Source organism: Salmo salar, chromosome ssa25 (assembly GCF_905237065.1).
Source record: "Salmo salar chromosome ssa25, Ssal_v3.1, whole genome shotgun sequence".
NCBI classification, from domain to species: domain Eukaryota; kingdom Metazoa; phylum Chordata; class Actinopteri; order Salmoniformes; family Salmonidae; genus Salmo; species Salmo salar.
Genome location: NC_059466.1, coordinates 14,956,310 through 15,078,205, shown reverse-complemented (window position 1 = coordinate 15,078,205; position 121,896 = coordinate 14,956,310). Strand labels below are relative to the sequence as shown.

The following is a 121,896-nucleotide window of genomic DNA, read 5'->3' as shown; positions in this document are numbered from 1 at the left end:
TCTAAGTATTTTGTCGTGTCATGCACCTTTGGTTAAAATGAGGACCATGTCATTGTTTATTTTTTTTATTTTTTATTTTGCTATGTATATTCTGGTATTATCTGGCTCTTCGTGTTTTATTTATATTTATTGGTTCGAAAATAAAGATAAATGATTTATCGATGAACAAGGCGAAGATAAGGCCCTCGATGGAGTGCTCGTTTTTAATTAGAGTGTTTATCCCCACATTATTCAACATCTAACTGATTATTAGAAATAGAATAAGCAAGGAAATATATAACGAACATAAACTTTAGAGGTGCAGGCAGATAGTAACAAAAGAGCACTAAAACAATTAGGATTAGATTATCTTTCAAAATGACAGGTGTTGGTGCACATGTGATTGCCAATACTCATTTTAAATTGTGTTGACTTTTTGGTCTTTGTGAATGCCATTGTAAATTGGAATTTCATCATGTAGGCCTACCATAATAACAATGTGATAGCCTGCGTAATAGTTGGTAGTAGGCCTACCCAATGCCAGCATCCTTGACGAAATCTTGTGACATAAAAAATATTTGAACAGTGTCATTCAAGTGGGAATTTGGAGTTGAATCTCGCATGCAGGACTCCACCCGAGAGCACTTTTCTTTGGCAATTAGGAGCCTATTACAAGTCATTAGATTGATCAATGTACCTTAAACAATGAGAATGATTTATTTGGTAGAACAAAACGCTGTGCATCTATTGTGGGGAGGCTAAGTGACGGTGCATCCATCAAGGCGTTCAACGACAAAAGATAAATGATTAATCCAAACCTATTCATTTAAACTCTTGATACAAAAGGCCTTTGACTTGCTTCAAATCTAGATTATTAGAGGCTCGTTTTCTGCATGTTAAACGACTCAGGGTGCTGGATTAGACCAAGTCTTCTGGTCGGTCCCTGCAGGGATTCATTTGCTTTGGCTTTGAGGAAAGTTTATTTGTGGACAATGAACTAATCGGTGTAATCTCATGGTCGAGAGTGGTGGAGGTCCACAGGCCCTACACCTGTTTCTGTCTAAGAGGGGAAACAATTTAGGGGCAATGATGTCATGCTTCAATTCTAAGTAGTTTTATATGTTAATTGATATCATTATCTGAAAACAGGTGTATGAGAGTCTACTAAATCCGACAGAAATGTTAAATCAAGTAGGCCTAGCCTACAAGCTTGTTTGGGTCATTGTGATTGGTTGCCTTTTAGATAGAAAACAATATTTTCTCATAAACTCGTGTTTTTTTGTATGTTGTCAAATCTATAACATATCTCTTTTTACACGATTTGTAGACTAACGCACGAGATCATCGACGTGAGTCTATTTTGCTTATGCAAAGACTTGCATGCCATGCTGTTCTCCATTAATTTTCAATGTACAGTATTCAACCTGTTTCTCGGCCGTGTCTGCCCCGCTCTTGCACAGTAAGTATTGTTGGGCAGCTTTTACATTTTGCATCCGATGTTTGTAATTTTTCTGGTTGTCAAGGGAGTAAAACAAAAAAAACATATGCGGGAAGACTTATATTCACTATATAATGGTGCATAACAGGAAGATATAGAATCATATTCCTGTTCGATATGAAATATAATTTTAATGGGGAGGGAGATAAACCATAGCGACAAACCAGTCTGTTGCAAGGAGTAGCCTAGAAGATTCACCTTCAGGGGCGGAATGGAACCAGAAATCGGCCCTGACATGTCAAACACACCGGCCCATTTTTTTCCCCTTGAGGTCCCCACAAAATGGACTAGCACATCTGGCATTTGCCCGAAATGCCAGATGAAATGGCCGCTCTGCCCCTGTTCGCCTTGTTAAAGGCACTATAATCCCACAGCTGCTTACTTGCACTGATTTAACCCTCCCTGATAAGAGGTGCAGCCTAAAACAGCACTCCCTGCCACTGTCATATTGTACGTGAGGGACTGTCATTTTGGTTACATGCCTGACACTTGGATAGGCTCCTGTAATAAATCCTATAGTTACCGATTTTGGCTTGTACATATGTTGTCTATGTTCTGTGGTGATGTTGGCTCACCTCACAAGTACAGTAGGCCTAACATTAACAAGTGTCTGCTAAATTTAGAAACATGGGTCAGCTAGCCAGCTACCAGTGTCATCTTTCATTTCGACCAGACGCATGTCCTAGTTTGAGAGTGAGGCGTTAGCCAGTGTGAGTGAGGTCGACTGAACTTGCTGTTAGCTAGACCGCTATTAGCTTCTTCTCTAGAGCGTACATTAACAGCAATATATGTTTTTTTTCACTAAATTGTGAGTAGATTTAGTAGGCAGCAAAAACTGAAGAAAAGGACATGGCTCCCAAGAAGGTGTGTTTTGTGTATACTATAGTAACTCAGGCCAAAGCTGAATGTGTAGCCCCGATTACATAATGCCATGAGGTCTGACGCCCTATGGACATTGACACATTGTTTTTGTTAGCAGAAGGGAGGTGATGGACAGCAGCCACCACCACTGATTGGACGGTTTGGGACTTCTTTGAAAATAGGAATCGTCGGATTGCCCAATGTAGGGTATGTCTATAGTCGTTACATGTAAACTGGAAATATACATTAGACTGCTTAACAACATGGCCTATGTATTTTTAAGTACAGTACTAAATGTATTCATATGGCTCCCATGAGCCAGTGTAAAGGTATTCTGGTCATTCATTGACTAGTTCATTACAGGTCATATGCCATTAGTGCATGCATTTCACTGTACATGTGAACCTAAAGGTCGCAAACCCTGCACCAGTAATTTAATTTGCCTAATTTCATTCAATAATTCAGAATATTGACCCACTCTTAAACGTAAAAGATTAGAACAAACAGACACAAAATGCTTGGGATTGATACATGGGAATGATAAGATCCTACTCCGATAAAGACATACAACAAACGATACCACGGTGTATAATCTGAAAGCCTACCAAGCAGCAACTGCTCTCACACTATGGTGTTCTGCTATTTCCTGTCATTTCCACTGTACAGGGATCAGGATGGTAGCACGAGTGTTCTTTGGAGATCATTTCTCCCGTATGAAATAATAGCAGGCGTGTGGCTTCAACATGATCACTGTCCTCACCCTGCTCCCCACCCTGCCTAGCCCCCACTGCTGTTGACCTGGCCTCATGCACTGTGACGGGCTGATGAATAGCGACATGAGAGCTGATTGAAGTGACATGTTTTTGTCCACCACTGTAGGCGGAATAACAAATGTAAATCAAAAGCAGATTGTATTTTTCTGAGGGTGATCTAAAATATCCTTGAAATATATGACAACGGAATAATCCTGCGATTATAAGATGAATCCATGCTTTATCACAACAATATCCGGTCAATTCCAGTCCTGTAGGTTTTGGAGTCTAAACCAAACCAATCCTTGAAATGTGGAGCGCACCAGGTGAGGGGATAAAGATAGAAACGTCCAGGATTATATTTAACTGCCTTGCCGTTATTACACTTGCATTCATTGGGTAGTCAGTGCAACCTGAAGCACTCTTGAGGTGCTTGTGCTGTGGAACAGAAATCGCTCAGTGAGCACGACATGGGGCTATGTTTGGCTGTACCCGTTCAACAGCTCAGATCTGTCAGGAACATAATTTTCCCCTGGATTCCAAGCACAATTGATCTATTATGGGATTATCTGACCTTGTAATTGGGCTTAGTGTTTCACAATCAGGCCATTTATGATTCTGAAGATCAAATGTTCAATATATTAGATTTACTTCTTTCTCATAGTGGAGATGAAATGGTCTTGCAGGCTTTGCTGAGGTCTTTGAATAAACCAACATCATACTCTCAAGCCATCAGGATCCACCAACAGTTTCTGGGATGCGTTGACCTCTGTGCTGTTTTTATTTCTAGGAAGTCAACCTTTTTCAACGTACTGACAAAGAGTCAAGCTGCAGCTGAGAATTTCCCCTTCTGCACCATTGACCCAAATGAAAGCAGAGTGCCCATTCCAGATGAACGCTACGATTTCCTGTGCCAATTCCACAAGCCTGTCAGGTATGGGGTCTCACTGTTCACGTATTATTCACACTTCAGACTTGGGATCTCTGCCAAATATGTATAGGCCACCGCAAGTATACACTACAGCGACGTGAGAAGATACCGACATGTTTTTGACATTGAGTTGCCAGTCCTTTACGATACACATAAAGATAACTGCAGGTTTTCGTGTTATTAGTTGTTTTTAAGTAAGAGGCCATAGCATTTATGTGTCAGTGGCTGGCTATCATATGTCATTATGAGCGAGGTTAGGCCGGCCTATTGGTTTAATGTGAGAGAGTCATAAATCACAGCAGTGAACCAATGTCTCCCTGTCTCTGGGGTTGACGGTAGCGCAATATAACATGTTCAGCGCGGAGCAATGTGAAACATTCCATTATGACTCTGCTACGACTGTTCCATGAGCAGTATGACATAAACACCATCACCCTTTAGTCATAGCTCTTATGTCTCAAACCGTACATTCCAGGGTATAGGTGCCTGATGATGAAATCAAGGTATGGCACCACTACCGACCTCTGTTGTTGTAGTAGAAGTATAATTGCGATGGTGTAGAAACAGTCTTAGTGTACAGGCTTCTGTTGGGTTTTATTCTCATTTATCCACATTGAGTGGGAAGGCTGATAGAGCCATGAGGCTTAAGGGCTACCACTTATTCTGATAGATAGCTAATACCCAGTAGCCAGAGAAAAAAAAAAAAACATATATTTTTTTTATTGTTATGAATGTTGTGTATTTTTCATAGAAATCTTAGAAACTGTTTGACCACCAAGAATCTACCCTGGTAGTGTTGATCCATATCCAAAAACGTAAGAAAGACTGATTCACAAACTGTGGGCTTGTCTCTGTATTTTGTTATATTAGACGTTAGACATTAGCTGACTTATATAACCCCTGTTTCCTTTCCACTGCCTTAACCCCACTACCTGTTCTGCAGCAAGGTGCCAGCCTTCCTGAACGTGGTGGACATAGCAGGACTGGTGAAGGGAGCTCATGCTGGCCAGGGCCTGGGCAACGCCTTCCTCTCCCACATCAGTGCCTGCGATGGCATCTTCCACATGACACGTGAGTCCCACCTGTCAAACTATAGCACACTGTATATCACTCTGTAAAATGACTCGCTTTTCATCTGGTTAAAGAGAAGAATTACTGAAAATGTACTTCATGCCTCCCTGTAGAATGTTGTTGAAAGCAGTTGACAGAGCTTTTCTACTGAGGCCTAAATGGTTCTGTCTGCTGGGTTCCAAGATAAACACAACATTCAGGGATAGTGCAGGTGAAGCCAGACCCAAAACTCACATTCCTGTCCAGAGTTTTTCCCTGAATTGGAATCTGAGAAAAGGGAATGAATGGAACCGTGTCTGGTTTGGTAGACTCTCTGCCCACAATCGGTAGCATACTCTGAGGTTGGGAAATAAAACTTGACTCAGAGGGATGTCTTTAGTGGCTTCCTGTGACCACAGATTATTGTAACTTGATCCCAAAATGTCACAGTTGATTATGGTTGAGCACAAGAATGGTAAGTAGCCTATATGGCAAAAATACAGTAAGATTAAAGGTCCAATGCAGCCGTATGGCAAAAATACAGTAAGATTAAAGGTCCAATGCAGCCGTATGGCAAAAATACAGTAAGATTAAAGGTCCAATGCAGCCGTTTCTTTCTCAATATCAAATCATTTCTGAGTAACAATTAAATAACTTACTGTGATTGTTTTCAATTAAAATGGTCAGAAAGAAACAAAAATAGCTTCTTAGCAAAGAGCAATTTCTTAAGCAATAATTTTGCTAGGATTGTAAAATTAAAAACTAGCTGTTATTGGCAGAGAGGTTTGGAACTCTATTTCTTATTGGTCGATTAACTAATTTACCGCCTGGAGATGTCACCAGAGGGGTATCCTGAGAAGCAAACATTTTCTAAAGCGAACCAGCTTCAGTTAGCATCACATTCCAGCTCAGGATTCATCCGATCTACAGTGCGTACTACGATGGTGGATATTGCTTGTCCGCCTGCCGCTAACTCTGGGAGGCTTGTAGCTGTGTGTGCATGTCGCTGTTCGAACACCGAACTCTTCATTGAGACAATGTTGAAACCGTCAATCCATGGGCAAGTCAGGGCCACATTTTCACTTGTGCCAAAATCAAAATGAAGGAAAATGTATATTGCAAATTCAGCAGGCTGTGGTGTGAAATAGGCTTTGTCGAAGTGCCATCTTTATTTTATTACTTATAGTTAATGCCGTCTTTGATGTGCTTATCAATGCATGAGCAACTTTCATCCCACTCCTATCGATAAAATAATGTTATTAAGTCATACAAAAGTTTTACGCTTTGAATGCATTCTGTCATTACTAAATAATGTGATAGGTATTTTACAATTTTACTATTTTCTAACACACAAAAAACATTTAATTAATAAAATATTTAATCAGTCGTCTTCCTCAAATGAAGGGGATGATGACGCAATCTTTGCAAGAGGGAGGGAATCTGATTTCATTGGTCCTCAACTCGCGGCTCAGTCATTTCATTTAGGGTAAGGGGAGTTAGCTGTGAGTTAGCCTGCAGTTAGCCTGCAGGTTAGTTCTGAAGGATTCATTTCCATTGAAATTTGCCTGGCTAAAAGGTGAGCCACTTTCGTATGACTGGTTATCCCAAGTTGAACTCAGAGTTGACCGAAGTTACCTCTCTAACTCCTCAAACCAGGTATGTAGGATATCCCTTAGGCAGGCCAAAACAGACTGAAATTTCAGGCTGTCTTTTCAAACAGCTCTTACACCAAAAGGCCATTATCATAATTTTCACAGTATTATTCCAACCTCATAGTGTGGAAATATACACTGTCTATACCAAACATTAGAAACAACTGTTGAGGTGTTAACCCAGCAGCGGTGCAGTTCTAGACACAAACCGGTGCGCCTGGCATACCCCTTTCAAAGGCACTTAAATCTTTTGTCTTGCCCATTCACCCTCTGAATGGCACACATACCCAATCCATGTCTCAATTGTCTCAAGGCTTAAAAATCCTTCTTTAACCTGTCTCCTCCCCTTCATCTACACTGATTGAAGTGGATTTAACAAGGGACATCAATAAGGGATCATAGCTCACCTGAATTCACCTGGTCAATCGACAGTATGTAATGGAAAGAGGTGTTCTTAATGTTTTGTTTACTCCAGTGTATATGTATATATATATATATATATATATATATATAACACAGTAAAATCACATTTTTGTGTTTTATATGAAATATCCTTTAAATGATACGAAATCAATGCAATACCAGCCTGCATCACACTAAATATATTGAAACATTGCTCCGTTTTCCCTCATTTTTGTGCAGATAAATGGCTTTTTAGGGTTAGTTGGCGCTGTTCAGTGAAAGCTGAAAGGCCATTTCTGTAATACAAGTACAATTCAGCATTGTTGCTTTCGGTTTATCATGCCCACTAACAGTCTTTTGTATTCTCAGTAAATAGACAGATGTGAGTGCATTCGCAAAACAACCCCCACAAAATTCTTCTCACATGTCTAGGTCAGCGCCTGAAGTTCTTTTGTGCCTTCGACATCGTCTTTGTCTTACATAATTAAGGTGTTACACGCTAGAATAATTTAAATTGCTGCTACAAAAATGTGGATGGAGGCTATTTTAAAAATTGCTGAATTTGTTTACTGATTGTATGCAGCTATTGACTTTGCCATTATATGAAAAGAGCTCTGATTAGTGACTAGGCTGTGGCAGGCAGAGAGCAGTCAAATGGACAGGGTTCAAATACAGACCATTTTCTCATATTGTTCCCGGGTCATCTCTGCAAGGGATTACTTGGTGGACAGTATAAGTGTGTCATTTCAGATCCGAGGCCATTTTCCAATAGCCTTTCAACTGACTTTGTGTGACAGACTGTACGTCGTGAACTACCTCAGGACTCTGATGAATATCTCAAATGTGTAGCTTGTGACATTTTCATATTTCTTCACAGCCGTGGAACGGATATCCCGCTGCCGTTTTGCTTTCGACATGGTTACTATTTCTCCTGTGATTAAGAAGGCATTAGGTTATATTCTCTTCAAATATACAGGAAGCACATCACAATGCAGCCTCCTTTCCTAACTATTATAACAAACCATTGAAATATACTGTACAGTATCAAGTGGAGGCTGCGCCAGTGTACACTAAATGACTTTCATGAAAGGGTGTGTTGTGTATGGAACGATATAGTTCCCTTAGACAACTGGTCTGAGAGGAGGTTGTCTGCTTTTGTTGATGCAATTGAGGACCACCCACTGTAACTAAGCTATAGCAAGGATTTACTCACTAGGACAAAGTCGTGTTAGGTGAGATTTGCCTACGGAGGATACATTGTAACCATTACTTTTGTCGACTGTCTCTGGGAAATCCCTGTTCTAGTGAGGTCGTACTGTTTTTAACAGTTATAACATGTACTGTATAGACGTTACATCACTAGATAAATGTGTTCCCCGGGCGCCGAAGACGTGGATGTCGATTAAGGCAGCCGCTCCTCTCTGATTCAGAGGGGTTGGGTTAAATGCGGAAGACACATTTCAGTTGAAGGCATTCAGTTGTACAACTGACTAGGTATCCTCCTCTCCCTTTCATATTCTGACTAAAGATACAGGTACAGTATGTTTCCTGTGATACTGTGTTGTCTTCTGTCTGCAGTGGCCTCAGGGAAAAGCAACCATGTTAATATTGTTTCTAAACACCGTTTAGAGGCTTCCCAGAAGCTTATGTTTAGAGGCTTATATTTAGAGGCTTATATTTCTATCTACCTGAATGACTTTGTTTTGACATTGTACTTATGGACACATTGAAATGTATTTCCACGATGTTAATATTCGGTTTTGCGTCAAATGATATGTGCTTACCTACAGCCGCTAGTGAAAGTCTACACACACCTTGCACAATCTTCACATTTTGCTGCCTCAGAGATGGAATCCGCAGTAGGGGGTAACAGTGCCACTGACCGCCCCAAAACCATTGTTATTGTTTTTGTTGCCGAGCTGAGGAGCATTGTGTAGCAACATATAGGCCCATCCTCTGTTTTTGTCAAAGTTTTTCAAGCTCAGTCAATTTGGTCGATAATCATTGATGGACAGCAATATTCAAACATTTTCTCAGATTTCAAACAAATGTAAGCCAGGACTGAGACTGGACCACTCAACACCTCTTGGAAAGCCATTCTGGTGTGTCTTTGCCATTACAATGTGTGTAAATGTCCTGCAGAAAAAATAAAACTATTCCAGGGTTGAGTTTTCAGAAGACTGAGGCAGGTTTTCCTCTAACGTTTTACCTGGGCTTTGTTCCTTTTATATTTTCTTTGATCCTGACAAACTCCCCAGTCCCTGCCAGTGTCAAACATATCCATAACATGATGCTGCCACCACAATACTTGGAAATACAGAGAGTTTCACTCTGTTGTGTTGTATTGGATTTTAACCAAACCTTTCGTTTTTAATTTAGGCTAAAAAGTGCATTTCTTTGCTGTGTTGTTTTGCAGTATTACTTAATGGGCTTGTTGCAAACATAATGGATGGTTTGGAATAGATTTTTTAACACGGGCTTCTTTTCACTTTGCCATACAGGCCAGTAATGTGGAGTGAATGCAATGTTGATCCTCTGTATTTTCAAGTATTGTGGTGGCAGCATCATGTAATGAGTATGCTTGTCATCGACAAGGGACTGGGGAATTTGTCAGGATCAAAATAAAAATGAAAGCCCCAGTAAAACATTAGAGGAAACCCTGCCTCTGTCTTCTGAATACCTAACCCTGGGATGGAGTTATATTTTTCAGCAGGACAATTACACACATGTGAATGAGGAAGACATACCAGAATGGCTCTCCAAGAGGTGTTGAGAAGTTGGAAGAATCGTATTCAAAATTATTCAGGACCGTAATGGCTGCCAAAAGCGCTTCCACCAAGTATTACCTCTGGGGTGTGAGGACATGCACGATCAAGATTTCTTCGTTTTTTTATTTGTATTAATTTGGACCATTTTTATCATTTTTCTTTCACTTTGAAAGTGCGGAGTAGGTTATGCAGATCGCTCGGAAACTCCCCAATTTAAAAAATAAATGTTTATTTAATTTTAAGGCAGCAAAATGTGAAAGCTTTGCCAGGGTTGTGTAGGCTTTCACTTGACACTGTATGTGCTTGCTTTTTTATTGACACAAAGAATGAAGCAGATCCTCAAACCAAAACCAGCTCTGTTGTTTCTGTGTGTACAAAACAGTCTTTCTAAATAGGGATGAAATTATGTGGATGCTTTTACTGGGACTTTACGACTATCTGTTTTGACATACCATTGTTTTCCCTCTGTGGACTCCTTCGAGACTAAGCGGTATGTTCCACAAGTTAACCATTAAACATTGCTGGTTTTGTTTTGCAATTACAGTACAGGCTGCAATATTCCAGGCACTTCTTTTATATTGCTTGATTATACGGTTGGGGTGAGCACACTTTTTCTTGTCTGGAACAGTATGTTTGTCTGAAAACTCGAAACATGTTTCTCCAAACATCTTACAAAAGTGGCTACTGCTCCATTGCAGAGCAGAGCACTAGCTGAGTGTCAGTGAAGTGCTTGTTAGTGCATGTGCCTGTGCCAAACCAGAGGACTGGTTGACCTGATTCTGATCCAATGAGGTGGAGGTTTGTGAAACCTCAGCCATACTGTTCACTACATTAGCCGTAAAACTGAACCTTTTTACTTTCGGTTCATTCCCAATGACCATTATGGAAACCCTTTGTAAATGTAGGCCTATATGCTATTGTTTCATTTTCCTTGAATGACACTAGACACTACTTTCCCCCCCCTGCATTTCAATTCAATTATTGTCAAGAGTGATAGGTTCATATTATTATGATTTGTTTTATAGTCAAACAACACTCTTGTTGATGTATATTTGTATCATTAACTTGTTGACATATTGATGAAGAGCATGATTATATTCTAAACAGTGCATTCTCCGACTTTACACACTTCAGCTGGAGCCTTATTGAAGCCAGACAGTTGTCAAACAGGCTTTTCAGCCTGGCGTTGGAACTTTGAAGTCGAGTCAGACCAAGTTGCTCAATTCTCCCAGTAGTGTGCATGTTATGAACATTTTTCAACCCCTATGGTTTAAAAACAAAATGGTATAAACAGTGGGTTTGCTTTTAACGTAACCTTCCGAAAACTATTAAGGGGCATTTTGGCATCCTGAAAGCTGATTCTATTGAATGCCTTAGTTTGCCATATTTCATAAGGGAATGGTTTGAAGAGTATGGCCTCCCAGTGCTTCTACAGTGACTGGAACACTGTTGGATCCTCTTCCTCAGACACGGACACGTTCTAGCTCGACTGTTCTGTGTCCCTCACCAGCAACCATATGCTTCCCCGCATGGCCTAATTCACACTGGTTTGATCTCCAACTATGTATTGAAGAAGCAGGATGCTCACAGACTCGTCCCTAGTAGTTGCATGAGCAGGCCAAAGGCAGTATCAGAAATCTTATGCTTATGAATCTGTCGCCATAGCCTGATACTGTACGTAGTTGTGAGTCATTCTCATCCATGTGTATTAATTGCTCAGTGTGTGTAGCCAAAGAAGTAGCATACAATGTAGTACATTCATTCACAAACACTGGATGTGGTCAATCAATTGGAAAACAGCAGTCTCCCACTCTTCTCACTCTAATGCCTTGAGCACCTGCATACTACTACGTTTAACCAGCGGGAAAAGGAAGAGCAAAGCATTACTATACTATATCTTACACGTGGACATATTGAGAGAGTATTGGATCTTTAACCGTAATATCAAGTATTTCAGGGAGTGCTTGCTGTCTGTAATTTGATAAATAAAAACGTTGAACTTGAACATCTGAACTTGCCAATCAACAATCCAGATACTGGTAGTATTTACCCATCGCATTGATTTATCTGCCAAATGATGTCAAAGGGAGTCTGGGAATGAGACTGAATGCTGGTCTTCCTGTGTGGAGGCCCCTCTGGTGTTGGTGCGGAGGGTGATCATGTGACTCACCGAGAAGTTGTAGACAGGAACCTCTGGTGATGACAACTCACCCTGTTCCCCACTTCTGACCTTTAGGCACTTCTAGTGTCTGTGTACCCTGGGTAAAAATAGGACTGACAGAATCATCCACTGGTAACATTGTAAAATACTGTTTGTGATGGAAAGGAAACGACTGTGATGAAAGCATAATGAATTGACAGCACTCTGTAGCGTCCTAGTAAATCAAATCAAATTGTATTGGTCACAAAGACATATTTAGCAGATGTTATTGCGGGTGTAGCGAAATGCTTGTAGCTAGTCGCACTGCATTCACAGAAATGATTGTTCAGTTGGATAGCCACCAAATGCACAAATGGTTGTGTTTTACCTTTTGTTTCCGTTACTAGAGAGGCACTTCGTGTTGAACTAGTCTAAACTCATGTTTTGTATGTGGGAGCATTTGTCACTGCTTTGTTGAGCAGTTTGAACACGGTGTGATTTGTACTCGGTAGTCATTACAACATACTCCAAACTCTTTCCAGTATTCAGAGAAATAGTATCTGAAGTGACCCCAGGCCAGTTTCCAAGTATTCTATGTATGTATTTTCAATTATTACAGCATTTCCATAGTTGCATTTAATCGGCAGAGCAAAGAGACGATGGGATAAGTTACTTCCTATTTATGTTCTGTAAGAGCGCAATCATTTATTTTTTAGAAATGCAGCCTATGTGTCTGTGTGTGTGTGTGTGTGTGTGTGTGTGCTCCTGCAATTATATCATCTGCTGTCTTACAGAGTGATGTGATTTCCTAGAGACACAGAGCAGATCCACGGCATTTTGCTCTATTTACCGGTGGAGACCATGAATCCTCCTCCAGCGTGTTTGTGGCCTGTGTTGATATATACTGTCTCACCGTTTAAATGAGCATTTGGATTCTGGCAGAATGAAGAGTTTTTGTCAGCCTCCACTCATCGTGGGTGATTAGACTAAAACGTCTACCCATCTTGACTGGAGATCACAGCAGCTCCAGATAACATGCTTGGTGATTGAAGGTCGAAATATTTTGAATTCTAATGGGGCTGGCGGATGAATTGCCTGAAATAGACTGTAGAATTTTTCTCCTTCCTCCTTCTGCCCCCCTTCCCTGTCTGCTGTGAAAAGAACCATTGGGAATGGCTGGGCCCGATGATCATAGAATTATTGGACGGTGATTCTAAACCCCTCAAAGAGGAGTTGCTATGGTGATCCCTTTCCAAACTGTAAAATGATTCACCTTTGAAAGGCCGGAGGGTCTGAAAGCCGAACACATCATTGTTCAGGTTGCGGTTGGTTAGGAAATTGCTGGTGCCTGTGCAATCAGCACCGCTATGGTAGTTAAGAATCTAAAAAGGTTTGTTCTCTGAATGATGTGGGACAACAGTGATGTGCATATGATGGTTCCTTTCAATCAAGGTGCTCTCGGACCCACTGGCTTAAAAAAAATGACAGAGGGGACTTAAATGAAAAGCGAATGAACACCATTATTGTCTATCAGAGTTAATGAAAACTGGAGCCTCCCCAGTACATTCATTCTTCAACTGCATAAATATCCAACTAGACTGAGAGGTTATCTTCCCAGTCAGATGTCAGCTCTTCACTTTGGCACCTATTTTCAGTGACAAAAATATTGCTGAAAAGATACACATTTGTTACATCGGTTTGTTTGGAAGTACTGCAATTGGCTTGAGATTATATTGGAATGGGAGATACCTTGAGGTAGCCGACTGATATTCATAGGATGAAACACTGTCATTTCTTTACAATCAATTTGGAAATATGGTATCTTGCCAGAAACATGAGGATGTCCTTTTAGATATACAAACATACAATTTCTGATGTCTTTAAACATTTCTTTTTAGATACAGATGTATTTTCCATTTTTGCAATCCGTTGAGAAACTAAATAACCCAAAACAAGTGAGATGAGTCCCACATGTAAGTCTGCTATCAACATTTATTTTCTTCATGATATATATATATATATATATATATATAGAGATCAACATAAATAATCCTGTCTATATTGCCAGGGTTTTGATGCAGGGAAGACGGCCATAATGGGCTTTTCCTGACAAACTCATAAAGTCGTTTTACTGCTTTGAATACCAGGAGAATTGCGGTATTAGATTTGTATAGAACATCTTAAAAGTGGGGCCAGGAATGCAAGCGCTTTAGATCTGCTCTTCCCCCTCTCACATGTGAAAACATGCACAGGAAGTTAGCAGCCAGTGAATCAAATCAAATCACTAAACTTGTTGTTTGTCACATGCTTCTTAAACAACCGTGGTAGACTAATAGTGAAATGCTTACTTACGGGTCCCTTTCCAACAATGCAGAGTTAACGATAAAGATTTAAAAAAATATATAAATAATGTCACGAGGAATAAATACATAGTGAATAACTATAACGAGTTATAGTAACGTGGCTATATACAGGAAGTACCAGTACCGAAGTCGATGTGCAGGGGTACGAGGTAATTGAAGTAGCTATATACATGTAGGTAGGGGTAAAGTGATTAGGCAACAGGGTTGATAATAGACAGTAGCAGCAGCATATGTGGTACATGTGAATGAGTGTGTGTGGAGTCAGTATGCATGTGTGCACGTGCTATGTATGTGTGGGCATATGTAGTGTGTGTACAGATGTAGGATCTTAATTTGATCGCTCTTTTGTTGCTGAGAAATGCAAACTTTTAATGTATTTGAGTTTTAAAATTTCAGACTCGATTTGACCTAATGTAAAATGTCCATAAATTATAATCCACATAATAATTCACATTTCCTGTTGCCGCAGGATTATTCTCCTGCTGTACCAAACTGGCTGAAATTAGGATCCTACATCTGTATGTGTGTGTTGGGATGTCAGTGAAGTATGTGTGAGTGTGTGGGTAGAGTCCAGTGTGTGTGCATAGAGTCAATGCAAGAGAGTTAGCGCAATAAAGGGTCAATGCCGGTAGCTATTTGATTAGCTATTTAGCAGTCTTGTTTAGCAGCCTTATCGCTATGGGGCAGAAGCTGTTCAGGGTCCTGTTGGTTGCAGACTGGTACTGATTGCCATGCGTTAGCAGAGAGAACAGTCAAATGAAATCAAATCCTATTTGTCACATGTGCCGAATACAACAGGTGTAGATCTTACTTACAAGCCCTAACCAACAATGCAGTTTAAAAAATAACTAAAATAAAAATGATCTTAAAAAAAATAAGAGCAAGAAATAAAAGTAACAAATAATTAAAGGGCAGCAGTAAAATAACAATAGTGAGGCTATATACAGGGGATACCGGTACAGAGTCAATGTGCGGGGGCACTGGTTAGTCGAGGTAATTGAGGTAATATGCACATGTAGGTAGAGTTAAAGTGACTATGCATAGATAATAACAGAGAGTAGCAGCAGTGTAAAGGGGGGGGGGGGCAATGCAAATAGTCTGGGTAGCCATTTGATTAGATGTTCAGGAGTCTTATGGCTTGGGGGTAGAAGCTGTTTAGAAGCCTCTTGGACCTAGACTTGGCGCTCCGGTACCGCTTGCCATGCAGTAGCAGAGAGAACAGTCTATGACTAGGGTGGCTGGAGTCTTTGACAATTTTTAGGGCCTTCCTCTGACACGCCTGGTATAGAGGTCCTGGATGGGAGGAAGCTTGGCCCCAGTGATGTACTGGGCCATATACACTACCCTCTGTAGTGGCTTGTGGTCAGAGGCCGAGCAGTTGCCATACCAGGCAGTGATGCAACCAGTCAGGATGCTCTCAATGGTACAGCTGTAGAACCTTTTGAGGATCTGAGGAACCATGCCAAATCTTTTCAGTCGCCTGAGGGGGAATAGGTTTTGTTGCGCCCTCTTCATGACTGTCCTGGTGTGCTTGGACCATGTTAGTTTGTTGGTGATGTGGACACCAAGGAACTTGAAGCTCTCAACCTGCTCCACTACAGCCCCGTAGATGAGAATGGGGTCATGCTCAGTCCTCCTTTTCCTGTAGTCCACAATCATCTCCTTTCTCTTGATCACGTTGAGGGAGAGGTTGTTGTCCTGGCACCACACGGCCAGGTCTCTGACCTCATCCATATAGGCTGTCTCGTCATTGTCTGTGATCAGGCCTACCACTGTTGTGTCATCGGCCAACTTAATGATGGTATTGGAGTCGTGCCTGGCCGTGCAGTCATGAGTGAACAGGGAGTACAGGAGGGGACTAAGCATGCACCCCTGAGGGGCCCCCGTGTTGAGGGTCAGCGTGGCGGATGTGTTGTTACCTACCCTTACCATCTGGGGGGCGGCCCGTCAGAAAGTCCAGGATGCAGTTCCAGAGGGAGGTGTTTAGTCCCAGGGTCCTTAGCTTAGTGATGAGCTTTGAGGGCACTATGGTGTTGAACGCTGAGCTCTAGTCAATGAACTCTTCACGCAAATGACATGGATTTGGGCCTGTTCCTAGGAATGCAGTATATCCTTCACATCGGACTCGTTAAAGGAAAAGCTTCTACCAGTTCGTGGTGAGTAATCGCTGTTCTGATGTCCAGAAGTTATTTTCGGTCATAAGAGATGGTAGCAGCAACATTATGTACAAAATAAGTAAAAAAAATAAGTTACAAACAACACAAATTAAAAAAAAAATAACACAGTTGTTTAGGAGCACGTAAAACGTCAGCCATCTTCTGCCAATTTTATGGACCTTCCTCTGACACTGCCTGGTGTACAGTACAGGTCCTGGATGGCAGGGAGCTTGGCCCCAGCGATGACTGTAATTTGACTGAATTATGTTGACCACATAGCCTCTCCAGGTAGCAACATTATTTATTTATTTTTTATTTAACCTTTATTTAGCTAGGCAAGTCAGATTTGTATTTACATTGACAGCCTACTTGTAAAGCCCCCCCCGGCCAAACGATGCTGGGCCAATCCCTATGGGACTCCCGATCATGGCCCGGTTGTGAAACAGCCAAGGATCGAACCCTGGTCTGTAGTGATGCCTCTAGCACTGCGATGCAGTGCCTTAGACTGCTGCGCCACTCGGGAGGCCTAGAGGAGTCAGTTTGATCAGTATTTACTTGTGACATGTTTCTCCTGTCTCTCCTTGTCTTTGTACTTGACAGAAAAGTAATGACATCAGCCCCTCAAACTAGCTGCATGTTTTCAAGTGCTTCACCTCTACAAACTGAAAATATATGGCCTCTTGAAACAGTTGTCCCCCTGGTTCATTGAAAGCTCACATGCCAGCACCTCAGAGGAGTAACAAGCTGTAAAACCAAAAACAATCAATGAGCCCATTATTGTGCCAAATGATTTGAACTAGAAACGTAACAGACCTTGTTCAATACCTATTTGTAATTTCTTATGTCTGTGAATTGTATTATTTACACTGTGGGAACGGAATTCTACATTGCAGATGATGTAAAAGGTAAAGTCAATCTATTGAGACATGCTAACAAAAGAGAAGGCAGTGCATGTTAGAGATAGGCACTGTTGCTCTGTTTCCCTAGTCCCTAGCTCCCACTGGTGCTCCCACTGGTGCTCCCACCGGTGCTCCCATTGGTGCTGCTACTGGTGCTCTCACTGGTGGTCTAACGTAAGAGTCCTATCCCATGACTTTGCTGAGGCAAGGCTTCCCCAGACTCCTCTCCTTACGGCATCCTCTGGTCAGAGCATTGTTGTGCCACTCGGGCCCTTAAAAGATAAAGCCCTTTGTTCTGTCAATAAAGGAACACCTGCTAATGGTCTCTTCAAAACATACAGTATTTGAAACAAAGCAGTAAAATGTTAATTGGAAGATAGACTTGACTCCTGAAACCAGGCTCTCTTCCCCCCCTCTTCTTTTTTTTTTACTGTCTTCCTTGTGGCTTTGTGTGGCGCCGCAGTCTCATAAGTGCCGTCTTCACAGAGGCCTACCCAGACCCAGTCGTTAAAGGCCTAATTGTGGAGATTTACCTCCTCCGTTTTTTTTCTTCTTCTTCTTCCCTCTTTCTCCTCATGCATAGATAGTAGCCCAGTTACTAAGGCCTGAATGGGCCTGGTGTGATGTAAATGTGAAATTAGAGGAAATGAAAGTAAATTACTTTGGAATGTGGTGTTCAGTAAAGACTGTTGGTAGATCACTGAAGGGGTGGTGGATCAGCTGCTCCTCAACCTAGTGGTGCGGCTTCTTTCTCGCAATCCACTTCTGAATTCTGGGTGTGTAATAGCGAGCTCTCCGTTTGTTGGGAGGGCTGTTATTTAGAAGATTAACAATGTCAAAATACGACTATTATAGTTATATTATTGTTATGTCCAGCCTTTCCAACGAATATATATTACAGATATAGCCGATAGAACAATTAACCCTCACACACATTCTTGTTTTATCTATCCCCCCAAAAAAGAATGACAATCCTTTGTCAGTATATACATTTATGCATCTCGCAGATGATTCACATTGCGTTATTTTCACTTTAAGTTCATGGAGGGACCGTGAACACAGTAGCACATTTTCATTCCAATCAGTGTAGAACTGGGAGCTGGCAAATTGGGGCAGCAAAACAATAATTCCACTGATTGGCCTCTTTCTGTGTGGCGTAAGTGAACTGTTTATACTGTGGAGTACCTCTGGAAGAGGAGAGGAACCAAAACAGCCTGATTAGGCAAAGTGTAATTGGATAAGTTCATTTTACCATGAGTATGACAACGACACGCATGATCATGACTGCTTGCACCAAGGTGTGGAGCTTCTGTTGACTCGGATGAGACTGGCAAATTTGACTTCATGTTAATCTGTCATTTTGTTGTTGATCTCATCACGCTATCAGAGTTCAAAATGATTGAATGGTGATGTAAGCAGTTGCATTTCCATAGATTGCTTGTTTTTTGTGTAATGTCAGAGTGTCAGAAGAAGTCAGTGTAACATGCACATAAAGAATATATAATATACACTACTGTTCAAAAGTTTGGGGTCACTTAGAAATGTCCTTGTTTTTTTTTAAAGAAAGCACATTTTTTTTGTCCATTAAAATAACATCAAATTGATCAGAAATACAGTGTAGACATTGTTAATGTTGTAAATGACTATTGTAGCTGGAAACGGCAGATTCCAGAGTTTTTATGGAATATCTACATTGGCGTACAGAGACCCATTATCAGCAACCATCACTCCTGTGTTCCAATGGCATGTTGTGTTAGCTAATCCAAGTTTATAATTTTAAAAGGCTAATTGATCATTAGAAAACCCTTTTGCAATTATGTTAGCACAGCTGAAAACGTTTGTAGTACACAGCGTTGTACGAAAACTTCAGTTTGTTGGCAATTTCTCTCATGGAATAGCCTTCATTTCTCAGAACAAGAATAGACTGAAGAGTTTCAGAAGAAAGTTTTTTGTTTCTGGTCATTTTGAGCCTGTAATCAAACCCACAAATGCTGATGCTCCAGATACTCAACTAGTTTAAAGAAGGCCAGTTGTATTGCTTCTTTAATCAGAACAACCGTTTTCAGCTGTGCTAACATAATTGCAAAAGGGTTTTCTAATTATAAATTAGCCTTTTAAAATGATCAACTTTGATTAGCTAACACAACATGCCATTGGAACACAGGAGTGATGGTTGCTGATAATGGGTCTCTGTACGCCAATGTAGATATTCCATAAAAAATATGCCGTTTTCAGCTACAATAGTCATTTACAATATTAACAATGTCTACACTGTATTTCTTATCAATTTGATGTTATTTTAATGGACAAAAAATGTACTTTTCTTTCAAAAACAAGGACATTTCTAAGTGACCCCAAATTTTTGGAACGGTAGTGTATATCAGACCATATACCACGGGTATGACCAAAAAATACTTTTTACTTTTCCACCCTTGGGCTTTATTGCTTAAATATAACACAGCACATAACTCAATTAGTTAAAAAACAGGGGAGAGGAAATCTCAGGAAACTGCAGTGTTGTTGTAAAACCTGTGTAAACACCCGTCCACGCCATGAATCATCAATATTTCCAACATGAATCATGGTTGAAACTTGTTCTAAATCAGAAGTATGACAGCCATGATAAGTGGCATGAATCAATCAAATGATGTATTTCCTCACTAGGCCTCAACTGTCAACAGTCCTCCACTGAGGTGTCAACACTTCAAGCGGGAGTGCTGTTCGAATAAAGTAACTCTTCGCCAAAACACGCAGATGCCAGATGTATCATGCATCATCCATTAACACAGAAATGCTTTAACCTGAGCTTCAATGTCCTGACAAACACTACATAGCAGGGTTGTGCTCAATTCAGAATTTTGGAATTGACTCCCATTCAACTCACGATTTAAAATTCAAATTGAATTGGCCAAACCCCACAGGATGTAGAATTTTTAATTTGAGTGACAGGAAGTAGAACTTCATTCAGTGCAATTCAAATAAATTCCACTCAGTCATAGAACACGAGTTTCATTGAATCTGACAGGTTACTAGATAACAAATAGTATATCACTTTCCTCTGGAAACAATGTTCATATACTGTACTCTTTTAACGTTAGTGCTTAAAATAAGCAATTTTATTTGGCTTTTTTTTTAAAGCTTTAGGGCCAACTTGAGGATTAAAGTTAATGGGTCCTGGGAAATGTAGTATTTCCCCCATATTTTTTGTTGTGATTAATGAAAAATAATAAGGTTTTGTTTTCATTAATCATTCATTTTAAGAGTTTGTCCTGAAAATCTATTGTTTCAACAAATCAAATCAAATGTTATTGGTCACATACACATGGTTAGCAGATGTTAATGCGAGTGTAGCGAAATGCTTGTGCTTCTAGTTCTGACCATGCAGTAATATCTAACAAGTAATCTAACAATTTCACAACAACTACCTTATACATACAAGTGTAAAGGAATTAATAAGAATATGTACATATAAATATATGGATGAGCGATGCATGTATATAATGACACGTTTTATGTTTTATGTACAATAGGTATATTGTTATAGAATAGGAGAGGCATTTGAATTTGATATTAATTTCACGAAATTAAATTCTATTTCCTTTAATTCAAATTCAAATTGCAATTCTGTATCCTGTTTACGACAAATTTAATTAAACTTCTAGAATTTAATTGGAATTTCCGAGGCTTTCTCAATTCAATTTTGAATTTAGCGCAACCCTGCTACACAGGTGGATGATAAAGCTTCATATTATCGTGAAAATGTAAGGTTCAAGTGCAACTGAAGATGTCAGTGTTTTACTAAAACAGTTTTGATGATTTTCAAAAAACTCATTGTTAATGCTTGTCGGGTAGAAGAAGATGTGTAGGGTATGCTGCTAATGAGCTTAACCATACACAGAAACTAACATCTTTGTGTTTAGTTACATGGTGTTTTACTCGTGGCTTAATAGAAGTAAAAGTTTCAGAAAACAAGTTAAAATATCAGTCGGATGTCGGAGAAGCCATAAATGATTCTTGTCACCTGCCAGTTGGGTGAATGGTAACGATCACTGTGCTGACACTAGTTAATGACATAGTAGATAGTGGGCCAGAGAGATGGCCATGACTGGTGTTAAAGGATGTCAGTCCCTGTCTGACAGATTCCTCCCCACACCCCACTAACCCTCCATTCCTGCCCCGTGGCCGGAACCCTGAGCCCTTCTCCAGAATCAGGAGGAGGACATCATCAGTGGCTGGCTAAATTGTGTGGTTAAGTGCTTCATTATCTAATCACCATCAAGACCATTGCAACTAGGCCATTGATTAGCAGAGGGAAGGACCTGTTTTTATGTATTCATATTTACAGTAACATTTTACGTATGAATACATTTTTATTTCCAGGTGGGCATTATTTAACTGTTTGTGTTTGGTTTATACCTCACCATTTTAAGAGGCTGTGCCAGACAGCCTCTTAGAAATTAACTAGCTACACACCATACAGATGTACATTCTGGCACAGGCACATGTACAGAAAGTTGTCTTGTTTCTCAGCACAATAAAAACCGAAACGCCTTTGGCTAAACTCATATATTGTGGTACTAAAGTTGGCAAAGAGTTCAAGTTTTCCATGTAAGTAAAAGGGGAAGCCCACAACTGTTAGAGGAATTTACCATGACACTGCAAGTTGAAGATTCATAGTGGTGCTTACAAAACGTGTGCTTGCTTACGGTATGTATTTTGTAGAATAGTCAAATGTATTGTGATTTGGCTATTACATTTACCATGGTTTTCTCCCACTGTGCTTTTTGAAGTGGATGCATTTATTTTTCCAATTTTCCCCTGAGAATGTAATCATTGTTGGTGATCTCAGTACTCATAGTACAACTTGTGACCTGAGGAACAGTCGATGCCATTGTGTGTGTGTGTGTGTGTGTGTGTGTGTGTGTGTGTGTGTGTGTGTGTGTGTGTGTGTGTGTCAGTGGAGGCTGCTGAGGGGAGGACGGCTCATAATAATGGCCAGAACAGAGCAAATGGAATGGCATCAAACACATGGAAACCATATGTTTGATGTATTTGATAACATTCCACCTATTCCGCTCCAGTCATTACCACGAGCCCGTCCTCCCCAATTAAGGTGCCACCAACCTCCTGTGGTATGTGCTTGTGTGTATTTCTGTAGCGACAAAAAAGGTTCAAGTACTTGTGTATGTGGTAGTGTGTTATAGTGATGTCATACTGATGCTGAATTCTAGGTGCGTTTGAGGATGAGGACATTGTCCATGTGGAGGGGAATGTGGACCCAGTGAGGGACATTGAGATCATCCATGAGGAGCTGAGGCTGAAGGATGAGGAGATGATCGGGCCCATTATGGAGAAGCTGGAGAAGGTGGCCGTGAGGGGAAGCGACAAGAAACTCAAACCTGAATACGTGAGTCAATGTCCCAGCATGTCCAATGCAGCTCCCACACAGCACGTGAGCACAAATAATAACCCAGCGTTCCACACACACACAGTGTCAATGAGGAAAAAATGATTTTTCTGTTCTCCCCCCGTAGGGTCTCCTTCCTGTCTTCGCGCCATTCTCTCTCTTTTTCTGAGATTGAAAGTGATCGGGGGTCAGGGGTTTTCTGCTGTTGAAATCATGAATAGAGAGTTAGGTATTCAGCTGCTAACCCCGGGTCACAGTGCTGGGCTAATGAAAGTGTTTTCACAAGCCTCTTTTCATCTGAAGTAATACTCAAATCACAGCACAGCTCTCGCTAGCTCGCTCTCGCACCCACAGCAGTTTCTGGAAATTGGGTGAGGCCATACAATGGGTGACCCACAATCCCACATCCAGATATGAATACAATAAATGTGCTTTGACAGAACATTCTTCGGTTCTCCGCAGTGAGACACAGAATAGACTGTGTAAGATTAGAGGGCATCGAAATATACTGTATATCATGTCGAAATGCATGTGGGGCCCAAACCTAAGTAATCATATTGATATATAATGAAGCTTTGCAGTATTTACTGCGGTAGTTCTGCTTCTGTTGTGATTGTATGATGTGCTCTGTGCAGGGCAGAGGGAGTGTGACCCAATGCAGAATGGGCGAGTAAGCGAGGTAATCTGGCCTTTCAGAGGGAGCGACGTGCTCAATTTCAGAACCCCTGCACATGGAGCCTCTGACCGCTCATTACACTAACGAGCGGGGCCATTTCACCTGCTGCAGGGGCCCCGGCCGGTCGGTCCCCCTCAGAGTAATCCCCCTTAGCAGCCCGGCAGACGGGCAGTCATTCAGGCCAGGCAGGTGGCCGCTGACGCACATAATTGCTGACAATTTTAGGCAATGAATAAAAATAATTTACATTACTTGTCAAAGGTTGTGTACGCCTTGCCAAGTGAAATCTATAGAAAGCTCCTTTAGAAGTGAGAGAATGGTCCTTATCAAAGGCTGCATTTCTTACAGGCTGAATTTGGTATTTGACACGTTCAGCTGAGTTTTATTTTGTTTTACTGAGAGCATCCTTCGTCCTTCTGTTTATGTCCAGGTTTAGGGTAGGCAGTGCCTCTGCCACCATATACCATGATTCTCCTTAATGTAAATAAATAAATGGTTTAGCAGCACGTCCTTTTATAGTGCCTTGAGTACCATAAAATAACCAGGTAAATACCATGTATTTGAATTTAAACGGTAATAATTAGCACTTACTGAGTAATTAACGAGAACGTAGAACGAAGCACGGATTTCTGTAGCTGCAGCTTGTTTTCCCAGAGCTCCTCACTTAGTCCTCTCTCTTTCGAAAATACACCTGAATACTGAATTAACACGCATTTAAATACAGATATTTACATTTCTGTAGTGTGACATATTATACACATTTCTATACAAAATAATGATGTTACTCAATATTCTATAGCTACCTACATGTGTTCGGTATTGATAGGACTGAGACAAACATGGGGTGTATTATAACTGAAGCTGATTATTCCTGTTATAAAATAGAAATGATATCTGCACTTGTTCAACAGGGATTGAAACCATGCCATCTGCCTTTTTCTGAGAATACTCGGCCAATTGAATCATGCATGTATTTGTTCAGCATGAATTCAACTGGCTGATTGTGGGTTCACAAGCAAATATGTCTTTGTATATTGTGGAACACTGTATAGGCCTTATGTTGCAACACAATGGGCTATTCGAACTCATATTAAAAGATTGTTGTTATGATCACTTCAATCCATTTGAGATCATAATGTACATTGAACAAGGACAATGTTTCATCCCAGAATTCCCTGTCCGTAACAAACAATAATAGTCAGCAGCTAAGACCCCCAGCAGTGTTTCCTGGTGGCAGGCGTATGTGTTTGACCCCTGTGGGACCCATATGCCTTTTATTAACACCTGCCTGTTAGAGGAGCGCTGCACGGAGGGCCAGAGCTGATGAGGGAAACCTGGAGCGGGTTCAGCCTATGTCACTGGCCGTTTGCTGTTTCCATTTCACACATGATTAATCTCTCTGTGAAGACTTGTGCGGCGCTCTTCCTGCTCTCTCTCCTGCTGGCCGCACTCTGGCTGCCTGACTAAAAGGCCTTTAGAATTCCTGCGGAGAGAGATGTGCAGAGAGTGAATGCAGCTGCCTGGGGGTCAGTGTGTGGAGCTTTTTCTGCCATTGTGTAATTGAGGCTCTGGCAGGCTCTTTTCCTCTGTTCTTTAAAGGGTTGTGTGATTGTGGAGTGCTGCGAGGGTTTTGGGAGGGAAGAGGAGGTAGGGGGAGGGCTGCAGGGGGTGGAGGAGGTTTTATATGAAGGGGGAGGCTAAGTTGAAAGGAACAAAAAAGAATGTGTTCCGCTAATTTCTGTGGGGGCCGGATCAACAATAATAGGCTCAATTTCTTTATTACAAATTTTTATAACTGCCTCCCTCCCATGTTCCCACCCATTCCCGCTCCCAGATCCTGTCATGGCCCAGTCTTGCCTGTGGGTTCTCAACCCACAACTGCTTCAGTAATGAATGTGGCAAACATTGCTGGAAAAGCCTAATATTTTCTCCACGAGGAACGGTGTGTAATTAGTACCTGACTAGTGCACATTCAATGACTGCTCACTGCAGAGAGCCTGAGGGGTTTCAAATAACACACACATTACCAACCAACTAGCCTTACCTTTTCTCTCTTTCTTCCCCTTTCTTTCTTTCTCTCTTCATACTTTTATTATTGGATGGTCCTTGTTGAATATGGCGTGTGCCAAACAGGTGAACTTAGTGCGACTCACTAGAGGGCATTTTATTCGGTTTTAAGAGAGCGAGGGGGGCCTTGTGCGTGCCATCCCTGTCAAAGCCCGGCCTCTCCTGCTTCAATACGAGCAGGCATTGTTCATTTGGTCATCAGGATGCCATGCATTTAGGAAATAATGACCCTGTATCCTGCTGGGTTTATATTCTTTTTCATCTCCTTTAATGGCTTCTTGTTCATTCTTTTTTTTTATCCCGAACAGGACGTAATGCTCAAAATCAAGAACTGGGTAGCGGATGAAAAGAAACATGTCCGCTACTGTCGCGATTGGACTGAGAAGGAGGTAAGACTTTGATGTTACACTCAAATGTATTAATGTCATTTATCAGCTTTATCTTTTCATCTGGCCTGAAAGTCAGACTCCTGCTTTTGAGCCAAATGGGTCTGATATGCAAATCACTATTGAATGTGCATGCTGTCTTTTTGGGGGGTATTTCTATATTACTTTTTTAACAAACTAATGACATCAGTCCGGCCTGATATTGATCTAAACGCTTTATAGAGGCTCCCTGCAGAGTCCAGACAAGATCCTAATTTGATTTGGCTTCACTTTTTATTCCGCATCCTCCTCAAAGGCAACTTTGGAAAGTTTGGATCCTCAGTTCTTGTCCTCTCTCTCTCTCGCTCTCTTTCACAGATCGAAGTGTTGAACAAATACTTGTTTTTGACATCCAAGCCAATGATTTACCTCATTAACCTCTCAGAGAAAGACTACATCAGAAGGAAGAACAAATGGTAAGTCTGTGCTCAGAAATAGGGAGGAACCCTACTGACTTTACATACAGCATGGACAACCATGGACCTTTTACAAAATGTGTATTTTCTGATTAATTGTTGCCTCCCTGACATCTTACCCATCCATAACCATGAATTGATGGTTCCTATTTTCAGTTTATGTTATACCAGCTCAAACTGTGAGACATTTAACAAATGCTTTCCAAAGAACTTCCATTGTCAATTTCCAATATTCAAAAACAGTTTTAAAGCGTGTCCCCCTTCTAACCAGTAACTGCAGATAGTTATGAGTGATGTTAGATACAATAGGCCTACAGTGCTCAGAATAAAGTCCTATTGTGAAGCTTCTTTATTCTCCCCATGCTAAAGTGATCCCTCAGTCACTGTGGAGTTGGTTTGTCTACTACTACAGTACCCACGCTGCTCCACTGACTCCAAACCAATAAGATAGTCTCTCTGTGACAGGACTTGCCTGGGGGATGGCACTCAGTCCGCTCTGACACTCCAGTCACAGTCAACCCTGCAAAACCAAAGCAGCCCCCAAACTCTGCACTTCATTAAGTATTAAGACCATATGGTTTCCATTTTCCATGAAAAATGGCACATTTCCATACGATATCAAAGGGGGAAAGGCTTTAAATGACAACATAAATGAACATTTATAGACTCAAAGCCAAAATAGGAATGAATGTCATATGGAGAGGGCCAATAAATCATAAGGATGGTTCTCTTTAAATATTATGATGTCTACAATTGTTTTCCCACAAATGTTTGGTTTTGTCTGAAGAGTTCACTGTTTACATGTGTTGTTTGCTCTTCTTCGAAAACATGAATACTTTATGTCTTACTGGCTTGACTCGCCATCTCCAAATACATATTTTACATGGAATTCAAGTGAGATCAGATTGACATCTGCAGCTTAGCTTTTCACAGTGACTCACAAACATGTGCTTTCAACTACTGTATTTATTTCCTAGTAAACAGGTCAGAGGGGTTCTTGGTGTAATCAGGCGGTTCTATTTGACTTGTCATCTCAAGCCCTGCCTGACTTATCTCTGTCTCATAAACTCTAGAGGTGAACTCATACTAAATGAGATTGTGTCAGAATGTTTCCAAATCTATTTGTGTAGCTCTGGTCTGGTAAACAGTGTTCTCGATGTCCCATTCATGCAGTACCTGATATATGGGCCATAGAGTATAGCCGTGGCCTGTTGCAGAGTGCTAGTGTGGCCATAAGGGTGATGAGACCGGGCTTTTTCACTTGAGCACCTTGAGGAGAGTGGAGCTTCCCTGGCCACAGGGAGAGCAGAGTGGGAGATGGCCATTACAGGTGAAAGGGATACTTGTCTTATCTACGCAACAGTCACATACTGTCAATAACCACTCACTTGTGGATTGGTATCGCACTTTTTCAATTGCCCTCTAGGATTTGGTGTCAAACAGTTTGTTCCTGCGTTTGTTTATCTCTGCTTCGCTTGGCAGACGCGTTCGATTCGGAGGGCAGTTATTCAACTGATGACTGGCTGTTCAAAATGTTCCTGACCTGTCTGTCTGTCTGTCTGTCTGTCTGTCTGTCTGTCTGTCTGTCTGTCTGTCTGTCTGTCTGTCTGTCTGTCTGTCTGTCTGTCTGTCTGTCTGTCTGTCTGTCTGTGTCTGACAGACAGCGGGAGGAGGGAATGCTGCAACAGAAAGACATAAATCTGATGAATCATGACGTTGCGGAACATCAATCATGGGCAGGATTCTTTTTATTTTTATGTTACCTCTGGTTTTTTTTTACTGTGAGAAATGCAATAAATCTCGGGCGTTTTCAAATTGGCAAAAAGTAGTGCCGTTGTATCCTGAGGGCTCAGCGTGGAACAATGCAGACATCAAAGTGTTTCTGATTGACAAGTGATGGGCCACTTCCCTTGTCCAGAGTGGAGCCCACACCTGTACGGAGATGATTACAGGTAGATTTAGCTGCCCCTAAATGTATACTAAATGCTGCTCTCAGCCCTAATAGCAGGCAGTCTGCTGTGGCGACGCCAGACTGCCATTTGGCTGTCGCCATGCTCCCGTGTTTTCCCCCAGAACAGTTGAGATGATGATACGGTTAAAGACTATTCAAAGCAAACAGCAAGACAAATTGTAATCTCAGCTTTTAATGTGAGCAGAGAAGAAAAAGGAGCGCGGTAGAAGGTAAACAGGCCAGTCTTGTCTTTTTTTGGTTCGGGACACTCGGGGGCCATTTTCCAGGCCCACAGCACTGTGTTCACTTACATAGTACAGTGTTTGCAATGTCTGTTAATCACATATTCACTTTCAGGCAGACTTTTCAGTTGTTATTGTTGATGGTATGTTCTCATATTTTTGTCACAAGCATACGTTTTGGCTACACACTTTCCTTTTCAATCATTTCCTGTTTGATCACCATGCTCAGATAGCGTTGCAAATGGAAAGGCCTTTTGTTGAGTGACAGACAGGCACGTGCACAGATAGGGCTCAACCAGTGCTCGAGCACCCGCCCTTTTGCCCTCCTATGAGAAAGTGCTTTTGCAGCTAGGTGGAATTATTTTATTTTTAATTTTATATAAAAAATAAAAAAATGTAACGAATTGCAACTCAAACTAGCTCATAAATCCTCCCCCGCCCTCCCGCATCAAGCGTGCACTCGCCTGACTTTTGCATGAAGTGCACTGTGCTTGCTACGGGCGCCGGGCGGATAGTTTGAATAGGTCTACTGGTAGGCTACTTTTGAGTTGGACCTGTTATGTGTGTGTCTCACTGTTATGGACAGAGAAGGGGCCAATTCAAGTGTTTGGTAGTAATAAGCAAATGTCATCAGCAGAACAAACTGGCATCAGGTAAAATAATTTGTTTTGACAGCATCGCTAACTAGCTAGCTAACTAGCAGATTTACATCATCATCCGCTATGGTCATCTGGTAGACACTTTTCTGATGTCACTCATCTCATCTCTAGTTAGTGGGTTACTTCCCTAGGAGTCATTGGCTCTAGCTTGCTTACAATGAGTGACGAATGTGATATTGCAGAAAATAAATAGGCCATAATATAAATGTTCTGATACAGAGACAATTTGTATTTTATGAATTTCGAGTAATGAATTAGGAAAGTAAGCATTTTGGACCTGCCCCCGAAAGGTCTGTGCACGGCCCTGACAGATCTAGGCCTACTATTGTAATGGTATGTCTTTACATCAGCGAAATACTTCCATGTTATATAACGTAGGGAAATAATTCTACCAGAGGAAAACACATCCATTTGCTAGACCATCATATCCCTGTTTGGAGTGCAGTGTTGTAACCACTACATACCAAGCTGACCTCATTTCAACAAGAATAAACTGTATTAGCGTTAGCAAGCAGCCATCATTAATGGTGGGATCAGAGAGGGAACAGGACCCCCTTTCATCCCCAGGTTCTCTGCTGGAGATGGTACATCATTTACTGTAGAGAGGAGCACGTGGGTATAATTCCATACAGTACAGTACAGTGCGTGTGTATGAGAATGTACATGTGCATGTTTGAAGTCTGTTGCCGAGGCGACTCCATGCTCATTTGGATGTTGGCGTAATTGCGGTGTGGAGATCAAAGGCCGGCTGGCCGAGTGATGTTCCAGAGGAGCCTTTTCCACGCGGCCCTCTCCTCTGTGGAGCGGGGGCTGCCTGCTGCTCGCACCGCTCCTCTCTCCCCTCCAGCCATGCGCTGCCCCCTGCACATCCCCGCTCGTAAAAAATGATTAAGGCCGCATTTGTCATGTGTTTATGACTGAGAGGCATTGCGTGATAGGAAATGGCATCTACAAGAGTCTACCAAGAGGCTTTCTCTTCCCTCGGCGTCAGTAGGCTGCCTGGAACACTTTTGTCTGTGTTACATAGTTTGTGTATTAGAGAGGGTCATTACTCCAGTTTATAATGTGGGTGTTTGTCTGCTGTTTGTATGTTTTCACTTGTCAAGGCACAAGCTGGTAATTTAAAAGCTCCTGGTCGGTGGAGTTTTCAACCTTTTAATATTTTTATTAGCCTCGATATTATCGGATATTTAATCCAATGTCCTTAGCAGACAACCAACTGCCATCGCATTTAGTAAACGCCAAGCTCCACTTGAGAGCCAGCCTGTTTTGCTGAAGAGTTTTTTTTTTTTCTCTTCATAATGTGCTTTAAAGTAAATTGGAGCCTCTTAAGTAGGTGTGTTGACCTTTAAGAAAACCGGAAAGCGTGACCTCTCTGAGTGTGCAGCGTTTGTACCGTGAGCGGGGAGAGGAATGTCAGGGTAGTACGGCTCTTCACAGGGGGCTTTTACATGCAAGGGGTGTATCTGTCTGTCTGTCTCTGTCTGCGCGTGTGTGTCTGGCACGTGTCTGTCTGCGGAATGGTCGTATGTTTATTGCTTCCTTTCTGCTTATGTTGTGCGTCTCCAGACATGTTACTTTGTTCTTACTGACTGTCTCTTCATTTCTCTCTTGATATGGAAAGTGAACCAGCAGGTATGTTTGCTTAGTGAACTACCCCAGCTAGCCTGTAGATGGTGCTTTGACAATTAAAGTAAAGGCACCTCTGCAGTGAATGGCAGCAGGGTGATGGTCGAGCCACGTTTAGTTTTAAGATCCCACTGTCTGAGAGGATGTGCTACGTTTGTCCCTCGGTTTCTCTCTACAACCTACTCATCCATGTTTTGTTCAGGTCTTCTATTCATTTGATTTCAGGATTTACTTTATGTTTAACTTTTTTATTTTGGTGCAGAGTAATGATAACTGTACATTTTCTTTAATGTTAGAGGATTTGTTAATGAACTGGCAAGTGAGCACATCTTGGTCCCCATGAGATTTTGAGGCAGACTGTCACCGAGGGAAGGCATTGTTGTGATCTGCTGAGAACCGTTACAGGAAAGCGGTGGCAGCAGCCCACTTCTGCTACTCCAAACCATAATTCCCGTAAACAGAACTGAACATTTATTGAGTGCAAAACCGCTGGCTCCATCCAAGTTTTAAGGAACTGCTGTCTAGGGAGTCACGGTTTGTCTTTCAAAGCGATGTGGGAGATATATGATCAGTGGGTCCCCTTTCACTCTGTCCACAGCCATCCCCTCTCCCCTTGTGTACTGTGGGATCCTGGAAAACAAAAAACACGTTCCCGTGGTAGGAAGACATGTACCCTGCTGAAAACACACACTCCTGGTGGAAGCCTTCAGTTAGGCTTTGTAATGAGTGTGGATGACTTTGAGAGGCTCGGAGAAGAGTAAACCATAACCAGATGGTCTCTAATAAAGTCCCGGAGGATCAGTTCACTTGGCTTTGTTATTGACCCTCCCTGGTCTGTCTGCCTGGTCTATCACACTGTTGTTGTTCACCATGTTGGATTAGTAGAAGACATTGGGTAGCCTGGCTGCCTTTGTTGTGGTCTGGTCTGGTGGGGTCTGATGGGGCTTGTTGGGGAAGACATGCAGGCAGGGACGGCTCTGTTCGGTTGTTGTTATCACTAATGAGATCCTAACGGTGAGTGTCACAGCCTTCCTTCCAGGCCATAGGAACAAAGCAGACACTCGTTTGTTCCCTGTTGACCTCACGAGACAGCGACTTGTTCCCCAAAACGGTCCCCTTGTGTAATAAAGATTGGGACAATGCCAAGTGGGTGAACCAGGCTACGTACTTGACCAGAGGGAATAGCTTCAGGTTAGATACTGATCAGAAGTCCCATTTAACTGAGTAAAGCTCGCTTACCTCTTGCTCTTGACCCGCTCATAGGACACATAATGATTATTGTGTCACTACTTTTTGCCATACTTTCTGTGTTACTAACTAGATCAACTGCCGTGACAACACTGGATTTGGATTGAATCCGCTGCTTAAAGCATGTGTCAGCATATAATACATAATCACAGCCTCATTCAGTTCTGTCCCTGTTCTTTTGAGAAGAATAGCCATTTCTGTTGTAACACAATATGCTAACCTCTTCCAAAGCATTCAGAAGCAGCTCTTGTGGTGGGGAAAAAAAAAAAGCTCTCGGAAGCCTTCTTTGTGCTATTGAGAGCATAAGAATTTCTGTGTGTTTTAAGTCAGGCTAATGATATATTTTGATAGCTTTGGCTGTGGCAAGTTGTGCTGTTTATTATCTTTGTGATAAGGGTTAAAACAAAACACACATGTCACAGCAAGTGTCCTGCAGCCTGGCAGCTTTAATGAGATAAATTAATGAATTTATTGTTGCCACATACAGCTCCTGAAAGCTTGTTATCAGAGTGATTGTTGAACTGTTATGAATGGAAAAAGGAAACGGAGGGAAAAAAAGGATGGGGGGGGCATGATTGGCTGATGTTCCATATGTCCTTGATTACCTTCCCTCTGCTTTTATTCTAATAAGTGCCATTCTTTGTACTCCCTTGGACGGGTAGACAGTCTGACACAAGATGAGAATAAATATTGCATGTGGTACACATTAAGCTGTCATCCAGGAAGAGAGAGGGAGAGATGGAGAAATCCACCGCTTTACATTCTGCTGCTTGCGCTACACTTTGCCTGCTCTTGTCACAATTGTCACATCTTGATGACTTTCTCCCCCCTCGTGTTCTTGCTCGCAGTCAATTGCAATGAATGACAGCCCTGCTGCCCCGTATAGAGAATTATTTAGGGTGATGTAGTATGTACTCCTGGGAGTTACTGTTTGAATTTCTGATCGTGATATTCGTTTATTTTTTTTAATTGAGTGTTTGTTCATTCAATAAACCCAAATTCACTAAGGATTTCATCTGTTTGTTTTCAAGTATTTGTACTTCACGAAAGTAAGTTGTTAGCGAAGAAACAATCGAAAAAGCCCGGTGTTAGCGTGGCCTTGTTGTGCAGCTTGAGAAAAGAGAGCAAGAGGATGCTCTTAATTAAGCCTCTTCCCATTGTGCCGGTACCGCTCTGCTTCCCTCAGCCGTGAAGAGGGAAACAAGTTCACAGTATTGGCTGTGATGTGAGGAAAGTAGCGAGAGAGGCTGAGGTTCTGTGCTGGCTGCTTGCCTCTCAGGGCTGTATGTATTGCCTCTCTTCGCCTCTCCATCCAGCCGTGGCCACAAGGAGCAGAGAGCTTCTGCACTCATGTCCTCACAGGAGTGCACCACTGGGAGGATGAAAAGCGTCCCACAGAGCCCCTGACTTCCCAGCCTCAAACGGCACCGTGAGCTCATACCTCTCATTTCCCCCCTCCACTGAGGGAGGAGGGGTGGAGAGCTGGTCGAGATGCTGTGTGCTCCGGAGCGTTCAGCGGGAACTGAGAAACAGAGAGGGGGGGGATAAAAGCCTCTGGGTTGTTATTGTATTAGTTGGTGCATGGCATGCAAGCCAGCAGCAGCAGCAACAGCAGACAGATGGGGAATCCTTCAGCTGTGTGTGTGTGTGTGTGTGTGTGTGTGTGTGTGTGTGTGCGCACATGCGTGATATCCAGGTTCAAGTGCTGAGGAGCTTTGTTTGGCTGTGTGTCTGTCCACCTGTGGGTGGGTCAGTAATGAAGTAGTGGAGAGGGAGAGATTGTTAGAGGATTACTTCTCAGTCCTGTCAGCATTCAATTGCATCTGAAAGGAGGCACTCTGGGCCTAGGTGCTGGGTCCCTTTGTCCCCACCTTTTACAGGCTTACCTGACTAAGCAGTGATAATGAAGCCGGTCCGTATGAATGCAGGGCAGACACAGGCCCAGGTCACGGGCTCAGGTAGCTGCACCTGTACTTTAGGAGCTCCCATTGTGTCCTCCCTCCTGAGTCGTTTAAGCAGATCAAAGCTGTGACAAAGCCCAGGTCAGCCCCAGGCAGGCGGAAACACAGGAGTTATTCCCCCTTCGGATTCACAGAACAAGACAAATAGACAAGGCACCCCTGTGGGAAGTGTTCATTCCAGCCTACTGTGTGTTGGAAGCTCTTTTGTTTTTAGTAGGTTGTCATTACTTTACCGTAGGTTGTTCTGTTGAATAGACAGACGTATTGTAATTGCTGCAGGCGTGTATTGTAGAGCTAACAACCTGTGTTAATGTAGGTGTAGGTATTGTCGGCTTATTGTGGAATAAAATATGTAGGCTACACACAAAAAGGCTATTAGGGTATCGAATAACAGCATGTTTAGGATGTGGTTGTTTTGAATAATCTAAACAACCGGAAGAAAATAACTTTAGAAGACATACCAGAAATATGCATCATTTGATGAATATATATTAGGTTGAATAGAGATGAAAATAAATACATTTAGAAATAGAAATCGTCAGAGGAGGCCGGTTTTAAAGAAAATATTGATATTATATTTGCTTTTAAATGATTATATACTGGATATATATATACATACTTGTTTTTTATGAGACTAGCAGGGAAAGCAGCAGAAACCTGGCTCGTTCCCCAGTCTTGTTTGAGGCTTTTAGGCCGGTGAGTGATTAGCAGAAATAATGTCCCTGTCACCCTTAATCACATTAAAACGTGGTTAACATTTCATTTTTCCTACTTGATATGCAAAAATTTCCACTAGATTTGCAGCGAAGGCCATTGAAATTCCATTATAAAAAGAATAAAAATTTCAGGCGTCATTTGTTCAGAGAAGGAGATCTAGATTTGAAAGTGCTGAATCTTTCTATTAGCAGAGCTGTGAGAGATGGCACTCTATACTGAGGCATAATGGGACAGTGACAAGACACACACACACACACACACACACACACAGTGTCTTTTCTTTCATAGTCTTTTGTTCTCTCCCCCAGTAATGTATAGTAACTACTTTGATATTTTGGCATCTTTGACAGTGGTCACCCTGCTTTTACAAACAACACATTTGAACTCTCAATTGCACAGCATGTTAAGGAACATGTTTGTTTCTTAAATAGTACGGGTACTTTGAAGCATTCTTGGATTGAGTCAACATTGTGTAAACTGTATACTGAACGTGAAACATTTCCACAATGGAATATACATTTTATTTGCCGGTTTCTGATGAATTAAGCTCGCCATTGCTTAGATTGTAGAGTGCATAGTTGAGACAGACGGCCTAGACTCAGTATCAAGTTGTCAGCACATTAAGATACAGGACATAGACCCATCTGAGTGCAGACAACATTTCACTTATTCACCGCATGGTCCGACTTTGATATGACTGACATCACATGACACTTTGTACGTCATTATTTACCAATGTATGCGTGATGGAACAGAAGCAATATGGAGAGAAGCAATATTTTTGATGTTTTGGCATGAACATTTACATGATTCATTTGTCAAGATGCGTTCTCTCACAAATAATTGGAGAGGATGTAAATACTACTGTAAAGTGGCGTGACTAGACAGTGGTGAAGTTCCTGAAATTGGTCGGAGAAGTCATGTTGACAGAACATCAAATCTCTTAATTGACAGTGCTGCGTTGCCTCTGTTGGGAGAAGGGGTGTACCTTGTTCCTGTGGCAAGGTGTTTGTCTGCTCCTGTGTCACTCGATGCGAGGACCCAGGGACCCTCGTGCTCATTTGGCGCTCACATTCTCCATCTCGGCGTCCGCATTATTAAAATCATCCCTCAGCGCTCCACCAAGAGCCTCTTTGTTACTTGGCTGGCGAAGCTCGCTTCTGTCAAGTCTTCACCAATTACAGTCACAGGTACAATGGTCTATTCACAGGATCACAGCCCTTGACTGGTGTGGGGAGAGTGATTTGTGAATCATTATTCGGCTGCCTGTAGAGAATGCGATACCTGAGGAATGCAAATAATCTGCCAGCGAATAGACGGCGGGGCTCCTAAAAGTGACAGGCTACAGCTGTTATTATCCCAGATTGGATTCTTTTCCCCTCTTGGAGAGGCAGTCATCTCTTTGGCTTTCAAGCTGGAGGTTTCCACTAAATGTTATTTCTTTCCCTTCATGAGAAGTGGTGGCCAGCTCATAGTGGCGCCTGTCAAATCCTCAACTCTAGTCTAAGCGCATCACAGCCTCACTCTTAGCAGGAAGGGAAATATTAGGCGATGGTTCTAGATAGATAGTTATGTTTACTGCAGAGAGAATCCATTGATGGTGTAAGACGCGCTTTTGGCATCACTCAGTAAGATAAATCGAATGATCAAAAAAAGCATCCAAGCAACCGTCGCTATGACGCTACTATGACATTTCCCTGACGTAATTCTTCTCCCATATTTAGCATTGATTGTATTGTTCAGTTGTAAGCGGTAGAAATACACTAGAGTTGATTGGCTGAACCAGTGATCCAATAGCCAGATGATAAACGGTTGACATTGTTATTGGAATAGCTGTGGCGATGAGGTTGTGCGGTCACTCCCTGCCTTTGATTTCTTATAGGTTTTTAAACAGGAAAGTAGGATTACAGATAATGACAGAGGCCTTGAGAATCAATCTAGAAGTCTGGGAGCTCTCTCTGTCGGGCCCCAAAGTGTTCAAATGGGTTTGTGTGATGCTGCTCGTTGGGTTTCGTCCAATCCCAGGCCAGGCTGAAAGCGTGTGGGGCTAATCTCATAATTATCCGACCCCCCCTCCCCACACATTGTTCTGGCAGAGAGTTACCATTAACTGTGAGGATATCTTTGTCCTGCAATGTCAGGTGTCCCGCTGAGTCACAGGGCAGAAAAACCTCTTTAAAGGGCTTTAAGGGAAGTGAATGACTAAGACGTTCATAAGTGGGAACACTATACTTCCGTCCTTTACAGTAAAGATTCAACCTACAGTAAGGATGGATTTGGGGTAAAACATTGTTGACAATGATATAGTTAAAATGGCAATCTGCTTTTTCTCAATGGGATGTCATTGCGGGTATTCTTTCATACCTACACATGACATGTCACATAAACGTATTCCTGAACTGGGAACGTGTTAATAACCGAAACTTAGCAACAAAGTGAAACTGTGCAATCGCAGGGCGACCTTGGCAAGGCAATGTTCCGAAACGGCATGGTAAACAGGCCGGGCTGTTCTCTCATGAATATGCATAGGCCAGCCGACGGATAACAAACGCTACTCTGTTCTGTTCTGTCAGTCAACACCAACAGCACGAAGCTCCATCCTGCCTGTGTTGTTGTGTCTACTGTCTAGGTTGGTGAAAATCAAGGAGTGGGTGGACAGTCACGACCCCGGGGCGCTGGTCATCCCCTTCAGCGGAGGAGTGGAGAGTGTCCTGCAGGACATGAGTGAAGAGGAGATTCAGAAGTACTGCACCGAGCACAAGACTCAGAGGTTAATTAGCATTCAGTCTCCCCACACTTTATTATCAACTGTGCCCTCCACGCACTCCTTTAATTGCGTGCGCTGATAGAATAATAAATGGTAGAGTAATTACCATTATAAAGCAAGGATCCCTCTCTTAACGGGAACAACTCAGTCAAAGGGTTTTCTTCTAAATTAAGTTTTTAACTGTCATCTGTCATCTACAGGTATAATTATAACTTGGGCATTTTGGGTGTATTGTTCGTATGTGAAAACCTCTATGGAGGAAGAGAAATTGTGACAGCAGATTTTTTTCCCCCCGAGCTCTGAGAGACGTTGGGATGAATTCTTAAAGGTGCTAAATGAGACGGCAAGCGTGCCAATTAATCCCCCCAAAACTCACTGGAGAATTAAATGCTCTATGTTAAACGAAGTGATCCTATTTTATTTATTTAATGAGTTTATATGCTGGGATTGATGTGGTCTTGCCAGAGAGGTGGCTACGAATCAAAGCAATACTAAAATACCCTAAATGACCTAGCATTTACAGCACCGTGAACAACATGAAAATTGATATTGCTTTCACCCTGCTTATTCTGACAGCGTTCTGACAAGGATCATCAAGGCTGGCTATGGAGCCCTACAGTTGGAGTACTTCTTCACAGCTGGACCAGACGAGGTCCGTGCGTGGACCATCCGGGTAAGACCCTGTCCCAGCGGCTGGCAGCGCCGCGCGCCGTTCCACTCTGCTGGCATCCAGCCTGATATCAGCCACTTTCAACTTTGTCATGGTCCTGCTTTAGCTAGTCATTACAGGCCAAGGATAACTTCAATTACTGGTGAGCTGCTGAACAGTGAAAGTGGGGGGCTACATTGATTGAGGAGGGCAACAATTGATTTTGCCCATTACGTCCTGAGAATGTTTCCATCCAGCGCAGATCTGCCTGCCCTCCTCCTGCGGCGGGAGATAAGGGGCCCTAGCATTGTGCCTGCCTAATCTGTGTGACGGGGGTTGTCTGTGTTGAAATTGATGTGGCTTTTCATTTGACCATTTGTGGGCCCTGCTGGGGGCTCCTCCTCCCTGTGTCTCAGTTTACTGAGCCCGCCGAGAGCCTGGGTGACACTGAATCACAGGAGAATTGACATCGATACAGATGTTGGCTCGGCACACTGGTATTGTGCAAATGTTTTAGAGGGAATAAAAGGATTAAAGGCCGTCCTAATAATGCATTCTACCTGTCAGGAGTAGCATACTGATGCATTGGTCCATCCTAACACGTGTAAGCAACGTGAGCAGTATTTAAGACAACTAACTCAACTGAAAGTATGCACAGTATGTTCTTAATTAAGAAAAAGACGACTTTGAGCTTAAAGTTTTAGATTGACAATAAACAGCAACATTTTATTTGGGAGACAAAGTGGTTAAATATATGAGCCACCTCCTCCCAGACATGAGGGATGTCCTCAGTGTGTTTAGGAAAGTAACAGAAGTCCTCCAAGCCTTTCTCTCCTATGGGCTTGTCTCCTTTGACATAACTGACTACAGCTAGCCTTGATTGTGTGTGAGAGGCATTTAGTCTGGTAAGCATCAGTGAGTAACTATATTAACCCAATACATCTTACATTGTAAAAACTACACTCTGTAAGGTGGTGCTGCTAAGCCCTTTAGCATGCTTTATTAGGCAGCCTCGAGGTGACCATTATCTATCAGGCTGATCTGCATAGCTGTTAACTACTATGATGTGTGCCTCTTGTAGTGTGGCATAGGACAAAATCATCCCCTAATCTATTTTTCTCCACCTAGACAAACCTTGATGCTGATTAATGGTAGTTAAACTTACAAGCACTCCGTCAATGAGATTGCATAGGGATGGTAATGTATTGGAGTCATTAAATACACATCATTCTTTTGGCATGAAATATGTTGACCCCAACCTGATTATATACATAATTAAAGGTGCTCAACAGTTTCGAGGCACAGTGCTACAGAGCAGAGAGAGAGAGGGAGAGCAGGTCGACAGGCACAAGTCATAATGATGCAGAGCAGGGATGTCACTTATTTGGGTCATTTGTCAATTTCCCCCAGCATTATTTCAATGCATATAAATTGCGTATTTTATCAGAGACAGTTGTGACTTCTAGTGCTAAATGGGATTTAATGTAGAAAGAATTTATGAAACAGTAAGGGAAAACAGTTGTTTTTGGTTCTCGGAATAGACATCTAAAACATCCAATTTGATATTTTCCATAGTTATTCCATTATAATGTAAGTTCCATTTAAATTCAAATGTATATTCCATAAAGGGACCTTTTACCTTTCATTTCAATCATCTGCTGTGCTATGAAAACATTTTGAGGAAGTTCAAACACGACAAAGGGGAGGACGGTATAATATTCTACAAATACATAGGCAGACAGTATACACTGTATATCAAATATAGTGAACGTTTCTATTTCAAAATGGTCAGGTATGATACAGCCAGGTCAATATAGTGTCTCTCCCGCTGCAACACTGCCTCTCTCTCTCTCTGATGACCTGAGGCCAGAGCAGCAACCCACAATGAGGCAAGATTGCTTGGACAGAAATCAATAGCACCCTGGAATGGGAATCAGAAACTGCTGGTGGGCATTGATAGCAGCTCTGACTCCTTATCGGCCTCAAGGCTGCTCTACCAATGCACAACTGTGTGTAGTGCTATCCAAAAATCAGGAGCGAGGTAAGAATAACCCCCAACACACCCCCTAGCCATGCTCACTTCACCATCCCCCCTATCAAACAGCATGTCAGTCCTGTGCTGTAATCCATCTTCTCCAAAACAATTAATTTACCTTGTGTGTCCTTTCTCTTTCTTCCTCCTGACAGAAAGGAACCAAGGCTCCACAGGCAGCCGGCAAGATCCACACGGACTTTGAGAAGGGCTTCATTATGGCTGAAGTAATGAAATTTGAGGATTTTAAAGAGGGAGGCAGTGAGAACGCTGTCAAGGTGAGCCGTCGGGGTGCGCCAGGAGATGAGGGAAGTCTCCTGTGATCAGTGGAGCTGACAGTCACCACACTGTTCGCACTGCAAATGCTCTTCACCTTTACTCAGGGGAAGAAATTACTGCACACACTCCGCCAGCACACCTGACAAGCCAACTGATTCCGTCTCTAAACACTGCAATTCTACTCCTGCTGCGCATATCTTTATCCCAATCTGCTCTAACAGGCTCATGGTAGGCCTTTCTTATACCTCAGACCAGCCGCTCAGAGGAAGCTCTCTGTACCCCACCAGGCGTTAACCAGCCACATCTATAGAGCGGACCGTTAGCTTTACACTCTTTGCCGCCAAATCCCCAAGCCACTGTAGCAGCACTGTTACAGTGATATAAAGAGCCAAGTTAAATAAAGTGTGACATTTTTTACATAAGGACTGTTTCACAGATGAACAGCGCATAAGTGTGGCCTGCATATCTTCTTTTATAACTGCCAATGTTTGTTTTGACCTTTTTACTGGGATGTGGCTTTTAAATGGGCTCTGCTCTGTCAAATGTAATCACTGTACTTCATGGTGAATTTGTGAAGACAATAGCTCTGCGATAAATACAGCAGGTTACGTCGCTGAGTGCTTAAAGGCCCAGTGCAGTCAAAAACATGATTTGGCTGTGGTTGTATATACTTCCACACTATGAGGTTGGAATAATACTGTGAAATTGTGAAAATGATTATAATGCCCTTTTAGTGTAAGAGCAGTTTGAAAAGACTGCCTGAAATCTCAGCCTGTTTTATTAGGATGGAGTTTTGGTCTGCCTGGTAACATCACCAGGCGGTAAATTGGTTAATAGACCAATAAGAAAGAGAGATCCAAATCTCTCTGCCAATAACAGCTAGTTTTGAGTTTGCCCCTCCCCACTCAGACCACTCCCCAACAGTCCTAGCTATTTTTGTTTCTTTTTCTCCATTTTAATTGAAAACAATCACAGTAAGGTACTTAATTGTTACCCAGAAAGGATTTGATATTGAGATAAAAACGGCTGCATTGGATCTTTTAAACGTTTTTATTCTCAGTCTGAGTGTGTGGAAATGCTCAGGGTAACTGTAAGACATTGGCCTCATCTACAACACCTCTCATCCGCCTGGTTGAGTTAATGCTATTGGGTCTTGCGTTTCCTTTTTTCAGAAGAAAGCTCGGGGGCAAGGAACAACATTCCAAAGTGTTCCATGTCACACAATGGATTGTAGCAATTTCCCGACACCCACTGTGACTAGTGTGTCTGAAGCTGTAGGTTTGTCTTGTATGGTCCTGCCCTTGACACAGCAGGACATGAATCTGTCCGTGTCAGTGGTTAGCACGTGTCTGGAGGAAGTGCCTCTATTGGTTTACCTCCAGAACCTTGACTGGCGTCTGTTATTAGTGGGTACAAAGCCCTTCACAGTCCTATTATGTAGATAGTCGTGGTACTTAAGCTTCAAACACGATTAAACTTGACCACCAGCCAATAGCTGTTGATGACATCAAACCATGTGGTAATTGGATACTTTTTAACCTGAAATTGGCCTGGGTTCTGTTTTAAAATGCAGCAGGTCTAAAAGTAACAGTAAGAATTTGTTTCACCAATGGAGTATAAGGATTAAACAATTAGGGATGTGGACAAAGTGGAGATCACAGAGTTTCTAGATGAGTATCAGACAGTAATCCCTCCTAAATCCCGTGCAGGAGATGTGTGACTAGCACTGGCAAGTAGTGAGAGCTTGGCATACTGACTCCTAATATCACCCAGTAGATCTCCAAATCCTCTGTCTGGCAGATATTCACACACTACATTACTAGACCTATAGGGATCTGGAAAGTACCAAAACATTTGAATAATTCAATAATATTTCACCTCAATTCTTTGTAAAATGTGTATAAATCCTCTGTCATGTATTGCTGGTGACTAGTTCCTAATGTGTCAGTGGAGGGTGAAATGTGCAGGGCTCTAGGGGTTTGAACATTATTGTTATAGAAGCCTGACATCAGAGCCTCAGGTCCTGTTGCATGCTCTCTTTCTAATCCCCGTTCCCTCGTGTATATATGGACACTGAGCATTTTTGACTGCAGCATTAAGGCCAATGCTAGTTAATGTCAGTCGTGGGAATGGGCTGTTTGAATAGGCCAGTGTACAGGGATATCACATTATTAGTAATCATATCTGCTTAAGCCAAGCTTGCTCCTCCAGATGGCTGCTTTCAAGTGCAAATGAACCAGTTAGACGTGTCTGGTTTAATACATACTCTGGAATCACAAATAGCCATTGATTTCCCCCCCCCCCCCCTCTCCAAGCAGTGTTTCTGGTGCTATAGAGTCTGGATTAAATGGTCTCCTGAGCCTTTAAAGGGACATTGATTCTTCTAATTAATTGTGCTCTGTGCAGAACCAGAATGCATAAACCCGTCCGTATTAGCACTTCAAGTCAATTATTTTGAGTTTGCCGGGAAGGGGAACAAACAGATCTAATGTATACAAAAGAAATGTTGGAACTAATTTTGTTTCCTTGAGAAGTGTGAGGCTGCTATAATGAAGAGCGTTATTAACATTTTACTTGTACATATGAATGGAAATTGACAGAGAAGAGGGTTATTCACTCAGTGGGAATCTAGTCACCCCATGAATAAAACATGACTGTGTGTGTGTGTGTGTGTATATATATGCTGTTTTCAGGAAAGAGTGAGATGATCACGTGTGTTCATTGTTTATTTGCGATTTATAGCTATTTCTTGTTTTTCATTACTGTCATTAATTAGGTGTTGTGTTTCTCTGTTTTACAGGCAGCGGGGAAATACAGACAACAGGGAAAAACCTACGTCGTGGAGGACGGAGACGTCATCTTTTTCAAATTCAACACGCCAAACCAGCCCAAGACTAAGAAGTGACTCAGTCGCAGTCTGTTGGCTACCAGAATGGACTGTGCCGTTAGATAATTCCTCTTCTTTGTTTTAGACAGAATGAAGCTGGAGATTGTGATTGATACCTGCCAGGTCGGCTCAGTCCTACCTACTGCCCACTCTGCCACATTATCCCTGTTTGTTTTTGGTTCAGGAGAATTCCATACAGTCCCCCTTGCCAAAGAACAGGTCCACTAAACGTTGACAGCTTTTGGTAGGAGCATTTGAAGAAGCGTATTACTCTCTTGATACTTCATTAATCTCCATCACTGGTGCCAGGCCTGACACAGCTGACAGCAGGGACAATGCGACCTGCTCCTCTCCTCCTTCCAGAGATAATGCATGTTTTACAGTAGCCCAGATGTCTATACTCAATAAAACATTTGACAAAACCAGCCTGTGTGTGTTTGGGGATGTCTGTATTGACTGGCACGCGGGTTGCAGACGGCGATAGTGGGTCCTGCTGGCAACTGATTACAGAATTAAAAGACACAGTTGACGGTGGCTCTGGCAGAGAGAGGACAACCATAATTGTATCTGTGAAGTGATTCTTATTGTAGAGGGCTATGTGTGGGATATTGATTATTCATACAAGAGAATTGGTGAGGTGAAATTATGTTTGAATGAACCTTTCCTCTCCATGGTTAGTCCTGATATTCTGAGATGTTCTTTATTTAAAGAGACTGTTTATAAATGTGCACCCCATTATTAATGAGAGTGCCATTAGCCATTATCATTAGACTTAGGTATGCCGGAAGGCTGTTTTTGTAATAATTCCTCTGTGTCGCCATGCTACTGAATGACCGGGAAAACGCAACAACTCAACCAATTGTTTTCCATTCGAATAGTCTTCACAGAATTTGATATAAAGACTTCTGAAAAGAAAATAGAAGTCACAATTCAGGAGCACAAAAAAAAAAAACAAATAAACCCATTCCTAGTCCCACTGAAGTAGTGTTTTTCTCACCTGTATACTTTGTGTGTAAGTGTTTTTGAGGCATTTATGCTGATGGAATGGTATGGCTGGAGCTGCGGACGGTGCTGCAAAGTGAAATTGCCTGCTCCACAGGAGTGAGAGCACAGAGCGGATCAAGCTCCTTCGCTGAATATCTTGCCTCTATAAATACCCCTCTCGGCAGAGAACAAAATGGCCTTCTCACGGAGGCACAAAGATTGAATAAAAATTGTCATTTCTTTGGAAGTGCATTGCATGCACTAGCTTAAAGAAATTGTGTGTTGACCAAACAAAGACTGCACAAACCCTACAAAGCATAGTGTTTGGCATTGAAATAAAGTTGTATTACTGTCTTCAAGATATAATCAAAAATAGAATCATGAGCAAAAACTAGGATCATGTTTGATGGGGGATGTTGAGGGCGGGGGAAAATGGATGGCCTGACATTCTCCTGTAGAATTCTCTCATATAGTGCAGAATTCATGGTTCCTTCTATTAAGGCAAGTGTTTGGTTTTCGCCAGGCATAATGGGACCCATCTCGTCCAAAAAGTTGACTAAATTTTGCTAAAAAAGCACCTGGAAGATCACCAATACTCTTGGAAGAATGTTCTGTAGACAGATGAGTCAAAAGTATAACTTTTTGGATGACATGGGTCCCATTTTTCCTGTGGAAAACCAAACACTGCATTCCACAGTAAGAACCTCATAGCAACGGTCAAGCATGGTGGTGGTAGTGTGATGGTTTGGGGATGCTCGCTGCCTCAGGACCTGGACGACTTCCCTTAATAGAAGGAACGGTGAATTCTGTTCTGTATCAGAGAATTCTACAGGAGAATATCAGGCTATTCATCTGTGAGCTGAAGCTGAAGGGCAGCTGGGTCATACAGCAAGACAATGATCCAAAATACACAATCAAGTTTACATGAAAATGGCTAAAAAGCAACAATTTAGAATTTTTGGAATGTCCTAGTCAAAGTCCAGACCTAATCCCAAGATGTTTTGGCAGGACATGAAACGAGAAGTTCATGCTTGAAAACCCACAAATGTCACTGAGTTAAAGCAGTTCTGCATGCAAGAGTGGGCTGAACCCCCCCCCCCAGGATGTGAGAGACTGATCAACAACTACAGGAATAACAACCAGCTATTGAGTGTAAGGGGGCAATTACTTTTTCACACAGGGGAATTGGGTGTTGCATAACTTTGTTCATTAAATAAATAAAATAAGTACACTTTGTTTTTGTTATTTGTTCACTCGGGTTCCCTTTATCTAATATTAGGTTTTGGTTGAAGATCTGATAACATTCAGTATCAACAATAGACAAAATCAGGAAGGGGGCAAATACTTTTTCACGGCATTGTAGGTCTTGCAGCATTACAAATGTTCCTCCTACAGTAGCCCCATTAAGAACACTCAACAACTTTCACTAGCCATCATAGTTGCCATGTATGTTCTATATGCTTGTGTAAGTTAAGCTACTGGGGGTATTTTAGGTTAATCATTGTGTGAGTGAAACCATGACGTTTCTCCAGGGACTACAGCGGGGGCTAAAGGCATTCCTTCACATTCTTTTCAGGCAAGAGTGGTGTTGTTGTTGTTAGCCAACCCCCAAACCCTACTTTGAGGCCCGTTCATCTAGTGTAGTTTTAAGGTCCTTGGATTGACAAATTGCTCTCTGTGGTCTGCCTTCAGTGTTTTGTTTTTCATGTAATGCAGTGACAGTACATTTCTTAGGAAAGGTAATAAAGTTATTTAGAATCATACAGATGTACCCCTTAAGATAAAACACAATAAAAATATTATGGTCTTTAATCATGTCATAAGTAGGCTATTTTAGTGTTTAATACCAACAAGCTTGCTATCAAAGGGCCAGAACAGGGCTAATTTCTCCTTTCTGTAAGGGAACTCCACATCTGCCTGTGTATCATGTCTTGTTAAATAGTTTCCATTAGCAGAAGGCAAATAATTCAAGCTGTCTAATTTAGCTGTCTAATCCAGGCTGAATCACAACCGGCCATGATTGGGAGTCCCATAGGGTGGCGCACAATTGGCCCAGCGTCGTCCGGGTTTGGCCAGTGTAGGCCGTCATTGTAAATAATAATTTATTCTTAACTGACTTGCCTAGTTAAATAAAATAAAGGTTAAATAATATATTTTTTTAATTAAAAAAGTGAATGTTTTTAGACTTTATTGGAGAACAGCTTTGACATTACAGTGATCTCTCTGCTTGCTTTACTGTAAAATGATTCCCATATTTCACACTTGGTTTAACAATTTGTGGTATCATAGCTGACATTGAAATTATTTAATGTGTTGAAAGTAGTTATATTTTTAAGTCTAGATCAATTCCAATGAATTTACAGAATGAAGGACAGTAGTTGGATGTAGGGACATCAACAACGATTAGTAGCTGTTTGGGCACTCTCTGTCTATTGGTACAAACGTTCTGTCAGCATCATCAATCAAGTGGTGCCACTCCGCCCAGAGGCTAACCACAATGGCACCAAATCAAGAATGGCAGAGAGTAAAAAGACAGTTCTAAAAAGTGCACTCATGAAAGACCAAAGCCTGCTATTGTAAATCACCAGCCTGGTCTCATAGACTAGACATAACAAAGTAAATGAAAATCTGGGACACTGAAATTAGTATGATATGTTACGTTTGGTACGGTTACATAAGACAGAAGGTTACTTATGACAAATAACGTGAATGACTAGCAAACCAAAGGTTGCGTGTTTGAATCTCATCAAGGACAACTTTAGCATTTGAGCTAATTAGCAACTTTGAAACTACTTTTTAGCTACTTTGCAACTAATTAGCATGTTAGCTAACCCTTCCCCTAGCCCTAACCATTTAACCTAACTCCTAACCCTAACCTTAAAGGACTCCCCACAGAGGAAGTTGCCACCTCTATTTTGATGTAATTTCCTATCATAGTGAGGAAACGCACGTTTAGGTTCCCCCTCCGAAGAATGACGAAGGCTACTTATACATATTCACAAATCGGGAGAATTTCCACGTGGAATTGATTAACATCAACAAATAGGCCACTGACAGCTGTCAGTGTAGATAGCTAGCATGCTAACCTCATCTAGCTAGCTATCTTGCTAACCTATCTTTTTTACTACACCGTATTCAAAAGATTAGACAGCTGGCTCTATGGCTGGTTCTGGAGCTGGATTTAAACAGATGGGAACCACTGGCCTATTTTAGACGTCACCATCTATTGTTATATCCAAAGTTTTGGTATCTTCCATTAATTGCGGCCACGAATCTGCCATAGAAATAGATGATGATGATCTATTTCTATGAGATGAGATGATGCTACGGTAATATGGATAACTGTTGAAAGATAGCTGATATGTGTTTTTCTACATTGTAATGGACACAGTGTAACCTTTGGTAGCTAGGCTGCTGGCAGGCTTCGGTACATCAAAGCCAAGCCAGCCTGTGCTCATGGTTCTCACATGGGAAGTGAAATGATAGCCTACAATGACTTTGCTCATGATCATGCATGCAGCAAATGACTTGCAACTATAAGTTCCTTGAATTTTCTTTTGTGGGTGCCTTTTCATTATCTGGATAGACACTTGTGGTTTCTAGCTAACGTTACACCAAACAAAGCGGTGAAGCGCGTAACGAAGAAATACTTTAGTGGCCAAAACCATTCATCTTGGGGTGACGGGGGGAGTGGGTTTGAAATGCTATCATATCATGCAATTATACAATTTTACCCGCAAAACACCAGTCTCAACGTCAACAGTGGAGAGGCGACTCCGGGATGCTGGCCCTCTAGGCAGAGTTCCTCTGTCCAGTGTCTGTGTTCTTTTGCCCATCTTAATCTTTTGTTTTTATTGGCCAGTCTGAGATATGGCTTTTCCTTTGCAACTCTGCCTAGAAGGCCAGCATCCTGGAGTCGCTTCTTCACTGTTGACATTAAGACTGGTGTTTTGTGGGTACTATTTAATGAAGCTACCATTTGAGGACTTGTGAGGCATCTGTTTTTCAAACTAGACACTCTAATGTACTTGTCCTCTTGCTCATTTGTGCACCGGGACCTTCCACTCCTCTTTCTATTCTGGTTAGAGCCAGTTTGCACTGTTCTGTGAAGGGAGTAGTACACAGCGTTGTACGAGATCTTCAGTTTCTTGGCAATTTCTCGCATGGAATAGCCTTCATTTCTCAGAACAAGAATAGACTGACGAGTTTCAGAAGAAAGTTCTTTGTTTCTAGCCATTTTGAGCCTGTAATCGAACCCACAAACGCTGATGCTCCAGATACTCAACTAGTCTAAAGAAGTTTTATTGCTTCTTTAATCAAAACAACAGTTTTCAGCTGTGCTAACATAATTGCAAAAGGGTTTTCTAATGATCAATTATCCTTTTAAAATGATAAACTTGGATTAGCTAACACAATATGCCATTGGAACACAGGAGTGATGGTTGCTGATAATGAGCCTCTGAACTCCTATGTAGATATTCCATAAAAAATCTGCCGTTTCCAGCTACAATAGTCATTTACAACATTAACAACGTCTACACTGTATTTCTGATCAATTTGATGTTATTTTAATGGACAAAAAATGTGCTTTTCTTTCAAAAACAAGGACATTTCTAAGTGACCTCAAACTTTTGAACGGTAGTGTGTGTATACATATATATATACTGCTCAAAAAAATAAAGGGAACACTTAAACAACACAATGTTACTCCCAGTCAATCACACTTCTGTGAAATCAAACTGTCCACTTAGGAAGAAACACTGATTGACAATAAATTTCACATGCTGTTGTGCAAATGGAATAGACAACAGGTGGAAATTATAGGCAATAAGCAAGACACCCCCAATAAAGGAGTGGTTCTGCAGGTGGAGATCATAGACCACTTCTCAGTTCCTATGCTTCCTGGCTGATGTTTTGGTCACTTTTGAATGCTGGCGGTGCTTTCACTCTAGTGGTAGCATGAGACGGAGTCTACAACCCACACAAGTGGCTCAGGTAGTGCAGCTCATCCAGGATGGCACATCAATGCGAGCTGTGGCAAGAAGGTTTGCTGTGTCTGTCAGTGTAGTGTCCAGAGCATGGAGGCGCTACCAGGAGACAGGCCAGTACATCAGGAGATGTGGAGGAGGCCGTAGGAGGGCAACAACCCAGCAGCAGGACCGCTACCTCCGCCTTTGTGCAAGGAGGAGCAGGAGGAGCACTGCCAGAGCCCTGCAAAATGACCTCCAGCAGGCCACAAATGTGGATGTGTCTGCTCAAACGGTCAGAAACAGACTCCATGAGGGTGGTATGAGGGCCCGACGTCCACAGGTGGGGCTTGCGCTTACAGCCCAACACCGTGCAGGACGTTTGGCATTTGCCAGAGAACACCAAGATTGGCAAATTCGCCACTGGCGCCCTGTGCTCTTCACAGATGAAAGCAGGTTCACACTGAGCATGTGACAGACGTGACAGAGTCTGGAGATGCCGTGGAGAACGTTCTGCTGCCTGCAACATCCTCCAGCATGACCGGTTTGGCGGTGGGTCAGTCATGGTGTGGGGTGGCATTTCTTTGGGAGGCCGCACAGCCCTCCATGTGCTCACCAGAGGTAGCCTGACTGCCATTAGGTACCGAGATGAGATCCTCAGACCCCTTGTGAGACCATATGCTGGTGCGGTTGGCCCTGGGTTCCTCTTAATGCAAGACAATGCTAGACCTCATGTGGCTGGAGTGTGTCAGCAGTTCCTGCAAGAGGAAGGCATTGATGCTATGGACTGGCCCGCCCGTTCCCCAGACCTGAATCCAATTGAGCACATCTGGGACATCATGTCTCGCTCCGTCCACCAACGCCACATTGCACCACAGACTGTCCAGGAGTTGGCGGATGCTTTAGTCCAGGTCTGGGAGGAGATCCCTCAGGAGACCATCCGCCACCTCATCAGGAGCATGCCCAGGCGTTGTAAGGAGGTCATACAGGCATGTGGAGGCCACACACACCACTAAGCCTCATTTGGACTTGTTTTAAGGACATTACATCAAAGTTGGATCAGCCTGTAGTGTGGTTTTCCACTTTAATTTTGAGTGTGACTCCAAATCCAGACCTCCATGGGTTGATAAATTGGATTTCCATTGATTATTTTTGTGTGATTTTGTTGTCAGCACATTCAACTATGTAAAGAAAAAAGTATTTAATAAGATTGTTTCTTTCATTCAGATCTAGGATGTGTTGTTTAAGTGTTCCCTTTATTTTTTTGAGCAGTATATATATATACATACATACATACATACATACATACATACATACATACATACATACATACATACACACACACAGTACCAGTCAAAAGTGTGGACACACCTACTCATTCAAGGGTTTTTCTTTATCTTTGCTATTTTCTACATTGTAGAACAATAGTGAAGACATCAAAACTATGAAATAACACATATGGAATCATGTAGTAACCAAGAAAGTGAAACAAATCAAAATATATTTTATATTCTTCAAAGTAGCCACCCTTTGCTTTGATGACAGTTTTGCACACTCTTGGCCTTCTCTCAACCAGCTTCATGAGGTAGTCACGTGGAATGCATTTCAATTAACAGGTGTGCATTGTTAAAAGTACATTTGTGGAATTTCTTTCCTTCTTAATGCATTTGTGACAAGGTAGGGTTGGTATAGAGAAGATAGCCCTATTTGGTAAAAGACCAAGTCTATATTATGGCAAGAATAGCTCAAATAAGCAAAGATAAATGACAGTCCATCATTACTTTAAGACATGAAGGTCAATCAATCTGGAAAATGTTCAAGAATCAAGTGCAGTTGCAAAAATCACCAAGCGCTATGATGAAACTGGCTCTCATTTGGAATGCCACAGGAAAGGAAGACCCAGAGTTACCTTTGCTACAGAGCATACGTTCAGTAGAGTTACCAGCCTCAGAAATTGCAGCCTAAATAAATGCTTAACAGAGTTCAAGTTAAAGACACATCTCAACATCAACTATTCAGAGGAGACCGCGTAAATCAGGCCTTCATGGTCAAATTGCTACAAAGAAACCACTACGAAATGACACCAATAATAAGAAGAGACTTGCTTGGGCCAAGAAACATGAGCAATGGACATTAGACTGGTGGGAAGTCTGTCCTTTGGTCTGATGAGTCCAAATTTGAGTTTTTTGGTTACAACCGCCGTGTCTTTGTGAGACGCAGAGTAGGTGAACGGATGATCTCCTCATGTGTGGTTCCCACCGTGAAGCAGGAGGTGTGATGGTGTGGGGTGCTTTGCTGGTGACACTGTGTGATTTATTTCGAATTCAAGGCATACTTGAGCATTCTGCAGCGATACACGATCCCATCTGGTTTGTGCTTAGTGGGACTATCATTTGTTTTTCAACAGGACAATGACCCAACACACCTCCAGTCTGTGTAAGGGCTATTTGACCAAGGAGGAGAGTGATGGAGTGCTGCATCAGATGACCTGGCCTCCAGAATCACCCAACCTCAACCCAATTGAGATGGTTTGGGATGAGTTGGCCCGCAGAGTGAAGGAAAAGCAGCCAACAAGTGCTCAGCATATGTGGGAACTCCTTCAAGACTGTTGGAAAAGCATTCCAGGTGTAGCTGGTTGAGAGAAAACTATGAGTGAGCAAAGCTGTCATCAAGGCAAAGGGTGGCTACTTTGAAGAATCTCAAATATAAAATATATTTGGATTTGTTTAACACTTTTTTGGTTACTACATGATTCCATATGTGTTATTTCATAGTTTTGATGTCTTCACTATTATAATATTTTTTTAAGTGTTCTACTCCGCTAGCCAGCACCTCACCTAAATAGGTGTGTGTTTCTTTCGCCTCTAGATTCACTATTATTCTACAATGCATGTCAGTCTAGCTGGCTCCCGAGTGGCGCAGCGGTCTAAGGCACTGCATCTCAGTGCAAGAGGAGTCACTACAGTCCCTGGTTTGAATCCAGGCTGAATCACATCCGGCCGTGATTGGGAGTCCCATAGGGCGGTGCACAATTGGCCTAGCATTGTCCGGGTTTGTCCGGGGTTGGCCCTCATTGTAAATAAGAATTTGTTCTTAACTGACTTGCCTAGTTAAATAAAGGTCATTTGAAACATTAAAAAATTACTTTAATGAGTAGGTGTGTCCAAACTTTTGACTGATACTGTGTATATATATATATATTATTATTATTCTTTTTTACAGACTACCTCAAAAATAAGTGAAAATGGACAAATTATCCAATTATTTATTGTAATTTTCTGGTTAAAAACAGGAGGTGCAAAAACCACACCTTATTTTTATTTGCTCCCTGGCTCATGCAGCCAATTGGACACAAGGCTGTTTTGCTCATCTCAGTCACAAAGAGGAAGAACTTTGCAGCTGTTTCTGATTAATAAACAACGCCATGCTGGTGGGTGGTAACATTCAAATAAATCCCAGACCTGAAACTAAATGTAGGCTGAAAACTATTTGTATGTCATATCATAGGGAAAGATATGGCATTCACATGGATTTGCACGAAGTGGGCAGTTCGGATTTGGCATTGAAGCCCAAATATATTCTACTTTGATTAAAACAATGACTTATTGACTTAAATCGTAGTGCAACATCATGGGTAGGCTCTGGCCATCGTCTTTCAGCTCAAAAAAAGTAGATTTCTACTGATGTGGGCATTTAACCCCTAACCCCTAGCCTAGCTAACGTTAGCCACCTAGCTAACGTTAGCAACAACTAATTGGAATTGCAATAACATATTATGAATTGTAATTTGTAACATATCATATGAAATGGATGATGGATATCCACAAATTAATACAAACCATACCAAACGTAACATATCATACTAATTTGGGTGTCCAGATTTGTATTTACTATGTTACATCTACCCCTGAGTCCAGGTTGCAGCCACAATAGTCATAATAGTTCAGCCTTAACCCCAAAAGAATGAGAATTTACAAAGAATTTATGGGATGATAAATAAACACATAAATAACCTTGACATGTTGAGTACAAACAATGCACACACAAGGGATATGTGTTTGGAAATTCCATGGAGACTGTAAATGTAAATAGTCCGGGTGGCCATTTGATTCAGCACTCTTTTGGCTTGGGGGTAGAAGCTGTTAAGGAGCCTTTTGGTCCTAGACTTGGCGCTCCGATACTGCTTGCCGTGCGGTAGCAGAGAGAACAGTCTATGACTTGGGTTACTGGAGTCTTTGACAATATTTTGGGCTTTCCTCTGACACCGTCTACTATATAGGTCCTGGATGGCAGGAAGCTTGGCTCCAGTGATGTACTGGGCCGTATGCACTACCGTAGCACCTTACAGTCAGATGCATAGCAGTTGTCATCCCAGGCGGTGATGCAACCGGTCAAGATGCTCTCGATGGTGCAGCTGTAGAACTTTTTGAGGATCTGGAGACCCATGCCAAATCTTTTCATGAGGAGAAAAAATGTGTTTTCTTGCCCTCTTCACAACTGTCTTGGTGTGTTTGGACCAGGATAGTTCGTTGGTGATGTGGACACCAAGGAACTTGAAACTCTCGACCCGCTCCACTACAGCCTCGTCGACGTGAATGGGGGCCTGTTTGTCCCACCTTTTCCTGTAGTCCACAATCAGCTCCTTTGTCTTGGTCACATTGAGGGAGAGGTTGTTGTCCTGGCACCACACTGCCACGTCTCTGACCTCCTCCCTATAGGCTATTTCATCGTTGTCGGTAATCAGGCCTACCACTGTTGTGTCATCTGCAAACTTAATGATGGTGTTGGAGTCGTGTTTGGCCAGGCAGTCGTGGGTGAACAGGGAGTACAGGAGGGGACTAAGCACGCACCCCTGAGGGGCCCCAGTGTTGAGGATCAGTGTGGCAGACGTTAGTCTCACTACCCTTACCACCTGGGGGCGGCCCATCAGGAAGTCCAGTATCTAGTTGCAGAGGGAGATGTTTAGTCCCAGGGTCCTTAGTTTAGTGATGAGCTTTGTGGGCACTATGGTGTTGAATGCTGAGCTGTAGTCAATGAACAGCATTCTCATATAGGTGTTCCTTTTGTCACGGTGGGAAAGGGCAATGTGGAGTGCGATTGAGATGGCGTCATCTGTGGTTCTATTGGGGCGGTATGCGAATTGGAGTGGGTCTAGGTTATCCGGGATGATGCTGTTGTCAAAGCCGGTGCACAGTAGCTTTCCATTTAGAAGTTGTTACAACAGGAAGAGCATAAATTAAAGTTGATTTATTACTGTCACCTTCAGGCTGAACAAACCTACAATAAAGTCAATGCCATTTTTTTTACTCATTTTAAGAAATCATGTGGGGGAGTGTCCATGGCTTGCTGCAAGATGTTGACAGATCTAGCATTCCTTTACATTTACCAAATCGGTTTGTTTATTGATAGACCCAAAGGTCACAGGCTGATCTGACAGATGGGAATTCATTTGAATATGATTCTTTGCCAGAAAGAATGAAGTAACATTTTATACTCAAAATGGAAAGAAATATAATTATTTTTCCAAAGGGGCATCATTCCAGAATATATCCCTTTTTCAAGTTCTGAGAGGAGGCTGTTGTGTACATTGCAGGCCTGTGTTATTTGCCCTTGATAAAGTAAACTGGGTTTCATTGGGCGTAAATGACGATCAGGGAGGGACTTTCACTGAATACGTCCAACCTGCTACAATACAGGAGATAAGTGGGTACCTACACTTTGGACCTCCTGCTCCACAGCTGAACCCGAGTGACTCTTAGAAATCCAGGATAATTTTTCTGTGTCCGTATTCACTCCTTTCCCAAAGTTGTCATCCAGATCCATTTGGTATTCTACCCACAATTCTCCCTCCTTGCACCATTTTACATTTTCCCTCTGAGGCGCCATTTACAGTGTCCCACAAGGTGTCTCCAGCAGGACGGTTTCTCCCCATGGGGTCACCTCTCTCTTGGACTGGCCCTCATGACACAACTGTCAATACGTTAATATGAGTTTTGATCCTGTTCTTTTCATCCTGGCTGACCAAGAACACGCTCTGCCTCAATGCTTAATTCTGGACAATGACAGATATCACAGGGGTTGGCTGCTTTAATTAATATGATTAATCTTATCCAGCATCGTTTAACCTTGTGCTTATCTCATTTTCCTCTTTAACCCACTGTAAGCTATTGTTGTTACTGAATACGCAATCAATTGCAGTGCTAAAATACAGTAGTAGTGAAAGCTGTGATGCCATTTAATTCAACATACATTTGGTGTAAATATACTGTAATATTGAAAGATAAACTGAATATTGATGGAACTGTACAGCGCTATACAGACCATTGTATTGAACAGCTTGCTCGTTGTTGCATCAAATCTCCCACAGGGTAATTGCTATGAAAAGTTACTCTGTTCATGGCATTCTCATGTCTTCTAGGATATTGGATTAGATGTCTGCTCTTATTAGGATCTATATTCGACTTTCCCTTTTAACTTGGATTTCTTTGTTGAAATTGCTGATAACTTTCCTTGGACTGGAGTAAGACAGACAGACATAGCTGCAAGAATTTCTAAAGGCTGTTTCCGTAGGCCTGTGTTTACCTGACACTTGGATTGACAGCAGAGTGATTGGAAATATCCACCATTCACTGGCGTGTGCTCCTGAGTGCCAGAAAAGTGCTTTTGTAGTCTGCTTGTAATGGGCCAAGTTTCAATTGAAGGTTGAGAGAAATGGCCCCACTCTGGTCGCACTCTGTGAGGAACTGACACACCGCAAATAATGCTCTGGAGAAGAAGTGAGGGCCTTGCATCACAGACAGAGGAGAGGCAATACAACACAATTATATTCAATTTCAACGCAATCTTGCCAATATTGCATTATATGTACAAGATAGTTAATGAAAAAATTAGATACATGCTATAACTCACTTTCCAGGAAAGCACTAGCAGTGAACTGGATAGCAGCTGTTTATTTATTGTACCAGTATTTTTGAAGGACCTCTTTGCTAACTTCCATGATAGAAACAAGGTGGAAATGACATTTCCTTAGAAATGATGACAAGTATGGTAGAATGTATTATTCTTACTGTAAGAAAGGTCACCTTTAGTGCATGAGCTCACCCCAGTGAGAATTCCAAAATCAACATTCAATATGAACATAAAATACCACAGCCATACTTCATTATATAAATGAACAGTTTACTTATTAGAGAAAGAAAAATATTAAATGTGCATAGAGTATAACAGTGTACAATGATGTATGACTACTTTTGGTGTTCCTAGCTTTTGAGCATAGGGTCTGCTCTGTGCCAGAGTGCGATCTGGGAGTTCGTAAATTCAGAGCGTTGTCAGATTGTCCGTTCGTAAATTTAGAGCGTTTCGCTCTCGGGGCGCACACTGAACACTCTGGCAGAGGAATAGGGTTGATCCGAGCGTTCTGACCTCACAACGTTAGTCAAGCACCCAAGCTAACAGGCTAATATTGGCTAGCTAATATATATATATATATATATTGGCTAGCTAGCTACTTCCAGACACAAATGAGAGAACACATCACTCTGACCATTTTACTCGCTCTAGCAGAGCTGTTATCCAGAGCGTTGGTAACTGTGCTGCTGACGACTATTTATTTACAGTGTTTACAGTATTCAACAGGTGTTGAGCGTTCGTAAATTAATCAGCGATTCTGCGCTCTGGCACACTCAGACGAGTGCTCTGAAATCGGAGTAGATTGCCAAAGTGAATTTACGAATGCACCCATGGCAGACTGGCAAAATCACTGTGATGAACAGTTGACAATCGATACTATGATTAGTGAAAATTGACATCTAAATTGGGCCAATCTATTTTATTCAGCTGCCAACACAAGGGAAGTATCTAGCTACAAATGCAGCCATCACATCTTATTTTGATAAACCAAGGGTCGACCTGCACTAAAATCTCCACGCAATGACAGATTAATTGGCTAATAGTTACACTAGTTGGCTTTAAGTTTAGCTAGGCATAAATGACCTAAATTGAGAGGCAACTGAAATCAATTAAGAGTATGTTTAAAATCCACTGTGGCTGCAGAACGCTTGTATACATTAACGGTTATCAATGGACAGCATAGCTCCTGGCTCCATATTCTTTTTTTGTCACCATATTCTTCTTGTTGAGAGAATAATAAACAGGAAAGGAATTCGTCAGAAGATTACTGACATGTACACTGGCGAATGATAATGTAGGGAATAAAATACGGTAGCCAATTGGGTTTAAGAAGAACGGCGGGATTTCCTGTGCGTTACCCAATCTTGGAGACCCCACCCTTTGTGTTTCCAGCAACGTCAATCAAAATAGAAACAATTGACTAGAATCACCGATTGCAGCCAGCCTTCGATTACTGTAATCATGTTTCGCTTGTGGTAATACAGAGATTCTGCGAAATAATAATAATTCACGCAATGACTGGTATGTAATGTTCAACCTAACCATCGGTATGTTTGCACCCTTTAGCTAAGCTAATGTTAGCTAGCTGTCTAATAGTTTTCCAACAGCTTAGCCAACAGTGAACGTTAGCCTGCATGCTAGCCACAACTACACCATACGTAGCTAGCTAGCTAAGGCTTCAGACAGTTTGATCAACTCCACACCGCAGCTGTAATGGAGGTCAGTCCAGCTTGAAGTGTTACGTTATAGCTAGTGGAATAGCTAGAAACAAAATTGCTGCCGTTTCCCGTGTGGAGATTTAACTTAACTCTGGTTTGTTCTGCTCCGTTTCCTTCATTCTGTACCTTGTAACGTTAGCCCCAGAACAGCCAGTGAAACAAGAGGAAATGGCTGCCTTGGACGTGGACAGCAGTCAAAGCGAGTTTCTGCAGCAAGACTGTGGCACAGGAGATCAGGTAGCTAACGTTGCTATTTAGAAATTACCCTCGTATGCTTCTCGGTTAGGGTTTCAGTAAGTGCGTGGTGCTTTGTGAAGTTCACACGTTTTAACATTTGTAGTAAAAGTCGAACTTCCTGTGTGGCACCGGACTAACGGCCACCCACTTTCTTCCTTTTAAACCCGCCCATTGTGGGTAGGACACTCAGTCGTCATCGCTCGCTCTGCTGGCAGCTACCTGCAGCAAGATCGAGTCGGCATCATCAGATGGGGGTAACGGTGCTGCCGCTGTAGTGGTAAGTCACCACCACTGGCTCTGCTAGAATGTAGACGACCCCAAAATGTAGCTATCTTTTATCAATAGAACGCGTGTTGTGTCGGCAGAGATATGCCCAAATGCCATCATGTAGTGTGCTCATATTTGGATCACACATTATAAAGTTAGGGTTCTCATGCACCTTCTAGACAAACAATACACTGGTCATTAAACACCTCTAAATCAATCTTCAAATATGTTGCTAAATCGTGTGAACAAGCAGCACCAAGCTCTTATTCCTATATTCTTCATGAATGGTAATAACTTAAAAAACATTTTTTTTTTTTATGCACTCATAACTAATCATGCTATGGCTTTTCCAACTGGCTGAATACAATAAATAATTGGCTTGCTGTTTTTTTATGTAGGTAATTACTTCACTGCTATCTCTAACATTACATAATTCATCTCAATGTTGCAATCTACATCTTAATGAGGCACCTTCTATGCAAATTAATAGTTTTTATTCACCAAAACAAGATGTTTTATCCTGCAGACGACAGACCTAACATCCATCCAGTTAACAGGGAACCCAGATAGATGGGAGGTTTTGACCCCCACAACAACACGGAAGGAGGAACCTGGCGTGGTCCACATCCAGAGTCAGGGGATCGTGACATCAAACGGACAGTATGTTCTTCCTCTCCAGAACCTTCAGAGCCAACCGATCTTTGTGACATCAGGAAGCGACACCTCCGCCAACACAGTGCCTAACATTCAGTACATTCAGACAGCTGATGGACAGCAACTGAGCTTCTCCACCTCCAGTGAGGAGGGGGCCACTCTGAGCCAAGATGCCACAGGGCAGATCCAGATCTTGCCTGACGGAACTCAGACTATAAGTGTGACTGGGGCCGGAGACATCCTTACTAATAACCAGAACCTCATATCACAGACTGGTCATGTCCAGCAGATCCAGGGTGTTTCTATCGGCAGCTCCACCTTTAACAACCAGGGTCAGGTTGTCACTAATGTGCCTATGGGGTTGCCAGGGAACATCACCTTTGTCCCCATTAGCAGTGTGGACTTGGACTCCCTGGGCCTCTCTGGTGCTCAGACTATAGCAACAGGGGTCACTTCTGATGGCCAGCTCATCATGACCAGTCAGCCTGTAGACAGCTCTGAGAGTTTGGAGAAGACAGGTGACCAGCTCTCGCAAACACTGTCTGTAAATGACTCGAATGCTAATGCAGACATGTATGTGCCAACGTCCTCCACCCAGCTGCCTGAGGCCATGGATGAGACGGGTGTTCTAACCCAAGCCCCAGAGCAGACAGACCCCTCTGGTCTCCAGGAGGGCTACATTCAGCAGAACCAGGTCCAGAACATCCAGGTGTCCTCAGGCCAGTCCATCATTCAGCTGCAACAGGTGCCGGTCCAGACCAGTGATGGTCAGGTGGTGCAGGCAGCAGGGGGACAGACCATGCAGAACGTTCAGCTCATCAACCCAGGGACCTTCATCATCCAGGCCCAGACCGTCACGGCCTCAGGGCAGATCCAGTGGCAGACCTTTCAGGTGCAGGGGGTCCAGAACCTCCAGAACCTCCAGCTGCCCACCAACCCAGCCCAGCAGATCACACTGGCCCCATTGCAAACCTTGTCTCTGGGCCAGGGAGAAGCGCAACAGATCCCCAACCTGCAGACTGTTACTGTCAACTCTTTGGTCCAGGCAGGCATTCAGTACCAGCAGGCAGAGGACACCAACAGCCCTGGAGGTATGGTCTCCTCCTGCATCATGTACACATCCAGCAGACATGCACACCATAATAGTTAGTAACACTGGTGGTTGTACAGCACATTGGAAAGTTTTCACACCCCTTGACTTTTTCCACATTTTGTTGTGCTACAGCCTGAATTTAAAATGGATTAAATTTAGTTTTTTTGTCACTGTCCTACACGCAATACTCCACACAATAATGTCAAAGTGGAATGATGTTTTTTTAAATGTTAAAGTGAATGAAAAATTTAAAATTACAATTTCTTGAGTCAGTAAATATTTAACCCCTTTGTTATGACAAGCCTAAATAAGTTCAGGAGTAAAAATATGCTTAACAAGTAACATAATATGTTGCATGGACTCACTGTGTGTGCAACAGTGGGGGCTGGTGGGAGGTGCTATAGGAGGATGGGCTCATTACTATTATGGCTGAAATGGAATGGTATCAAACATATGGAAACCTCATATTTGACACCGTTCCACCATTTATTCCATTCCAGCCGTTACAATGAGCCTGTCCTCCTATAGCTCCTTCCACCAGCCTCCACTGGTGTGCAATAATAGTGTTTAACATGATTTTTACTACCTCATCTCTGTACCTCACACATAAAATTATCTGTATGGTCCCTCAGTCGAGCAGGGAATTTCAATCACAGATTCAACCAAAAAGACCAGGGAGGTTTTCCAATGCCTCGCAAAGAAGGGCACCTATTGGTAGATAGGTAAAACAATAAATGATGTCCCTTTGAGCATTGTGAAGTTATTGATTACACTTTTGGATGGTGTATCAATACACCCAGTCACTACAAAGATACAGGTTTCTTTTCTAACTCAGTTGCCGGAGAGGAAGGACACTCCTCAGGGATTTCACCATGAGGCCAATGGGGACTTTAAAACAGTTACAGAGTTTAAAGGCTGGTTAGGAGAAAACTGAGGATGGATCAACAACGTTGTAGTTATTCTACAATACTAACGTAATTGCCAAAGTGAAAAGAATTAAGCCTGTACAGAATACAATTATTCTAAAACATGCACTAATGTAATACTGCAAAAAATGTGCAAAGCTATTCACTTTTTGTCCTGACTATAAAGTGTTATGTTTTTGTGCAAATTCATTGCAACACATTACTGAGTACCACTCTCCATATTTTCAAGCATGGGGGGGGGCTGCATCAAGTTATGGTATAACTGTAAGCGTTAATTAATGGGGGGTTTTTCAGGATAAAAAAGAAACAGAATGGCGCTAAGCACAGGCAAAATCCTAGAGGAAAACCTGGTTCAGTCTACTTTCCACCAGACACTGGGAGATTTAATTCACCTTTCAGCAGGGCAATAACCTGAAACACGAGGCCAAATCTACACTGGAGATGCTTACCAAGAAGACAGTGAATGTTCCCGAGTTTCCGAGTTACAGTTTTGACTTAAATCGTCTTGAAAGTCTATGGCAAGACCTGAAACTGGTTGTCTAGCAATGATTAACAACCAATTTGACAGAGCTTGGAAGTATTTTTAAAAGAATAATGGGCAGATGTTTTCTCAATCCAGGTGTGGAAAGTTCTTAGAGACTTACCCAGAAAGACTCACAACTCACAATCGCGACCAAAGGTGATTCTAACATGTGTTGCCTCAGGGTTGAATACTTATCTAATCAAGATATATTAGTGTTTTAGTTTTCATACAAAACAATGAAATTAAATCAATTTGAATCCCACTTTGTAACACAACAAAATGTGTAAAAAGTGAAGGGGTGTGAATACTTTCTGAAGGCACTGTATGTAGGAAACCATGGGGGTCTGAAAAAAATTATCATCCCCAGGAAGTAGACTACAGGAAGTAGACTATATTTAATTATTGAGCCACCTGATATAAGCCTCCTGAGACATCAGGCATGACTTGCGCTGCTCTGGTGAGGATTATTAGCTGTGTATTCTTGTCAGATTTGCAAATATTTTCTTATAAAGAAAACAGCAGAGTTGTTAATGTAAGAACACACGTTTAACAACAGAATGTGTGTGTAGCAATAACAATATTTTCAGCCGAATAGTTGAAAAATCAGTCTGTGCCCTTGAGCAAGCACTTAACCCTAATTGTTCCTCTAAGTTGCTCTGGATAAAATCGTCTGCTAAATGACCAAAATGTTACAATTGAAACAATTCTCTGACCATATAATCAACACCCTTTATAGATCTGTGAGATATAATTTAAACAATCGTATGATTAATTCTTTGAAGATTTGAAGTGTGTGTAAATCATCAAATGGTTTTGTGTCAAGCTGTCCATCCACACATTGTCAAGTTTGAACAGGGGTTTTGAATTTGTTCGTAGCCAAACTGTCATGAAATCTTTTTAAAAGCATTTAGCGAAGAAGCACTTTTCACTGTGTGGCTTTTGCAGTCCATTTAGCATGCAATTGTTAAAGGTTGTGTTGATATTGATGTGTAGATTGATTGGTCTCCCTCCAGACGTCCAGATAAAGGAGGAGCCGGACTCAGAGGACTGGCAGCTGGGCAGTGACTCCACTCTGAACACCAGTGACCTTTCCCACCTGCGGGTCAGGCTAGAGGACGAGGAGGACCAGCTCGGCGAGGGGGGCAAGCGGCTACGCAGGGTGGCCTGCACCTGCCCCAATTGCAAAGAGGCTGGGGGGAGGTGAGTGAGCTCATACTGCGTACCCTGCGTATAGCGACTACGTTTACAGTGCTCAACAGCTTATAGTGGTCAGAAAACGCTAGATAGAATCTTTCCTCTACTTATGGTGTTTAGAATACTAGTTCTGAAGGGTTTGGGGTCTGAATGGGAAAGACGCATGTTTTCCTACATGTTATATTAACTCCATTGCCCTCTGTCTGGTTACTAACAGTCTTACTGTACCACCCCCCCCCCCCCCTCCCACCACAAAGGCCCAAAAAACAGAGCAAGTACACATCTATAAGGCTGTATATGCAGTATATGAGTGTGTTTGTTTGTGTTCTCTCAGAGGATCCAACATGGGGAAGAAGAAGCAACACATCTGTCACATTCCGGGCTGTGGGAAGGTGTATGGGAAGACGTCGCACCTGCGAGCGCACCTGCGCTGGCACTCTGGGGAGCGGCCCTTCGTCTGCAGCTGGATGTACTGTGGGAAGAGGTTCACACGCAGCGACGAACTGCAGAGACACAGAAGGACACATACAGGTGCACCCTCCCTCACCTCAACATTTGCATTACATTTTACATTTTGAAAACCTACCTTGTAGGTTGCGCTTTTCACCAATGTAAAGTGTCTTCTTCTGTCTTTGGAAATATATCATTCAGTATAATAGCATTAGTCCTGTGAAACGGATGACATAATGAGTTCATAGTAGCGATGTAGAAGTGACATGGTTTGGTCTGTCCTACTGTTAAAACTTGTCTGGTTTCTCTCTCTGACAGGGGAGAAGAAGTTTGTCTGCCCAGAATGTTCCAAGCGCTTCATGCGGAGCGACCACCTGGCCAAGCACATTAAAACTCACAAGAACAAGAAAGGAGTCATGAACTCTGTGAGCAACGCGGTGGTGGGATCCATGGAGTCCGCGGGCTCGTCAGACAGCATCATCACGGCGGGCGGCACCACCCTCATCCTCACCAACATCCAGCAGGGCTCCGGTAACTCCCAGGACATCCTGGCCAATGCTGAAATCCCACTACAACTGGTCACTGTAGCAGCCGGAGAAGTCCTAGAGATGGCCGAGTCACAGTGACACGCACTTGCTAAATAACTCTTCATGAAGTTCTGCATCACTCATTTTCCCTGCTTGTTTTTTTTATATACATGAATTAAATATATATATATAATTAGTACCAGTCAAAGGTTTGGATACACCTACTCATTCCAGGGTATTTCTTTATTTTTACTATTTTCTACATTGTAGAATAATATTGAAGACATCAAAACTATGAAATAACACATGGAATCATGTAGTAACCAAAAAAGTGTTAAACAAATCAAATTATATTTTATATTTGAGATTCTTTGGAGTAGCCACCCTTTGCCTTGATGACAGCTTTGCATTCTCTCAACCAGCTTCATGGGGTAGTCACCTGGAATGCATTTCAATTAACAGGTGTGCCCTGTTAAAAGTTTATATGTGGAATTTCTTTCCTTAATACATTTGAGCCAATCAGTTGTATTGTGACAAGGTAGGGGTGGTATATAGAAGATAGCCCTATTTGATAAAAGACCAAGTCCATATCATGGCAAGAACAGCTCAAATAAGCAAAGAGAAATGACACTTCGTCATTACTTTAAGACATGAAGGTCAGTCAATGCGGAACATTTCAAGAACTTTGAAAGCTTCTTAAAAGTGCAGTCGCCAAAACCATGCTTCACAGAGTTCAAGTGACAGACGCATCTCAACATCAACTGTTCAGAGGAGACTGTGTGAATCAGGCCTTCGTGGTCGATTTGCTGCAAAGAAACCACTGCTAAAGGAGACCAATAAGAAGAAGAGACTTGCTTGGGCCAAGAAACACGATCAATGGACATTAGACAGGTGGAAATCTGTCCTTTGGTCTGATGAGTCCAAATTGGAGATTTTTGTTTCCAACCGCCATGTCTTTGTGAGACGCAGAGTAGGTGAACAGATGATCTCCACATGTGTGGCTCCCACCGTGAAGCATGGAGGAGGTGTGATGGTGTGGGGTTGCTTTGCTGGTGACACTGATTTATTTAGAATTGAAGGCACACTTAACCATCATGGCTACCACAGCATTCTGCAACGATATACCATCCCATCTGGTTTGCGCTTAGTGGGACTATCATTTGTTTTTCAACTGGACAATGACCCAACACACCTCCAGGCTGTGTAAGGGCTATTTGACCAAGAAGGAGAGTGATGGAGCGCTGCATCAGATGACCTGGCCTCCACAATCACCCGACCTCAACCCAATTGAGATGGTTTAGGATGAGTTGGATCGCAGAGTGAGGGAAAAGCAGCCAACAAGTGCTCAGGATATGTGGGAACTCCTTCAAGACTGTTGGAAAAGCATTCCTCATGAAGCTGGTTGAGAGAATGCCAAGAGTGTGCAAAGCTGTCATCAAGGCAAAGGGTGGATACTTTGAAGAATCTATATTTTGTTATAACACTTTTTTTTGCATACTACATGATTCCATATGTGTTATTTCATAGTTTTGATGTCTTCACTATATTACTAAATAGTAAAATAAAGAAAAACCCTTGAATGTGTAGGTGTGTCCAAACTTTTGACTATATATATATATATAAAAAGTCTGTAAGCAGTCTTTTTACTGGGGTGGAGTGCGAGGAAAGCGTTAACTCTGGTTCCAATACATACACACTGAAATGCCTTATTTTTTTATCATATTGTGGATTTGAAAAGGGGGAACGGTGCGTAGTTTTTAAGCTACTGTCAATTGTTTAAAGGTTTGCGTTAAATGTGTGTTAAAAAAAAAATGGTACAGAAATTAAGCGATTGGCTATTGCCAGCCTAAAGCCCTTATGTTTTTTAATGACAGCCATGGTTAGGTCTGTGTCAAAATCCTTTAAACAAAACATTAGTACTGTCTTCCTGATTTATGTTTGTGTCATATTTGTGCTTGCCTAAAACCATCAGCAAGCTTTACCCACATCCTGCTCAGTTGCATCCTGAATAATATTGCAGGTGGCAAAAAGAAAACGATCGCGTATTTAAAATGTTGTATAATAATTCCTATTGAACTTCTACAATTGATCGGATGTTGTAATATGCATTTCTTGCAAATCAAGTATTTTTAGTGAACAGCTATATCATCGTAAACTGGTTTTATGGTATCTCAAACTCCAAGCTCTTGAAATGGCTTTTTAAATGTGTATAGTGTAATATTCAGATGTGTTTATTTTGTAAAAACAGGATTTCTAAATGATTCACAATTTAAAAAGTCGAGTCATTTTTAGAGAAAATGAAAAAGCCATGCTAAGGGGTTGAATTGCCAAATTTGACTTTAATCTCAGGGTGACTTGGTCATGCACGGTAGAGCAATCCTCCCCTGTAGCCCCTAGAGCTGTTGTGGGGTGTCGTGTCGAGATGTGTTATTCGATGGACCAAAAGCGTAGTTGAATTATGCTGTCACCGTGTTACCTATGCTCTATAAACTGTATGTCAGGGTCCTTAGATGACAACCCCCCCCCCCCTACCTTTATGAAATAGTTCAGTAAAGAGATGCGTTCTGTGTCCGCGCCTCGCTCAATCAGCCCTCTAAGACAGAAGTGAAATGGTGTCGTCGTATCGCAGTAGGCAGTACTCTCTTAATACCACTCTTCTCTTCATCTGTAGTTTGATAATTCTCTTTTTGTATAAACGTTTTTGTATACTGCCCATGTTGGTTATCCTCTTTTATCTCTGTCAGTAAATGTTTCTGTCTCTGTCTTATTTCTTTTAATCGGAGTGTTATTTTGACTCCCTTTTCTGTAGTAATATATCTATGTTTTTATTCAGATTATGAAATGTAAGATTGAAGAAAGTGAATTGTGTGCATTGTATCTGCTGTTGTAGTGACTGGTTGTGGGAAGTTGTTTTCAACTCGGAAGGCCCCCAGGGGCTTTAAGTCCACCATGATATCATTGAAATTTATTATACCCTGTGTGGTTATTAACAAAACACTATATTATACCTCACAGATTCACATTTAGAAGTGAACATGTCATTTTTACAATCTCCAAAAGTTTCAATCCAGATGTTTGTCATAGATCATTCTAAACATTTTTGTAACGTGGTATTCATTTAATTGATTTTATTCTGTTTTGCGGAAAACAATTGTACAATGTCCACTTTTTGAGGGCATCTTGTTATTTCATACAAAAATGACTAAACATTACCTGGTAGTACGTTGTCTTGTTATTATTGTACTATTATATTACTATGATGTTATGTTATACTATGAAGCGGTTCGTTTTTGGACACGCAATCTGATTGGTCAAAAATGCGTTGCAGACGTGGTGTTACGACTGCATCCAAGTGGCATAATTCTTAAACGAGAAATATAGAATTTGTGAAATATGATAATGTTACATATGATAAAGTTATTGGGGTAGTGCCAGAAGGGCCGGCAGTTCGCTTTCATTGGTCTTCTAAAGTGTTGGCACCTCTCTGTTGGCAGTCCAGTCCAGTAGATGTCACTGCAGCCAAAGGAGCAGGAGACAAACTGACCCTCTGACCTTCCTAGAGCCCCCTGCCGTTTCACTCATCAAGCCACTGAACCCTACAGGAGGTAAAAAAAAGAGTTCATGGAATGTCCATGAATATACATGAATATACCTTTCTTAGTATATGAATTCCAGTTTCCTGAATTTGATGTCTTTAACTCTGTATAGTGATTCCTTACGAAACCCCAAAAAAAGGGATTTTCACAAAATGTAATCCATAGAATTGTCCTTTGGAGGAAAGATTGTTGACATACATTTAACATTTGTATTTTAAAGCTTCATTGAGAAATGATTTATCAAAGTAGGCATATTTATGACATTTTGGGCTTACCCAGGCCTTTCAGACACCATAATGTTTCATCTGTAGGTGCTATAAAGCAACAATTGGTGTCATATGAAGCTTTACCTCTTGCTCTGTAATATGAGTAGTATTTTGATTTCAGTAACTTGTTTAACATTTAGTTATGAATATTGAAAAATATAAATATGAATATTGAACATATGCCATTTTTGAATTGGCTCATTTTTCAATATATTGTTGAACATAATCTACTCTACGGGCGTATCAAAGTTCCAGAGTGTGCTCTCTGGTACTTTTAGAATTATGATCCAATTTGCAAGCATTACCAACAGTGAATGTGAAAATGGACTCAAAATATTTGCCCTCTGCTGGTCTTTTGCAGGATGTGCAATGAAACAAGTAAAAGAAGGGCTGTGATTGGTTACATTGCCTACTATGCCAATTTCTCTGTATAAAATGGGCCATAACATAACTTTAAAACTAGCAGAGATTGCATTCTGGAACGTTGATATGCCCGTAGAGTATATTATTTTCAACATTATATTGAAACATTTACCAAACCAAAAATGTTATAATTTCTATATTCCTGTTTTATATTTTTCAATATTCATAAATGTATGTTGACATTTAAAAAAAAAATCTAAATACTACTCATATTACAGAGCATGTTTTGCTTTGCAGCATCTACAGATGAAACATTATGGAGTCTTAAAGGAAGCCTGGCCAAAATGTAATAAATATGCCAACTTTGATTAATTTTTTCTCAATTAGGCTTTTAGATACAAAGGTAAAATATATTTAAACAATCCTTCCTCCAGAAGACTTGTATGGATTACATTTTGTGAAAATTCCCCAAATCATGGTATTTTTTGGTCTGGGTTTCTTGTGGAATCAATATAATATGATAAAGGTATATGATGTATTTACTCATACAAATTTATGAAAGTTTAATAATATATTATCAAAATACATGTAATATTGCAGCACTCCTCTCAAGCCTTGTCGCAAGAGGCGTTTGAAAGAGGCTCACTTTAAAGACATGCTCCAAAACTTTGGTTACTACTAGGTATTTTTAAACTTCCCTCTGTCAGCTGGATTTGTCAGCTGGATTTGTCAGTGTGTAGTTTGTACATGCATCTATACCTCAAGTAGCCACGAAATCCCTAGTTTGAAAGCGACTGTTTTTCTGTAAGCTGTGCTACGCCCATTTTCCTCCACGTGGGCCAGTCCCTTAACAATTCGAGTTCTAGCCAATTAGCTTCAGCCCCTCACCATTTGAGTGACAGCTAGCAAGATGCACACACAGCGGAACGAGAGAGAGCAATGACGTGGTGCACATATCTGCAGATATGTGATGTAGTACGCAATTTTCGGGGACCACTCTTGTCTCTTGAGCGCTACTTTCAGAACTACTGGCTAAAAAGTATACAAAAGTACCAGAGAATATTTTCAATTTAACTCTGAAAGTATGCATGGTTTCAGTCACACTACACTGAGTATACAACACATTAAGAACACATGGCATAGCCTGACCAGGTGAAAGCTATGATCTCTTATTGTCACTTGTTAAATTCATTTAAATCAGTGTAGTAGATAGGTTAAAGAAGGATCTTTAAGCCTTGAATGTGTGGGAGGGTGCAACTCAATATTAAGGTGTTCCTAATTTTTTGTACAGTCCCTCTGTCAGCTCCACAACATTAAATTGTGGAGCAATCTAAAATAATAAGGTTGTTTTGTAGTGGTTTGAATTTGAAACTTCTCGTGTGTGTGGAAAAGCGCTCCAGCATAGTGTTACAATCAAGGCTTTCCTCTGGATTGATAGAAAGCAAGCATATTTTTATTTTACCTTTATTTAACTAGGCAAGTCAGTTAAGAACAAATTCTTATTTTCAATGACAGCCTAGGAACAGTGGGTGTCTTGTTCAGGGGCAGAACGACAGATTTGTACCTTGTCAGCTCAGGGATTCGAACTTGCAACCTTTCGGTTACTAGCCCAATTCAATTCATTGTAATGCAACACCAAGTGCACCACGAACATAGAATGACAGTTTGAGTTAATGAAATGTGTCAACAGTATCATCATTTACTTGTATGTTAATTAGTCTAATTAATTTCCCCTGCTCAGTAATACGAATGTTGTAATAATCTTTTGCTCCCCTGCAGGAATGAAATCTCCGATACACCGAGGTGTGGGGAGAGGACAATCTGCTCAGAGAATCATGGACTTCCCAGTCATGGCACACAGCATCTTGAAGATGTACCTATTGTATCCTTTATTATTGGTTGCAATTAAAGCATCCCTACGAAGTAATATAAAATAAGTTAGCAGTTTGAAAATCTTTTAAAGACGGAATGTTCATCCATTCACAAAAAATTACTAAGAGGAACTAGCTGGGTTTATGGTAAGTAGCCCAATATTCATCAGTTGAATTTGGACAATAATGTGGCATTTTATAAAATCAATGGTGTTGAGAGACTCGTCGGGTACCATAAATAAGTTCTTCATTGTGTTCTGCACTCATTTGTCCTATGTGGTGGAGGAGGTGTAAAACTTTCACCCAAAACTAGTAGGTCTTCACCTGTGAGCACCTCAACACTGATAAGTAGAAGCGCTTCAGTGCCGCCAAGGAGAAGACGTTTCTTCTGGACTTCCCAGATAAAAGCTGCCATCACCGAACGATCCTCCTCGGCAGCCCAGCCAGGAGGGTGAAGGAGGAAAAGAGATCGTTGCGTAGCTGAGCATGACACCGGACTATACTGGCATTCAGTTTCTACAGAAGCATTTACAGTCGTGTGAAAGTTCACTTAGTGTTCACTCGTCTTGCCTGAACCACTCATTTTATCACAGGAGCAGAAATGTCTTGATTTACAAAAAATAAATTGTGTGTGTGGTTTTAGATCAGATTGAAATTCAAAGATGGTGGAAATATTGAGATTTTGTGGAGAGACAATACCTTTTTTCCTAACACAGTCTTGACCTTCATCCAAAGTTCATGAGCTATTCAAGGCTATATTAGCTGTATTTTGTAACTGTTGGACCTGAGCCATACAGGACCCATATCAGGAAGGCGTGCTCCATCCACTGATTGTCTCAGGAGAGTTTTCAGTCCAGAGATGGCGCTGCCATTGAAGTACCTCTGTTGTTGTGAGTATATTTGAAAGCGTTGCACTTAAAGAGATGGGCACTTACTATCCTGTATCCTGAACATTTGGTGCATGTAGGGCAATCTGCTGCTTGGATTGACTGTAGCAGACTGTAGCACCAAGTCACAAAAAGGACACTTTCTCAGTATAATACTGTAAATATCTTATGAAACAAATGACAACGCTATAGTGGAAAAAGTCTAAGAATCTGTGGACAAGGGAAATCTTAAGTAAAAGATGCATACTTGGAAGAGTAAAAGGAAAGATTTTCCAGCGGTTGCAATTTAGTCTGATTTAGGATATAAATGTATGTGTTCATCCTTTAAGTTGTTTGTGGTTTGTAGGGCAAAATGGCTTTTCTATGATAGATTCCTCTACATGCCTACTCTATTTGAATTGCAATGTAATTGCACATGGTGCTCAACTTCAATCATTCCAATTCATGTGCAAAATACATAAATACAATAACTGGAAAGAAGGCATAGACCACATGCTATAATAATGTAATGACATTTCCCACTGTATTTGTGATAGAATTTTAAAATACCACAGGGATTATGGATCTCTGCCACGGGGAAGGTAATGAGAACAGTTGGCAGAAATGACTTATTTCATTATTCCATCCCAAAGATACAGCACCCTTCAAAAAGAGGAGTGTTTCATCTCTATCCATGACCCATTTTGACTAACTATGTCCCACGGTGTTGTTGAAAGATATGCCTGCAATTTGACACGATCACTACTATTCTGCTTTTCACAGGGAAGAATCAACAATGTCAAAGTACAGTGCCGAGAATCATCGAGGCACAACAGCTGTGCTCATTTTTAACGTATGTATATCTTGTTGAATTACTGTGCTGCGAACACACATAGCATTTAAAGTCCTTTTCTATTTGTTCTTTAAAAAATGTATAGGTATACGGCTGCTTTAGGCTTTACATGCAATGTCGAGAGCTTGGGACTATAGGGTTCTATCTGCATTTTTGTCAAAGTCGAGTTATTGACACAGCCCTGTTCTGTTTAATGTTCTCTACCTACAGTTGAAGTCGGAAGTTTACATACACTTAGGTTGGAGTCATTAAAACTCGTTTTTCAACCACTCCGCAAATTTCTTGTTAACAAACTATAGTTTTGGCAAGTCGGTTAGGACATCTACTTTGTGCATGACACAAGTAATTTTTCCAACAATTGTTTACAGACAGATTATTTCACTTATAATTCACTGTATAAAAATTCCAGTGGGTCAGAAGTTTACATACACTAAGTTGACTGTGCCTTTAAACAGTTTTGAAAATTCCAGAAAATGATGTCATGGCTTTAGATGCTTCTGATAGGCTAATTGACATCATTTGAGTCAATTGGAGGTGTACCTGTGGATGTTTCAAGGCCTACCTTCAAACTTAGTGCCTCTTTGCTTGACATCATGGGAAAATCAAAAGAAATCAGCCAAGACCTCAGAAAAAGAATTGTAGACTTCCACAAGTCTGGTTCATCCTTGGGAGCAATTTCCAAACGCCTGAAGGTACCACATTCATCTGTACAAACAATAGTACGCAAGTATAAACACCACGGGACCACGCAGCCGTCCTCAGGAAGGAGATGCGTTCTGTCTCCTAGAGATGAACGTACTTTGGTGCGAAAAGTGCAAATCAATCCCAGAACAACAGCAAAGGACCTTGTGAAGATGCTGGAGGAAACGGGTACAAAAGTATCTATATTCACAGTAAAACGAGTCCTATATCGACATAACCTGAAAGGCCGCTCAGCAAGGAAGAAGCCACTGCTCCAAAACCGCCATAAAAATGCCAGACTACAGTTTGCAACTGCACATGGGGACAAAGATCATACTTTTTAGAGAAATGTCCTCTGGTCTGATGAAACAAAAATAGAACTGTTTGGCCATAATGACCATCGTTATGTTTGGAGGAAAAAGGGGGAGGCCTGCAAGACGAAAAACACCATCCCAACCGTGAAGCACGGGGGTTGCAGCATCATGTAGTGGGGGTGCTTTGCTGCAGGATGGACTGGTGCACTTCACAAAATAGATGGCATCATGAGGAAGGGAAATTATGTGGATATATTGAAGCAACATCTCAAGACATCAGTCAGGAAGTTAAAGCTTGGTCGCAAATGGGTCTTCCAAATGGAAAATGAACACAAGCATACTTCCAAAGTTGTGGCAAAATGGCCTAATGACAACAAAGTCAAGGTATTGGAGTGGCCATCACAAAGCCCTGACCTCAATCCTATAGAACATTTGTGGGCAGAACTGAAAAGCGTGTGCGAGAAAGGAGGCCTACAAACCTGACTCAGTTACACCAGCTCTGTCAGGAGGAATGGGCCAAAATTCACACAACTTATTGTGAGAAGCTTGTGGAAGGCTACCTAAAACATTTGACCCAAGTTAAACAATTTAAAAGCAATGCTTCCAAATACTAATTGAGTGTATGTAAACTTCTGACCCACTGGGAATGTGATGAAAGAAATAAAAGCTGAAATAAATCATTCTCTCTACTATTATTCTGACATTTCACATTCTTAAAATAAAGTGGTGATCCTAACTGACCTAAGACAGGGAATTTTTACTTGGTGTTAGAGCCGATTTGAACATATTTGTATAAAAGACAGAACATACAGAGCTCCATGTACATTTGTGTAAATATATGAAATATTAATGTATATGATGAAATATTAGGTACGTACCTTTATGATTTATATTTACCTGATTGAGATGTATTCATTTGTTGTTAGTGTAACTTAGTTTTCGCCCCCCCCCCCCCTGCCCATTCATTGTACTGTGGTAAGTGTGTAAGGATAAAAGCAGGAAGTTGGGCCTTCAGGAGGGGGGAGTCCTAGCTAGACTCGGGAGCGGTATAGTTTTTTGACTTGAATGTAGTGGCTTCCGTTCCTCTTTACCTTAACCACTGCCCTAGCCTGAAGCGAGGTTGTTTCGTACGCATACAGACAGGTCATATTATGTATTTTCCATGTCAAGTAATTTCTGATTTAAGTTGATTGTAGAATCATTTTTGTTGTTAGATATAAGAGGAATAAACCTTTTTGTTGCACCATATCCCTGGATCTCATTGAATGTTTTGGCCGTTTGGAAACCTTGAGTGTGAACTGTATGCGTACGAAACAACCCCGCTTCAGGCTAGGACAGTGGCTAAGGTAAAGAGGAAAGGAAGGCACTACACTTGGATTAAATGTCAGGAATTGTGAAAAACTGAGTTTAAATGTATTTGGCTAAGGTGTATGTAAACTTCCGACTTCAACTGTATATAGTACTCTAAATACCCCAATCCATGTTGTTAAGTTCAAAAGAATACAAGATAAAAAATCGCTGACACAATTCAAATCAATGAGTGCTCTGAACTTTAAAGCCAATGATCTCAGAACCATCTTTTTGCAGATAGAACCTTCTAGTCCCAAGATCTCAATGTGCTGCTCAATGTACCTCTTCTTCCACTAGGGCACTCTGGTTCTGAGTCAGTTAGGAAAGTGAAAACTCTCTGAAAGTCTCCTGCTTGGTCTTTTTCCATTCTACATTCCAGACACACTCTTGCCCTTGATCAGCTGCAAAAGGCAGCAGACAGTGGTGCAGATCATTTTCCCCTGGTAAGGAAACACAGCATGGATCGACTCAATAACCTGATATTCCCTGTCTACTGAATATGGCCAATTTTGCAGAAGGTCAGTGATTCTTTTTATTCCAGAGACAATTTGGTGACCTCCCTCTGGAGTCCCAGCAGCGCTATGGGAGAGAGTGGAGAGGTAGAGGAAGAGAGTGGCTGTGTTGACATTGTGTTTATGGCTGGCCTCCTCAAGGTGAACAGATACCTGTGGTGGGACAGGGGGGCTATTATGCAAACCTGATAGTGGCCACCAGCGGCGGCCATATTCTGCACTTTGTTTTGCTCCTGTTTCCTGCCATTATTTGTCATCAACGTTTATCTGAGGTGTCTGGGTGGATGTTAAATTGAAAGATGCAGACTGTGGAGGAGGGAAGGGGGTGGGTGGGTGGGGGGGGTGGGGTGGGGGGGGGGTGTAGTTGTGGGGGGGAACAGCCCAGCTGCAATTGTTTCATCTAGCTTTCCCCAGCAGAGCGAGGTGTGTTATTCACAGGGTCTAATTAGGTGCTTTCTTGTTTCATGAAAATTGCCGGTTTGCATCGCTGTTCTCTTACGGGAAGGAGGAATCTCAATGGTATTATTCTTTGTCATCCTTGTTTGTTTAAGAGTTGTTAAGTGACATCTCACAAGTATTTTAAAGCTGTGCTTTGTGAGTGTTTTTAGTTTCTTACAGAACAGATTCTGAGAAATTTGTTATAGATTTGAATGTATTGTATTCCATGCCCCTTTAACTTTCAGTGGGTGTAGGATGGATTCTATGCCTCTCCTCCTTTTGCTACCAGTATAGTGTTGCCAGATGTCCTGTGGTTGGTGATGACCTTCTGTATTCTAGAACTAAAGTATTCTTGATGCTAAAGATCAAGCATGAACATTTTTCAAATTGTAGAGGAGCCCGCAAGCCTTCTATGTATGTGTTCTAGGTTCTCTGCAAGTGGCAAGAGCTGGCCTTTAATAATATTCACCTTGATGAAAACAATTTTAGCGTAGAACGGAACAGTTTCTGTCTGTGAAAATGTACATTAAACGGTGTCAACAATATCGCAGGGGTCAGCGTGGAGTCCCTATGGAGACAGACGGCGGCCGGGTGGCTCGGACTCGGGAGGCGGCGAGACTCGACGCCCCTCTGAGTGGCGGAGCCGTGATGGCTCTCAGTGTCTCTCGTCATGTCCCTGGCAGCTTTGACACAGGTAATACGCATGCAGTCTGACAGAGCCGGAGATGTGCACCGCCGACAATAATGTACATATCATTTTCCTCCCTGGCTGATTGAAGACTGTAATCTGTGCTGGACTTTCTCTCTGATTACACACGTCTCTGTCTCGGGGAGCAAAACAAGGACTCTGAACTGCCGCTGGGCACCGGGCTCATCCTGGGCTTTCAGCCTTCGAGAGGACTGCACTCTGCCTCTAAGGTGAGCTCAATTTTAGTCCCATTTACACTATTGTTACAAGTGGCGGATGGAACACATTGCGGTGCATAGTGGTCAAACAGTGACTGTCTGCAGATGAAACAAGCACAGAGATGTATCTGACTCCCAAGGTCATCCCATTCTCTCTCGTCATTACGTGTACTGCACATGCACACTCCCTCAAAGCAGCCACTCACGAATAGGAAGAGACAGTGTAATGAATATTACATCCGTGACATTGTGTTTTGAACGGCTGAATGGTGGGTAGAGTTCTCTTCTGGGCCCACAGACCAGAGAATGATGATCCTGCCTCTGGCCAAATGACCAATCTACAATACAGCTGAAAAGGAGGTACAATCTCTTGCCTAATATTATGCCGATTTACTGTATTTGCAACACTGTCTTTGTTTGCCAGCAGACCTCTTCCTTTAATATGCAGTCTGAAGAAATTACAGAGGCCTGTGCCTAATATTTCATTTGTATGTAAACTACCGTACTTGGGAGCAAACTTCAGCTTTTTTCTACCATGTCTAACATGCACTTTGCGTTCCCTGTAACCTTGTTTCTTACATTAGTCTCTTTAAAATGAAAGAGATTTCTCTGTTGACAATAGGTCACTCCTTTGCAGAAGGTACCTAGCACATTAGATGGTTAGTCTCCAGGGAGAAGTAATGGGTTCTGGGCAATTGACCAACCTGCCACGGTTTACTGCACCTGCACTGAGTTAGAGCTGTCATCATTACCACTTCCTCTAACGTTCCCACGGCAACCCGGGCCCTCCCACTTAAAGCCATGCAGAACAGAAATTTAAAAGTATCGCAGCACTGTCGTTTTAATGCTCTCATTTGCTGCGAGCAATGCTCACCGGCCTTCTTCCTCAGGGTAAGTCTATGCTCCCTCCAAATGAGAAACAATCCAATAAACACATTGAAAGTTTATGACAAGTTATTTTTTTCTACCCCCTCTTTAAATTGTGAAGAGTGAAAGAACAATGTACACCAGAGATTGTAAAAATGTGGTACAAAATGTGGTGCGGTTCTTATCTCTTCAGTGGCTGTCTAAATGTCCGTTTTTCTTAAAGTAAGCTAATTTGTACAGGACAAAGTGATGCTGTCTTAATTAAAGGCTTACCAGCTAACCTCACAGCATAGACATGTCAAAAATGTAAGAGAAGATTTTGGCCAACAGAGCAAGTTTGTAACTACTTCACTTTGACTTCCAGATGTTCTCCCCACAGTTTTCTCTTCCTCCCACTCATGTCTTATATCAGTCATTTCTGAATCCAAACGACCAGCTTGAAAGAGAAAGGAGAGGAACTTTACATTGTGCCAGAAAAGGAATGGAAAATTACGGGCAGTGTCAGATAATTGAGCTTGTCTTAAGAGACATGTTAATAACAGACGTAGACGCGGAAGACATGTCACTCCGTACCCTGGGTGACAGACTCTCTCTCCTGTTGATGAGCTGTTTAGAGGGGAAATTGTTCCACGCAAACACCATCGTTATTACAAGCTGGCAAGCTGCTTGCATGTGTACCCAATTCAGCTTGAACTGACAGAATCCAATTGACCGGCACATATTCATGCACTTTATTTTCTTTATTCTCACCAACAATGCAGATAATTACTGCACCAAGTAAAACTGAAAATAGAATTTCGCAGGGCACAAGAAAACAAAGCTGGAGCTGTCTCAGCAAGGCTGTTTTAATGGCTGCTGAAATTGCTGTGACTGGTATTCACGCTTGGTTGGGAGAAAGTATCAATCCAAGATGTTCCGGCCTAGTTAAAACATACACAACCAAATTCACAACTCCTATCATTTAGATAGCACATTATGGCGCACTAGGAAAGCATATTGATTGTAGAGGTTGAGCTGAGACAGCCAGAGACAGGCTTTAAAAAAATAGCTGTACGATACAAGGCAAGTAGTGGTTAGACTGTTGGGCCAGTAACCAAAAGGTTGCTAGATCAAGTCCCCGAGCTGACAAGGTAAAAATCTGTCGTTCTGCCCCTGAACAAGGCAGTTAACCCACTGTTCCTAGGCCGTCATTGTAGATACAAATTTGTTCTTAAGTGACTTGCCTAGTTAAATAAACAAGGGTGCACTTCCAACAAAGGCCTGAAAGACTGTGGGTCTGTCTGACTGTGGGTTTTGTAGTATGTAGTATGTAATATGGTGTGAAGAAGTAATTGAATGATTTTTTTATGACGGTTGCTAATACCATTAGGGACCAAGGGAATCAGCTGTTCTCCTGAGACAAACCCCTTGTGATCCAGGCCTAATAGCATATCAAGCACCCGGCAGAGGGGAGCAGGTAACTGGCAGCGTGGGACCAGGACACTGCTGGCTTCATCTCTCTACCTCTCTTCCCCAAAGTCAACTCATTCATTTGGAGAACACCTTCATGTTTTAAGTATACACCAAGTCTCGTTTTTGATGTATATAACCTTGGTCTTTTGCAACTTATTTGTTTGTCATGTTGTTCATGTCTCCCTTCCTCAGGTAATGGTGTCCGCCATACGGAGGTAGGTGGATACTTTGGTGCTGTCTGTTATCAGAGGGAAATGTGTCCGTTCAGAGGTGAGGGGGGCTTTGTGCTCTCAACCAGGCCACCTCTCTGCCTTTGTCGTGGTAACAAGCTCAGCTCAGGCTCCATTGAAGCGAGAAATTGTAAACTCTCCAGAGAGGCCCAGTGGAGAGATAAGGGTTTAGTGTTTGCTGGCTGTGTGCTTGGGGATGAATCAGATAAGCTAGAGTCCCACGCCAGAATGGGAGTGATGATACCTCCCCTTCTGTGGAGTGTTATGTTTAATCCCTTTGCCAGTGTATTCACTTGCAAATCCTCCTGTCACCATTAATATGTATTAACACTCCTCAGACAGTGTTCAATACAGATTCATCAGATTCTTCTTTTTTTCCTCTTGTTTGCACTGTCGTCTCACCCACCTCTGTAACCGTGGAGCTTTCTTTTCAGTGCTAATATCGAGGCAACATGCTTTTGCTGTAAGATACCAGATATTACTGTGCACTCTCTCTCTATGGGGTTTCTTTGAACAGTCCCTTCTTTCCTTTAAGTCCGGGTTTCCATTCTATAGAAGACTTAAACTCCTAACATACTTTATTGCAGTACTGTATGAATATGTGGGATCCCTAAATCTCCGAAAGTATAGCATTGACTCACTACTCAATGTTTGATTTGTTGATTATAAGGCTCAGTCACTTCACACAGAGCTAAAAACCTGTCTTTGAATTCCTCTCGGGTTGATCAATTTCCACTGTGTAATTAAGAATAGCGGTGCATTAATCTATTTAATCCAATAAAATGAAGCATATTCGATGGGGATGTTTTAGGAGATTTTGTTTGCACCAATTTGTTAGGCGGCCTAATCCTCACAAAGCCCTGTGAAGCTCATTATGGCCCTGAGCCGCTAGTGGTGCGGTGCCGTTAGAATTAAAACAGCCCAGCAGCGCCACGGCCTGCATGCCTAGCTGTCAGCTCCCTGGCAGAGCCCAAATCAAGCTGTCAATTACCGGACATGTTTATGGAAATTACATGTTTGTTAACATGCTGGAAAAATGTGCTCTCGGCTCAAGCAGCGTGACTTCGGATAACAATTTTGCTCTGAAATCACCTTTTTAGTCTGATATAGGTGATCCTCATCAGATCACAGACGTGGCATTTTTAACACTGGCTAGCCACACTAAGATGCATCACAAAGAGCCCTCGCGTTGGATCTGCAGGCTCACAACTAACTAGGAGCTCCAGCCCAAACCGGAGCTCTATAACAAACTGACACTCAGATACACTAATGTATTCATGTGTCTAGACAGCTATATCAACTGTCTGGATTAAAAAAAAAAAAAGTTGTGGGGTTACTGCATAGAGAGCTTGGTGAAAGATGTGTGTGCTTCCACACAAGTATATACAGTATAGGCTGTTACAAAGTACTCCGCTATGTCAATTGTGTCTGATCGTATGTGAGTATTTGGGGCGCCACTGGACTTTCAGACACAACTGTCTGACATGTCATGCTTATTGTCGATTTCCCCCATTTGCATCCTATTATTCTCTGACTGTAGAGCCCTTTGATTTGAGCCCAGCAGATGCTCACGACATTGAGACTATTGACATCCCATGCCTCAGAGACGTGTGGCCAAGCTCATCACACAGAAGGTAATTTTGTCGGAGCAATTACCTTGCTAATGTATTCTACTGTCGGGGCATTTTCTGCTGCTTAGGTGAGCCGCTGACAGCATGTTTAGATTTTTTTTAGCAGTCGTGCCCTTCACTCTGAAAGAAGTCCTGTTGTCTGTCTGGCTCTGTCTTTCTCCCTATGTATCTCCCCCGTGATGCTCCCGTATTTCACATAGCTGCTGCGGAGAAGTATACCTAATTAACTTACTGTATGCAGACGTGCTGTATCGGAATGCCTTAGCATGTGCCGAGTGGAGTTGACAGAGCTGCAGATATGATGGGGTGTGTGTTTGTGAAGGGAAGATTCCTCCTGTAAAGATATACCTATTCCCAACAGTGCTGCATCACCTGTCAGGGACGATCACAATGTCCCAGAGAACACCACTGTGCAGTGAAACTGTCATCACACAATTACTCTCACCATTACTGCCCTACAGCTCCGTGCAACGGCTGTGACACACTTTACAATTCAGATAGTGTTCTCAGTCATTGGCACTTAAATGCTGCACTCCCTTTTATAAAAATATAAAGATCTCTGTAATCTGCTGGAGCTCAACCAGCCCATGAAAGCTTGTCAGGCTGCATTTTGTCATTGGCTTGATGTTGTCAAACCTTGCAGCATCACCCTTTGTTGGCCCTGTGTACATGGTTGTTTTTTGAGTGTGCTATTGTGTTGCTTGTTAACGTGTATGTACAGTCAGGACAGGAGTAAGACCTAGGCTCCCGTGTCTGCGCTCACTTATCTATTTGATTCGTTGTGAGGAACACAATGTGTACTGCACTATGCAGGAACCATGGTGAGGTACACTGTAAATCAGAGTGAAGTACCAGGTGTCAGTGCACTTGAATCGGCTGTGTGAGATCTTTCTTCGTTGCATTCCGTTCCTCACCTGGTGAAGTTTTTTGGTATCTCTTTGGTCAAGGTTAACAGGTGATAGTCTGCTGGTTTCCACTTGGTGTAGACAGAATCTCTGGCACAAGCAAGCCTTAAGTATTAGTCCCCTTTGTCACCAGGTCTTCCAGTTGTCCTGCAGATACAGAACTGCTCAGTGTTGATAGCAACGACAAAAACCAAACTGTGTGCGCAGGTAAGATAGCAGATTGAGTTTAACAAGCCAGATGGGTTGTAATCATCAGATCAATCCAATGTTTGTGGGCTTTTATGCTTTTTATTATGGTTTGCTTTCCTTACGTGTAATTTCCTCTGGTGATTAGTCTGCCCCTGGGTAGGGCTAGAGAGTTAATCTGCCCGGCCATCACTGCCTCTGCCAGGGCCAGGACCGTGACCTGCCCCCCTGGGCTGGTTCTGGCGCTCTCTGGCTGGACTTCCAGTGGAGCAGCCCGGAGCCCCGTCCTCCATGCCCGTTGGCCATGCTGCTGCGGTTTTAATGCCCACCACAGAGAGCATCATCCAGCAGCATATGGCTAATGTCCCCTCTGTCTCTGAAGCGGCTAGTTTTTGGGGCGTTTGTTTTTTCGGTCACTTTTTTAGTTCGGGAAGTTAGCCGCTCAGTCCCTGATACAGATGTTGTGAGACACCAGATTGGCTTGGAGCCCAACTCATGTGTTAGGAATTGAATATGCCACAAAGTAGTCAGATATCACTTCATGACTGTGGTCTTGTGCATGTTATGGCGACACTGCAGCACAAGCTGGGAGAATGAGAGACTTGCGGATCTCGCTGTGGGCTGACGTTTCAGAGGCAGCCTCCCTTGAAATAATATGATATGAGATTACGGTCCTTCTTCACATTCACACGTGAACCCTACAGGTGTCTAGCTATACAGGGGAAGGCGGGGAGAAGAACTCGACTTGAGTTGATCACTGAGAGGCAGAGACTGACAGGTCTTCTAGGCATTGTTTGATCCTGGAACCTGTACCAGCATGCTTCCTTCTGAAATCATAGCACAAGTGTTGTTCTCCTTACAGATGTGAAAGGGTTAATACTTCACTTTTAGCACCCACAGGCTGGCTTTGTCACTCCTGCTTTATCTCAGTAATTGAGTCACTTTAACAGCGCTTTTGTTTCTTTTCTTAGGTATGAAAGGAGCTGGATAGATACTCAACATGCTCAATCAGAAAGAGCTAATCTGACTATATTGTTTGACAAGTGTGTTCCTTACAGCTTGGAGTGACTGAGATGTAATCTAAAAACAATTATGTCAATTCCCGAGAACAGTATGGGGCAGGTAAGAAGCGTTTCAGCTTTCGTCAGGTTAAATGTAATGGCTTTACTCTAGCCCTCTTCAAGCCCTGAACTTCTCAGTTTGTGAATAAGGGTTGTGCTTGTGCCTGTTCAAAGTTGGTGAATTTCCGGCAACTTTTTCAAGTTGATTTGGAGTGGATGGAATTAATTGCAGCCACTGCCGCTTCTGGAGACTGACAGCTACTGTGTGACCATCTCCTCCATCTCCTCACCCCTCCTGTGGGAGCTGGATATTTTAGGATCATGTGGATCCTTGAATTCTATCTGTGACAAGTGATCTGATCAGTGTCATGTTGTCTCAGTCGTGACAGATGTTATTTGGTTGTACCACCCACGCACCCACACTAAAGTCTACCATCACTTGACACCGCTTCCTCTACCACCATCCATCCACCATCATCTCCAGAATGTGAAGTTCATTCTAATTCTGCAGCGTATCAGCTACCTTATCTTTAAAAAAAATGGCATGCAAAAGGCCTTGGAGGTGCTTTGTCATTTCCAAGCTAGTGAAGTAAGAGAGAAGAAGTCAAGGTTGCAGAGGACTGCAGCCCACCTGAGCCGGCTCTTTTTTAAATCCCTGTTGGGCTTTTACATTTTTATCACTCCTGGTATTTGTTCTCAATGGCAAATTAACAGCCTTCCTTGTGCCGTTCAGTTTCTTTTCGGAAGACGAGGCTTAAATTTAGTCTAACTGCCTGAATTTACTACTATTCTATTATTCACACGGCACAATCAATACCAGGACTGAAGTAGAGAGGATAAAAATTTATGATATCTTGCAATTTAATGGTTGAAAAGATGCAATTTGAAAGATCATAAATTGTGAAGGAGCTTATGCTTCATTGCCCTTGATTCAGTGCTTGCTGTTAGAACTTGATTTGCGAGTGTCTGCAAAGTGTGATTAACGAGGCGATCAATGTGCGCCGCGGCACACTACGGCACTCCTAATGCTCTTCATTAGAATAAATAAAATGAATTGACTGCAGCTCTATGAAAACTCTGTAATGGTTAAAAATCAAAGAACGTCATCCTTCTCCTACGATTTAGCCCCTCTCGGCCTGCGTCCACCTTCATCACATTACTCCTGACAACCCTGTCCCCAAACCTGCAGGGGCCCCCGGCGACATGCTCAGGGTGAGGGTAGTGGAAGTGGTGTCGACGCGGGTGAGAAGGGATTGTTTAGTTGACTGGTAATCATAAGTCGGGGGGGGGGGGCTTTTTCCTTAGAAAATGTTGGGGGGGAAGGCAGTTTGTGGAGTATTAATGAATGATAGTTGATAAACGGTTTACGGAGGGGTCTCTGTGCAGATTGCTCTTCCGCTTTGGTTTTTCATGGCCCAGGCCTATTCTCTATAATCAGGGCTGTATCCAGGTTGTGAGTTTTAGTGATGTCCGAAAAGTCATTTACTGCATTTCTATAAAAAAAAAATGTAAACGTTCAAATTCTATTTGGAGAACAGGAAAAAACACCTTGGCTGCTGTAGGTTCATTCACCCCAGTCGATCTACAAACACGTAGCCTATCAGCCGTTCATTTGTAATGTCACGCCCCTGAAAGTGGCGAAATATGAGAAATGATTCACACTGACACGTAGCATCTGTTCAGTTAGTTGCAATGATGAATTCCAGAAAATCATCACCTCTTTACATAGATATCTCTATTCTCAAATTACATAGCATTCACATTTGTATTCCTAGGGATTACTAATCAACCTCCGCACAAACAGACATCAATGGAGCACACAGATGATGGTATTATCACATTCACATGAATTATAAAAACGATTCTTTCTGATTCTTTATTAATATCAGTGATCTAGTGGGGAAAAAAGGTGGGCAATGGATAAGACGAGCAACCACCGATATAAACAAAAAACGTATGACATTTTCACAACTGGATTGTTTGCTACTTGATGGTATTTTAATGTAGGCCTCTAGGTAAAATAGGCCCGGACCCCAAGTTTGGGAGCTGCTGTTCTAACCTTTCTCTCTCTCTCTCTCTCTCTCTGTATCCTCTGCTTCCTCCTGCATGCGTTGCAGCCTGCCTCAGCCTCACCACTGAGCGGCACATCACTGTCTGTCTCAGTACACTCATAGAAAAAAAGGTGTTACCTAGAACCCAAAAGGCTACACTCTTAGAAAAAAGGGTTCCAAAAGGGTTCTTTGGCTGTCTACATAAGAGAACCATTTGAGGAACCCTTTGAGGTTCCAGGTAGAACCCTTTCGACAGAGGGTTCTATATGAATCCCAAAAGGGTTCTACCTGGAACCAAAAAGGGTCAGCCAAAGAACCCTTTTGGAACCCTTTTTTCTAAGAGTGTAGCCTACTCTCTGTAAAGCAAAGTTATTATGAGAACTTAGAAGCCTATTTTTTTGCTCCTGTTGATGTAGGCTCTGTTTAACTTTATCTTCTTACTTCATCCTTCTAGCTGGCTAAGTAAAAATAGCCAGAGCCCTTCAACGTTACTGCAGTAGAAGTCTCTGCCGGAAGCTAGCCACCTGACTGACTGACGTACAGTGGCAAGAAAAAGTATGTGAACCCTTTGGAATTACCTGGATTTCTGCATAAATTGGTCATCAAATGTGATCTGATCTTCATCTAAGTCACAGCAATAGACAAACATAGTGTGCTTAAACTAATAACACACAAATTATTCTATTGTTCATGTCTATATTGAATAAATAATTTAAACATTACCAGTGTAGCTTGGAAAAAGTATGTGAACTTTGCTGCCTCAGGCCTGGACAGCTTGCTATCATCGACGGAAAAATGAATTCCCCAGTTTATCAAGACATTTTGTAGGAGAATGTCATGCTATCTGTCCGCCAATTGAAGCTCAACAGAAGTTGGGTGATGCAACAGGACAACAACCCAAAACACAGAAGTAAATCAACAACAGAATGGCTTCAACAGAAAATACGCCTTCTGGAGTGGCCCAGTCAGAGTCCTGACCTCAACCCGATTGAGATGCTGTGGTCTGACCTCAAGAGAGCAGTTCACACCAGACATCCCAAGAATATTGCTGAACTGAAACAGTTTTGTAATGAGGAATGATCCAAAATTCCTCCTGACCATTGTGCAGGTCTGATCCGCAACTACAGAAAACGTTTGGGTGAAGTTATTGCTGCCAAAGGAGGGTCAACCAATTATTAAATCCAAGGGTTCACATACTTTTCCCACCCTGCACTGTGAATGTTTCAATAAAGACATGAAAACATATAATTGTTTGTGTTATTAGTTTAAGCAGACTGTTTGTCTATTGTTGTAGATCAGATAACATTTTATGACCAATTTATGCAGAAATGCAGGTATTTCCAAAGGGTTCACATACCTTTTACATTTGACACTGTATCTATAAGCGACTACCAGTTGTGCACTCATAATCCGAAAGTCATTTTTTGTTTGTTTGGGGGAGTCGCGGGACGGTTTTAAAATGGCCTTTTGTCCGGCATCTTGCAAACACACTGTCAGCGGTGTCTCTAGTTTTGGATCCTTCTCTAGTGAGCCGACGCCAAGCTCGGGTAGTTCGTTTCACGTCTCAGGCTCTCGGCCTGTGCCGCAAGAGTGTGGAGTTAGCTGTTTGAGAGAGGTGAGAGGTGAATGTGCTGCTATAAAGATACATCTGGAAGTCAAATCCAGTGGACATGATGAACAAACCACTGTAAGCACAATTAGAACTCAGTCAGATCAAAAATAGGAACTTTCTGAGTTTAGGCTGGGAACAATATTTAGATGTTGACCAATAATTGATTTTCTTTTTTGTGTACAATATATATATTTTTAAATGCAGTACCATTCAAAAGTTTGGACACACCTAATCATTCAAGGATTTTTCTTTATTTTTACTATTTTATACATTGTAGAATAATAGTGAAGACATCAAAACTAAGAAATAACACATATGGAATTATGTAGTAACAAAAAAAGTGTTAAACAAATCAAAATATATTTTATATTTGAGATTCTTCAACGAAGCCTTGATGACAGCTTTGCACACTCTTCGCACACTTTTTCCACATTCTGTTACGTTACAGCCTTATTCTAAAATTGATTGAATTGTTTTTTTTTAAAACTCAAAATACCCCATAATGACAAAGCAAAAAGAAGCTTATTTTTTTTTTTTTGCAAGTGTATTAAAAATATAAATATTACATTTACATAAGTATTCAGACCATTTACTCAGTACTTTGTTGAAGCACCTTTGGCAGTGATTACAGCCTCGAGTCTTCTTGGGTATGACGCTACCAGCTTGGCACACCTGTATTTGCGGAGTTTCTCCCATTCTTCTCTGCAGATCCTCTCAAGCTCTGTCAGGTTGGATGGGGAGCGTTGCTGCACAGCTATTTTCAACCTCATGGCTTGGTTTTTGCTCTAACATGCACTGTCAACTGTTGGACCTTATATAGACAGGTGTGTGCCTTTCCAAATCATGTCCAATCAATTGAATTTACCACAGGTGGACTCCAAGTTGTAGAAACATCTGGATGATCCATGGAAACAGGAAGCACCTGAGCTCAATTTCGAGTCTCATAACTAAGGGTCTGAATACTTATGTAAATAAGGTATTTCTCTTTTTCGCTTTGTCATTATTGGGTATTGTGTGTAGATCAATTAGCTTTTTTTTCTCTTTAGTCCATTTTAGAGAAAAACTCTTAATAACGTAACAAAATGTGTCTAGATAAGGTCCCACAGTTGACAGTGCATGTCAGAGCAAAAAACAAGCCATGAGGTCGAAGGAATTGTCCGTAGAGCTCTGAGACAGGATTGTGTTGAGGCACAGATCTGGGTACCAAAATATTTCTGCAGCATTGAAGGTTCCCAAGAACACAGTGGCCTCCATCATTCTTAAATGGAAGACGTTTGGAACCACCAAGTCTTCCTAGAGCTGGCCAAACTGAGCTATTGGGGGAGAAGGGCCTTTATCAGGGAGGTGACCAAGAACCCGATGGTCACTCTGACAGAGATCCAGAGTTCCTCTGTTGAGATGGGAGAACCTTCCAGAAGGACAACTATCTCTGCAGCATTCCACCAATCAGGCTTTTATGGTAGAGTGGCCAGACGGAAGCCACTCCTCAGTAAAATGTACATGACAGCCCGCTGGAAGATTGCAAAAGGCACCTAAAGGACTCTCAGACCATGAGAAACAAGATTCTCTTGTCTGATGAAACCAAGATTGCAGTCTTTGGCCAGAATGCCAAGCGCCACGTCTGGAGGAAACCTGGTACCATCCTTACGGTGAAGCATGGTGGTAGCAGCATCATGCTGTGGGATTTTTTTCAGCGGCAGGGACTGGGAGACTAGTCAGGATCAAGGGAAAGATGAACGGAGCAAAGTACAGAGAGATTCTTGGTAAAAACCTGCTCCAGAGTGCTCAGGACCTTAGACTGGGGCAAAGGTTCACCTTCCAACAGGACAACGACCCTAAGCACACAGCCAAGACAACTCAGGAGTGGCTTCGGGACAAGTCTCTGAATGTCCTTGAGTGGCCCAGCCAGAGCCCAGACTTGAACTCGATTGAACATCTCTGGAGAGACCTGAAAATAGCTGTGCTGTGACGCTCCCCATCCAACCTGACAGAGCTTGAGAGGATCTCCAGAGAAGAATGGGAGAAACTGCCCAAATACAGGTGTGCCAAGCTTGTAGCGTCATAACCAAGAAGACTCGAGGCTGTAATCACTGCCAAAGGTGCTTCAACAAAGTACTGAGTAAAGGGTCTGAATACTTATGTAAATGTAATATTTCCAGGGTTTTTTTGGTATAAATTTGCAAAGATTTCTAAAAACAGTTTTTTGCATTGTCATTATGTGTTATTGTGTGTAGATTGAAAACAATTGAATCCATCGTAGAATAAGGCTGTAACGTAACAAAATGTGAAAAAAGTCAAAGGGTCTGAGTATTTTTTTGTCTTTTTAATTTGAATTTTATTGTTATTAAAAATTACAGAGATCCGTACTTCGGTGTCCTCATATGCATGTAGTTACTGCCATGTCTATAATAACCAGGGTATTTATTCTACTTAGGCTACTTGCCTCACACTTTTTTAGTAAATACCCACTGGGCACACACTGGTTGAATCAAGGTTGTTTCCACGTAATTTCAATGAAATTACTTTGAACCAACGTGGAATAGCCTTGAATTTACGTCAGTGCCCAGTAGGTAGTCCTACTGACTCCTAGGATGGTGTTGAAGAAAGAAATGCTATTTCCTAGAAGCAGCTGTCATGATATTGTTCTCTGTGCCGTTGTCTGTTGGACTTCCTGCCCTCTCTACTGGCTGACCGCATCTTCTCTGTTTTACTTGAAGTCCTTCAATAGATTTTTTAAAATACATTTTCCATTAGGTTGTTGAAATCAATTAGCAATAAGTAATTTGACACAGAACACAATTTTAAATGAGTTTCTATTGATATTTTCATTTTTCTCCATCAGTAGAATACCATTGACCAAGAGGTCGATAGGTCACATTGTCAACGGTGTGTCAGTGTCTTACCCTCGATTACTAAGAGAATATTAATCAGACACCCACAAATCCATATTAATGCAAACTTGGTGATGACCCTGTAGGTCATGTCAAAACCAACAAGCATTTATTTGTGCTTAAAATAATGCCCCATTCATAAATGTATATCATAAGAAGAGTAGTACAGGTTTTGTTGATGCATTGTTGATGGCTAATATAGCAAGTTAAACCCGGAGCTGTTATGCAGCATCCTCCAGTTATTTAGCTAATAATGAACCCTTTCACATATTTTGCTCATGTAATTTCCAGACCTCCATAATGGAAAGAGCTTTATAATTTCAGAGCAGATGTATGAGTACCGGGGGTCCTGTCTTCCAAAGACCTGGTACAGCGATGGGAGATGATAAGGTGCCTAACCTGAACTGTGAGAGGGACTGCATGATGTCCACGGTCCCTTTCTGCCTGTGCGACACCTTTGCAGTGCTACAATATGGGTGACTCCCTCCCCTCCCGCCTTCGCCAACCTTTATTAGCTCTCTGCCCATTAAACCTGACCTGAGCGCTCATTCTGCATGGAGACACTTAATTGCATGCTGCCGTGGTGCCAGTCCTCCATTGGGTAACTAATAAGCGCTGGTTCCTGAGGAGACTATGCATGAACTGTATATGAACTGTAAAACTTTCCCTCTTTTTCCCTCCTCTCAGTTCCGCTCATTATCTTAATCACCTCAGAAATGATGCTCTCTGAATTAAACACACATCTGCCATCTGAAAATATTAGCCCTTGTGTAACTTTACAAATATGAATTAAAGATGAAACCATTCCTTCTTTATAAATTATTCCATTAAGTGTATGTTAAATGGTTTACAAATAATCAGTAATTACTTCATTTCAGTTTTCAGAAATGTATAAATCTTTATGCGCAATCACACTTTGGGGAATTATTAAAATTGCTGGTTTTAGAAGAATAGGTCGACTAGAAATGTATTTACAGTGTAATTGTTTTTCAACTTGTGTTTATTGAGTTTATTATTGAAGTTTGACATCCAAGGTAAAATATTGTGTTTGATGACATCTGTAGTTCTCTTTTGCAGATGGCCATACCCTGTTACTTTCAAATATGTTTCATACTGGTTTATAGATTCGGAATATGCCTTCTTACTTCTTACAGCATTAACCATTTAGTGGTCACCGGAGTAGGAGTAGTTGGAGTAGTAGGACACCTCTGTCTAACACTTAGTGCGAAGTCTGTGTGTGTTAGTCATCTCTCTTGGGAAGAATGTGGCAGCCCACAATGGGAGTTGTTAATTTTGTCCCTTAATTTGCCTGTGGCTTTCTTAGCACATTCAGGTCAGAACCCAGACATGACGGCCTCACAGATATTCCATGAGAGAATATTGGATACACTAAAGTAATTATGGTAGCATCCATCTGAAAGATGTTTTGTTCTCTTGATGATTTCCCTCGGTGTTTCCTTTCAAATCCAGGACAATGTGTACAATTATATGTTTGTTTTTCATCATCATTCAGAATGCAGTTAATAAACCATGCCCGTTTTATGAATGGTTACCTGTAACTGGACACAGTCAAATGACCAGGTCAACATTTGAAACAAACAGATCAGGTTTATTTAGCAAATTGCCAAGCATGATAAACAGATGTTGGCTGTGAAGGGAAGCCACAAACATCAATACAGGATGAACAGACCCTTTCCAAAGAGGTTTTCTGTTATGGCTAATGTTACTCAACCCATTGTAGTCATTTCTGGGAGTTAGTAACAATTAATGATATTCTGTAAAATGATATCGCAGAATGTTGTGATGTATACTGGTTGTTTGGAAGTTAGGTCCATCCTGAGGGGATTTCAGGGATGGCACGTGATATTACATTTAAGTCATTTAGCAGACGCTCTTATCCAGAGTGACTTACAGGAGCAATTAGGGTTAAGTGCCTTGCTCATCGGCACAGACAGATTTTTCACCGGTTCAAAGCCCTGCAGGGCTTAGGGGAAGGGTTAGCTAACATGCTAAGTGGTTGCAAAGTAGCTAAAAAGTAGTAAGTAGTTGCAAAGTTGCGAATTAGCTAAAATGCTAAAGTTGTCTGTGATGAGAATCAAACAAGCAACATTTGGGTTGCTAGATGTTCGCATTGCCTTAAGTAATCTTCTGTCTTATGTAACCATACCAAACATAACATACACTACATGGCCAAAAGTATGTGGATACCAGCTCGTCGAACATCTCATTCAAAAAGCATGGGCATTAATATGGAGTTGGTCCCCCCTTTGCTGCCACTCTTCTGGGAAGGCTTTCCACTAGATGTTGGAACATTGCTGCGGGGATTTTCTTCCATTCAGCCACAAGCGCATTAGTGAGGTTGGGCACTAATGTTGGGCGATTAGGCCTGGCTCGCAGTCGGCGTTCCAATGCATCCCAAATGTGTTCGATGAGGTTGAGGTCAGAGCTCTATGCAGGCCAGTCAAGTTCTTCCACACCAATCTCGACAAACCATTTCTGTATGGACCTTGCTTTGTGCACGGGGGCATTGTCATGCTGAAACAGGAAAGGGCCTTCCCCAAACTATTGCCACAAAGCTGAAAGCACATCCATCTTGTAGCATTAAGATATCCCTTCACTGGAACTATGGGGAATAGCTTGAACCATGAAAAACAGCCCCAGACCATTATTCCTCCTCCACCAAACGTTACAGTTGGCACTATACACAGTGGCGGAACTAGAGTTTTATACATGGGGTGGCCAAGGGGGTGGCCAAGGCTAATTCAGGGGGTCCATAGACCACGACATAAAATGTGTGTGTAACCCTAACCTGGCATCTAAGGAGCATGAATGAATCCTGTGATTGCTGATTAGAGGTAGAAGTGATAATTCACTTAACCCGGAGTTCTTCAATGTGGCAGATAGTGTGGTCCAAAAGGGTTACTTCACTAGAATTCTTTAACATACAATGAATAGTCAGTGTCTCTACCTCGGAACTGCAGCTCAATTTCTTTCTCTCTCTCACACACATACACACACTGTACTCACATACTGGAGAGACTTGGGTCACTCTGTTTTCATTAATATATAATCTGGGTCTATAAGTGTTGAACATCCAAAATATTTTCAGAAAATAAAGCTCAAGCACCAAGGAGATAAGATAGCATTTGTGTGTTACATAAATTGCATAGTTTATTTACAAAAAAAGTACATTTACAAAAAAAACACACGGCAAGTCCTCATTTATGACATCTAACATTGATGAGTTGCTGTCCATAGCTCTTTTATGCTGATTCCAAGCATACATAGCATTGATATGATGCTCTACCTTCGAATGGCGCTTAAACCCAGAATCTTTAAACAGCGCCTTTTTTTAGTTACAAAAACCTGACTGTGATGTCAAGACAGATTCAGGTGTATTGGGCAGAGAAAAATGCCTACAGGCTTACAGAATATTAAAGCCATGAATTGTCCTTATACCAGGAGCTGTTGAAAGCCCTCTTCCTAGTACCATGGTGAGTTCTGGGAAATGTTTTCAAACACGGCTGTACAGGACCCTCTTCTCTGGATCTTGAAATGTCTGAAATACACGTTAAATAATTTGTCATATCTCTATGGAAATGTATAATTTAAGGGATCCACAAGATTAGATACTAACAGCTGCTAACTAAAATGTGTAGTGTAAAGTATAGACCTGACCTACCATTGGGTCCTTTTGGAACAGAAGTCTGATATCTCTCCCTTTCTTTTCATGTTTAATTGACCCTATGCAAAAATAAGACAGTCTATGGTTACATCTAAGCATCCAATTACCCACATTTTAGTCCAAACCACATCTTAATTACAAATCCCCATTATCATAACTGTACCTTAAAATCAACTACCAGCCTAAGTTAGTAGTTAGATCATAGCTAGCCCTACTTTGCAGTAAGTAACTTAGCTAGCTATAATTTCTTACACATTTACGATAGCAAACAGGCTATCTGCAAATTGGGGTAATCTTTTGAGTAACGTTAACAGATTGATAATAACAATTGTTTGTTTTGAGTTCAAGTACGAAAACCTAACTGAGTTAATGGATTTCAAATTGCTGAATGTTAACTTGCTGAACACTGACAGCTGTAGCCTACTAGTTACCTCACATTAGCTAAACATTCGTATACTGTAACTTACGACACTACACTGTATATGCGTGTATTACTACCACAGATGTAAATATAATTTTAGGCTAAATTGGGAACCGATCTCTCTTATCTGATTAACTGTCTGTTAATGGAGCCAAAGGTCTAACGTTAACCTCCACAGAGACTCAACTTTCGTAAAAGTTGTTCAGGAAACCTACACCCGATGCTAAACCTTAAAACTTACTTCAAATATGATGCTTTCCCCAATCGCGAAAAGAGTTCGTGGAGCTGTGGAAATATTCTCTCTTCTGTATCTTATTGTTATTCTTCTGTATCTCGCAACCAATGTTAATATTCTCTCTTCCTTGTCCTTGATTTGAAAAATGCGCCTCCGAACGTCAAAATAAATGCTTCTTTCAACAAGAGGTGAAATGAGATGTCCGTCAGCATCAAACTGCCAGAAGCGAATGAAATTTTGGGGTGGCACCCGGGGTGGCCAATCAGATGTCAGAGGTGTCCAGTGCCACCCCGGACACCCCTCTGGCTCCGCCCCTGACTATGCATTGGGGCAGGTAGCTTTCTCCTGGCATCCGCCAAACCCAAATTCATCCGTCGGACTGGTGAAGCGTGATTCATCACTCAAGAGAACGCGTTTCCACTGCTCCAGAGTCCAATGGTGTCGAGCTTTACACCACTCCAGCCAACACTTGATTGCGCATGGTGATCTTAGGCTTGTGTGTGGCTCCTCGGCCATGGAAAACCATTTCATGAAGCTCCCGACGAACAGATATTGTGCTGAGGTTGCTCCCAGAGGCAGTTTGGAACACGGCAGTGAGTGTTGCAACTGAGGACAGACGATTTTTCTAACCAAATCAAATGTATTTATGAATCCCTTTTTACATCAGCAGATGTCACAAAGTGCTTATACAGAAACCCAGCCTAAAATCCCAAACGGCAAGCAATGCAGATGTAGAAGCACGGTGGCTAGGAAAAAAACCCTAGAAAGGCAGGAACCTAGGAAGAAACCTAGAGAGGAACCAGTCTATGAGGGGTGGCCAGTCCTCTTCTGGCTGTGCCGGGTGGAGATTATAAGAGTACATGGCCATTAAAGCCAGATCGTTCTTCAAGATGTTGAAACGTTCATAGTTGACCAGCAGGGTCAAATAGTAATCACAGTGGTTGTAGAGGGTGCAACATGTCAGCACCACAGGAGTAAATGTCAGTTGGATTTTCATAGCCGAGCATTTAGAGGTTGAGACAGCAGGTGCGGTAGAGAGAGAGAGAGAGAGGTAGAGAGATAGAGAGGGTTGAAAACAGCAGGTCCGGGGCAAGGTAGCACATCCGGTGAACAGGTCAGGGTTCCAAAGCCGCAGGCAGATCAATTGAAACTGGAGTAGCAGCACAACAAGGTAGCACGTCTGGTGAACGGGTCAGGGTTCCAAAGCCCAGTGGCGATTTAAGCATGTAAATCTTGGTGGAGCAAAAAATTAAAATTTGCCAACACAACCCTTAACAATACATTAATTGCACCATAATGGTGACAAACGTTGCCCACAAACTGTTAGGGCCTACATAAAGCTGTCCCAAATGCAGAGCTTTCTTTTCAGCACCATGGAGTGAATCCTTACCACCGCTACACCTGGCTATCAGCAGACACTTTTCTGGCAGCGAAACAGTTAATTCAGCCTCATTTACTGCCTTTTTAAAAAACATAGCTGATATGGCTGACTTGCTTAAACAAATAGGGTTTCTAATGACAATTGAGATGTACAAACTATGGCATAAGGGAATGACGAGCGCATAAGAGGCAATCTGTAATTTTGATTAAGACATTAATGAGCGAGCAAGGACAGACGTAGTCAATATAACTATTTGTTCAGCACTTTCAGAATTCAGAACAAGTCAGAACCGTAGGATAAATAAAGGGGGCATATAAGCAGACAATGAATGCTCTGACAATATTAAATGATTACAGTTCTCTAAAACAGGCTACATGTGCACCACGAAGTCAGAACAGTAGGCTAAATTATGAAGGGGAAAGGGACCAAATTATTAGAGTGAGGCACATGGCCTACTAACATCTTACTACACAACATACACTTAGTATTACTTTCTTAGCTACAGTATACATATCTCCCTGGCATATTACATCATTTATGCAGCAGCATACAAGACATTTTTGGACTCACCTTGTTGTGCTGTGCTCACTTGAACAGGAAGGTGGTCCTTCATGTGGGCAAATTTTGTCATCAAACTTTGTCATCAAAGTCTGGCATTCTCTGGATATATGGTGCTTTCAAGACAACTGGGAACTCTGAAATCATGATGTCAGTGATCTTCAGGTCGGAGCTCTAGAAGGAGGCCCGAGTTCCCAACTTGGAATTCCTGAGTTGGATGACTGTTCAAAATGTATTTTCTCAGTCGGAGCTTGTTTTTTCCCAAGTTTCCAGTTGTTTTGAATGCGGCAGAAGTTATGCTGGATTGACAGCATGGACAATATATTCAACCTTTTCTGGCCCATGGTGTGTTGCTTGGAAAAGAGACCCTTAAACCCAGACTTGGACCACACAGCCACTCCACTGAATAGCAGGCTAGTGATTGCTTTGCAAAGCTTGCTGTTAGCCACTGATTCCTTCCAAACCACACATTGTTGAATTTACAATTTCCAACTTGTTGTGTAATGTTTATGTCCAATAGCCGATAAGCACTGATGCGTTTTATCTATAATTTCTCTTCATATGACAAGGATTGAAAGGGTTTTGCCAGTAGATTGTCGACTTGATTCATGATGATGACTGCATGCTAGCTAAGATTTTGAAACTATGATGTTGACATGATCAGTCCAATCAAAGCTACGGTAGATATAACATGATTTGATGTCATTTTATCTGTGGCCAATGACCTTGAGCCTTCTTGGATGGGCACTTCTAATGTAAATCTATGGCAGCACCCAAGGGGCTTTACATTTTGAGCTCTCCCTGTATATTTCGCAGTCATGCAGTGTCCCCATGAGTAACAGAACACTGAGCCAATCACGGCACAACTAAAGAACATTACCAACCAGTATGCGCTGTATTTTCCGCTGGCTGCCCCACCACCACAGACAGCACTGAGCTAGGCTAAACACCTGTATTTTGGAGCTGCCTTACTCAAGAAAGCAAAAAAGAGACCATGTTTGTATGCGGCTTTATTAACTCAATTATTATTATTTTTGACATTGTTTGCAAACTGATATGTGACATGCATTAATGCCATAATAATATGCAAAACAGGGGTCTCTGCCCCACCTGTCCTGAATGAAGGGTCGCTACTGCCATAGACACATGCAAAACAGCAGAAACTGGATCAGCAGCACGACCAGGTGGACTGGAGACAACCAGGGGTCATAAAGGCCAGGTAGTCCTGAGGCATGGTCCGAGTGCGTCCGACGATACCCCCGGATAGGGCCAACCAGACAGGTCCAACCAGGCAGGATAGAACCCCACCCACTTTGCCAAAGCACAGCCCCCACACCCCTAGAGGGATATCAACAGACCACCAACTTTCTACCTTGAGATAAGGCTGAGTATAGCCCATGAAGATCTCCTCCACCGCATGAGCCCAATGGGGCGCTTCAGCACTCGGCTTCGCGCTTCAGCACTCGGTAGTCTGGTTCTGTGAGCTTGTTTGGCCTACCACTTTGCGGCTGAGCCGTTGTTGCTCCTAGACATTTCCACTTCACAATAACAGCACTTACAGTTGACCGGGCAGCTCTAGCAGGGCATAAATTTGACGAACTGACTTGTTGGAAAGGTGGCATCTTATGACGGTGCCACGTTGAAAGTCATTGAGCTGTCCATTCTACTGCCAATTTTTGTCTATGGAGATTGCATGGCTATGTGCTCACTTTTATACACTTGTCAGCAATGATGGGTGTGGCTGAAATAGTCGAATCCACTCATTTGAAGGGGTGTCCACATACTTTTGTATATATAGTGTATCATACTAATTTCAGTGTCCTGAATTTTCGTTTTCTATGTTGCATCTAGTCTATGAGACCAGCCTGGTACTACAGCCCCCTACACAAAGTCTACAAGTACCACCGTCCTCCTCCACACCGATGGCCAGAAGCAGCAGTGCCTAATCATTACTTCTTAGCACTCTGTAAAGCCATCTCCAGGTATGGGGGGGGGGGTGAGTGAAGGGTTGAGAAGGAGAAGGGGGGGCTCTGGAATAATCACACCTCGTTTGAAAACTTTGACAAACACACTCCTCATCACAGTGAAGTGTGGGGAGCTTGGAGGGGGCACAGGTCAGTGGAGCTGTGAATAGGCCTCATCAGCGAGGGTGAGGGATCAGATCCTCATATTAGTTACACTGCAGTCACCCTCAGCGACCCAAGCCGCTTTACGCAATTATTTGCAATCAGCAAATGTGGGATTCATTATAAAATATTTTTTACGCTGACATAATTTGCTATTGTTCGTGTAAAAAAAAGCCACACAAAAGAACAGTTTTAAGTGTTATTGTGGAGAGCAGGACCTCTGTTTAAGACACTTTCACATTGCAGCTTTGAAAGTCTGATTAAACTTTCAAATTGTGAGCAAATTGTGAGCAAATTATGCACTGACCCTTGCTGAGAGAGAAAGTGGCAGGCTTCTTGAGCACCTTTTCTATTGGGCTGATTTGTAAATATAAGCTTTTGAAATATTGTACTGTACAAGCTCATGAATATTTCAATTTGTTGCGTCTCATGGTGCCATAGTAATCCTTTGATAGCTTTAAATCCTTTGTATCTTTGGTGTTTAGGATAGACAACACTGACCTAGCTAACTACAATCTCCATATATTCTATATTGATGGCAGGAAGAACTCAGTGTAGGCCTTAAACTGCTGCTGATACTCTCATAATGAGATATACTTTAGACTTCCAAATATAACCTGGATTCTAAGAGGCAATTAACCGCTCGAGGTGTTTGTCTGTACATCTGTGTTTGTCTTAGTTTCATTTGTTGACAGGAAATATATGCAGCCCAAACTCTTCAGCATGCTGCTATCTGTTTTGGTTGGACTGTGCTAGTTAGTAATGCCAAAGAAATATCAGTCTAATTAGCAATTTCCTCACGTTGCTATACGTTGTTTCGCTCTGCATATTTCTGCCTTCCAGATAGTAATGCAATTAGGCACAAAAAAAAATTCTCCCAACAAAATTGCTTAAGTAGATGTAATTACGAAGTACATGCAGTGATGAGGGGAACATAACTTAAAGAATATAGCCATAAACCTCTATAGTGTAGAATCTCCACATTAGAAAAAAGCTATCTTTTGTTTTGCAATTTGTTCTTTAATCCTGTAAAAATGTATTGTATGTTAGTATAATGCATAAGGTTATGGACACCCTGTTTATATGGATTTGGAGACATTTTTCAGTTTCACACCAGCTTGAGAAATTCTGAGTGAATGTGGGATAACTCTGTTGTCCACTAAATGTGAATTCCTATGTTTGAGAGTCAACCTCCTGGCTTGTCACAAAATACCCCACAGCATATGGTATACCATTTCAAAATGGTTGGTTGACAAGAAGATAACTATGTGATAGCATAGACTGCATTGTTTTCTATTGTTTAATTAACATTGTGTCGTGACCCAATCTCAGCACCCAGAACCAAAACAGCTACTCAATGTTAATGCTGTTGTTAGACACTAGTGACCAAACCACACCAGTTATTGCATGGAGTGTTTTTGTGTTTTGTACAAGTGGGAATACTCAATGAGCAAACGATTCAGTCAGGTATGGAACGCCGTTTGGGTCTTTGCGTGTCAAAAACTATACATGTCAAATAACACTACTTGACATGTCAAATAAGCTTTTCATTTGACACGTCAAATAATACAATAATATTAATGCAGGGAAACTTAAATTCGTTTTACCTCATTTCTACCAGCATGTTAAATGTGCAACCAGAGGAAAAAAAACTGTAGACCAGCTTTACTCCACACACAACGCATACAATGCTCTCCCTCACCCTCCATTTGGCAAATCTGGCCATAATTATATCCTCATAATTCCTGTTTACAAGCAAAAACTAAAGCAGGAAACACCAGTGACTCGGTCAATAAAGAAGTGGTCAGATGACGCAGCTGCTAAGCTACAGGACTGGAATATGTTCCGCGATGGCATTGAGGAGTACACCACTTCAGTCACTGGCTTCATCAATAAGTGCATCGATGACTTTGTCCCCACAGTGAATGTACGTACATACCCCAACCAGAAGCCATGGATTACGGGCAACATCCGCACTGAGCTAAAGGGTAGAGGTGCCACTTTCAAGGAGCGGGACTCTAACCCGGAAGCTTATCAGAAATCCCACTATGCCCTCCGATGAACCATCAAACAGGCAAAGCATCAATACAGGACTAAGATTGAATTGTACTACACCAGCTCCGATGTTATTCGGATGTGGCAGGGCTTGCAAATTATTACAGACTACAAAGGGAAGCACAGCCGCGAGCTGCCCAGTGACACGAGCCTACCAGACGAGCTAAATTACTTCGATGCTCGCTTTGAGACAAGCAACACTGAAGCATGCATGAGAGCATCAGCTGTGCGATCACTCTCCCCGTAGCTGATGTGAGTAAGACCTTGAAACAGGTCATCATTCACAAGGCCGCAGGGCCAGACAGATTACCAGGACGTGTACTCTGAGCATGCGCTGACCAACTGGCAAGTGTCTTCACTGACATTTTCAACCTGTCCCTGACCGAGTCTGTAATACTCACATGTTTCAAGCAGACCACCATAGTCCCTGTGCCCAAGAACACTAAGGTAACCTGCCTAAATGGCTACTGACCCGTAGCACTCACGTCTGTAGCCATGAAGTGCTTTGAAAGGCTGGTCATGGCTCACATCAACACCATCATCCCAGGAACCATAGACACACTCCAATTTGCATAGTGCCCCAACAGATCCACAGATGATGCAATCTCTATTGCACTCCACACTGCCCTTTCCCACCTGGACAAAAATAACACCTATGTGAAAATGCTATTCATTGACTACAGCTCAGTGTTCAACACCATAGTGCCCTCAAAGCCCATCACTAAGCTAAGGACCCTGGGACTAAACACCGCCCTCTGCAACTGGATCCTGGACTTCCTGACGGGCCACCCCCAGGAGGTAAGGGTAGGTAACAACACATCTGCCACGCTGATTCTCAACACGGGGGCCCCTCAGGGGTGTGTGCTCAGTCCCCTCCTGTACTCCCTGTTCACTCATGACTGCATGGCCAGGCACGACTCCAACACCATCATTACGTTTGCAGACGACACAACAGTGGTAGGCCTGAGACAGGCTATAGGGAGGAGGTCAGAGACCTGGCCGTGTGGTGCCAGGAAAACAACCTCTCCCTCAATGTGATCAAAACAAAGGAGATGATTGTGGACTACAGGAAAAGGAGGACGGAGCATGCCCCCATTCTCATCGACGGAGCTGTAGTGGAGCAGGTTGAGAGCTTCAAGTTCCTTGGTGTCCACATCACCAACAAACTATCATGGTCCAAATACACCAAGACAGTCGTGAAGAGGGCATGACAAAGACAATTCCCCCTGAGGAGACTGAAAAGATTTGGCATGGGTCTTCAGATCCTCAAAAAGTTCTACAGCTGCACCTCTGAGAACATCCTGACTGGTTGCATCACTGCCTGGTATGGCAACTGCTCGTCCTCCGACCGCAAGGCATTACAGAGGGTAGTGCGAATGGCCCAGTACATCACTGGGGCCAAGCTTCCTGCAATCCAGGACCTCTATACCAGGCGGTGTCAGAGAAAGGCCCTAAAGATTGTTGAAGACTCCAACCTCCCTAGTCATAGACTGTTCTCTCTGCTACCACACGGTAAGCGGTACTGGAGCACCAAGTCTAGGTCCCAAAGGCTTCTTAACAGCTTCTACCCCCAAGCCCTAAGACACCTGAACAACTAATCAAATGGCTACCCAGACTATTTGCATTGTCGCCCCCCCTTTACGCTGCTGCTATTCTGTTTATTATCAATGCATAGTCACTTTAACTCTACCTACATGTACAGTACATATTACCTCAATTAGCACATTGACTCTGTACCAGTACCCCCTGTATATTGCCTCGCTACTGTTATTTTACTGCTGCTCTTTAATTATTTGTTATTTTTGACTTATCTATTTTTTACTTAACACTTATTTTTCTTAAAACTGCACTGTTGGTTAAGGGCTTGTAAGTAAGCATTTCACTGTAAGGTCTACACCTGTTGTATTCGGCTTATGTGACAAATAAAATTTGATTTGATTTATTATAGAATGTTGTGTGTGCTGAATTTGCACGTGCAAGCCAAGCTCCACCACTAGGATCACTTGCACTGTCAAAGCTGTACAAAAAATAAAAGTCTGCAAACAAGCACACACCGGCCACGAACGATGTGTTTACAATACCGTGTTGGTAATAAGGCATTATTTGTTCGACCAAATGGTAAAACTTCTGTATGAGCATTTGAAATAAGATCAGGATCAAAAATGTTTGCAAATATCTTTGATACAGATGTTATTAGCAACTTCTGCGGTAGCTAGCTAGCTTTAGCTTTGTACCTAGCTAGCACCAATGCAACAAGCCTGAAAACAATGAGCAGTAGAAACTGCAGTCATTTTCAATATTCTTAGCAAGGATTAGGAATCCATGTGAGTAAGTATTAGCCAGGTAGCCACTTATTGTTGAACTTCAGTTCATGAAAATAAATAGCTAGTTAGCTACTTAACCCTGTTGCCCAAAGCTAACATTATAAGCAGCCGGATATCTTCCTCTGGCTAGTGAGGATTGACCAGAACGGTTATGTGTTGTGAAGCTAGCCACAAAAAGGAATAGCCACAGTAGTAGAATTTGAGATTGGCCGTCAAAGTCCCTCTTTGTTTATTTATTTATGTAACTTTTATTTAACTAGGCAAGTCAGTTAAGAACAAATTCTTATTTACAATGACGGCCTACCCTGGCCAAACCCTAACCCGGACGACGCTGGGCCAATTGTGCGTCGCCCTATGGGACTCCCAATCACGGCTGGTTGTGATACACCCTGGAATCAAACCAGGGTCTGTAGTGACACCTCTAGCACTGAGATGCAGTGCTGTAGAGCGCTGCGCCACTCGGGAGCCTTTGAAAGTGACGCAGAACATTACAATTGGTGGAATCATGCAATATTTAGACTAGATAATGTTAAACAAGGTTGGAGGGTTGTAATGTGGAGCAATGAAATGGGGTATCAGTCTACTGCTTGGTGATACCCACAGAACACAACTGTGAAGGGTTTACGCAAATATTGGCATCGTAGCAATTATCAGGGACTTTGACTGAGGGAAATCACCTGCCCTGTCAGCCTATTGTGTGTACTGACAATTATACAGCACTGTACAGCCTTACCTAAGGATTGGAGATTAATGAAATGGGGGTATAATTCTACTCAGTACCAAAGTGCTTTTCTCCCAACGTCCTCCTCAGAGTTATCAGACTCCAAATCATCCACGTTGTATTGTTTTTCCCCTGGAATAGTGTTCAATACACATAGAAGGTTGACTTGTACAATAAATGTTCTCTGGGTGTCACTGACTAGACTGAATCATTTATGCCGACGTGACAGAATAATCGACCATTAAGGGAGACAGCGGGAATGGCCCGTCCGATGATGCTGCGACTGGTCCGTCCGGCGCCGCCACAATTTCGGCAGCTGCAACTGGGCCGTACGAGCCACCACTTCAGCAGCAACAACTGGCCCGTCCGTCGACACTGCTACTGGTCCGTTGCGGCAACAGGCCGGTCCGACCACGACGCAACTTCGGCAGCTGCATCGGGTCCTGATTGACCTGCACTGCGTTCCTGTGATCGTCCTCGAGGCCGCTGTCATTGCGCTGCTGGTCTTCGTCCCCGTGCCTATACACGGCACGTAGTAATTTTGGTTCAATAAAAAAAAACTAGACGCATTCCTGCACCTGTCTCCCGAATCATTTATGCCGACGTGACAGTATGCCCCCAATACAATTCTAAAGTCTAATACATTAGATTTGTTATTCATTTAACTAGGCAAGTCAGTTAAGAACAAATTCTTATTTACAATGATTGCCTACCAAACCCTAACCCGGACGACACAAGGCCAATTGTGCTGGAACTCCCAATCACGACCGGTTGTGATACAGCCTTGAATTCAACCACGGTCTGTAGTGATGCCTCTAGCACTGAGATGCAGTGCCTTAAACCGCTGCGCCACAATCCAGTGTGATTTCAACAGATTTTTGTCAAATTAACAAAATGATTGTCTTTTGTTGAATTGATATAACAGCATTCCAACCTCGTTTAGCATGATCTATTAAATTATGGCATAATTCCACTATTTGTATTAATTTGTTTCACTGTCAATGACAGACTTTTATTTTGAAGGCGAACAGCAAATTCCACTAGTGTGGCTAATCCTTATTGTGGCTAGCTTTATGTAGGTGAGTCCTTCCACCGTTAATCGAATAAGAACTGTCTTATAAAATAGGGGTATTTTAGATGATGACACCTAGCTATATAGTAAGCTTGCTAACTATAGCTACTGAAACAGATTATGTCGTTTTGCTATGTTTTTGGGAAAGAACATAGTTTGCATCCATCAACTTGCTAGCTTTTTTAATAACCAGCACTGTCCACAGTTTGGGGAAGTGTGTCTGCGCTCGTGCGGCTGCGGTAGGTGCGCGAGACAAAACTTGACCAGCATCATAAGCATATGTATCGGTGAATCGTTGTGACATATGAAATACGAGTGAGAGTGTAATCAATGTGTAATGACGACGTAAAACATGAATGAACCTGTTAAATTGTTATGTGACGTCCAGTCATATTCAGGTCCTCATTGGTCAGCAAGCTTATTTGACGCATCAAATAGTGTTATTTGACCTGTTTCTTTTTTGACACGCAAAGACCCAAACGGCGTTCCATACTCAGGTTCTACATTTCCCATATCATGCATAGTGAACTCCGAGGCATGCAGAGAGTTTATGAACATGTGTTGGCATGTGCATGCATCTGTGTAAACCTGGGTGCAGCAGCAGGATGCGTTACCATCGCCCATATATACGATCAGTTACAATGGAAATACATAATTCATGACGGGGAAATGAGTCTAATTAGCAGGCAGTTTTGGGTCCTTTGATAAAGCTGAGGACTAATTCTGTGAAGGGCAGGAAGCTCTGTCATCAGTCAGCCCTGAACAGATTAGCATCTATTATGAATGAGGGACGAGCACCCTGGTGAAACCAAGTGTGTCCTAGAGACAAACTTAATAGCTCCTGCAATGGGACAAACTTCACCTCCCCCTTCCCTCCTCCCTCAGCCAGCTCCACACACACTAGTGAGTCCCCGCAGGGCTATTGTGTGCAGGTAGGAGCATGCTGCTACTGTGGAATTCCCAACCTCCCTGTCCATCATTTTGACAGCTGTGGAAATACATTCGCCAAGCAGTATTTAAAAGCATCCGCTGTGTTCAACAGCACTTTAAGCACAAAAGGAACCTATAATTCAAACTCTGCCCTTGGGGTAACTATGCATGTGTCCAATTTAAGAGTTTTGGCAACGGATTCTCCAGCATTTAAAATATTCGGGAAGGTGTTGTGATGTTTTGTTCGTTTTTATTCCACAGGATGTTGGCACGTGTAAAGGCCTGATATTTAATCTAAGAGTAGTGTATGTGATAAAGTGTGTTAGTTTTGGTGAGAAGTACAAGTAAAACTTCCTGAGCTGAGCGATGTCATATTTATTTTCTCTGATGAGAGCCCAACACAATGAGGGCCAATTAGAAGCTGGTGTCGTGGCAGTGGCGGGTGGCGTGTGTGAGGTGCTGGGGACAAGTGAGGGCCCGGTGTCAGGGGGACACGGGTGGGCGTGGTATGCCTGTCAGGAGTGCATTGGGAAAGATAACAATAAATGGCTAGTAATGACACTTAATGAGCTTGATTAAGTTGATTTGTTACTGGAAAAAATGAAGTAGCAAAGGGTGGATGTAGGCGATGTAATAAGAGATTCATTTTAATAGATAGCAAATTCTGTAGGGCTTTGAAACACAATGGGACTGGAGGGGAAATTAGTGTAGGGTACAAAGGGATGCTAAATTAATTCTTACCAGACATATTTAAGATAATTACAAAAATGAATATCATCTCTCATTTAGCTGAGCACACTCTATCTCTGTTTATACCTGGTTCTAACATGTGGCCTTTGTCCTGATCTTGTCCTCATTCTGATTGTGCCCACATTTTTAGACAAGTGTAGAGAATCAAAAGACGCATTGTGACCTGATTGTGATCATATCTAATAAGTGTAAACAGACAAAATCAGGTCAAGATCAGGACAATGGATACATGTTAACGGCAGGTATAAACAGGGCTGCTGGCTGAGTTATGCTTTCAGGTGTACTTTTTCAACATATTTCATCGTATTTTCCAGATGTCCTTGGGTTTATTATTTTTTAACACATATTTTTCTTGAGAGAACAGTTGAAAATGTTCCCATATGAATATATCATACTGCTATTATGGATGTGCTGATGACTGTCAGGTAATTATCTCACCCACTCACAGTGTTGAAGGCTGTAGGATTCCTTTCATTCCATCTGATAATTGACTATGAATGGGTGGGAAATGTTATATACAGTTCATATAAGCTCACTTTCCCTTACACAATACCAGTGGAAATTATTACAGCCTATACACATTTCTGAATGAATCTGTAAACAAAATGCCATATTATACAATGTTTTTCACTGCTTTTGAATATGCCTCTCCCAATTTTCCTTTGAAAGCGTCAGAAAGTCAGATGAAGGGAAGTTTAATTAAGTAAGAACCTGTTGAGGAAGATTTCCAATCATGGTTTTCAGAATGACTGCATTCACCGTATTCATCTCCAGGCGATATCCTCTCTCTTTATCCAAGTGTGCGCTGGAGTTCTCTAGAGGGACCCCAGTTAATTGAATACATTAAAGGAGAGCGCCAGGGGCTTTATTTATTTTCTACTTTTCTTAGACTTGTTTAAATGAGACCAACTGCTGCTGTTTGGTCCCTTCTAGAGTCTAAAGAGTCTCTACACTGGGATTGGTGGGTAGCAGTGGCTAGAGCACAGGCTCAGTGGAATCCAAAGTGTTATTTATTCATGTTGGACCCCTGAGAAAGACTATCTCAAGCATTTGGCAATCATTCAAAGATAGTAAGGCCATTGGCAAATGTCCCATATAGCTGCTGTATGAAGTGGTATGAGGTGTTGAAACCATTAGGTCCTATATTTGATCTGTCTGACCCTCTCTACCTCTAAATTTCAAAGTTGTGTGGAACTTTTGTCAAGAATACACAGAGGTGAGTTGTTCTCCTCTTCGTCCTTTATGTTGATATATTGTTGGCATTATTCTCCTTTCTAGGACAAAGCTGAGCCCCATCCACCTCCTCCTGGCCTGGTTGGTATGGCTGCCCTCTGTGGTTTCAGACAAAATGTAAGATTACTTGCGTAACCCCGGTTCTCTGATATTGTGAGTGAGATATGGAGGTTCGCTAGGACCACCTACTCTCTCGGAAGGGGAAAGGTGATACCTAGTCAGTTGTACAACTGAATGCATTCAACTGAAATGTGTCTTCCGCGTTTAACCCAACGCCTCTGAATCAGAGAGATGCAGAGGGCTGCCTTAATCAACATCCACGTCTTCGGCACCCGGGGAACAGTGGGTTAACTGCCTTGCTCAGGGGCAGAATGACAGATTTTTACCTTGTCAGCTCGGGGATTCAATCCAGCAACCTTTACTGTTACTGGCCCAACGCTCTAACCACTAGGCTACCTGCCGCCGTACCTATCAAAAGAGTCTGTTGGATACAGACAGGCAGAGTGGTGAGTGGCGAATAAGGTGAGACCCTCACTTCCCAAACCTGTAAAAAGTAATGTAAAAAAATGTAGATTTCCGCCTAAATAGACATACCCAAAAGTAAAGATTTATCATAAGAGATCCATAAACAATACCCAGTAATGCTTATACTGCCAGAAATATTAAAATCTCACCTTTCTGGTAAATATAGTTAGCAAAAGTTCTGCGGTGTAGTCACTTTTGAGGACACAAGCTCATGAACACCGTACAAATATGATAAAATGATGAAAATATGAAAGATCTGCAACAAAAGTGGGGGAATACGGCTTGAAATGATTTAAATGCTTTCTAAATATAGTAACTATCAAATCATAAACTACTTACTATAATATTTCACCTTCCTTATAACTGTAAAATAAATATGATCATACTTATCGACAGAACAAAATTGGCACCATTTCATATAACTGATGACAGAGCATTTTCTGCTCAGCGTCCTGTGAGCGACACACAGACGCCATGCAAATGCCTGCTGACTTGTTACAACTTCAGCTTTAAGCACAAGGGGATTTCCTCCCTCTGTGACCAAGAAAAAGTGGTCTTGTTTAAATTCTACAAGATTATTTTGTATTTCATGTTGAGAGCTCTAAATCCTTCGGAGAACATTACAGCGAGATTAAACTGTTTTTGCTGCAATCGCTAGTCTCAAAACAAATCAAATTAATTTATATAGCCCTTCGTACATCAGCTGATATCTCAAAGTGCTGTACAGAAACCCAGCCTAAAACCCCAAACAGCAAGCAATGCATGTGAAAGAAGCACGGTGGCTAGGAAAAACTCCCTAGGAAAAACTCCCTAGAAAGGCCAAAAACCTAGGAAGAAACCTAGAGAGGAACCAGGCTATGAGTGGTGGCCAGTCCTCTTCTGGCTGTGCCGGGTGGATATTATAACAGAACATGGTCAAGATGTTAAAATGTTCATAAATGACCAGCATGGTCAAATAATAATAATCATAGTAGTTGTCGAGGGTGCAACAAGCACGTCCGGTGAACAGGTCAGGGTTCCATAGCCGCAGGCAGAACAGTTGAAACTGGAGCAGCAACTCTCCCGTTCATATGCCATATTGTAAGCCATATTGTAAGCCGAGCTGCGAGATTGACAGCCAGGGAAGGTCGATCTTTCATCTAAAATGCAGAAAATGTGACGTGTCCCTCCTTATGCAAATTAAGTGTACAATTTTCCATACTGCATTTTAGATGAGAACGGCTTGCGAAGCGATCAGAGCTGTCACGGAGTGCACGGCAATTGATGTTGCTCCATTCACACAAACCTTTTAGTCGGAACTAGTCCCCCAAAAAGGAATTCATGTTTAAGTTAAAAGGACAACTCTCCCGCCCTCTGTTTATTATCAAGCATGCCTATCTTCTTCATGCTCTTGTGAGCAGGGGAATGCTGAGAGATACCTCACTCACAATATCAGAGAACCGGGGTTACGCAAGGAAGCTTAAGTTCTCTTTCAACTTTACGTTTTGATATCTCACATGGGGGGATATGGCCAACTCTCGTATCGCAAGACATGCTCTCTGAAGCCAGGGTAGTCCCAACATCAGCATCCCTTAGAGGTCCCGAAACTAAGGGAGTACGCATCAAAAAGGTTCAGAGACAACCCATCGGAAAACACCTCATTACAAAGTGAGGGGAAGCCCAATACAAGGTGCACACGATCATTGGGCAACCACCCCCTTCCGAGGGTGGTTGCCCAATGATCGAAGAGCATAATACCCTTGTCCGAACACACCTACAATCCAAGTAGATGCGCACTGCGCGTACTTGACAACGACAGCCTTCTAGGGAAGGTGACAGCTGAAAAGCCTTAGGCTCCAAGGTGGGACAATAGGAAAAAGTTGACTCGGGCCAAAGATTGGGTTAGGTACATTAACCTGAAAAAAAAACCAACCAGGGCAGACTGTGGGTGTGACCAGTGGTTGGTAGAGCACAGTCCACACATACACTTAAGGACGCCAAGGGCAGTAGCAAAGTGAAAGATCAAGGAATTTTACATGTTCCCACTTGTCAGGGGCTAGTAGCTGCTGTGAAAAGATCTTAAGCACAATAGACAAGTTCCAGGACGAGCTAAAGGCCTAGAGCAGGGTTCCCCAACTGGCGGTATACGTGATCGTATACAAATGTAAAAAAGGTTTGAAATTACTATGTTTTAGTCAAATATGATATTTGTTTGGCCTTCTTGCGGTCAATTTGTAGTCTACAAACGATTTGGAATCATGTTCCGGCCCCCCAACCGTCTGCTCAAGAAAAAATCGGCCCGCGGTTGAATCTAGATGATGATCCCTGGCTTAGAGACTGTTAAGGTCCTTTAGCCGCTTTTCCAGCCAGCAATGCCCCAGACAGTAATATGGTTTACCCGTAACTGTTGTGCCCCCTTAAGAGACAACACAACAGTTATGGGTAAACTGTATCACTGTCTGGTCCTATGCACCTTGCAGGATCTTTTGAATGGAGACAAGGTTCATTGTTGTTAGGTCGTCCTGGGATGTGTCTATGGTGCTTAAGATCTTTTCACAGCAGATACTAGCCGCTGAAAAGCGTGGAATGGTAATATTCCTTGATATTTTGCTTTGCTACCGCCCTTGTCGTCCCTAAGCGTATGCGTGGACTGTGCTCTAACAGCCATTGAACAACAATGAACCTTCTCTCGGTCCAAAAGATCCTGCAAGGAGCATAGGACCATGGAAAAAGTATAGGAAGAAGTGTAGGAAGAAACATAGTCACACCACTTTTCCACAAAAAAACACACTAAAACAGAGTGTACATAATGGGCTGGCACTCTTTTCCAAGAGTCGTGGTCTTGTCTCTTTCTTTTTTTCTTTCTCTCTTACCGGCTATGCCCCAAAGGCTAAAGCATCCAGGTGAGGATAGAGAGTTGCTTCGTTCGCTAGGGTATAAGCCCTGCATGACAATAGCTGCCAGGACTGGTCGTAAGCAGGGTTGACTGGAAAAATCACTGGTCATCGAGGGGCTCGAAGATGAGGAGGGAAAGCATACGGCATCTCCAAAACTTCCCTTGGTGTGTCAGCTCGTCCACCCCAAAATGCGTGGTCCCTGTGTTTTGAGCCCTCATAGGGTTGTCGCTTCTACCAGGCTGCAGCAAGTCAGTCTGGATAGATGCGGGAAGCGGGCTGTCTCGGGACAGAGCAGCCAGCGCCATGACGTCAGACGTCAGGCAATACAGGACAGCAGTATTCCTAATCCTGAGCAGTAGGACAGCTACGTAACTGGTATGTCTTGGTCCTGCTCCGTGGAGGACGGCTGTCAAGAGCAGAGATAGTTCCTCAGCCACTCGCTCCTCCATGGGGAGGCAGAGCAAGGCAGTGGTCTGCCTAAGTGAACCAATCGCAGTAAAACATGGGATGAGGAAAACCAAAGCTTTGTGGACTCAGGAGTACCAGATAGGGTACTCAGAGGGCTCTGATGCCTGATTAGAGAATTACTATACTTACTGATCTCTAGCTCAATGGAGAATGTTCTCAAGAACAGAGCCAAGTTCCGCCACTCAGAATCCTAAAAAGAGCTGAGGGGGTTTCAGAGTGAGCCCTGGAAACCTGTCCTCCAGTAGAACAGAGGAGCGGAATGGTTATGGTTCCCCTGCCTTGTTGTATAAAGTAGCAGTGCCCTCTGGCAGGAAAACCGGAGTGGCACACACAAGAACTTGCTTGACTGTGATAGCTTCCGCCGTAGCAGTCAGAATCAAAAGGCCATAGACACTGGGAAAATGGGCCACACCGGATGGCGAAAGACAGATTTCCGTCCTGCTCTATGTGTCTGTGAGACCAGAGGGAGGGCTAACATGCAGACTTCTGCCCCTGACTCAAAACCTGAGGGGAGAGGCTGAGGGAGGGAGGCATTCTGAGGGGGGAAAAAGTGCATCTCCTCCAGGAGTAGCAACCGTTAAACCTGAAAAGAGAATGTAGGGGAGAGAGCCGGAGGCCCTACACACTATACTCCTCAGCCGCTCGGGCTACGCCCTAGGTTAGCTGACCCTTCTAGCCTCCCTTAAGAGGGTTAGAGGGACACAAGACTGCTTCCCTACAAGTTTGGCCTGGTTCAGGGGCCTAACCTTGGTTTTGGCAGACTGCTGAGTCGCCGGGGATCTTAGTCCCCCAAGGCCAGCTTGTTGTCCCCTCCCTAAGGCTGGGGCGAGATGCAGAAACCAACGGGCTGTCACGGAGCCCGGATGTGCGGGGCAGGCAGAAGATGAAGGCCTCATCTTCTTTTTTGTTTATGTCACACTTCTGCCGCATGGCAGCGACAGTGGGCCCGAACAACTCCTTGAGTGTCACTGGAGCATCCAGGAGGTCCACTTTTTCTTTGTCTGATAAGCTGGATGAGCTCATCCAAAGTGCCCTTTCTCCCACTCGCAGTACGCTCATGGTACGTCCACATCCTTGGATGACATTACGGGAGGCATGGAGGTTCAGGTCTGTAATCCCACAGATCTCCTAAGCATCTGGATCTAGTGTGTCGAAGTTCATTTGCTTTCCCACCACCTCCAGTAACTCAGCCCGATACGGCAACAATAAAGAGGTCACATTCAGAACTCTAATTGCTTGGGCTGAGGCCTTGTACATCTTCTGAAAAAAACGTAGGCAGTAAAGTGCTTCATCTTCCCAGGGATTGAGGCACTGGTGTCATTAGCAAAATGGTACAAGGGGCTGAGGTGGTAAGAATCTTTCTAGTGAGGGTTTTTTCCCACAAGCTCTGAGCTTCCCTGAGGCAAGCTGGTACTGCTGGGAGTAGTTCCTAAAACGGAGCTGTATGGGACAGGAGTATTTTCCCGTCATATAGGTCTCTTGACAGGCCCTGAGCCCCTACAGCAGACAGCCACTTGATACCGAGTCTAGCCACGGCCCGTTTGCATACATTAGGGAGCCCAAACTCCACTGGAGGAGGGGCAGCTCCCCATGTTCTCTGGGCTGCCAGGCCTGCAGGCCTGAGAGGGTGGGAGAACGGGGTAGTCAGTCCCCATCTCTTGTCCTATCTTGAAGATATCCATGAGATTAATCCCAACATCACTCTTGTCATCCCTAACTCGCCTTCCCCTGACACTACATCGTCAGACAGTGAGGGGAGGGAGTCAAGGCTATACATGACCTCGACCCAATTGGATTCGTTTGCGGAGAGCTGAGCCTCAGCTTTCGCTGTTGGCTCTGAGGCAAGAGGGGCTATCGAGATAGAAGCATGTATAAGCCTCCTCTTCAGACCTCTGCAGTCTGCAGTGCTCACAGAACTCAGGGTCCTCGAGCGCCTCTAGGGCATGTACCTTAGCAAAGCAATTGATGCATAGAGGGTGGGAATCGTTCCCTGCAATCATGGAACCACAAGCACAAGAACGTGGGGGTTAGAGTGCTGGGCTAGGCTCGTCCTGGGATGGGATAGCAGTAGCCATTGTGAGGAACAAGGCTTGCTAGGGGGACCGAACAACGCCTGTCGTAGGAACAACGTGTAGACGGTGTATGTTGCAAAAAATGTGGCAAAGAAATACATTTTATGACTTGAATTCAAAGTGTTATGTTTGGGGAAAGTCCAACACATCACTGAGAAAACACTCTTCATATTTTCAAGCATGGCAGTGGCTGCATCATGTTATGGGTATGCTTGTAATTGGCAAGAATTTTTTGGGATAAAAATAAATGGAATAGAGCTAAGCACAGGCATAATCCTAGAAGAAAACCTGGTTCAGTCTGCTTTCCAACAGACACTGGGAGACAAATTCACCTTTCAGCAGGACAATAACCTACAACAAAAATATACACTAAAGTTGCTTACCAAGACGACATTGAATGTTCCTGAGTAGCCTAGTTACACTTAAATCGTCTGGAAAATCTATGGCAAGACTTGAAAATCGCTGTCTATCAATGATCAACAACCAACTTGACAGAGCTTGAAGAATTTTTTTAAAGAATAATGTGCAATCCAGGTGTGCAAAGCTCTTAGAGACTTACACAGAAAAACTTGATGCTGAAATCACAGCCAAAGGTGATTCTAACATGTATTGACTCAGGGGGTTGAATACTTATGTAATCAATTAGTATTAGTGTTTTATTTTTCATAAATATTTTACAAATGTTAGAATATTTCTTCCATTTTGACATTACAGAGTATTTTGTGTAGATCGTTTACAAAAAAGGACAAATAAATCCATTTGAATCCCACCTTGTGACACAACAAAATGTGGATAAAGTCAAGAATTGTGAATACTTTCTGAAGGCACTGTATGCACGTTAATAACACCACACACAATTAATCTTACAAAAGCAAAATGATCTTCTCTCCTATTGCATAATTGTTCATTTTTGTCACTTGACTTTTGATTTTGCCCAATATTCTGTGTTCCTACCTTGCCATCAGATTTCAAAGGTCTATTCACAACAATGATGTCATCATTAAATTGGTCCCATGTTTCATGAGCTGAAATAAAAGATCCCAGAAATGTTCCATATCCTGTTAGGGCTAGGGGGCAGTATTGACACGGCTGGATAAAAAACGTACCTGATTTAATCTGGTTACTACTCCTGCCCAGTAACTGGAATATGCATATAATTATTGGCTTTGGATAGAAAACACTCCAAAGTTTCTAAAACTGTTTGAATGGTGTCTGTGAGTATAACAGAACTCATATGGCAGGCCAAAACCTGAGAAGATTCCATGCAGGAAGTGGCCTGTCTGACAATTTCTTGCCCTTCTTGATTATCTCTATCCATTACAGAGGATCTCTGCTGTTACGTGACACTTCCTACGGCTCCCATGGGCTCTCAGAAGGCGGCAAAAAGCTGAATCGTGGCTTTGCAGGCTCTGGCTGAAAAAAAGTAGCGTGTTTGGGTAGTGGCTGGTTACAGTACTGTGAGACTCAGGCGCGTGCCCGCGTCGACCGAATGCTTTGTTTTCTTTCCTCTGTTTACCTAAACGCAGATTCCCGGTCGGAATATTATCGCTTTTTTACGAGAAAAATGGCATAAAAATTGATTTTAAACAGCGGTTGACATGCTTCGAAGTACAGTAATGGAATATTTAGAAATGTTTTGTCACGAATTGCGCCATGCTCGTGACCCTTATTTACACTTCGGATAGTGTCTTGAACGCACGAACAAAACGCCGCTATTTGGATATAACGATGGATTATTTTGGACCAAACCAACATTTGTTATTGAAGTAGCAGTCCTGGGAGTGCATTCTGACGAAGAACATCAAAGGTAATCAAACTTTTGTAATAGTAAATCGGAGTTTGGTCAGGGCTAAATTTGGTGGGTGTCTAAATAGCTAGCCGTGATGGCTGGGCTATGTACTCAGAATATTGCCCAATGTGCTTTCACCGAAAAGCTATTTTAAAATCGGACACCTCGATTGCACAAATGAGTTCTGTATCTATAATTCTTAAAATAATTGTTATGTTTTTTGTGAACGTTTATCGTGAGTAATTTAGTAAATTCACCGGAGGTTTGCGGGGCGTATGCTAGTTCTGAACGTCACATGCTAATGTAAAAAGCTGGTTTTTGATATAAATATGAACTTGATTGAACAAAACATGCATGTATTGTATAACATAATGTCCTAGGTGTGTCATCTGATGAAGATCATCAAAGGTTAGTGCTGCATTTAGCTGTCTTCTGGGTTTTTGTGACATTATATGCTAGCTTGAAAAATGGGTGTCTGATTATTTCTGGCTGGGTACTCTGCTGACATAATCTAATGTTTTGCTTTCGTTGTAAAGCCTTTTTGAAATCGGACAGTGTGGTTAGATTAACGAGAGTCTTGTCTTTAAAATGGTGTAAAATAGTCATATGTTTGAGAAATTGAAGTAATAGCATTTCTAAGGTATTTGAATATCGCGCCACGGGATTACACTGGCTGTTGCGTAGGTGGGACGATTTCGTCCCGCCTAGCCCAGAGAGGTTAAGTACAAAATGTTTATTTCTCTCAAATGTTGTGCACAAATTAGTTTACATTCCTGTTAGCGAGCATTTCTCCTTTGCCAAGATAATCCATCTACCTGACAGGTGTGGCATATCAAGAAGCTGATTAAACAGCATGATCATTACACAGGTGCACCTCTAAAGTGTGCAGTTTTGTCACACAACACAATGCCACAGATGTCTCAAGTTTTGAGAGAGCGTGCAATTGGCATTCTGACTCCAGGAATGTCCACCAGAGCTGTTGCCAGAGAATTTAATGTTCATTTCTCTACCATAAGCCTCCTCCAACGTTGTTTTAGAGAATTTGGCAGTACGTTCAAAGGTCCTCACAACCGCAGACCACGTGTAACCATGTCAGCCCAGGACTTCCACATCCGGCTTCTTCAGCTGCGCGATCGTCTGATAACAGCCACTCGGACAGCTGATGAAACGATTGGTTTGCACGTCCAAAGAATTTCTGAACAAACTGTCAGAAACCATCTTAGGGAAGCTCGTCTGCGTGTTCATCGTCCTCACCAGGGTCTTGACCTGACTGCAGTTCAGCGTTGTAACCAACTTCAGTGGGCAAATGCTCACCTTCGATTGCCACTGGCACGCTGGAGTAGTGTGCTCTTCACGAAATAATCTCGCTTTCAACTGTACCGGGCAGATGGCAGACAACATTTTGTGAACAGAGTGCCCATTGTGGTGGTGCGGTTATGGTATGGGCAAGCATAAGTTACGGACAATGAGCGGAATTGCATTTTATCGATGGCAATCCGCTGCCATCACCTCTTGTTTCAGCATGATAATGCATAGTCTCATGTCGCAAGGATCTGTACACAATTCCTGGAAGCAGAAAATGTCCCAGTTCTTCCATAGCCTGCATACTCACCAGACATGTCACCCATTGAGCATGTTTTGGATGCTCTGGATCGTCGTGTACGACAGTGTGTTCCAGTTCCCACCAATATCCAGAAACTTCGCACAGCCATTGAAAAGGAGTGGTACAACATTCCACAGGACACAATCAACAGCCTGAGATGTGTCACGCTGCATGAGGCAAATGGTGGCCACACAAGATACTGACAGGTTTTCTAATTCACGGCTCTACCTTTTTTTTAAGGTATCTGTGACCAACAGATGCATATCTGCATTCCCAGTCATGTCAAATCCATAGATTAGGGCCTAATGAATTTATTTCAATTGACTGATTTCCTTATATGAACTGTAACTCAGTAAAATCTTTGAAATTGTTACGTTTATATTTTTGTTCAGTGGAATTATCCATGAAACATTACTTTTAAACAAATCATATTTTTGTCTACTAATGTATTTAGTACTTTTTTTACTACCAAGTAAACTAAGCCTATAGGCATTAACTCAAGTAAAATATTCATCTTTCCTGTTGAAAGATGTCTTTGAACATCAATCGACCTGGCGACAATTCCTCACTGAATATGTAAAACACTATAATTTGTGGATTGAGATCCCTTTTAATAAAGAGACTAAAGCAAAGATTTAAAATGAACATGATGATTAAGAGCAAATGTGCCAGGCATTTATATAGCAGGAATGCAAGATAATTAATAAAGATTCATGCTTTAGACCAAAATTTGAATTTTGAACAAAATGTGCCTGATGTGGGCAGCGTTTAATCACCTTACTGACAGGAGTAACTGCTTTCATTTAACCTTGACTGAAGATCATGAATTCTAACGCATTTAATTGGATACATCATTTAACAGAATGAACAGAGCAAATTTCCCCCAATTCAAAGGCTCTGATTGACAGACAGTGGCAGTAAGACCAGCTACAATTAAAGCTGATCTGTATTCACTGCCCTCGTCACCCAGCTCCATAAGTGATGTGACTCTGTTTGATCATCGCTGCAGAGAAACTTTGCTGAACTTCACCTTGTTTTGAAAGGGCTAGACGCTGAATGAAAGGGGAAGGGGGGGGGGCCTCAAGGGTGGAGACACACACAAGCCCCTTGGGTGCCAGCGATGCCTCCCACCTCTGGCCCAACAGCAGTTACCCTCCTGATTCCTGGCAGGGACATGACAGGACAAAAGACAAAACTGGAAGTCTCACACCATTATGTTTATTATCACCATCAGCAGCTTAATTGAAATGTTTCAAAATCAGGAAAATGACAATGCCATCTTTCCGAGACATTGGAAATAATGACTTTGTCTCATAGCCCTCTGCAGACAATTGCCCCAATGATGTGAAAACTGTTAAGTGGCATACAGTGAAATGTGTTGCAGACACTTAATTGTTTTCTTGCCTTTGACTCTAGAGAGAACAAATTTAATCTGTGAGCCAGACATTTCCTCAGCGATGAAGCCTAACCAGACAAAGCATGTTTGGTTAAGCAACCATGCTCCAGGGTTAAATTTCATATTTTGCAATTACAGGGTTTATTTTTTCGAACAAAAATGTAATGCATTATTTAAATGATCATAGCTTTGGGATGTTTCAGGGATCATGCTTCCAGGATGTTATATTAGGTAGCTTAAACTGTCAATATGTGAATCAGTGGCATATAGGCTACTGGCTAATGGATGCATAATCCTGTCAATTGAATTATTCATTTATTTTGACGTTTGTGTTGGAGAAAGACCCTTGTTATGGTGCTAAAGCCTCTCTTGTTGTTGCAGAATGTGGTACAAAACAGATGGACGTGTAACAGTGAATCTCTGAGTGAAAGTGAATGTTTAACTCACTGACTCATAGCTTCGAAACATGTACTACCTGATCTGATCAATGAGAGGTGTGTTGTTTTGGAGATAAGCAAGGTTACGACATGTTATGCGGACAACAAATCTCTCCCGCTTGTTCTTGGGAACAATCCTTGGATGTTGCAATAGACTAACTGGGGAATGTTGACACAGTGGTTAGGCCAGCTGGGTCAGATCAACACTGATATTAAGGAACAGAAGAAAAACATGTTAAAGGAAAAGCACATTTAGGGGATCAGATCCAGTCGAGTGTTGTTCATTCTGTTTCACCACAATAATACAAACCATCTGTGCTGATTTTAGGTGGTGAGAATGATTTTAAGATTATTGAGTGGCTTCTGGTGCTAATTATCTAAGAGCTCTTTTCTTTCTCTCATCTTTAGACTGACTACCTCAAATGTTTTCGCTGTTTCTTTTGTCGACTGATAGCTTTGTGGAGATATTGCTTGAGAGTTGGCGAACAACTACGACAGATCCATTATTTCAGCATGTGTGGTGAAACAGATGTTCACATGATGTTCTTCAAGGCGGCAGAAACTTTAGAAGCCTGTACTGTCTCTCCAGAAGTCTACAGACAGCCAATGCTTTATATTTGCTACTTTTACTACCGCACCTTATTTTCGAGTCTGACTCTTTCCTCATCCTCCAGTATTAGACCATATACCAAGTCAAGCGTCAGATCCAACACTAGTAAGACTTGTATGTCCAGCTGTTGTACTTAGCGGTCGATCTACAAGGTCACGCCCGGGTGAATTTGAAAGTCACCCAATATTGCTGCCCCGCCTCCACCCGTGTCCTCTCCGCTGTAAACCAGTATAGTCAACCACCATGGGTTAATAGAGACAGTAGATATTACAGGGCAAAGAAGCATGCAGATGCTTTCATGATTGATTGATATTGTCGGGTTTAAGACTATAAGACTATAATATTAAACAAATGGTCCATTGAATAGTAGGAGGTGCTATGGCAATGATTGAAATCCTTGCTGAGGGAAAAGGGACCGCTAGATGTCAATAAGATGTTTTAGAAACAGAAGAGTCAACCAAGAGAGCTCATGAGATACTTGACTTTGTGTGTCTTTCAGCTCTGCGCGTCCACAACGTTGAATAAACAGTGGTTCATACGTGATTCATTCATTAATGTACTGCTTTTTCTCGGTCAAGGCAAGAGGGCCTTTTGACGGGAATGTCTATGATGAAATGTTTTGAGGTGGGAACAAGGGTCCGCAATTTATTGATGTAGCGTCATCGTGACGGAACGTAGTTCACAAACATGCAGACTCCTCTGCCAATTATCAGTGTTTAACTTTTGAAAACATGGAAAATGACTTTTGATCCATTTTAACCTCCACAGAACAAACGTACAGTAAATTCCTCTGGATATCAATTCCAGACAGCATTTATGCTTAACTTCAGTCCCCAGACAAGTCCTGGAATTGTTTCTTAGCTTTTGTTTTTCGGGTCCTCACAGCACTGCGGATATAAAGGAGCTTTCACAATGGGATTTATTTGAGACATCATTATATCATTTCTGCAGTTTCATTTAAATGCTTCATTTAACTAGCTAGAGTAAAGAATGATTTGTTTTTCAGACATGTTTTCCAAATGTGAAGACATTGATCAAATGTAGTGACCTAACTCATAAATACCAAATGCCTCTGAGGTTCTGTATTTTGCATGTGTTTGTGATTTATTTAGAATGTGTTAGTGTATCTATTGCATTGTCTTGTATGTACAGTTGAAGTCGGAAGTTTACATACACTTAGGTTGGAGTCATTAAAACTCGTTTTTCAACCACTCCACACATTTCTTGTTAACAAACTATAGTTTTGGCAAGTCGGTTAGGACATCTACTTTGTGCATGACACAAGTAATTTTTCCAACAATTGTTTACAGACAGCTTCTGACCCACTGGGAATGTGATGAAAGAAATAAAAGCTGAAATAAATCATTCTCTCTACTATTATTCTGACATTTCACATTCTTAAAATAAAGTGCTGATCCTAACTGACCTAAAACAGGACATTTTTACTAGGATTAAATGTCAGGAATTGGGAAAAACTGAGTTTAAATGTATTTGGCTAAGGTGTATGTAAACTTCCGACTTCAAATGTATCTGATACTGCTGTCCATTTTGCCAGTGCTCTGGATTCATGACCAGCAATGAATTGTGTGTTGTAGGCTCTGGAGGAGACAGTTAATTAAGTAAATTAATGAAGCACGTGAGCACCACCAACTCACGGCGGTAAGCTCCTTTCGTAATGTATGATCTCAATTCAATCAATCCAATGTACCAGTTCTCATTTAAGGTAAGATTAGATTTACACATTACGGCCCAGTACTTCCCTACATCATAATTAGCCCCTCCCTCTGCTAGGGACATAGTGGCATGCTGGACTCCCCTCATCTCCCTATTGCTACTCACAAATTTAATGAGAACTTTCACAAGGCTGTGCACACTGACAATGTCATCACCCTCTCAGTCCCCAGCTCTAGGCCCTGCCTGTGTGAAGCCCTCACTAGTGGGACAGAGTGAGGGACAAAGAACCCAGACTAGTCCTCCTCCTCCTCAGCTCTCTTGTTCTCATCAAGTCCCTCCTAAATCAGTCTCTTGGGGCAATAAGCTACAGTAATGAAATGGTACTGTAAATTAAGCACTATGCTAGCTACAGTATGTACTTAGCCTACATGGATTGGCGACACATCTGTGAAAGTACTACTCTCGTTGACTAAAGACAAATGTATCTCTCAATTTCCTGTAGTTGCGGGTTAAATCATTACCACAGCCTCATTGATGCTTCTGTTTCTCCACCAACTCTGTGGAAGAGTCACTGAAAGTTGCAGCTGTGAAGATGAGGCAGTGTACAGAGTTGCCTGTATTGGAGCTCCCCCTTCAGGAACAGCGTATTGGGTATCTTCCGTCAGATGAGGTGATAAGATAGAAAACAAGCATTCAAAATCTGGTGATGGTGTGAGAAGCCATGCTATGTCTGTCCAAACTGCTCAAAATCAGGTATGTATGTATGGTTAATAGTGTGGAGCATGCAGCACTGACCACCAATGATCATTTGTGTTTGACTACGGTGGTGCATGTGTGATCACAGAGCAGTTAGGGTTGCTGTGGTGAGGAGAGGGTCAAAGGTGAATGTAGTAGAGGTAGTGCATTGAGTCATAGCCTAGCTATGGGAGATTAATAACCTTGCTACTCCTCAGAAATTCCCTTTCAGATGTATCACTTATAAACTCAGCAAAAAAAGAAACGTCCCTTTTTCAGGACCCTGTCTTTCAAAGATAATAATAACAGTGTTTAAACCCCATTGTAAAGGGTATAAACACTGTTTACCATGCTTGTTCAATGAACCATAAACAATTAATGAACATGCACCTGTGGAATGGTCATTAAGACACTAACAGCTTACAGACGGTAGGCAATTAAGGTCACAGTTATGAACACTTAGGACACTAAAGAGGCCTTTCTACTGACTCTGAAAAACACCAAAAGAAAGATGCCCAGGGTCCCTGCTCATCTGCGTGAACGTGCCTTAGGCATGCTGCAAGAAGGCATGAGGACTGCAGATGTGGCCAATTGCAATGTCCGTACTGTGAAACGCCTAAGATAGCGCTACAGGGAGGCAGTGCTACAGGGAGACCGGACGGACAGCTGATCGTCCTCGCAGTGGCAGACCACGTGCAACAACACCTGCACAGGATCGGTACATCCGAACATCACACCTGTGGGACAGATACAGGATGGCAACAACAACTGTTCAAGTTACACCAGGAACGCACAATCCCTCCATCAGTGCTCAGACTGTCCGCAATAGGCTGAGAGAGGCTGGACTGAGGGCTTGTAGGCCTGTTGTATGGCAGGTCCTCACCAGACATCACCGGCAACAACGTTGCCTACGGGCACAAACTCATCGTCGCTGGACTCAACAGGACTGGCAAAAAGTGCTCTTCACTGACGAGTCGTGGTTTTGTCTCACCAGGGGTGATGGTCAGATTCGCGTTTATCGTCGAAGGAATGAGCGTTACACCGAGGCCTGTACTCTGGAGCAGGATCGATTTTGAGGTGGAGGGTCCGTCATGGTCTGGGGCGGTGTGTCACAGCATCATCTGACTGAGCTTGTTGTCATTGCAGGCAATCTCAACGCTGTGCGTTACAGGGAAGACATCCTCCTCCCTCATGTGGTACCCTTCCTGCAGGCTCATCCTGACATGACCCTCCAGCATGACAATGCCACCAGCCATACTACTCGTTCTGTGTGTGATTTCCTGCAAGACAGGAATGTCAGTGTTCTGCCATGGCCAGGGAAGAGCCCAGATCTCAAGCCCATTGACCACGTCTGGGACCTGTTGGATCGGAGGGTGAGGGCTAGGGCCATTCCCCCCAAAAATGTC

At 42.3% G+C, this 121,896-nt stretch overlaps 2 protein-coding genes across 14 annotated transcripts; both read left to right on the top strand.

The window, feature by feature from the left end:
• Window positions 1–1,846: 1,846 nt before the first annotated feature.
• Window positions 1,847–43,888, top strand: LOC106586238 (obg-like ATPase 1). Of its 2 annotated transcripts, none has more exons than XM_014173298.2 (11): window positions 1,847–2,341; window positions 2,454–2,545; window positions 3,881–4,024; window positions 4,965–5,092; window positions 22,683–22,858; window positions 25,910–25,990; window positions 26,345–26,442; window positions 37,479–37,619; window positions 38,193–38,289; window positions 40,453–40,575; window positions 43,377–43,888. In XM_014173298.2, exons 1-11 carry the CDS (start codon window positions 2,327–2,329, stop codon window positions 43,479–43,481), a joined length of 1,200 nt encoding a protein of 399 aa, XP_014028773.1. In that variant the 5' UTR covers window positions 1,847–2,326; the 3' UTR covers window positions 43,482–43,888. The 2 variants fall into 2 exon arrangements, with proteins under 2 accessions (XP_014028773.1, XP_014028774.1); XM_014173299.2 differs by having other exon boundaries at window positions 1,859–2,341; window positions 2,457–2,545.
• A 13,783-nt stretch (window positions 43,889–57,671) lies between these two features.
• On the top strand, window positions 57,672–64,221 carry LOC106586237 (transcription factor Sp3). 12 transcript variants are annotated; one of them, XM_014173291.2, is made up of 7 exons: window positions 57,672–57,844; window positions 58,181–58,278; window positions 58,460–58,555; window positions 59,096–60,290; window positions 62,755–62,941; window positions 63,270–63,466; window positions 63,704–64,218. In XM_014173291.2, exons 1-7 carry the CDS (start codon window positions 57,838–57,840, stop codon window positions 64,009–64,011), a joined length of 2,088 nt encoding a protein of 695 aa, XP_014028766.2. In that variant the 5' UTR covers window positions 57,672–57,837; the 3' UTR covers window positions 64,012–64,218. The 12 variants fall into 12 exon arrangements, with proteins under 12 accessions (XP_014028766.2, XP_014028764.2, XP_014028767.2 ...); XM_014173289.2 differs by having other exon boundaries at window positions 59,072–60,290; XM_014173292.2 differs by having other exon boundaries at window positions 57,684–57,844; window positions 58,469–58,555; window positions 63,704–64,221.
• The last annotated feature ends 57,675 nt before the right edge of the window (window positions 64,222–121,896 follow it).

Coding starts and splice junctions, on each gene's coding strand:
- LOC106586238 (XM_014173298.2), top strand. Junction 25,991..26,344: donor GCGATTGGACTGAGAAGGAG/GTAAGACTTTGA, acceptor TCTCTTTCACAG/ATCGAAGTGTTGAACAAATA. Junction 40,576..43,376: donor GCAGTGAGAACGCTGTCAAG/GTGAGCCGTCGG, acceptor TCTGTTTTACAG/GCAGCGGGGAAATACAGACA.
- LOC106586237 (XM_014173289.2), top strand. Junction 58,279..58,459: donor ACTGTGGCACAGGAGATCAG/GTAGCTAACGTT, acceptor CATTGTGGGTAG/GACACTCAGTCGTCATCGCT. Junction 62,942..63,269: donor TGCAAAGAGGCTGGGGGGAG/GTGAGTGAGCTC, acceptor GTGTTCTCTCAG/AGGATCCAACATGGGGAAGA.